The sequence below is a fragment of the Salvelinus fontinalis genome, chromosome 5, assembly GCF_029448725.1.
Source record: "Salvelinus fontinalis isolate EN_2023a chromosome 5, ASM2944872v1, whole genome shotgun sequence".
Taxonomy (NCBI): Eukaryota; Metazoa; Chordata; class Actinopteri; order Salmoniformes; family Salmonidae; genus Salvelinus; species Salvelinus fontinalis.
Window position 1 is genome coordinate 5,526,929 of NC_074669.1, and position 144,179 is coordinate 5,671,107.

General features: G+C 43.5%; 5 protein-coding genes and 2 pseudogenes across 7 annotated transcripts; 2 read left to right on the plus strand and 5 right to left on the minus strand.

Annotated features, from left to right (window-relative positions):
* Nucleotides 1-8,221: 8,221 nt before the first annotated feature.
* LOC129854952 (apoptosis inhibitor 5-like) lies at nt 8,222-29,247 on the minus strand. The gene is made up of 14 exons (XM_055922158.1): nt 28,937-29,247; nt 27,961-28,122; nt 27,681-27,774; nt 18,822-18,887; nt 18,084-18,235; nt 17,476-17,682; nt 16,152-16,256; nt 15,952-16,041; nt 14,478-14,662; nt 11,315-11,408; nt 11,099-11,155; nt 10,924-11,003; nt 10,273-10,418; nt 8,222-9,224 (listed from the first exon to the last, which is right to left on the minus strand). Exons 1-14 carry the CDS (start codon nt 29,009-29,011, stop codon nt 9,145-9,147), a joined length of 1,593 nt encoding a protein of 530 aa, XP_055778133.1. The 5' UTR covers nt 29,012-29,247; the 3' UTR covers nt 8,222-9,144.
* An 882-nt stretch (nt 29,248-30,129) lies between these two features.
* On the minus strand, nt 30,130-44,761 carry LOC129854953 (sorting and assembly machinery component 50 homolog A). Its single transcript, XM_055922159.1, has 15 exons — nt 44,592-44,761; nt 42,300-42,410; nt 42,082-42,183; nt 40,776-40,863; nt 40,511-40,617; nt 39,906-40,036; nt 39,188-39,275; nt 38,870-38,998; nt 38,520-38,591; nt 38,303-38,389; nt 37,578-37,648; nt 35,368-35,435; nt 35,120-35,266; nt 34,616-34,757; nt 30,130-31,782 (listed from the first exon to the last, which is right to left on the minus strand). Exons 1-15 carry the CDS (start codon nt 44,610-44,612, stop codon nt 31,737-31,739), a joined length of 1,410 nt encoding a protein of 469 aa, XP_055778134.1. The 5' UTR covers nt 44,613-44,761; the 3' UTR covers nt 30,130-31,736.
* A 1,816-nt stretch (nt 44,762-46,577) lies between these two features.
* On the minus strand, nt 46,578-49,355 carry LOC129854954 (zinc finger MYM-type protein 1-like). Its single transcript, XM_055922160.1, has 2 exons — nt 48,911-49,355; nt 46,578-48,684 (listed from the first exon to the last, which is right to left on the minus strand). Exons 1-2 carry the CDS (start codon nt 48,944-48,946, stop codon nt 47,671-47,673), a joined length of 1,050 nt encoding a protein of 349 aa, XP_055778135.1. The 5' UTR covers nt 48,947-49,355; the 3' UTR covers nt 46,578-47,670.
* A 2,646-nt stretch (nt 49,356-52,001) lies between these two features.
* LOC129854831 (ubiquinol-cytochrome-c reductase complex assembly factor 6-like) lies at nt 52,002-54,389 on the minus strand (annotated as a pseudogene).
* Nucleotides 54,390-57,873: 3,484 nt separating this feature from the next.
* Nucleotides 57,874-65,704, plus strand: LOC129854955 (G/T mismatch-specific thymine DNA glycosylase-like). Of its 2 annotated transcripts, XM_055922161.1 has the most exons (11): nt 57,874-58,024; nt 58,292-58,362; nt 59,114-59,331; nt 59,725-59,924; nt 61,650-61,719; nt 62,005-62,140; nt 62,336-62,418; nt 62,807-62,901; nt 63,949-64,123; nt 64,415-64,540; nt 65,214-65,704. In XM_055922161.1, exons 2-11 carry the CDS (start codon nt 58,307-58,309, stop codon nt 65,363-65,365), a joined length of 1,311 nt encoding a protein of 436 aa, XP_055778136.1. In that variant the 5' UTR covers nt 57,874-58,024; nt 58,292-58,306; the 3' UTR covers nt 65,366-65,704. The 2 variants fall into 2 exon arrangements, with proteins under 2 accessions (XP_055778136.1, XP_055778137.1); XM_055922162.1 differs by lacking the exon at nt 58,292-58,362.
* An 11,938-nt stretch (nt 65,705-77,642) lies between these two features.
* Nucleotides 77,643-108,146, plus strand: LOC129854957 (G/T mismatch-specific thymine DNA glycosylase-like). Of its 2 annotated transcripts, XM_055922163.1 has the most exons (11): nt 77,643-77,769; nt 78,265-78,330; nt 79,022-79,200; nt 79,594-79,862; nt 80,252-80,321; nt 80,589-80,724; nt 80,891-80,973; nt 81,073-81,167; nt 82,565-82,736; nt 82,984-83,136; nt 106,164-108,146. In XM_055922163.1, exons 2-11 carry the CDS (start codon nt 78,275-78,277, stop codon nt 106,322-106,324), a joined length of 1,374 nt encoding a protein of 457 aa, XP_055778138.1. In that variant the 5' UTR covers nt 77,643-77,769; nt 78,265-78,274; the 3' UTR covers nt 106,325-108,146. The 2 variants fall into 2 exon arrangements, with proteins under 2 accessions (XP_055778138.1, XP_055778139.1); XM_055922164.1 differs by lacking the exon at nt 78,265-78,330.
* A 27,995-nt stretch (nt 108,147-136,141) lies between these two features.
* LOC129854962 (E3 ubiquitin/ISG15 ligase TRIM25-like) lies at nt 136,142-138,947 on the minus strand (annotated as a pseudogene).
* Nucleotides 138,948-144,179: the final 5,232 nt, after the last annotated feature.

Sequence of the window (144,179 nt, forward strand, 5' to 3'; positions counted from 1 at the left end):
GGACCCCCCCCCCATAATCACACCAACCTCTCTCTGGACAGACCCCCCCATTATCACACCAGCCTTCCTCTGGACGGACCCCCCCCCATAATCACACCAGTCTCCCTCTGGACGGACCCCCCCCCATAATCACACCAGCCTTCCTCTGGACGGACCCCCCCCATAATCACACCAGTCTCCCTCTGGACGGACCCCCACCATAATCACACCATCCTCCCTCTGGACAGACCCCACCATAATCACACCAGTCTCCCTCTAGACAGACCCCCCCCACTATCACACCAGCCTCCCTCTGGACAGACCCCCCCATAATCACACCAGCCTCCCTCTGGACGGGCCCCCCCATAATCACACCAGCCTCCCTCTGGACGGACCCCCCCATAATCACACCAGCCTCCCTCTAGACAGACACCCCCATAATCACACCAGCCTCCCTCTGGACGGACCCCCCCATAATCACACCAGTCTCCCTCTGGACGGACCTCCCCCCATAATCACACCAGCCTTCCTCTGGACGGACCCCCCCCCCATTATCACACCAGTCTCCCTCTGGACGGACCCCCACCATAATCACACCATCCTCCCTCTGGACAGACCCCACCATAATCACACCAGTCTCCCTCTGGACGGACCCCCCCATAATCACACCAACCTCCCTCTGGACGGACCCCCCCCCCCCCTCCCATAATCACACCAGCCTCCCTTTGGACGGACCCCCCCATAATCACACCAGCCTCCCTCTGGACCCACCCCCCCCCCCATAATCGCACCAGCTTTCCTGTGGACAGACCCCCCCATAATCACACCAACCTCCCTGTGGACAGACACCCCCCATTATCACACCAGCCTCCCTCTGGACGGACCCCCCCATAATCACACCAGTCTCCCTCTGGACAGACCCCACCATAATCACACCAGTCTCCCTCTAGACAGACCCCCCCCCATTATCACACCAGCCTCCCTCTGGACGGAACCCCCCCATAATCACACCAGTCTCCCTCTGGACGGAACCCCCCCATAATCACACCAGTCTCCCTCTGGACAGACCCCACCATAATCACACCAGCCTCCCTCTAGACAGACCCCCCCCACCCCATTATCACACCAGCCTCCCTCTGGACGGACCCCCCCATAATCACACCAGCCTCCCTCTGGACGGACCCCCCCCATAATCACACCAGTCTCCCTCTGGACAGACCCCACCATAATCACACCAACCTCCCTCTAGACAGACCCCCCCCCCCCAATAACCACACCAGCCTCCCTTTGGACGGACCCCCCCATAATCACACCAACCTCCCTCTGGACGGACCCCCCCCCCCTCCCATAATCACACCAGCCTCCCTTTGGATGGACCCCCCCATAATCACAACAGCCTCCCTGTGGACAGACCCCCCCCACCCCATTATCACACCAGCCTCCCTCTGGACAGACACCCCCATAATCACACCAGCCTCCCTCTGGACGGACCCCCCCCATAATCACACCAGTCTCCCTCTGGACAGACCCCACCATAATCACACCAACCTCCCTCTAGACAGACCCCCCCCCCCCAATAACCACACCAGCCTCCCTTTGGACGGACCCCCCCATAATCACACCAACCTCCCTCTGGACGGACCCCCCCCCCCTCCCATAATCACACCAGCCTCCCTTTGGATGGACCCCCCCATAATCACAACAGCCTCCCTGTGGACAGACCCCCCCCATTATCACACCAGCCTCCCTGTTGACAGACCCCCCCATAATCACACCAGCCTCCCTCTGGACAGACCCCCCCCCCCCCTCCCATCATCACACCAGCCTCCCTTTGGACAGACCCCCCCCCCCCCCCATAATCTCACCCATAATCGCACCAACCCCCCCTTCTAGACCCCCCCATAACCACACCAGCCTCCCCCATAATGTTCCCATAATGTTGGGAACATTATGGTGGCTCCAAAATTCCTCCACAGCGATGTGAGAGACTGATGAACAACTACAGGAAGCGTTTGGTTGCAGTCATTGCAGCTAAAGATGACACAGCCAGTTATTGCAGCAAAAGGGGGCAATTCATTTCTCACACAGTGGAATGGGGTGTTGCATAACTTTATAAATTAAATAAGTATCTTTTTGTTGTTATTTGTAAACTCAGGTTCCCTTTTTCTAATATTAGGTTTTGGTTGAAGACCTGGTATAATTCAGTATCAGAAATATACATAAATAGAGAAAATCAGAGTAGGGGGACAATACTTTTTCACGGCTCTGGTACCTATGTAACAGTATAACTTTAGTCCGTCCCCTCGCCCCGACCCGGGCGCGAACCAGGGACCCTCTGCACACATCAACAACAGTCACCCACGAAGCAGCGTTACCCATCGCTCCACAAAAGCCACGGCTCTTGCAGAGCAAGGGGAACCACTACTTCAAGGTCTCAAAGCGAGTGACGTCACCGATTGAAACGCTATTAGCGCGCACCACCGCTAACTAGCTAGCCATTTCACATCGGTTACACATACATGCGAACATAAAAATTGTATAGACGCACCAGAAAGAGAAATAACAAATGATCAGGTTTAAAATAAAGGCAACAAGGCTAAAGGAGGAGTCAAAAGAGCCTTGTGAGACCGGAGCATCCGGGAGACAATGGTCACGTCTCAAACGAAGCCCTATTTCCTATTTAGTGCACGCAGTATTGGCAAGAAAACGGCAGGGGTAATTTGTGCAACTCAAAACGCCCTGAGACAAATAGACTAATGCATACTCATCCAATCAGATACACACCTCTCTTTGTATTGTTTCCATCCATGTCATGGTAGAGTTATGTTGACCTCAATAGGTCACCATAGTCCCAAACCCTAATCATTTACTAAGATGTATTCACTTATCTCAGATCTACAGTTCATTAGAACCACGCAATGGGGAATGTCAGCCAAGGTGGTTATGATGTTCTGACTCCACTTGACAAATATGACTGACTCATTATAGAGGAACAATTTTTACACTCTGGGTTGAAGAGAAAGGGATTCTCTCTACCTGACTAGCAGGGCCGTGTTCAACAGGCAACAACGTTGTGCAACATTTAATAGAACAGAAACGGTGTTAAGTGTGATTATGGTGGCTCCAGAAAGTGGTTGTGTACAGTGGACATGTGTTATTGTGGTTCAGAGGGATGTTGTGGACATGTGGTGTGATTTCAAAAATGTTCACCTTCATATAGATCAGTTTAAACCACGCCCACAAAACATAAGAAAACATACCTTAGAGAATACTGAAGAATGGTAAGCATAGTTTGTGGAAAATGTGACGTTCTATTTACACCGTTGTGAAAGGGAGCAAAACATATCACGAACTGAATGCGTCCCAAGTCTCAAAGCTTCTCATACCCGGTAAGACTTACCGGATAGAATGTATTCTGCAATGCAAAGAGAATCAAAAAACTTAAATTACTATTGCAGGAGTTCAGGGGCAGGGGGGGACAAAATGCTGGTCTGTGTTGCCCTCTAGTGGAGGATTTCAGGGTCCATTTTAATAGATTAAGAGTGCTGATCTAGGAGCAGCGTGGCATTTTATGTCATCATGAATAAGATTAGATTGACAGAGGGGAGACCTGATCCTGGATTAGCACTGCTACTCTGAGATACTTTATAAAATGGGCCCAATTGTTCAATGTCAAAAGGCCAACAGCAGCCCGGATGTTCATGGCCGCATCCCGGATGTTCATGGCCGCATCCCGGATGTTCATGGCAGCATCCCGGATGTTCATGGCAGCATCCCGGATGTTCATGGCCGCATCCCGGATGTTCATGGCCGCATCCCGGATGTTCATGGCCGCATCCCGGATGTTCAGGGCCGCAGCCCGGATGTTCAGGGCCGCAGCCCGGATGTTCAGGGCAGCAGCCCGGATGTTCATGGCAGCAGCCCGGATGTTCATGGCCGCAGCCCGGATGTTCAGGGCCGCATCCCGGATGTTCATGGCCGCATCCCGGATGTTCATGGCAGCATCCCGGATGTTCATGGCAGCATCCCGGATGTTCATGGCAGCATCCCGGATGTTCATGGCCGCAGCCCGGATGTTCATGGCCGCAGCCCGGATGTTCATGGCCGCATCCCGGATGTTCATGGCAGCATCCCGGATGTTCATGGCCGCAGCCCGGATGTTCATGCCCGCAGCGCGGATGTTCATGGCCGCAGCCCGGATGTTCATGGCAGCATCCCGGATGTTCATGGCAGCATCCCGGATGTTCATGGCCGCAGCCCGGATGTTCATGGCCGCAGCCCGGATGTTCATGGCCGCATCCCGGATGTTCATGGCCGCAGCCCGGATGTTCATGGCCGCAGCCCGGATGTTCATGGCCGCAGCCCGGATGTTCATGGCCGCAGCCCGGATGTTCATGGCAGCATCCCGGATGTTCATGGCAGCATCCCGGATGTTCATGGCAGCATCCCGGATGTTCATGGCCGCAGCCCGGATGTTCATGGCCGCATCCCGGATGTTCATGGCAGCATTCCGGATGTTCATGGCCGCAGCCCGGATGTTCATGGCCGCAGCCCGGATGTTCATGGCCGCAGCCCGGATGTTCATGGCCGCAGCCCGGATGTTCATGGCCGCAGCCCGGATGGAACCCTATATTTTCCTACTTAATGGGGAAGAGAGTGCGATTTGGGATGCACCCTTGCCTTGCTATTATAATTAACGTTACCCAATAAGAAATAAACGCAGACTAGAAATCTATTACAATTAACATTACTCGATAACAAATAACCGCAGACTAGAAATCTATGAACGCTTAAAGAGTATGCTGTATGTGTGTATTGAGAACAAATTCATAATTTACTTCCAGATTAATATCATTATTGTAAATTGTTTATGTGAGTTTGACCTTAAGCTCGTCCTCGGGCTAATGGATCTCACGCTCGTCCTCGGGCTAATGGATCTCAAGCTAGTCCTTGGGCTAATTGATACAGCGTGGAAAAGAGAGCCAGCTAGCGGCCAATAATAGTTTGATCTCAATCACAAGAAAGTTCTTAATTCAGGAGGCTATGATTGATAAGATAATACATTTGATATTTAAAGTCTATTAGGTCATTTGAGAAATCTAAACCATAGAAACCACACCTTGACAATATGAACACATACACCATCTTGGTATTGATGTTCATCAGTTTGTTGTCGGGCATTTCCTACAAGTCGTCTTCTGCTTCACTGAAAAACAAACTATTCAAATAAAAGAGGTGAGGAATTGAAACTACCACCCGATTCAGAAATATGAGAGAAAGAACCCCCCCCCCCCAACATCCATCCTCCTCCTCCAACACACGTGTCCCCACATGCAGACCTGTAGCTCCCACTGTGAGCGTGTGTCGAACCTAGCCAGCATGTGTGCGATGCGTGAGCAAGAGAGAGAGAGTCGGCACTCCATCCGGGTGTGTAAAATAAAAGAGCTTTCTAAACAAGGCAGCCGCTATTTTTAGCTCCTTCAATTATTGGGCGCCAGATTCTACTCTCCCTACTTCAAAGCAGTTCTCCCCACTCAGTCCCGACGCTGGGGGAGCTGGAGGGGAGGGAAAGAAAGAAAGGAGGGGTGATGCAGGAATGGAGACAGGATTCATCCCAAATGGCACCCTATTCCCTGTACAGAACACTACTTCTGACCACTATGTAGGGAACAGGGTGTCACTTGGGAGACAGGGAGGGGAAAAAAAGAGCATCCAAGCAAACCTGACAGGAGGGGGGGGGGGACTCGGGAGAGTGAGAAGAGAGGAAAGGATAGACGAGAGGAAGGGAGAGAGAAAAGGGGGACTAGAGAAGAGAGGGAGGAAGGGATAGAACAGAGGAAGAGAGAGAAGAGGGACTAGAGAAGAGGGGGAGAGAAGGATAATATAAAATGTGGATCCCAGATAGCAGGGCTAAAATTAGCTCTCCCTTCCTCCCCAGTTGATGAAAGGGTCTGAGCCAGGACTAAACAGAGGGGGTGAGGGAAGGTGAAAAGTGGAAGGGAGGAGTCCAGGACAGACCGAGAGGGAGGGAGTGATGAGGAGAGAAGAATACAGGTGTCTATGCTGCCCTTTCCCACTTGTCCTTCGAACACTTTGGGTTTAAAAAGACCCACATCTCTCTCTTGACTACACACAGAAATGCAAACGATTACTTACAATCTATATAGAGGTCATGTTTCCCGACATTATAAACACCCACAACTATTGGACTACCATATATTCTGCTTGTCTTTCTGTTGCTGTAAGATTCTGTTCGGTCGAGGCCTCTCCAACAGCTGCCATGTTGTGTTGTTCGGTCGAGGCCTCTCCAACAGCTGCCATGTTGTGTTGTTCGGTCGAGGCCTCTCCAACAGCTGCCATGTTGTGTTGTTCGGTCGAGACCTCTCCAACAGCTGCCATGTTGTGTTGTTCGGTCGAGGCCTCTCCAACAGCTGCCATGTTGTGTTGTTCGGTCGAGGCCTCGCCAACAGCTGCCATGTGTTCGGTGGAGGCCTCTCCAACAGCTGCCATGTGTTCGGTGGAGGCCTCTCCAACAGCTGCCATGTGTTCGGTGGAGGCCTCTCCAACAGCTGCCATGTGTTCGGTGGAGGCCTCTCCAACAGCTGCCATGTGTTCGGTGGAGGCCTCTCCAACAGCTGCCATGTGTTCGGTGGAGGCCTCTCCAACAGCTGCCATGTGTTCGGTGGAGGCCTCTCCAACAGCTGCCATGTGTTCGGGGGAGGTCTCTCCAAAAGCTGCCATGTGTTCGGTCGAGGCCTCGCCAACAGCTGCCATGTTGTGTTGTTCGGTCGAGGCCTCCAACAGCTGCCATGTGTTCGGTGGAGGCCTCTCCAACAGCTGCCATGTGTTCGGTGGAGGCCTCTCCAACAGCTGCCATGTGTTCGGTGGAGGCCTCTCCAACAGCTGCCATGTGTTCGGTGGAGGCCTCTCCAACAGCTGCCATGTGTTCGGTGGAGGCCTCTCCAACAGCTGCCATGTGTTCGGTGGAGGCCTCTCCAACAGCTGCCATGTGTTCGGTGGAGGCCTCTCCAACAGCTGCCATGTGTTCGGTGGAGGTCTCTCCAACAGCTGCCATGTGTTCGGTCGAGGCCTCGCCAACAGCTGCCATGTTGTGTTGTTCGGTCGAGGCCTCCAACAGCTGCCATGTGTTCGGTGGAGGCCTCTCCAACAGCCGTTTCATCTCTTCCTCTGCAAGTTTCCATTTTCGCCTTGCTGCTGGCATTCTCTCCGAGTATCAAGCCTGGATAGATTACAGTTGGTCAAATAGACGTCAAAAAGCAGATATTGTTTTTGCTTTGAAGCTAATTCTTCTTCCAACCGTAACCCATTATGTTAATTCTCCTAACCTGCTACGAAAAGTCAATTGACATACTTTGTATACTATAGTATCTAGTCAAAACCCTGTCCAAGGTGCTGAAGAAAAGGGTTAGGGGGCAGCTTGAGGCTTCAGGATCATCAGCAACCCAAGCACAAATGTTTGTCACCTTTAGATAAAAAGGTCACAATAATATTTAGATAGGAAAATACAATACATTTAACACACCAATAATCTCAAATCTCTATAGAAACCATGTCAAGCCATTACTTCCTGTGGTGCTGAGGGTGAAAAGGAGTACTTCACTGCCGAATTCCACTGCTGTAGAACTGAGCGGATTGGTTAGGTGGAAGCAATATGTTAATATTTCCACCCAGCAAATCACAAGGCAGGATGAAGCAATCCACCATAACATGAATATATATTAATTCCTCTCAGATCTACAGGAAACAGTGGGATGTCATTTCCTTCAAGATACCTTACTCTTCCTTTGACAGCAAGGTCACTTGGGCTTCAGAAAACACCCGTTCTTTCACACAAAAAAAGTGAAATCAAATCAAATTAAGGAATCCTAGCAAGTGAAGCTCGATACAAGTTAAAACAAGGGGTTGTTCAGTTGGTCTTATTTTTGTAGCAACATTTCATAACAGTACGTACCAGTACTGTGATTGAGATGTCTGCGCAACAGTACGTACCAACAGCACCGGTTGCGTTCAAATCAACAGTTGCTACGTTTCCTTCAACCTGAATGCCCCCCAGGAGTCTGTTTTGTCTTTTGCATCGATTGACTATACAGACGATACAAAACCAACTATAAAGCAGAGAACCAACAAACAGGTCAACTTCTGTATACTGCATAGTGAGGAAAAGGTTCGAAGGACCATTTGGTAGAAAAATACTCAGCAATAAATCGATCATGTATGCCAATCAGATTTGATTTCCTTTTTTTAATCCAAAAGTTTTTAAATAACATTTATGGGGAGAAATATTTAATTAAAATAAAATAAAAAAGCATGCAAAACATTAATGGAAAACTCAAATTGAGGCTCTAAACTCATTTAAATTTAGTAGAAAAGTTACTTGGAGTTAATTAAAATTGAACTCCCAAGTCCTCTATCTGCCTTGGCTGATTCGAATGACAACCAATGTCCAATTAAACAAATTAACTTTGTAATAATGATCTATTCAGCGTCACAAAACCTGTTTTGCAGAGGAAATAATCTGTTTTTTCTACTACCTAAAAATTCAGAATACATTGGTTTTCAATGCAATTGTCTTATTTTAACAAGGTGTTACACAAACAAAAGGTCATGGTGGTGGAGACATCAATACAAGTTTGATCAAAAAATTCAGATGAAAACATTTCGATTCATACAAAGTAGCGAAGAGGGTAAGCCAATCCAAATCCAAGCTCGAATAAAAAAAAGAAAAGAAGAAATAACAAGAGAATGCATTCGTCAACACTTTATAAAAACTTTTTTTTTCTGACAAAAATATCAAATCAGGTACAACTTGTCAGTCTCTGGTTCCACAAAAATACTAATAAAAAACTAAAACCACAAGGATCTACTTGAACAATCGCTTCACCAGGCAAGAGTGTGAGGGTGGAAATGTCAGGTAGGAACGTCCAAATCCCAGTCTCCTTGACGTGGATTTACTCTGAGGGCAGGAAACGACCAAAAAAAAATTCCTTCCTTTGCACAGGTGTTTGGAGGGCGGAGGAAAAAGAACAAGTGGACACAGGTTGAGGAGCGGTGGTCATGGAGACCCCCTTGGTTACGGCAGGGATCCTGATGTGCTGCAGTTCAGTGTGTGTAGTGTGTGTGTGTAGTGTGTGTGAGATGGTGGACTCAGTAGATTCGGCCTCGGCTCCTGCCTCCCCTGCCTCCGAATCCTCTTCCCCGGCCGCCCCTGAAGCCTCCGCGCTGCTCTGGAATCACAGACGGGCACAACAGACAGGGGATAAGTATGGACAATCATCGTAAGGGCCAGGAGATTTTTCTGACTGTTAGACCTGGCCAGGAATACCCCCTGGGCCTTAGTTTGAAGGGATCCAACAGCCTATAAAAGGAAAAACTAACCGGCTAAAATGGTCATGGGGAAAAACTTCTGGTGTTACTCCATGTGTGTTATAGCTCAAAAGGATCGTAATATGAAGACATTCCCTTCCATTCAGTTGCAGATTTATCAACTGCTCACATGAAACAGAGGGCTCAGCTTGAAAACAATGCCTGATTTGGGTTAATTAAGCAATAAGGCACCCCCAGGTTTGTGTTATATGGCCAATATATCACGGCTAAGGGCTGTGTCCAGGCACTACGCAATGCATCGTGTTTAAGTACAACCTTAGCCGTGGTATATTGGCCATATACCACACCACCTCGGGCCTTATTGCTTATGGCCAATATACCACGGCTTAGGTTGTACTTTGCCTGGACACAGCCCTTGTCTGTGGTATATTGGCCATATAACACAAACCTGAGGTGCCTTATTGATATTATAAACAGGTTACCAACGTAATTAGAGCAGTAAAAATATGTTTTGTCAAACCTGTGGTATATGGTCTGTTACACCATGGCTTTCAGCAGTCAAGCCTCGAACAACCCAGTTTATAACTATCCTTTGAACAAGGTACATTCTAGCATCAAATCATTAGCATGTGCACCTCGGTCACTCGAGTAACACCACCAGAAAGGGTGTACGTGGCCCAATACACGGTGGAAGTGAACAATATCCAACACACACATTGGAGAGGATCAGTAGGCCCCCAAAACATGACCACAGTTCAGTCAGTACATCATCTCACCCAGAGTGACTACGTTACACCAAGGGCATTCTACTTATGTAGGAGAAACAAAACGTCAGAGAATATGAGAAAAAAAAACAGATGTCTGCGCAACGTCCGTCTTCCACCCGGTGCCCCTAAAACCCAGCTATGGCTCAGTGTGCCACCCTCGCCGCCCCAGCGCCACTCTCACCGTTAGAGAAGTTGCCGATGGTGGCGCTGTACTTGCCACTGGGGGGGTTGTAGATCTGCCGTGCATCCCTCCGGGGCAGGGGGGGGGACAGCTGCTTCTTCATGGTACTGCCTGCACCCATATCCTCCCCGGATGGGCGCTTCAGACTGTGGTGGGCAAAGAGGGCAAAGGTCACAGTGTTATGACCCCAGGTGACCTTATCTAATGGTGTTTTATCTGAAGATGTGTCACTGACAAGTTGCTAGTGTCCCTGTATAATGTATTACAAATCCATTCATCAGTCATTGATGTGGGCAGGTCCGTTGACATGAGACTGAAACCCATGAATGAACATTACACTCCAAAAATCAACGTTTGTCAGATGTTTTCCCATACCCTAAGTGACGTAGATTCAGCTAAATTCCACAAATCTGGACACTACATGGTACTTATCAATTCATTTTAGATTTATGGCATAGAGTGCGATTTACAAAACAGACGGCCTGGCATTGAACTCATCCTGACGGACTACTTTTGGAGATCTGAAAACATCTGACCCATTTAGATTTTTTACAGTGTAATGCATCTTTAAGACTGTTAAAAGAACACCTCGTCAGAAACCCGACATTCTGGGTCACCAGATTCCCCGTGACAACATTGAAAGAGGCTTACGCTACTGCCTCAGCCTTCTGGACAGGCTTCCAGGACAGCGTGACTGTGCTCTTGTACGACGGTGGGTTGTGGAAGAGATCCTGCAGAGAAAGGGAACAGTAATGAGAATGTTAGCTAGCGTTTCAGGGTCGACCAAGTGCGTTTCAGGGTCGACCAAGTGTTTCGAACGCCTCACCTTGATCAGAACGTTGATGTTGTTGGTGATCTTCAGAGCCACCACTTTGATCTTGTTCTGAGATGGAAAGACAACATAACCATCAGGGAATACTCACAATAGAAAACTGTCTACAGCGCTTGATTGAAATCAGAACAGCTGTGAGGCTTGTCAAGAAGAAACAAAACAAGTGACGTATCATTGGAGACTAAAACAACAGCCATGATACATAGCTACCTCTTCGGTCTTCAGTGCGTCTCCCGTCTTGCCTTGCAGGGCAACTCGCAGCTGACGAATGTATACCTGCAGCCCTCTGGCGAAGTACTGTAATCTGGAGGCAGGAGAGGAAAAAAAACTAGGGTTATACACCTTTCAAACCAAGATGTTTTTCTCGCCATCTTCAGCATCCCGCCAACTTTTAGTTATACATTTCCACCTACCGACCCAGTAATGATCTCGGTAAAGTTCTGCCTACGGCTTAGTATGAACCGTAGCCGTAATGCTGATGCGGTATTGGCACGCTCTTGGTGGTTGCTAGACAGCTAACTACTATCATCCTGGCAGTTGTAAACTTTGCGAGGCATGTCACTTCATCCATCTCGTCGCGTAGCCCACCACATGCACTGTTGTCTTCTCAACTACAACTGGATGGATCCATAAAGACTTACTGTGGGAATAAATATCACTGAATGACAAAAAAAATGGAAATAAAATAGGCTATTGCAATTGAAGGCATCAAATTGTTGCTTACTGAAACTCCCAAAGTCATCCAATTGTTATAAACTATTCAAAGCATTAGCCTACCTGTGTGGAGTCACTATTTCAGCACCGTTTCACACTGTTTTGAGAGACACGTGGATATTTTTTTATTTTCACTGAATTATCGTTTGGATATTGGTTAGGCTACAATTAGGCTGTGGAAATGTTAGCTAAGTTAAGGCGAGTGCTGCTCATGATCATCTTGTCTAGTTGGCTCATTATTTAGCATTGATCAGTGTTATGTAGTTTAACTAACGGATTGTTTTGCTCCTCACTCGCAGTCGCTTAGTAGCCCAGGCCTACTCCCTACCGGTCGCTTAGTAGCCCAGGCCTACTCCCTACCGGTCGCTTAGTAGCCCAGGCCTACTCCCTACCGGTCGCTTAGTAGCCCAGGCCTACTCCCTACCGGTCGCTTAGTAGCCCAGGCCTACTCCCTACCGGTCGCTTAGTAGCCCAGGCCTACTCCCTACCGGTCGCTTAGTAGCCCAGGCCTACTCCCTACCGGTCGCTTAGTAGCCCAGGCCTACTCCCTACCGGTCGCTTAGTAGCCCAGGCCTACTCCCTACCGGTCGCTTAGTAGCCCAGGCCTACTCCCTACCGGTCGCTTAGTAGCCCAGGCCTACTCCCTACCGGTCGCTTAGTAGCCCAGGCCTACTCCCTGCCGGTCGCTTAGTAGCCCAGGCCTACTCCCCGCCGGTCGCTTAGTAGCCCAGGCCTAATCCCCGCCGGTCGCTTAGTAGCCCAGGCCTAATCCCCGCCGGTCGCTTAGTAGCCCAGGCCTACTCCCCACCGGTCGCTTAGTAGCCCAGGCCTACTCCCCACCGGTCGCTTAGTAGCCCAGGCCTACTCCCTACCGGTCGCTTAGTAGCCCAGGCCTACTCCCTACCGGTCGCTTAGTAGCCCAGGCCTACTCCCTACCGGTCGCTTAGTAGCCCAGGCCTACTCCCTACCGGTCGCTTAGTAGCCCAGGCCTACTCCCTACCGGTCGCTTAGTAGCCCAGGCCTACTCCCTACCGGTCGCTTAGTAGCCCAGGCCTACTCCCTACCGGTCGCTTAGTAGCCCAGGCCTACTCCCTACCGGTCGCTTAGTAGCCCAGGCCTACTCCCTGCCGGTCGCTTAGTAGCCCAGGCCTACTCCCTGCCGGTCGCTTAGTAGCCCAGGCCTACTCCCTGCCGGTCGCTTAGTAGCCCAGGCCTACTCCCTGCCGGTCGCTTAGTAGCCCAGGCCTAATCCCTACCGGTCGCTTAGTAGCCCAGGCCTACTCCCCACCGGTCGCTTAGTAGCCCAGGCCTACTCCCCACCGGCCGCTTAGTAGCCCAGGCCTACTCCCCACCGGCCGCTTAGTAGCCCAGGCCTACTCCCCACCGGCCGCTTAGTAGCCCAGGCCTACTCCCTACCGGTCGCTTAGTAGCCCAGGCCATGCTCTGGACACTACGCTGGCAGACACAGCAAACCTTTTTGCCACAGCTCGCATTGATGTGCCATCCTGGATGAACTGCACTACCTGAGCCACTTGTGTGGGTTGTAAACTCCGTCTCATGCTACCACTAGAGTGAGAGCACCGCCAGCATTCAAAAGTGACCAAAACATCAGCCAGGAAGCATAGGAACTGAGAAGTGGTCTGTGGTCACCACCTGCAGAATCACTCCTTTTTGGGGGGTGTCTTGCTAATTGCCTATAATTTCCACCTTTTGTCTATTCCATTTGCACAACAGCATGTGAAATTTATTGTCAATCAGTGTTGCTTCCTAAGTGGACAGTTTGATTTCACAGAAGTGTGATTGACTTGGAGTTACATTGTGTTGTTTAAGTGTTCCCTTTATTTTTTTGAGCAGTGTATAATATACACATATATCAAATACTACTGCCCACTACAACCTCAGTCATTGTATCATTTGAAATCCAAAGTGCTAGAAGTACAGAGCCAAAACAACTAAATGTGTCACTGTCCCAATGCTCTGAGCTCACTGTGTGTGTGTGTGTCGACTGTAGTCAGGGTAACCCAAGTAGGCCTAGTTTGTTGAATGATCAATAAACACCTATTGATTTCATGTGAACGGCTCAGCCATATAGGAAGCACAGACTAGTAAACATCATTCAACTCAAAATATGCCATTCTAATCTTTTGAAAATACATTATTCGTTTTATGTTTCTTAGGACTTGCATAAAACTATCTATCCAATAGTGGATTTCTTTGTGATGGGTGTATATTCCAACTGATTTATTCAAATAAGACGTCCATCCACATCTGGTCCCACACTGGACGGCATGTAGAAAAGACTTATCCAGGAAGGAATGTGGTCAAAACAGGACTGTATGAACGTGGTTCTAATAAAACATGGCCATATTAAAAACGACAGGCAACATTCAGTAAAGTCTGTATGTAAAAGGGTATTAGACCGACTTCAAAAAATAATACATTAAAACTACGACGCGGTAACAAATCACTAACATTACTGGCATCCACATGCTACAGTAGAGACCGATACAAATGAAACAAAAGCGTTGGCAAAACGCAGATGACTCTGATGAAAATGGGGACCGAAATATAAATGCTAAACGTTCCCACAACACAACAAGACTTTTCAAAAAGACAAGCGAACGTTGCCAAAAACGTTACGGGGCAAACCCTCCTCTACCTGATCTTGAAGTCTTTGAGGCGCTCTGCATTGATCTTGTCAATGAGGAAATCGGGGAGCTTTTTGCCCAGCTGGTGGAAGCTGAAGAGGAGACACTCCACGTAGCTGAACTGCAGCTTGGGCTCGTCGCTCAGTGTGTTCTCGCCGTTCTCACCCTCCGCCTCTGGAGGCAGCGGCATGAACTCCTAGACACAGGGAGGAAGGGTGGACCAGTTAGCCTTTTACCCGTCGGGACCAGTTAAGTCAAAACACACCATAACCAACAACCGGCCTCATACTTCGGCACGGTCTGTTTGGTACATTGGCCTTTCACCAGTCTGATAAATCAGACCGTTACGTAAGCTGGTCCAATAATCAACAACTAGATACAGAGATATGCAGTCTGGTGAAAGCACTCCTAACCCCATAAGGTACCAGTATGGTGAAAGCACTCCTAACCCCATAAGGTACCAGTCTGGTGAAAGCACTCCTAACCCCATTAGAAGGTACCAGTCTGGTGAAAGCACTCCTAACCCCATAAGGTACCAGTCTGGTGAAAGCACTCCTAGCCCCATTAGAAGGTACCAGTCTGGTGAAAGCACTCCTAGCCCCATTAGAAGGTACAAGTCTGGTGAAAGCACTCCTAGCCCCATTAGAAGATACCAGTTTGGTGAAAGCAATCCTAACCCCATAAGGTACCAGTCTGGTGAAAGCACTCCTAGCCCCATTAGAAGGTACCAGTCTGGTGAAAGCCCTCCTAACCCCATTAGAAGGTACCAGTCTGGTGAAAGCCCTCCTAACCCCATTAGAAGGTACCAGTCTGGTGAAAGCACTCCTAACCCATAAGGTACAAGTCTGGTGAAAGCCCTCCTAACCCATAAGGTACAAGTCTGGTGAAAGCCCTCCTAACCCCATTAGAGGGTACTAGTACGGTGAAAGCCCTCCTAACCCCATTAGAAGGTACCAGTACGGTGAAAGCCCTCCTAACCCCATTAGAAGGTACCAGTCTGGTGAAAGCCCTCCTAACCCCATTAGAAGGTACCAGTCTGGTGAAAGCCCTCCTAACCCCATTAGAAGGTACTAGTACGGTGAAAGCCCTCCTAACCCCATTAGAAGGTACCAGTCTGGTGAAAGCCCTCCTAACCCCATTAGAAGGTACCAGTATGGTGAAAGCCCTCCTAACCCCATTAGAAGGTACCAGTCTAGTGAAAGCACTCCTAACCCCATTAGAAGGTACCAGTGTGGTGAAAGCCCTCCTAACCCCATTAGAAGGTACCAGTGTGGTGAAAGCCCTCCTAACCCCATTAGAAGGTACCAGTATGGTGATAGCCCTCCTAACCCCATTAGAAGGTACCAGTATGGTGAAAGCCCCCCTAACCCCATTAGAAGGTACCAGTATGGTGAAAGCCCTCCTAACTCCATTAGAAGGTACCAGTCTGGTGAAAGCCCTCCTAACCCCAATAGAGAGGCTGAGATGCGCTAGGCTGTTACTTACAAGCAGCTTCTCAAACAGCATGGTGAGGTTGGTCTCCACCTTCTCCATGTCCCCACAGAATGGACTCATCTCAGCAAGCAACTTCAGCACCTACACACACACCACATGTCAATGCTATTGTCCCCGGCATGTTGGAGCCAACATGGAGGACTAGTTGCCTGAACTCTGTACGGTTGGTACAGGGGAGGGTGGTAACTGACCTCCAGCTGAATGTCCAGATCAGCCACGGGACTGGTCAGGGAGCTGAGGTTGGGCAGGACGTGGTCACAGAAGTAAGTGACGAAACGGGTGGAATGGACATTTTTCTGGAAGTGTAAAAATAATGAGTTTCAAGCTCAGGAAGTTAAAGTTTATTTGTCTCTGAGGAACATTTGTTATTGGGGGGGGGGGGGGGGGGGGGGCAGAAGCTTGAACAAACATGCATAAATAGAAAATAAGTAAAAATGAGACGTAAAGGCACAAACACAATTAGCATTTTGCAAACAATTACAGTGTATGTGGTGACAGTGAGCATTGTAAAACAAAAGTTTTGCAGTGTTTGGTGATACTGTGTGTGTTGTGAGCAGGAGATAAGCAGTTGCTTCAGTTGGTAAGAGTGTGGCACTAGCAAAGCCAAAGTCGCAGGTTCAAGTCCCACAGGGCACACAAAAATGACTATGAACTCACTGTACTGGAAGACACTAAGTGGAGTATAGTATGTTAGAATGTCTCTGTATCACTCTCAGAGAAGAGGTGGAGTATATTATTATGGCCTGTGTGTGTGTGTATCACTCACAGAGAAGAGGTGGAGTATATTATTATGGCCTGTGTGTGTGTGTATCACTCTCAGAGAAGAGGTGGAGTATATTATTATGGCCTGTGTGTGTGTATCACTCTCAGAGAAGAGGTGGAGTATATTATTATGGCCTGTGTGTGTATCACTCTCAGAGAAGAGGTGGAGTACATTATTATGGCCTGTGTGTGTGTGTATCACTCTCAGAGAAGAGGTGGAGTATATTATTATGGCCTGTGTGTGTGTGTGTGTGTGTATCACTCTCAGAGAAGAGGTGGAGTACATTATTATGGCCTGTGTGTGTGTGTGTGTGTGTATCACTCACAGAGAAGAGGTGGAGTATATCATTATGGCCTGTGTGTGTGTGTATCACTCTCAGAGAAGAGGTGGAGTACATTATTATGGCCTGTGTGTGTGTGTATCACTCACAGAGAAGAGGTGGAGTATATTATTATGGCCTGTGTGTGTGTGTGTGTGTGTGTGTATCACTCTCAGAGAAGAGGTGGAGTACATTATTATGGCCTGTGTGTGTGTGTGTGTATCACTCACAGAGAAGAGGTGGAGTATATCATTATGGCCTGTGTGTGTGTGTATCACTCTCAGAGAAGAGGTGGAGTACATTATTATGGCCTGTGTGTGTGTGTATCACTCACAGAGAAGAGGTGGAGTATATTATTATGGCCTGTGTGTGTGTGTATCACTCTCAGAGGTGGAGTATATTATTATGGCCTGTGTGTGTGTGTATCACTCACAGAGAAGAGGGGCAGGGCCTGGCGCGTGCACTGCAGCAGGCGGTCCACAGTGTCGGGGTCAGCGGGGTTCAGGGCCTGCTCCAGAAAGGCCTGCTCCACCACCAGCTCCACCAGCTGCTGCCGTCCACTCATCGTCTGCAGGCCCTTCAGCACCATCAGGATACGCATCAGCAGCACAAACTCTTCCCCAGTCACATCCTCCAGCACCTGGTGTAGGAACAGGTCAACGTGGGACACAGGTCAACGTGGGACACAGGGCTGGGTCGTGTTCAGAAGGCACCAAACAGAAGAAAACTGACTGAAACTGGGAGGGACTACCAGGACCTGTCCAACAAGAAAGTAATTTTTTTGCTTTCAAGACGTTTTTGCTACGATGTGCTCTAATAAAAATGACCCAGGAGTCACCAGCTAGAAATATATCCTACATCCAACTAGGTGACAGATCCCTCCTACAGAGCTCTTGTATTCAGTTTGTCAATTAATAGTAATAAAAACAAATTCTAATCTATCCAAGCCCTTTCACAAAGAGCTCTACTAACCAGCCCCAAGCAGGGAGTTAGTTCACCAAGCGGATCGATGCTACCAAAGCAGAGTGCTATGGAACAGACCTTCTTTGTCTCGGTGAAGATGTAGTCCTCCACCTCCTTGGTCATGGCGTCCTCAGGCATGGTCTTCAGCTTGATGGAGAGGAACTTGATGGCCCTCTCCCTTACTATGTCCTCCCCCTGCAGGATCTGAGAGAACAGACCTCCTAGTGTAGCTGAGACAGAATAGAGAAATACACTTTGGTTAGCCACAGGACATAAAGAGGCTATGCAGAAGTCCTGCCTCTGGGGGGAGGGGGGGGGGGGCGCTCGAGGCAAAAAAAGGGTATTATAACCATGTTATGCTCACCTCAACGAACTAACTATGACTACCCACTAACTATGATGGTTCATTTAATATTTATAACTATTCCGGTGCCTAGTTCACCCATTCATTTGGAATTAAGGCCTACCACATGTTTACTAACGCGTTGTTCAGAGTTCTACATAACAAACAGCGTGGAATACAGACAGGTATGAAAACAGCTGAAAAAAAATACAATTTCTTTTGAACTACTCTTTTCTTTTTAGAGCGTTGCACAAATACAAGAGCACGAGGCAGGGCGCCCTGCCTGTTCACTAGTGTACACAAGAGCACGAGGCAGGGCGCCCTGCCTGTTCACTAGTGTACACAAGAGCACGAGGCAGGGCGCCCTGCCTGTTCACTAGTGTACACAAGAGCACGAGGCACTGCATCCTGCCTGCATCCTACTCATACATGAGATAAAATGTAAAAAAATGTTTTAAAAAATGGACACTTACCCTTCGCGTCCATCTTGAAGATGGAGACCAGCGCTGTGTTCACTTGGTTGAATTCGGCCGAATCGTCTGTAAACAACAACGTAGAAGAGAGTATAAATATTGGTCCAACAGCATCCCAGACGGTACATATCTCCTATTGACACCGACCCAAACACCATGGTATACATAATGTCCACTCCCAGGAGAGTACAAACACCACCATGGTATACATAATGTCCACTCCCAGCAGAGTACAAACACCATGGTATACATAATGTCCACTACCAGAGAGTACAAACACCACCATGGTATACATAATGTCAACTCCCAGGAGAGTACAAACACCACCATGGTATACATAATGTCCACTCCCAGCAGAGTACAAACACCACCATGGTATACATAATGTCCACTCCCAGGAGAGTACAAACACCACCATGGTATACATAATGTCCACTCCCAGCAGAGTACAAACACCATGGTATACATAATGTCCACTACCAGCAGAGTACAAACACCATGGTATACATAATGTCCACTACCAGGAGAGTACAAACACCATGGTATACATAATGTCCACTCCCAGCAGAGTACAAACACCATGGTATACATAATGTCCACTACCAGGAGAGTACAAACACCACCATGGTATACATAATGTCCACTACCAGGAGAGTACAAACACCACCATGGTATACATAATGTCCACTCCCAGCAGAGTACAAACACCACCATGGTATAGATAATGTCCACTCCCAGGAGAGTACAAACACCATGGTATACATAATGTCCACTCCCAGCAGAGTACAAACACCACCATGGTATACATAATGTCCACTCCCAGGAGAGTACAAACACCATGGTATACAAAATGTCCACTCCCAGGAGAGTACAAACACCACCATGGTATACATAATGTCCACTCCCAGGAGAGTACAAACACCACCATGGTATACATAATGTCCACTCCCAGGAGAGTACAAACACCATGGTATACATAATGTCCACTCCCAGCAGAGTACAAACACCACCATGGTATACATAATGTCCACTCCCAGGAGAGTACAAACACCATGGTATACATAATGTCCACTCCCAGGAGAGTACAAACACCATGGTATACATAATGTCCACTCCCAGCAGAGTACAAACACCATGGTATACATAATGTCCACTCCCAGGAGAGTACAAACACCATGGTATACATAATGTCCACTACCAGCAGAGTACAAACACCATGGTATACATAATGTCCACTCCCAGCAGAGTACAAACACCACCATGGTATACATAATGTCCACTCCCAGGAGAGTACAAACACCATGGTATACATAATGTCCACTCCCAGGAGAGTACAAACACCATGGTATACATAATGTCCCCTACCAGCAGAGTACAAACACCACCATGGTATACATAATGTCCACTACCAGCAGAGTACAAACACCACCATGGTATACATAATGTCCACTCTCAGGAGAGTACAAACACCACCATGGTATACATAATGTCCACTCCCAGGAGAGTACAAACACCATGGTATACATAATGTCCACTACCAGCAGAGTACAAACACCACCATGGTATACATAATGTCCACTACCAGGAGAGTACAAACACCATGGTATACATAATGTCCACTCCCAGCAGAGTACAAACACCATGGTATACATAATGTCCACTACCAGGAGAGTACAAACACCACCATGGTATACATAATGTCCACTACCAGGAGAGTACAAACACCACCATGGTATACATAATGTCCACTCCCAGCAGAGTACAAACACCACCATGGTATACATAATGTCCACTCCCAGGAGAGTACAAACACCACCATGGTATACATAATGTCCACTCCCAGGAGAGTACAAACACCACCATGGTATAGATAATGTCCACTCCCAGGAGAGTACAAACACCATGGTATACATAATGTCCACTCCCAGCAGAGTACAAACACCACCATGGTTTACATAATGTCCACTCCCAGGAGAGTACAAACACCATGGTATACAAAATGTCCACTCCCAGGAGAGTACAAACACCACCATGGTATACATAATGTCCACTCCCAGGAGAGTACAAACACCACCATGGTATACATAATGTCCACTCCCAGGAGAGTACAAACACCATGGTATACATAATGTCCACTCCCAGCAGAGTACAAACACCACCATGGTATACATAATGTCCACTCCCAGGAGAGTACAAACACCATGGTATACATAATGTCCACTCCCAGGAGAGTACAAACACCATGGTATACATAATGTCCACTCCCAGCAGAGTACAAACACCATGGTATACATAATGTCCACTCCCAGGAGAGTACAAACACCATGGTATACATAATGTCCACTACCAGCAGAGTACAAACACCATGGTATACATAATGTCCACTCCCAGGAGAGTACAAACACCATGGTATACATAATGTCCACTCCCAGGAGAGTACAAACACCATGGTATACATAATGTCCCCTACCAGCAGAGTACAAACACCACCATGGTATACATAATGTCCACTACCAGCAGAGTACAAACACCACCATGGTATACATAATGTCCACTCTCAGGAGAGTACAAACACCACCATGGTATACATAATGTCCACTCCCAGGAGAGTACAAACACCATGGTATACATAATGTCCACTACCAGGAGAGTACAAACACCATGGTATACATAATGTCCACTCCCAGCAGAGTACAAACACCACCATGGTATACATAATGTCCACTCCCAGGAGAGTACAAACACCACCATGGTATACATAATGTCCACTCCCAGCAGAGTACAAACACCACCATGTTATACATAATGTCCACTCCCAGAGAGTACAAACACCACCATGGTATACATAATGTCCACTACCAGGAGAGTACAAACACCACCATGGTATACATAATGTCCACTCCCAGGAGAATACAAACACCATGGTATACATAATGTCCACTACCAGCAGAGTACAAACACCACCATGGTATACATAATGTCCACTCCCAGGAGAGTACAAACACCATGGTATACATAATGTCCACTCCCAGCAGAGTACAAACACCACCATGGTATACATAATGTCCACTCCCAGGAGAGTACAAACACCACCATGGTATACATAATGTCCACTACCAGGAGAGTACAAACACCACCATGGTATACATAATGTCCACTCCCAGGAGAGTACAAACACCACCATGGTATACATAATGTCCACTCCCAGGAGAGTACAAACACCACCATGGTATACATAATGTCCACTCCCAGGAGAGTACAAACACCACCATGGTATACATAATGTCCACTACCAGGAGAGTACAAACACCATGGTATACATAATGTCCACTCCCAGGAGAGTACAAACACCATGGTATACATAATGTCCACTCCCAGCAGAGTACAAACACCATGGTATACATAATGTCCACTACCAGGAGAGTACAAACACCATGGTATACATAATGTCCACTCCCAGCAGAGTACAAACACCATGGTATACATAATGTCCACTCCCAGCAGAGTACAAACACCACCATGGTATACATAATGTCCACTACCAGGAGAGTACAAACACCACCATGGTATACATAATGTCCACTCCCAGGAGAGTACAAACACCATGGTATACATAATGTCCACTCCCAGCAGAGTACAAACACCACCATGGTATACATAATGTCCACTCCCAGGAGAGTACAAACACCATGGTATACATAATGTCCACTCCCAGGAGAGTACAAACACCATGGTATACATAATGTCCACTCCCAGCAGAGTACAAACACCATGGTATACATAATGTCCACTACCAGCAGAGTACAAACACCACCATGGTATACATAATGTCCACTCCCAGGAGAGTACAAACACCACCATGGTATACATAATGTCCACTCCCAGGAGAGTACAAACACCACCATGGTATACATAATGTCCACTCCCAGGAGAGTACAAACACCATGGTATACATAATGTCCACTCCCAGGAGAGTACAAACACCATGGTATACATAATGTCCACTACCAGCAGAGTACAAACACCACCATGGTATACATAATGTCCACTACCAGCAGAGTACAAACACCACCATGGTATACATAATGTCCACTCTCAGGAGAGTACAAACACCACCATGGTATACATAATGTCCACTCCCAGGAGAGTACAAACACCATGGTATACATAATGTCCACTACCAGCAGAGTACAAACACCACCATGGTATACATAATGTCCACTACCAGGAGAGTACAAACACCACCATGGTATACATAATGTCCACTCCCAGCAGAGTACAAACACCATGGTATACATAATGTCCACTCCCAGGAGAGTACAAACACCATGGTATACATAATGTCCACTACCAGCAGAGTACAAACACCATGGTATACATAATGTACACTCCCAGGAGAGTACAAACACCACCATGGTATACATAATGTCCACTCCCAGGAGAGTACAAACACCATGGTATACATAATGTCCACTACCAGGAGAGTACAAACACCATGGTATACATAATGTCCACTCCCAGCAGAGTACAAACACCACCATGGTATACATAATGTCCACTCCCAGGAGAGTACAAACACCACCATGGTATACATAATGTTCACTCCCAGCAGAGTACAAACACCACCATGGTATACATAATGTCCACTCCCAGAGAGTACAAACACCACCATGGTATACATAATGTCCACTACCAGGAGAGTACAAACACCACCATGGTATACATAATGTCCACTCCCAGGAGAATACAAACACCATGGTATACATAATGTCCACTACCAGCAGAGTACAAACACCACCATGGTATACATAATGTCCACTCCCAGGAGAGTACAAACACCATGGTATACATAATGTCCACTCCCAGCAGAGTACAAACACCACCATGGTATACATAATGTCCACTCCCAGGAGAGTACAAACACCACCATGGTATACATAATGTCCACTACCAGGAGAGTACAAACACCACCATGGTATACATAATGTCCACTCCCAGGAGAGTACAAACACCACCATGGTATACATAATGTCCACTCCCAGGAGAGTACAAACACCACCATGGTATACATAATGTCCACTCCCAGGAGAGTACAAACACCACCATGGTATACATAATGTCCACTACCAGGAGAGTACAAACACCATGGTATACATAATGTCCACTCCCAGGAGAGTACAAACACCATGGTATACATAATGTCCACTCCCAGCAGAGTACAAACACCATGGTATACATAATGTCCACTACCAGGAGAGTACAAACACCATGGTATACATAATGTCCACTCCCAGCAGAGTACAAACACCATGGTATACATAATGTCCACTCCCAGCAGAGTACAAACACCACCATGGTATACATAATGTCCACTACCAGGAGAGTACAAACACCACCATGGTATACATAATGTCCACTCCCAGGAGAGTACAAACACCATGGTATACATAATGTCCACTCCCAGCAGAGTACAAACACCATGGTATACATAATTTCCACTCCCAGCAGAGTACAAACACCACCATGGTATACATAATGTCCACTACCAGGAGAGTACAAACACCACCATGGTATACATAATGTCCACTCCCAGGAGAGTACAAACACCACCATGGTATACATAATGTCCACTCCCAGCAGAGTACAAACACCATGGTATACATAATGTCCACTCCCAGGAGAGTACAAACACCACCATGGTATACATAATGTCCACTCCCAGGAGAGTACAAACACCACCATGGTTTACATAATGTCCACTCCCAGGAGAGTACAAACACCATGGTATACATAATGTCCACTCCCAGCAGAGTACAAACACCACCATGGTATACATAATGTCCACTCCCAGGAGAGTACAAACACCACCATGGTATACATAATGTCCACTCCCAGGAGAGTACAAACACCACCATGGTATACATAATGTCCACTCCCAGCAGAGTACAAACACCACCATGGTATACATAATGTCCACTCCCAGGAGAGTACAAACACCATGGTATACATAATGTCCACTCCCAGGAGAGTACAAACACCATGGTATACATAATGTCCACTACCAGCAGAGTACAAACACCACCATGGTATACATAATGTCCACTCTCAGGAGAGTACAAACACCACCATGGTATACATAATGTCCACTCTCAGGAGAGTACAAACACCACCATGGTATACATAATGTCCACTCCCAGGAGAGTACAAACACCATGGTATACATAATGTCCACTCCCAGCAGAGTACAAACACCATGGTATACATAATGTCCACTACCAGCAGAGTACAAACACCATGGTATACATAATGTCCACTCCCAGGAGAGTACAAACACCACCATGGTATACATAATGTCCACTCCCAGGAGAGTACAAACACCATGGTATACATAATGTCCACTCCCAGGAGAGTACAAACACCATGGTATACATAATGTCCACTCCCAGGAGAGTACAAACACCACCATGGTATACATAATGTCCACTCCCAGCAGAGTACAAACACCACCATGGTATACATAATGTACACTCCCAGGAGAGTACAAACACCACCATGGTATACATAATGTCCACTCCCAGCAGAGTACAAACACCACCATGGTATACATAATGTCCACTACCAGGAGAGTACAAACACCATGGTATACATAATGTCCACTACCAGGAGAGTACAAACACCATGGTATACATAATGTCCACTACCAGCAGAGTACAAACACCACCATGGTATACATAATGTCCACTACCAGCAGAGTACAAACACCATGATATACATGATGTCCACTCCCAGCAGAGTACAAACACCACCATGGTATACATGATGTCAACTCCCAGCAGAGTACAAACACCACCATGGTATACATAATGTCCACTCCCAGCAGAGTACAAACACCATGGTATACATAATGTCCACTACCAGCAGAGTACAAACACCACCATGGTATACATAATGTCCACTCCCAGGAGAGTACAAACACCACCATGGTATACATAATGTCCACTCCCAGGAGAGTACAAACACCACCATGGTATACATAATGTCCACTCCCAGCAGAGTACAAACACCATGGTATACATAATGTCCACTACCAGGAGAGTACAAACATTTCCCATCAACAGGGCATGTGCTACATTGGTTTGATACAAGGTACGAGTGTTGCTCGGCATACCGGTAACGTTCCCATGGTAATCGTACATTACCAAAACATCACAATACCAACAGTTTTATTATAACGCAGTAATGTTTAATATGATGCTACCGATTTTTTCAGCCCTACCGAACCTGCTGGCGCTTGCTATAAAATGTTTATAAATTCAGTTGAATTCAAGCAACAGCCACTGGTATGCGCCAGTTCAATAACATCCACCTCACTCGCCTGCTTCTGGGCCTTCCCTGTATATAGTCTTGCTATTGTACTGCTGCTCTTTAAATACTTGTTACTTTTATTTCTTAAAACTGCATTGTTGGTTAGGGGCTCATAAGTAAGCATTTCACTATAAGGTCTACACCTGTTGTATTCGGCGCCTGTAACAAATACAATTTAATTTGATCTATTCCTCTATCAGTTTTTAAAATGGAATTTAGCCATGATGGCCAGTGGGATTTAATAAATGTATTTAACCTTTATTTAAGCAGACAAATCAGCTAAGAACAAATTCCTATTTACAATGACAGCCTACCAAAAGGCCTCCTGCGGAGATGGGGATAAAATGTTGTTTAAAACAATAACATGACAAAACACACATCACAACATAAAGAGAAACCTAAGACAACAACATAGCATGGCAGCAACACATGACAACACAGCATGGTAGCAGGCACAAAACAGGGTACTAACATTGAGCACGGACAACAGCACAAAGGCCAAGAAGGTAGAGACCACAATGCATCACTGCAGTCCTTGAGTCTTCTGTTACATTTGTTACATCGGAGTAGAGCGAGCAAAGTTGATACAATATATAATTTCATTGCCTATTATAACTATGAGCACAGGCCAGTCTGAGTAGACTGCAAATTCGCTGTGACGCAGCCTCCCGAGTGCCAGAGAGAGTCAATTGAGCACAAGCCTCAACGGGTAAAAATATGATCCATATTACCAGAGACACCTCTTTTCTTTCTATGGGATTCCTTTCTAACAGTTTTATCCCCCTATTATAAATGTCTTTTAAATTATTTCCTCCTTGCACTGTCTGTTATGTATAAATCTTTTTACTGACCAAAGGAGATATGAAGAATTATTTTCTATAATACTTTATATAATTTCACAAACCATGCCGCGGGCCGTTTTAAACTAATCCGGGGTAACCAATTATTGGTTTGATAACAATGTTGTTCAGTCATGTTACCTAGCTAGCTAACAACCCGGTAACTTGACAGTAGTGTCTAGGCTAATTTGATAGGCCCAGGAAGGAAGGTAAAAGGGTCTGCTACTCATCACATGTGCTTCAAAAAAAAAAAGAAGGAAGGATTCATGTAGGCCTAAACTATATTAAAAACATTCTCCTTCTGGTGTTACTTCAATTCTGTTTGGTGCCTAACATTTTAAAAGTTGGGAGCAGTGTGTTTATGAGAGAGAAGGAAACAGAGTGTGATGAAGGGAGGGAGATGTGTGTTAGTGGGAGAGAGTAGTGTGTGTGTTTATGAAGGATTCGATGTGTGTTACTGTACTGTTTCATGCAGTATTTTCCCTTACTGCCATAATGATATGCAGATCAGTATGCATATGTATTCCACTAGGCCACTCCCCCCTCTGTGGTAAAAGCAATACTTGGCCTGGTATCGAAATTAAAATGTTCGTATCACAACAACCCCAAGTTACATGTGAAAATGTCTAGGCGGGTTAGCTTAAGAGTATTGTACCTGTCTGGAGAAGCTGGGTGAGGATATCTGCTACCCTGACGATGTTCTCCCCGGCTGCGAAACGGGGGAGCTCTTTGATGGCCTGCCTCCGAATCTACAGGAGGAAAGACGAAGAACCAACAACCGGTGAGCAACGCAGTAGTAGGACTACTGTGACCAGGCATTAGATATACAGCTACACTTATATATTGATTGATTAAAATCAAACATTTTTTTCTTTCTTCCCCATTCTGCACAATGGAATTACCCAAATGGATACGATAGTGCCTAAAATCCTTACCGAGACGTCTTCATCCTCACACAGGTCAAGCTGAGCGTTGATTGCTGCATCCGCCAGCTCTGGGAAACTGCTGAAGAATTTGGGAATGAACTGTGCTGCCAAGCGCTTCTCTTTAGGACCCCCTTTCACGCCATCAAGGATCACCTGATAGGCATCTTTGTGCTGGAGGATAGATCCAAACAATTAGATACATTAACAAGTTTGTAATATTAGGACATCACTGTCCAACTTGAATGCAAAAGCTTCCAGTTTAGTGTTGGTCAAAATACTGAGTAGACTAGAGATGAGACTTCTGCTCAACAAGCAAGCAATACTTGAATCCCTTGCCATTATACTAGCAAGTTGTCAGTAGTGTAGCTACCTAACTTAGCTAGTTAACAACACTTTAGTAAGAGAGCGCCTTTGATTTTGACATTGTAAATCTAACCAGTATGACAAGTTGCAAATAATGCCATGGTTCAATTACTTTTTTTTTCAGGAGCTGTGCAAGGCAATCAGAGTTAGTTAGCTATCCGCTATTTAGCTAGTGGGATAGGGGTCAGGTCAAATAAATTGGCTAGCATGAAGCTAGCTAGCTGTCTGTGTTCTCTGTTTTGACTTCGCTAAGCCTACTAAAATGTATTAAAAACATCGTCAAGTAACTAACTAGTTACCTTGCTTGCTATACATGTAAATTAATAGCACATAGTTAACGTTAGTTCCATGAGTTACCTGGAAAGCTACGATACAAACGCCGGGTAAATCAAGTGAAACAGGATTAGCTAGCAAATTAGGCCCATTTTAGCTTGCTAGCAGGCTAACATTAGTTTAACATGAGATGCTAACTAGCTAGTTACTATACTTAACCAATGCGTGTGGTTCGGCCTAACTTTCACCTCTGGCTTCCACTACTGTACCTTATTTGAAGAAAAAAAGTGGAGCTACCCTGGAAGATACTTCAATTACTTAGATAACTAGACATCCATCTCATGCATACCTGGCTCAGATCCTCCGGCTTGGCATCAGCGAGAATCCCATAGTTACGATACAGCTCCTCGATAGTGACCGCCATCAGCGTGCGTCCAACTGCGTGTTGTCGAGATGATAATACAAACAATATTCCACCGATATGACTTTAAATAATTTCCTTTAAGTCCAGAATTTCTCCAAACATAAACAATATTACGTGCTGTGTACTGGAAAAGGGGATGGGGAGAGGAAATTTCTAGAACGCTGCGAATGAAACCCCGTTGTCCGTTCCAACAACGTACACTAGCCTTGCTACGAAAATTAGTATCAGGAAGTACATTAGTGCGCATGCGCTTGCTTCAGGGACTCACGTCAACGTTCTGGAACGCGCGGACTAGATTTCTCAAGTTCATCTTCCCTACAATACTGTAGTTTACACTGTCCGAGTGAAGTTATACATTTGATGACAGTGATGGCAAACGCATATCCTATACATAAAGTAGGGACAATGGACCTTTAATTTCACTGTATGATACATTTTTAATGGCACAGCTTTCGGACCAATTCGAGCGCATCCAAAAGCAATGTTCAGTGGTGGAAAAAAGTACCCAATTTTTACACTTTTAATTTTATTTGTTATTAAGACGACTCAAGTAATAGTTTAAAGTCACCTAGTAAAATACTAATTGAGTAAAAGTCTAAAAGTACAGTATTTGGTTTTAAATATACTTATAAAAGAAAACTATAAATCATTGCAAATGTCTTATATGAAGCAAACTAGATTATTTATTTTTATATAAAACAATGTATGGTTAGCCAGGGGCTCTCCAACACTCAGACATCTTTTACAAACGAAGCATTTGTGTTTAGTGAGTTCGCCAAATCAGAAGCAGTAGAGATGACGCGCGTTCTCGTGATAAGTGCATGAATTTCACCATTTTCCTGTCCTGCTTTGCATTCGGGAATGTTACGAGTAAGTCTGAGTGTCAAGGAAAGTGCATGGGAGTAAAGAGTACATATTTTCTTCAGGACTGTAGTAGAGTAAAACTAAAACTTGTCAAATCTAAATAGTAAAGTACAGATACAAAAACTACTTAAGTAGTACTTCAAAGTATTTTTACGTATTTACTTTACACCACTAAAAATGGTTTAATCCATGTTGTTTCAATACACAAACCAAAAATCAACCGGAAGGCAAGTGGATGCTATAGAGACTCAGTGTAACTGTAGAGGATAACATTTATTAAAATCAGCATAATAATCCAGACCACATTGACATATTTGACTCATGATAAGGGCACTCATGGCTGATGTCTGCCTTTCTTAGGTTTCCACTAGAGGTCTTCACGGATCCACCTGTAACCGAATACCCGAGAGGGTTCGGATCCAGAATTCTAAATAATGTCACAGGTCTGAGTCGGATCTGATATGATTGTCTTTTATGATTGTATGTGTAATTTTAACGACCAAATAAACACGCAAACCTGCTTTCTTAAAACAGATAAAGCATCACCTCACAGCACAACGCCTCCCCACTATTTGACCTATAGATAGTTTGTGTGTATGCATTGATATGTAGGCTACGTATGCCTTTATATATTTTTTTAATGTAGTTCTGTCCTTGATCTGTTTTTGTCTATTAATATTCTGTATTATGTTATGTTTCATGTTTTGTGTGGACCCCAGGAAGAGTAACTGCTGCTTTTGCAACAGCTAAATGGGGATCCTAATAAAATACCAAACCGACTTGTCCGGAAGTACCCGTACAAATCTGCATGTGACTGCTGCAGTACAGAGAGATAGAGAAATCATATCATTTATGCTGCTCCTCTTTTCACAAGAGTGGCATGTCTAGCTTGTTGTTGGCCAATCATAAGTCATCAAAGCAGCAATAGGCTAGACCAGGGTTTTCCAAACTCGGTCCCGGGGACCCTAAGCGGTGCACACAAATAATCAACTCATCAATAAACTTTGATTATTTGAATCAGCTGTGTAGTGCTAGGGCATAAAAACTAAACGTGCACGCATAGGGTCCCCAGGACTGAGTTTGGAAAACACTGGGCTACAGTCATAGAGCCTCCATGTGTGGCAAAAATGAGGAAATATCAATGGAATATTTAATTTAAAATGACAGAAGTTAAAGGAGAGGGATGGGCTACAAAGACCAAGAGCCAACAGGTAGGCTGCTACTTAATATTCTGAATGAAGTTGTTTGTAACTGTGTAGGACGAGAATAACATAGCTAGGTAGGCTGCTATTACTCTACTATAGCGCGAGTCGGCTTGGTCGGTTGCCGTTTCTCGTCTCTCCCTCCCTCTTCCCTGCTCCCCGTGTCACTAGCTCACACGTCCTGCTAGAGCTCTACGTCTCTCGCGCTTTATCAGCTCCGGTAGCTGAAATTGACTTTTCTTTGAATTTCCTCACTCAGATGTGGTCTGGATCCGACCATGTCTACGCGGAATGGGTCTAGTTGTCCTCGTGTCCATTCGGAACGGGTTCTCTATATTTAACAAATAAATGTATGCATATTGGGTCCGGATGGGAAAGCCCCAGGTCCATTTGGGAACAGGTCCAACTTTCTGGACCCGTGAAGGCCTCTTGTTTTAACATCTTGAGCACTGGAGGCTCTCATCGTTCAATAGTGGAAGAAAATCCCCATTGATGCCTTGTCCATTTTACTTACAATAGTTTGGTTGTAGTAGACAATTCATTTCCAGCAACCTTCGCTGTGCTGAAAGTGACCCCTATAGATCACCTTCCATTTCCTAAAACCAACGAAACAAACTCCTGTGTTCCATAATTCAATGCAGCAAGACAACAGGACGACATCACAGAAATCGGATTCCAGCTCCAAACTGGACCCCGTCGCATATCCTAAACAAACAAAGACCAAAGTGTCATTTCTAAACATTAACCCAATACCATTATCACAATATTGGGCCAAACATCTAGCTGTACTGGGCTAGCCTGGTTAAACACAACCACCACATTTGCTGAAACCATTATGGAAATGTCACTGGAAAATAAATTAACCAAGCCAGTATGGTTTGGGTTGGCCCTTTACAGTGAATCAGACATAACTCTTCTGCTCAACTCCAGTGCATTCTGAAAGTATTCAGACCCCTTTTTGTTACGTTACAGCCTTATTCTACAATGGATTAAATTATTTTCCCCCTCGTCCATCTACACACAATACCCCATAATGAAAAGGCAAAAACAGGTTTTTGGAAATCTTTGCTAATTTATCTATAAAAAAGATCACATTTACATCAGATCTCAGAAGACCTAAGATTAAGAATTTTTGACTTGCATAAAGCTTGATATTCATCAGTCCACGGTAAGACAAATTGTCTATAAATGGAGAAAGTTCAGCACTGTTGCTACTCTCCCTAGGAGTGGCCATCCTGTAAAGATGACTGCAGGAGCACAGAGCAGAATGCTCCATGAGGTTAAGAAAAATCCTAGTGTCAGCTAAACACTTACAGAAATCTCTGGAACATGCTAGCATCTCTATTGACGAGTCTACGATACGTAAAACACTAAATAATAATAGTATTCATGGGAGGACACCACGGAAGAAGCCACTGCTGTCTAAAAAAAACCATTGCTGCACGTCTGAAGTTTGCAAAAGTGCACCTGGATTCTGTGGACAGAAACTAAAGTTGAATTGTTTGGAAGGAACACACAACACTATGTGTGGAGAAAAAAAAAATGGCACACAAACATCAACCTCATCCAAACTGTATATGGTGGAGGGAACATCATGGTTTGGGGCTGCTTTGCTGCCTCAGGGCCTGGACACTTGCTATCATCGACGGAAAAATGAATTCCCAAGTTTATCAAGACATTTTGCAGGAGAATGTTAGGCTATCTGTTCGAATTGAAGCTCAACAGAAGTTGGGTGACGCAACAGGACAACGACCCAAAACACAGAAGTAAATCAACAGAATGGCTTCTTCAACAGAAGAAAAAACACCTTCTGGAGAGGCCCAGCCAGAGTCCTGACCTCAACCCGATTGAGATGCTGTGGCATGACCTCAAAATTCCTCCTGATCGTTGTACAGGTCTGATCCGCAACTACAGAAAACGTTTGGTTGAGGTTATTGCTGCCAAAGGAGGGTCAAGCAGTTATTAAATCCAAGGGTTCACATGCTTTTCCCACCCTGCACTGTGAATGTTTACATGGTGTGTTCAACAGAGACAAAAACATAATTTTATTTTTTTATATTAGTTTAAGCAGACTGTCTATTGTTATGACCTAGATTAAGATCAGATCAAATTTTATGATCAATTTATGCAGAAATACAGGCATTTTCAAATGGCTCATACTTTTTCTTGCCACCAAGTATTCAGACCCTTTACTCAGTACTTTGTTGAAGCACCGTTGGCAGAGATTACAGCCTCGAGTCTTCATGGGTATGACGCTACAAGCTTGGCACACCTGTATTTGTGGAGTTTCTCCTATTCTTCTCTGTAGATCCTCTCAAGCTCTGTCAGGTTGGATGGGGAGCGTCGCTGCACAGCTATTTTCAGGTCTCTCCAGAGATGTTCGATCAGGTTCAAGTCCAGGCTCTGGTTGGGCCACTCAAGGACATTGAGACTTGTCCCGAAGCCACACCTGCAATGTCTTAGCTGTGTGCTTAGTATCTATGTCCTGTTGGAAGTGAACATTCGCCCCAGTCTGAGGTCATGAGCGCTCTGGAGCAGGTTTTCAAGGATCTCTCTGTACTTTGCTCTGTTCATCTTTCCCTCGATCCTGACTTGTCTCCTAGTCCCTGCCACTGAAAAACATCCCCATAGCATGATGCTGCCACCACCATGCTTCACCTTAGGGATGGTACCAGGTTTCCTCCAGACGTGACGCTTGGCATTCAGGCCAAAGAGTTCAATCTTGGTTTCATCAGACCAGAGAATCTTGTTTCTCATGATCTGAGAGTCATTTAGGTGCCTTTTTGGCAAACTCCAAGCGGGCTGTCATGCGCCTTTTACTGAGGAGGTGCATCCGTCTGGCCACTCTCCCATAAAGGTCTGATTGGTGGAGTGCTGCAAAGATGGTTGTCCTTCTGGATGGTTCTCTCATCTCCACAGTGGAACTGTCAGAGTGACCATCGTGTTCTTGGTCACCTCCCTGACCAAGGCCACTGTGTTCTTGGGGACCTTCAATGCTGTATAAATGTTTTGGTACCCTTCCCCAGATCTGTGCCTCGACACAATCCTGTCTCGGAGCTCTACGGACAATTCCTTCGACCTCATGGCTTGGTTTTTGCTCTGACATGCACTGTCAACTGTGGGACCATTTATATACACAGGTGTGTGCCTTTCCAAATCCTCTCCAAACAATTTAAATTTACCAAAAGTGGACTCCAATCAAGTTGTAGAAACATCAAGGATGATCAATGGAAACAGTATGCAGCTGAACTCAATTTCGAGTCTCGTAGTAAAGGGTCTGAATATTTATGTAAATAAGGCTTTTTATACATTTGCTAACATTTCTAAAAACCTGTTTTCGCTTCGTCATTATTGTGTATAAATCGTTGGAAAACTATTTATTACGTTTTAGAATAAGGCTTTAACGTAACAACGTGGAAAAAAGTAAAGGGGTCTGAATACTTTCCGAACACACCGTATATGAACTATATAGTATTATTTCTAAGCTATGGACTATCATGTCATGGTTTGATAACAGGAAGGGCAGATAATAGGCTACCTGTCTCCACTCTGGACGCCCATGGGAATGCAGTAGTTGAGCTCCAGCCGGGCGATGTTTCCAAGTCGCAGCACGATTCCCGCTCCATAGGACCAGCGGATACACTCCGCCAGCTTACTCAGGTGTGCTCGAGGCCCGTCACCTGGAGCAACACACATACACACCACAGCCTGAGGGGTCATTCCACCTCAAAAAGCAGAAGGAAGCGGATTTCCACACCCACCATGTCAGATTGTTCTGAAATCGTTTTTGTTGTTAAAAACAAATAAGATTAGCATTCCCAGAAACATTTAGTTGAAATCTAATTGGCTCTACGTATTACTAGGTCATTCCACTCCTCCTCCTCTATATATATATAATTGTGATTGAGTCCTGCGGATTTCTCATACTGATGAATTTGAACATAGGCAGCTTGTTAAAATGGTATTACAGCTATCATCTCAGAACATCTGACACTTCCACTTCATAGATCGTGGGGTTCAATTACATCTTTAAAACACACACCATAGTTGAGGTTACACAGGTTCCCAGCATTGAGGAAGAAGTGGGTCCTGAAGAGGTCTCCGAATCCCCCTTTGCCTGGACGGAAGGGCAGTGGAGTATACAGGTGGATAGCTCCAGCCCAATACACCTCACCTCCCAGGTAGTCACCTGGTCATTCAGACAATAAAACCACATGTGATGTGAGAAAGTTACCCATCTTTATTTTTTAAATCTGACTTCATTCAAACGGACAGAGGATAACATCTCACCTTCACTCTGTGGGCCGATGCTGTACATACTGAATCCTCTGACGCTAGTAGGACCACCGAGATAGAACCTAAGACATATCGGTAGAAACCATAGAAACAATCCATCAAAACAAACCATAACCATCATGCTTCTAGGGAAAGAGGATCATTTTGTACATATATCAAAACTGAGTTTGGCCAATTCCAGTCCCCTTGTTTAGGGGATCTGTGGTCCGACCTGGGATAATTTTCTTATATAGAAGGACTGAGAAGCTCAGTTCTGGTGACTTGAGGATATATATATATATATATATATATATTTTCAAACACCATCTAAAACAATTTCCACCTCCAGAAATGAGCCCCAAAAACATATTGGTAAAAATGTTTAAATTATTTGTTCCATATATCCTGTCCATGGTCTATTGTCAGATGTTGTATTAGTAATAGGCATTATCACCTCTAGCCAACTGATGCTGCATAGTGGCTATAACATGTAGATAGGCATGGGGTTTGTCCATCTGCATTTACCCTACTGGACACAACATTCTGAATGTTATTATTTTTATAATAAATATATCATACCAGTCAAAAGTTTGGACACCTACTCATTCCAGGGTCTTTATTTTTTACATAGTGAAGACATCAAAACTATTAAATAACACATATGGAATCATGTAGTAACCAAAAGTGTTAAACAAAATTAAATATATTTTATATTTGAGATTCTTCAAAGTAGCCACCCTTTGCCTTTGACAGCTTTGTACACTTTTAGCATTCTCTCAACCAGCTTCATGAGGTAGTCACCTGGAATACATTTCAAGGTGAATGAGTAGGTGTGTCCAAACTTTTGACAAGCACTGTATAAATAATGACTTACTATTCACTTGAATTATTATTATTTATTTTCAATTGCAAAGTAAGTCCTGATCCTTTTAAGACAATTTTCTCCTTTGAGATTTGTTGTCAGCATGCTTGAAACTCCAGTTGGAACTGAATCTGTTAAACGACACCACCTGAAGGAGTAAATAAATAAATGGAAGCAAACTGTGACACCGCTCTGGTTTAACAAAGGCCAAAACTGCTTTCAAAAAGGCTTTTCCCGCGATGGCATTAATAACTGTGAATTGACAGAATACATGTTTCCCTCCCTATCGCAACCTGAATGCACCTCGAGAGGAAAACCTTTTCATATAGAACACACAATAACAAGCCGACCAGGGAAACAGTGTTAGGTTGTAAAACACAACAACAAGCCGACCAGGGAAACAGTGTTAGGTTGTAAAACACAACAAGCCGACCAGGGAAACAGTGTTAGGTTGTAAAACACAACAACAAGCCGACCAGGGAAACAGTGTGCAGTTCTAACACACTCACGGGAAGCTTAGTAAAGCTTAAACCAAGTTTATTCACACACTGGGTCATACAGCTGCATAAGACAACATATTTATATAAGCACCTGTATTTAACCCTTACTCCTATGCTGAGCCCCTTCCTTATACATCTAAACAGCCAATACATCTCTGTTGCTAAGATTATATTCTTCCTCACTTCATCTGACCTCGGCCCCAAATTCCTCACGCCTTCCCACAGGGTCCCTGAATGTCCAACAAAAACATATCCTGACAGAATGTAAACGTTATACATTACCCTGTCTCCCTCAGTGACATAAGTATATTTCATATGTAAAAAGTCAGAACCCATCAATAGGTCAACTATTCTACTAGGCGGTTGTCTGATTTGTGTTAACTTTACATGGTGAAAAATAGTAGCACTGGAAAGTCCTGACCTCAGTGATAAAGTTGAGGCTTTGAATGACTTTACCAGCAGCTACAGTAGGCTAGACACCACTGTCTGAGTTGAGCGCCACGGCCCATTTATAGACCATTTCATTCCCTTCATCTGAACATCGGAGTGTCAGCAACAATCATGCATGTCAGTTCAGTGCACACAGCTTAACAGAGAACATTAAATATTTGGGAATATATTTCATAGAATATACATGCTTCAGTGTTAGGCTGTCATCTCCAAACCAGAGACTTTTATTTCGGATCTACACGGATCTAAAAAACGACCTCCAGAATCCATATGACGGAAATCGATCGAACTTTAACCCCTTACTATACAGTATAAAGACAACATGGCAGGGCCACATTAAAATTGGCTAGAGTCCCATGTTTGACACCCCTGTGTTTCAATTATGGTTTTGTGAAACAGAAGTATTGTCTCACCTGTCAGCAATGCAAGTTGGCTTATCTCCAATGGGCAGGAGGCATCCACCCCAGAGAGATGCAGACAGGACCTGGAAGATAGAGGACGACGTCTCAACAAATGTGCTCTTTTATCCACACATTTATCCCAACCTGGTCAAAACCATTTGTCAACCCTCCATCAACAAGCTTGTTTACATAGCAGGAGAAGGAGAGCCTGAGTCTGTCTCAAACTCTGAATGCCCGGCTATGAAAAGCCAACTGACATTTACTCCTGAGGTGCTGACCTGTTGCCCCCTTATACAACCACTGTGATTATTATTTGACCCTGCTGGTCATTTATGAACGTTTTAACATCTTGAAAAACGATCTGACCTTAATGGCCATGTACTCTTATCTCTACCCAGCACAGCCAGAAGAGGACTGGTCACCCCTCAGAGCCTGGCTCCTTTCTAGGTTTCTTCCTAGGTTCCTGTCTTTCTAGGGAGTTTTTCCTAGCCACCTTGCTTCTACATCTGCATGGTTTGGAGTTTTAGGCTGGGTTTCTATATAAGCAATGTGACATCTGCTGATGTAAATAGGGTTTTATAAATAATTAAATTGATTGATGGTTATAACTTGTCTACTATAAAGATGGTCCAGAACAATCAATACTCAGACTGAGATCCAACTTGTGATTTATGTGTGTAACTAAAGTTTATCGCACAAATTTCTTCTTAATAAATAGGACGATTTTAGTTTCTCACCGAGTCCCAGAAGAGACGTTTGTTAAATTGGAGCTCAAAGTCCTCTTTCAGAAAACTGGCATCTCCTCCAGTGTAGCCAGCCAACTCCTACAAAACCACAACAACGCATCAGCTGAATAAGTTGTTGGTTCATAAACGATCTGGGGAAAATTGTTTTATTAAGGTATTACCATTGAATACAACACTGGGCCAGGTACTGTTCACCTAACCTACACACCTGGTTGATTTTGAGCAAGGCTCCCCTCCTGGGAAGGATTGTGGAGTTTCTGGTGTCGATGACCATGGCATGCTATGAGGGCCAAGGAGAAAAGAGCAACATGTTGAGGAAAAAGTCAAGTGTCTAAGTGGGGCCGAATCCTAACTCGAGATACACGTGTGTAAAAATGTTTTTGCACAAATTTCCCATTGACGTCATCAATGGAAGATTTACACAAAAGCTTAAATGAAGTGTACAGATCTCAGAACAGGAGTTTGGGCCTAAATGTATTACCACAATGTTTAAATCCCTGGGACTAAAAAAAAGGTAGTCGTGTGAGGGATTGTGAAGTGAAACTCAAGTCCCGGTACCGAGAGTGATGACTTGAGGGAGTGGCCGCTCTCCTCCCGGACTGCGAATGAGGCGGTACGCGCCAGACATCCCAGCTCTCGCCACACACCCTCCCACTTCAGGGTGTGGTTTGTCTTCCAAAGAGGGAACTGTTTGTAAAACAGAGAGGGAGAAAGAAGAGAGGATCAACCACTTGCAAAAGCATTACAATAGGATGACATTTTATTTGATAAAAAATAGCTGAGAAGTTCCAATTCTACTCATCACAGTTAGCATAACAACAGTAAATGACAACTCTATAGTAACGATAGATGGAGTAATGGAAAAATGATCTTTACACTGAATTCTGTGGAGACGCCGCGATCAGTCTCTCTCAGCGAGCTCCATGGAAACTGGCCTGTGACTTTGTAAAAGTTAACGGCAAAACTGCAACAGCAAGAGCAAGTCAATTAGAAGAACAAAAAGAGCCCAGGGATCTATAGAACGAACAACTTAAAGGTGCTACACAGCATTTCTCTGAATGTTTTCCTCCTATGTGGAAGCTAAGTAAATTGCAACAGCACTAGGCTCCATTCAAAACAAATCTCCCCCGTATCCACGGCAACAATGGCAGAGACTCGTGCTTGAGCCTCTTACTTTCAGTTTTGGTTCACCAGCTTTATTGATAATATATTTCACAGCGATTTATATGGTACAATGATTCCCGACACTATTCCGTGGTTGTTTTCTCAAATAAACTGAACAACCAGGAAATGGCACAGTGATTTCTACATTGGCCGCTTGACACGATTTCCACTAGATAACACAGCCACAAAGTAAAAACAGCTTTCCTTCAGATGCTGCAGCGGCGGGAGAAATCAATAGTCAAATATCACAGCCAACTACAACACTGTGAAACACTATCATTTCACTATTACTGCAGATATATTATGGACATTTTAAGAAATTACAAATCAAAAAAAGTATAAAATAAACATCTGGTGTTGCACCTTTTAAACGTAAATCCGTGTATTTACAGCACTGCTTATATAAGTGGCAGGTTTTTTGTTCTCATACTTGCGCTCAAAGTGACCAGGTTGAGGCTTGAAGAAAGACAGCCCATAGGAAGTCTCTTTCGTGCCGTAGGAGAACTGGAATGTAAGCTTTTCCGCACGACCGAAAACATTGGGCAGCTTCAGACCAAGAACCTACAGTAAGAGGGAGGGAAAACTAGTCAAAAACCTGACCACAGCGGAGGATGGTACCTCCTACAGCATGTGTAATCACCACCATAGCTCTTTATAAATTAATCTGTCCTTGATTTCTAATTTTCTTCTCTCCTCGCTTCCTTCTCAAAACACATTGGAGAATTAGGTCCAAGGCAGTGTTTCCCAAACTCTGTCCTCGTGACCCCAATGGGTGCAGGTTGTTTTTGTTCTTCCCACAAGCACTACACAGCTGATTTAAAATGATTCAAGCTTGATGATGAGATGATTATTTGAATCGGCTGTGTAGTGCTAGGTTAAAAACGTGAACCCCTTGGGGACCCGAGGACCGAGTTTGGGAAACACTGGTCCAAATGGAGGGACATTGGGTCCTTCTCCTCCAATACAATTTAGAAGGAGATAAGGAGATAGGAATCACAACAAGATGACTTGAGATAGAGCCCCAGGAGTTCTCACCATGCTGCCTTCGTTATTTCCAACCATGGTGTTATAGCTACCAGTCATACGTCTCAGCTCAGTCACTGCAAATGTCACATCTAGTCCGTTAGGCAGAGCATCCACCCCTGAAAGGAAGTGTTTTTTTTAAATAAAATGTTTGTATTTTTTTGGAGTGTTTTAACCACTTTCCCCATTCATTTGATTATTTTCCCAATGTAATATGCAAAACTTTGATACTGATACTGTTCGGATTAATAACGGATGATCTTTCTAACCACAGTACCTTGTGAGGTATCAATAACAACCTCCACCTGTCTGAAGATACCAAGACGGAGGAGCTTCTGTCTGGCTTCGTGGGCTCTCTTCATTACCTAAAAAAAACAACAACAAAAAACAACAACTGTAAACAAAGTAAGTTATACTTTTGCTACAATCTCAACACCGTCTCCATACACAGTGTTTCCCCACTAGCTCCGGCTGTCGGCTATACAGCCGATTACAGACTCATTTTCAGACAGGTACTTTTTCCCTCACTGAAATAAACTAGGCTACTTTTCAATTGGCTAGTCAGGAAAAAAAAGGTCTTAAGAATCCTCTCCCGCTACAATGAACGATATGCATCTTCTAGCGATCTATTTTATAGGACATTCGCCTGTCAATCACAAAGCGAGCAAAGACAGGGAAACACTGCTGGTTTGACAGTCTGCTGTCTGTCCCGACTCTCGGTACCTGGGTGTGTGCGCTGAGGTTGCAGTCAAATTTCTTTACACGTATGGAGAGAGCATTATGGAAAGCCGTTTTAACATATATTCTTTTTTTTTTTATATATATTAATTGCATTTATTATTAAATAAATAATGTTTTTGTTTTGTTTTGGTATCAACAAATTATTTATGGAATAATACAATTATTGATATATAAAAAAATCATTTGTTATATGTTAACATCTTTCCATAGAGAGCATGAATTTGCATGTCCCATATAATGTGGGAACGACGAGTCGACATCCACTTAGTCTATTGTTTTCTGGTACATTCCTTCATTTTCTTTCCAGTCAGACATTAAAGGGATACAATTTGTATGTCTCTGTGTCCAGAAAGAAGAAAGTTTGAGGTAGTTGTGCGAGCCAATGCTAACTAGCGTTAGCAGATACCCATGAACTTCTAGTCATTGCGCTAACGCTAGTTAGCAATTGCGCTAGTTAGCAACTTAATTGAAACTGCACGCAAAGACATAAATGGTATCCACGAGTTAATCTACAATGCATTTAAGAACTACACCATGTCCTGGCCAGTGAGGAAAAAATGTAACATTGGGCCCTGGCACGTTTCAGAAGCAGCCACGGCATGGTGGGAGGGAGCCTGGCTGGCTACTGTCTAAACCCCTCCCCCAGCCCGAGGGAGCCTGGCTGGCTACTGTCTAAACCCCTCCCCCAGCCCGAGGGAGCCTGGCTGGCTACTGTCTAAACCCCTCCCCCAGCCCGAGGGAGCCTGGCTGGCTACTCCATGTGCTTGTGGAAAACACTGCATACCGTCTCCACACATTAAAATCGGTGGTCTGTATCCTACTGTACTGATAGATTCACTCACGTCAATCAAGTTCTTTGCTCTGAAGACACCAGCAATCTCGTATGTTAAGCAATCCTCCTTGGTTCTTCCCAGACCATCTATGTGAACATGCTGGACTATGACCTATAGGACAAATATACAAAGGAGTTATAAGCAGCATTGACAGGCAACAATAAAAAAGGTAACTTTGACATTCAACCACACAGAAAAGATGAACTAAGAAACAACTTGAGCCGTACATCTTTGTTTTCAAGAACCTCTTGTTTTGACTCCTGCTCCATATCTGGTGTCTCGACGTCATCCGCATGAACCCCCAACTCAGGTCCCTGCATTGGCAGAGGGTCAAGACTCTGCAACACAACAGAGATTGTGATGAATCAATGACTGACCAGGATACTTCTTGTATTGTAAAGCTAGTACAAAACCCAATAGCTAAAATGGCAGTTAGGTGGCTTTGGTGGTTTGGTCATTATGATAAAGGTAGTTGTTCATCTCAATATGGTATTTACCTAGTACAAGTCATTGTTCAAAATGTCATAAGTTGAAGTTAGTGGAAATTTCAGAATGTGGTTGTAAGCATCTAAGCAAGCACATGACAGCACTGGAGAATGGCACTGAAATGTATAGAGGCCGTTTTGCAGGCTCCTGTCCAATTCTGCTATTTGTGTATTATTATTATTTTTTCCTTCTGTACATCAAAGCGATCACTAACCTCGATTTGGATGAAGATTTCTACATCGATGAGTCGAAGGCACAAGACATATTGCTTACCTAGGACCAGGCCCTAATCTCTGACACTGGGAAGAAACTGCCATGCATGTTCACTGATCAGATTGTTTGGTTTGATGATGCTTCCCCATGCATTAGTTCTCTAGGCAGCATTCTGCCTTCTCCCGACCGTTCTCAGCCATTAGCTTCGACCCACAACTGCCTCATGTGAACTACAATCCCGACACCGTGTTTTAGCATTTAGGTTAATAATCATTGCTTGCAATATGACTTTCGAAACATATGGCCCTTATCTTTCATCAGCGAGAAAGAAGCCTTCAAATAAAACACTTATACAACTATGGGTGCCTCCATCCAACAAAACTACACTTCTGCTACACTTCCCGAGTTAAAATGGTTAATTATTGCATGCTAGATAGTTACCTGGAAACCAGACATTGAATTGCATTGAATTCCAGTGGTGTAAAGTACTTAAGTAAAAATACTTTAGTACTACTTAAGTAGTTTTTTGTACTTTACAATTAATATTTTTGCCAACTTTTACTTCACTACATTCCTAAAGAAAATAATGGACTTTTTACATTTTCCCTGACACCCAAAAGTATTCGTTACATTTTGACAGGAAAATTGTCCAATTCACACACTTAACAAGAAACATCACTGGTCATCCCTACTGCCTCTGGACTCACTAAACACAAATGCTTTGTTTATAAATTGTCTGAGTGTTGGCGTGTGCCCCTGGCTATGCATCAAATGTTTCTATTTTTGATGGTGCAGTCTGGTTTGCTTAATATAAGGAAGTTGAAATGGTTTATACTTTTACTTTTGATACTTTAGTATATTTAAAACAAAATACTTTTAGACTTTTACTCAAGTAGTATTTTACTGGGTGACTTTCACTTGAGTCATTTTCTATTAAAGGTACCTTTACTTTTACTCAAGTAGGACAATTGAGTACTTTTTACACCACTTGAATTCTACATCAGACAGAAAGTGTTTGAATCAGTAAAGTTTACACTCACGTCCTCTACAAGACCGAATGTTGAATAAAATCATATTTTAACGCGCTTTACCGGTTGTCCGTGCGGTTGGTCCTTTTGACCGTAGGAATGTGAGATAATATATCCACAGGAAAGTATAATTATATCAAGTTTTCAAAGCGCTGGTAGTGTGTTCAGAAGCATGCACACAAGATAAATATTACATACAGAAGACGCACGCATATTTGCCGAGCTCATGCACGTGTTTACATGGTTCTGCGCTTCAGGTGATTGACATCTGATATCAGCTAAACTCCCTCCTACAGAAGACGCCTTCGTCCAATGACTCGTGTCATGATCAAAGGGCTAACCCATACATTTACATTTACATTTAAGTCATTTAGCAGACGCTCTTATCCAGAGCGACTTACAAATTGGAAAGTTCATACATATTCATTCATACATATTCATTCTGGTCCCCCCGTGGGGAATGAACCCACAACCCTGGCGTTGCAAGCGCCATGCTCTACCAACTGAGCCACACGGGACCATGCGATCACTATTTAAGATCCGTGAACGTGTAGGGCGCCCGTTGCACGAGCAACGTTCACTAATGCTGTTGTTGTAACTATGATCATGTTAATTTACTTTACTGACATCGACAGTTCATGTATCTGAAGTTCAGCTAGTTTTCATAGTTGGCAAGCTGTCCAACTGGGCCCCTTTCGCTGTACGTGACAGCTAGCTATACTAAGCTAGCTATTGGCTACTGCACTCAGAGGTCATCCTGTCACCATTTGCATTTTGAGCAGTGATCCTTACCCTCGCGTGGACGGTGCCCATGATGAAGGTCTTGAATGTACAGTCCTTCAAATGTTGATGTTTATTTTACGAAAGTAAATTACATTTAATTCACGCTCGGCTCAATAAAGATGCAGCTTCGTGGACGGGGGAAGCCATGACACCATCAAAACCACACCCCCTATCTCATCCTGGGTGTATTCAAGATGTCAACGTTTCACAACGTATTGCATTTATTTGATTTAACCTTTATTTAGCTAGGCAAGTCAGTTAAGAACAAATTCTTATTTACAATGACGGCCTACCTAGGCCAAACCCCGGATGACGCTGGGGCAATTGTGCGCCGCCCTATGGGACTCCCAATCACAGCTGGATGTGATACAGCCTGGATCCGAACCAGGGACTGTAGTGACCTTAGATCGCTGCACCACTCGGGAACTAACATTTTTGACAACAGCTGGTTACTGTAAACACAAAACAATAGTGTACACATGAAACCTATTGAAGGCAGAGAGATTCATATTTTCAAAACTGAAGCTTTGCTTATTTATTATATATAATAACATGTACTTGGATTTGTGTAGGACTTTTCGAACAAGTGCATGATGTATGGTGGACAAGCCGAGACAACTTGCATTCAAGAATGTGACCATACTGGGTCCAGACAACATAAGTCTGCCTGTAGCACTAACCCAATTTCACCAATACGTGATGTATTGTCTCTACATTCTTGCCCTTTGTGCGGTTGTCTGTGCCCAATAATGTTTGTAACATGTTTTGTGCAAATGCCATGTTGTGTTGCTACCATGTTGTTGTTGTGTTGCTACCACGCTGTGTTGTCATGCATTGCTGCCTTGCTATGTTGTTGTCTTAGGTCTTTTATGTAGTGTTGTTGTCTCTCTTGTCTTGATGTGTGTTTTGTCCTATTTTATTTTTAATCCCAGGCCCTGTCCCCACAGGAGGCCTTTTGGTAGTCCGTCATTGTAAATAAGAATTTGTTCTTAACTGACTTGCCTAGTTATAAAAAGGTTAAATAAATGACTTTCTTTAATGAAGAGTTCATGTAGCCATCATAGACATATCAATCAAAATACCACACTATTTTGACTTAAATGTTGTTGAGCTTCTCTGTTAAAGAATGAGGAAAAATACAGAAAGATAGTCATATCACAGATTATCTCACAATAATAAACATTTAATCCAGTGAATAAATAACGGGTTTATGTTTGACTGAAAAGAGATTGATTTTACGTCTCTCTCGAAGGTTTCCTGCGAAACCTTGCCCTTGGCCACACCTTCAGGATACTCATTAAAAATTCATTGTCCCCTGAGTGGTTAATGCTGCGGAACAAAATCATGCATAGTATGTTGAGTGAGTGTTTTCTTCAGGAGTGATGAATTATAGTAAACATTGGGGTGGCTAATCTCAGAAACCCAGAAGTAAAATTTTGCGTAATTGCGTCAGATATGTTACGTGCGTCTGTCAACGAGAGATTATGTATAGATTTATATAGGGCCAGGGGCGAAAATCTGATATCAACCTTGGAGGGGACAATTACATGAAATTTTCTCAGGAGCAATTCCTGAGGGGGACAACAAAAGTAGTGCTGTAACACATAGCCTACGTTGTAATATGTTAAATGTATATTGAGGGACCATAATCACTACTACTGGATAATTGTTAGGTACAGTAGTTAACTGAAGGGTTGTCCCAACTTGTTTAAATCATTATAATACTACTACTAATAATAGTTATAGCAGTGTTCCTTATCAGTCCAGTATGTATGCAGGTATTCGTACTTACAACCAGCAATATCAAGAAAGGCCAGTAGGCGGCAATGGTACTGTACACTGTATGGGTGTAGTTTTCATAAATACAATGAACATGGTGTGATCTCATCGTAAAGAATCTCCATTGAGAACCATCACAAAGTTGGTCTCCGTATTGAATTGACCTTTTAATTTGACTTTGTGATACATTTATATAGTCATTAAATATTTGCACCTGGCCTGAGTCTACTACAATATCTTTACAAGAACAAAAAGCTTAAAATAAGTACAGTTCTAAAAGCAAAATAACTACTTCAATGAAAAACCCAAATAAATCAAACAAAATATCCTTCAGTCAGTGTCTCAACTCTTTAAACAGCAGCTATGGACAAGTATGTCACACAAAGTATGCAATTTTAAATAAAATAACATGAAATAATAATAATAATTTGTAAGTGTACTGTCATGTACTAAAAACTGAAAACTACTAAACAAAATAACAAATATCAATTACACCAGGGGTTCTCAAACAGGGTTCCATGGACTAATTGCAAGGTGTCCGTGAAATAAAATAAAGTGTAATGAACGTATTCAGTACCACAAGGTTTCCAGTAAGTTTACATATAATATAGAGGGGGTGGAGGTCCCTGAGGACCGCTCAAAACCTTGCCTGCCTTGCCTCAAAATATGCAGGGGTTCCAGTACCCAAAAAAGGTTGAGAACCACTGCTATACACACTACTGAACAAAAGAACCGAACATATGTTTGCGGGTTTCAATGGATCCAACAAATTGCTGGCAGATATTTTCCCTCTTGAGACTGTCCAGCCTGTCTTTATGTACATTACAGACAACTACGCCGTTCAGTCTCTCTTGGCCCATGCTGGCCCGTAGCCAAGTCTTTAACCTGCGGAGTGCACTGAAACTCCTCTCAGCCTCACATGAACACACTGGCACCACAAACAAAATTCTGATCAGCACCTCAACTTGGTCAAACAACCCCCGCACCTCCACTGGAAGCCTCCTGAGGACCTCTGCTGCCTCTCAACTGCTGCTACAGGGGTATTTGTTGTGAAAGAGAGGGATCTGCACTGAAAGAGAATCTATGTTCAGCTCAGGGTACTGATCTAGAGACTCATCCAACTCGCCCGTGAGAAGCGCTCTTTCCAACTTTTGCAGGACGTTTAGACTGTCCTGGTCAAAACGGTCGCCAAACTGAACCTCCACACCATCCAACACTTAAAAAAATTCTGCCCTATAGTGATCCACTGCTTTGCCAGCAAATCGCCTTGAGTTCGTCTCAATGGATTCAATGGATTCAATAGAGTCAATCAAAGTTGTTGCTTTCTCATACAGTGCAAGGTAGCTTTCGTCATTTCTCTTGCCCCTAAGAGATGACCGCACACACTCGACTGCAGCCTGCATACCAGAGACAGGGTGTCGGAGACAACAGGCGAGTCCTCGTGAGGGACAAGGTCATGGTCAACATAACGCAGACAGACACTCTCCTGTTCAGCACCAGAGACATCTTGAGTACCATCAACAATTAATGAAAATTGTACAATCGGAAGAGACCTAATCTCAGCTGCAATGCCTCGAATGACTGTATTGGCCATGATGTTCAGAATTTCATTCTGTGCTTTGGGGCCTGTGTACATTGTGGTACGCTCTGTTAACCACTTCAGTAAAATGGGATCATCCTCTTCTGCCCTGAGTTTCAAAAGCTGGTATAAATTCCCACTGTCATCCGTGTGGCCTCTAAAGGCTTGTCCATGTCTTACTACATGCCGCACCGAACTAACAATTTTCATCAAGCAATGCCTTGCGTCCTCCTGCTGTTTACCCCACGCGCTGGATAACTGGACACTGATTGGATTTAGCTGGTGTGCTGTTACAGTTACAAAGTGGCGGTGGGTTTGGCAGTTTTGATGTGCTGTGAATTTTTCAATGGCTTTTCTCCAGTTCCTAAATCCTGCACTAATGAAGGCAGCATCTGCTCTTTGGCCAAAAGATGGCTGGCTTGAAAACCCTTTGCTACAGTGAAAACACAACACTCCTTTTATTGATGGATTATAATGTAGCCAGGGGAAATCGCAAAACCATCTCTCTTGAAACGTCAACACTCTGTTGGCAAGAGTTTGCAATTCTATAAATTGTGGTTGTGGCTGATATGGTTTTGTGCCATCACTGAGGTAACTGGACGATGCTGTGCCACTGTCCCCTATACTGGTGCTGCTGGCAACAAGGGTGACACCTGGTCCTGCCGTGGCTGTGACACTGTCCTCTGAAGTCTCTCTCCTTGGCTCTTTCCCTTTCACCACCCTCACTGACTCACAGTCTGACTCCTAGAAAAGAAATAAGGTGTTTGCTGTACTCCTAACTACCGGTACCCAAAACTACACAATTAATCACAACAGCAATACCATTGCCTTAAACTGGTGACTAAACTAAGATTTGTTAAAGTTGAGAGTGGGGGTATCCATGGCATTTTCCAATTATGTCCCTATTTTACAAATCAAAAAAATTGAGAACCTTTCATAATGTTGCCAAACAAAGACTCAACAAACTTACCTGAGACTCCCTGTCTCTGCCAGTCTGTCCCTGCATATCTGTCCCCAACTCAGCTGTCTGTGTGCCATCTGTTGCCTGCTCTGCCTAATGACATCATTGTGAAACATTTCCATTAGCATTTCACTTCTTTCTTATGAACATTTTATCAACTCGTCTTTGAGATATTAGGCTACTAGAGTTCTTACTTTGCGTTTTGGTGTACTGAAAAATACTCTGATGTCCGTCTTTTTACTTTTTTCTGACATTTTTCTACCTGACTGGCTGGTTGGCCGGTCTAGCTGCACACACACACATTTACACAACACATGCTGCAACCTTTTGTAATTTTAACATAGTTTGTTTCATATTGGCTAGCTTCCAACAATAGCTGAATTTGCAAAGCTAGCGAGCACCAATTCCGTTTCTGTGGTGTTTGCTATAATCTTTGCTACCTGGTTAAATAAAGGTGAAAAAAATAAAAATAATCACTAGCGACAATTTAGCTTTTGCAACGAGACCATTAAATATATTTAAGACAATGGTATAAGAGAGTGTAGTTCTGTTCAGTTTGGACTTCAGTTTATCGCTAACCTTATCACAGGGACTTTGAAGCACTACAGCTGCATGCTAATCTTGGAATAAACTGACGATAGCAAATATTCCATCTTTGACGACGCCACATAAATGGAATAGGTACTAGCTAGCTTGATAGTTAATGTTTGCTTTAGTTTGCGCGTTAGCTCTGCAAATTCAGCTAGTGTGTGAACCCTGCAACATTAGAAAAATATATACATTGCTATGGCGCAATTGACTGAATTACCTCACGTCAGTTACGTACATGTGCCTTTCGGACAGTAGATACGAACCCTCTATTACCTTGCAAGCTAAAGAACTGGCAGTGGATCAAACCATCGTGAGGCAAAGGGCGGGGGGGGTCGCAATCTTGTGAAACTTAAAAACGCGCTATTAAGTGTCTATAATCAGCACAAGTGCTTTCATTGCGTATTATTAATATTATTGAAATTACATAGTTATGTTTACAGTGATATATTGGGGGGGACAAGTCATATTTTTCCCAGGATGGGGGGGTCGTGTCCCCCCCGTCCCCCCTGGGATTTCCGCCTATGTATAGGGCCGAATCATCGGTCTGCCCCCCAACTTTTGGATGAATCTCATTGTCCCCACTTGTTTTTGGTGCACTTATCTGATACAGTAGGTAGTTGTCCCACTGTCTTTTCACATCCAAATGGTTTCTGGGCCATTGCCATGCAAATTATCAAAGGAACCATTTCTATTACACCCCCTCCATGTACTGAACAAAAGTGATGTGCCCTTATTTGGTAGGGTCAAAGATTCCAAAAATGGTATCCAAGTTTGTGTCATTGAACAGGCTTGGGGAATCCAGTGACCGGATTTTGGACATTCTTAACTGTTCAAGATGTGTGATTAAACTCTTGTTCTCTCTGTAGTAGAAACAGCACAGAAGATGGAAAAAGATATGTACACTACCGGTCCAAAGTTTTGGAACACTTCATTTTAATTTTAAGTTTTTTGCGATGCTACTGGAGGCAGAGAAGTCAGGCGCAGGAGAGCGGAAACTGATATACTACGGTTGTGTTTAATAACCATAAACCACCTTCAACAGAACAATACAATAAATGGGTCAAACAAAACCCGGTCAATACCAGCATACCGTGCACAAGCACTACAACAAACTATTACGGACAAGGACATGGGGGGGGGGGGGGGACAGAGGGTTAAATACACAACATGTAATTGATGGAATTGGAACCAGGTGTGATGGAAGACAAGACAAGACAAAACCAATGGAAAATGAAAAGTGGATCGGCGATGGCTCGAAGGTCGGTGACGTCGACCGCCGAACGCCGCCCGAACAAGGAGAGAGACCAACTTCGGCGGAAGTCGTGACAAATAATAGTGACGACATCAAAACTATGAAATAACACATTTGGAATCATGTAGTTACCAAAAATGTGTTAAAAACAAAATATATTTTATAGTTGAGATTCTTCAAATAGCCACCCTTTGCCTTGATGACAGCTTTGCATACTCTTGGCATTCCCTCAACCAGCTTCATGAGGTAGTCACCTGGAATGCATTTAAATTAACAGGTGTGCGTTCTTAAAAGTTAATTTGTGGAATTTTTTTCCTTCTTAATGTGCTTGAGCCAATCAGTTGTGTTGTGACAAGGTAGGGTTGGTATACAGAAGATATCCCTATTTGGCAAAAGACCAAGTCCATATTATGGCAGGAACAGCTCAAATAGGAAAAGAGAAACGGTCAGTCAATCCTGGAAATTTCAAGAACTTTGAATGTTTCTTCAAGTGCAGTCGCAAAAACAATCAAGCGCTATGATGAAACTGGCTCTCATGAGGACCGCCACAGGAATGGAAGACCCAGAGTTACCTTTGCTACAGAGGATAAGTTCATTAGAGTTACCAGCCTCAGACATTGCAGCCCAAATAAATGCTTCAGAGTTCAAGTAAAAGACACAACTCAACATCAACTGTTCAGAGGAGACTGTGTGAATCAGGCCTTCATGGTCAAATTGCTGCAAAGAAACCACTACTAAAGGACACCAATAATAATAAGAGACTTGCTTGGGCCAAGAAACACGAGCAATGGACATTAGACCGGTGGAAATTTGTCCTTTGGTCTGGAGTCCAAATTGGAGATTTTGGTTCCAAACGCTGTTGTGAGACGCGGTATGGGTGAACGGATGATCCGGTATGTGTGAACGGATGTTTTTTCAACAGGACAATGACCCAAGGCACCTCCAGGCTGTGTATGGGCTATTTTACCAATAATTAGAGTGATGGAGTGCTGCATCAGATGACCTGGCCTCCACAATCCCCTGACCTCAACCAAATTGAGAAGGTTTGGGATGAGTCAGACCACAGAGTGAAGGAAAAGCAGCCAACAAGTGCTCAGCATATGTGGGAACTCCTTCAAGGCTGTTGGAATAGCATTCCAGGTGGAGCTAGTTGATAGCTATGCACACTACTGGCATTCTCTCATCAAGGCAAAGAGTGGCTATTTGAATAATCTCAAATATAAAATATATTTGGATTTGTTTAACACTTTTGGTTACTACATGATTCCATATGTGTTATTTCATAGTTTTGATGTCTTCATCATTATTCTATAATGTAGAAAATAGTAAAAATAAAGAAACTGTTGAATGAGTAATTCTAAAACTTTGGCCCGGTAGTGTATGTCATGTGTCAATATTCCACAAAGTCATACTCGTATCCCTCATCCCTTCTATTCATCAAACTAGTAAATCCTGGGTGAAAAACAACAATCAGAAGAGTACAAAACACAAGAAGGTGAAAGAAAAAACATGATTTGGGGGGTGAATTCATTAACTAATGTTGCCAAAGAGGATGCTAGTGTATTTTGTTTTGAAGTCCCTCTCCAGCCTTAGTCAGTCAAGCCATCAGTGCAGTTAGCGTTAGCAGCCGCAGGCTAGCTTACTTTTTTTTTTGTACTTTAAACCAGCAAACATGATAGGAAGAAAATGTTAGAAAATCATTTAAAATAAGTCTAAACTGGTCTGTAAAAGACGAGCATGCTTGTATCCACGAGTACTCCTAGATATTGCCATACTCGCGGTGTGAAAATAATATTTAGCTTGCTACATTGATTGCTATGGATACGCCAGGTGGTCACGAACACAGAAATATAATTACTTATATTTATATCATGTGGCAGCTGCTCTTCTTGTGCTCTGATCAGAATGAGGATGACAATAATACTTTTTTATTAATAAATAATGAAACTCACATTTTGAAATATATTTGGTGAATGACGCCCTTCTCAGAATCCTTACGTGTGTGGACCTGATTTTTAAAAATATGATCTATTAAAGCAAAAACACAATAAAACATGTGTTCACATCGGCTGATTTAAAAAAAAAAAACACTGAATATTTACATACACACATACAGTTTCTGACAAATTCATTCTAGTCTGTGCAGTCTCTATAGCTGACATCCTTCACAGAGCATGTATCAAGGCAGGAGTGATCCCATCAGAAGACATGGTCCAAACTGAAGATCACTTTTATGTCTCTCACATCAAGTACAAGTAAAGGGGCACCTACTCTGCAAGTAGTCCTATCCTCAACACCTCATAAGTTATTCATGGATACATTTATACAAATTCTGATCATTTGTCCAATTATTGGCAATTAGTGGACAAATATTAGAATTTGTGCCCTCTATTAGAATAATAAAATAAAGGTGTGTTTTGAATTATTTTTGTTGTATTAATGCTATTTAATGTCTCATCAGACTAATATTATTCTGTTTGTCCTGTGGGTACCTTTGCCACTGTTCCACCCCTTGTGTATTGCGCTGTCATGGTGTATGGCTCCAAAAAAACACAATGAGAGGCTCCAACCAGCCATGTGAACCCATCATTGCCTGATGCAACTTTGAATAGAATTGGCACAGGTACATTTACGCCAAATGTCATATGCCATTACATATGTAATACATACGCACATGCACATCCTATTTTCTATTCATAACTTGTCTCTTTGTTGTGGTTTGAGCATGTACAATATGTACATGGATTGCTCTGGAGTAAGATACTGTACGAAAAAACACGTCCACCGAAAAGGTCACTGTCTCTGTTCAGCCGCAGCAGCCTCTTCTCTGCCCAGCAGTTCTGTCCTCAAACTCGCCAGGTTTGGGGGGGATTTCTGGAAAAGTCTGGCGAAGGGACATGAAACGCGTATGCATCACATTGGAGTATCAGCAACATTTTCAAGCAATACATTTCCATGTATGATTTTATCAACAAGTATGCAAAACACAAAGACAACGTGGACCTTTTCATTTTACAATACATGTGGTCATATAATGTAAAAAGCACACGAGGACGGATAGGGTGATGTTCCCGTGCTTACCAGATTGGGTCTGTAGTAATGATGGATAACCCGTCCTCCCGGGTGGCGCAGTGGTCTAGCGCTAGCTGCGCCACCAGAGTCTCTGGGTTCGCGCCCAGGCTGGGCTGGGTTTGCGCCCAGGCTCTGTCGCAGCCGGCCGCAACCGGGAGGTCCGTGGGGCGACGCACAATTGGCATAGCATCGTCCGGGTTAGAGAGGGTTTGGCCGGTAGGGATATCCTTGTCTCAGTATGTAAATGTAATAAAATGTATGCACTCTACTGTAAGTCTCTCTGGATAAGAGCGTCTGCTAAATGACTAAAATGTAAAATGTAAATGTATCAACTAGTATGCAAAACACAAAGACAATGTGGACCTTTTCATTTTAAAATACATGTGGTCATATAATGTAAAAAGCACACGAGGACGGATAGGGTGATGTTCCCGTGCTTACCAGATTGGGTCTGTAGTAATAATGGATAACCTCTGTTCCGGCGAACATGGATAGTACACCGGCACAAAACATCTGCAGGTACCGAGGCCAAGATACACCGGCAGGCCTCTTCAAATCAGCCGAGAGGACCAATCAGTTACCTATACAGGAGAGGGATGGACAGTGATGTAGTCATTATACATTAACAGAGGGTGTTGTTTTAATGGAAGCCTCTCCAACATAATCCAGGTAGAATCAGGAATTCCCCAGGGCAGCTGCCTAGGACCCTTACTTTTTTCAATCTTGACTAATGACATGCCACTGGCTTTGAATAAAGCTAGTGTGTCTATGCATGCAGATGACTTAACTCTATACACATCAGCTCCTACAGTGACATTAATGACTGCAACGCTTAACAAAGTGCTGCAGTTAGTTTCAGAATGGGTGGCAAGGAGTATGTTCAGTCCTAAATATTTCTAAAACTAAAAGCATTGAATTTGGGACAAATCTTTCACTAAGCCCTAAACCTCAACTAAATCTTGTAATGAATAATGTGGAAATTTAGCAAGTTGAGGTGACTAAACTGCTTGAATTAACCCTGCATTGTAAACTGTCACGGTCAAAAATGTTTACAACAGTAGCTAAGATGGGGAGAAGTCTGTCCCTAATAAAGCGCTACTCTGCCTTCTTAACAACACTGTCAACAAGGCAGGTCCTACAGGCGCTAGTTTTGTCGCACCTTGACTACGTTTCAGTAGTGTAGTCAGGTGCCACAAAGAGGGACTTAGGAAAATTACAATTGGCTTAGAACAGGGCAGCACGGCTGGCCCTTAAATGTTTTTTTTTTTTTTTTTAATCTTTATTTAACTAGGCAAGTCAGTTAAAAACTAATTTTTATTTACAATGACGGCCTACCCCAGCCAACCCTGGGCCAATTCTATACTGCCCTATGGCACTCCCCAGTCACGGCCGGATGTGATGCAGCTGGATTCAAACCAAGTACTGCACTGAGATGCAGTGTCTTATTCCACTGCACCACTCTGGATCCCCAAATGTATACAGAGAGATAACAACATTAATAATATGCATGTCATGTCAATCTCTCATGGCTCAAAGTGGAGGAGAGATTGACTTCATCATTACTTGTTCTTGTAAGAAGTGTTGCCAAGCTGAATGCACCGAGGTGTCCGTTTTAAAATACTAGCACACAGCTCAGACACCCATGCATACCCCACAAGACATACCCCCAGAGGTCTCTTCACAATCCCCAAGTCCAGAACAGGCTATGGGAGGCGCATAGAGCCACGACTACATGGAGCCATGACTACATGGAACTCTATTCCACATCAGGTAACTGATGCAAGCAGTAGAATCCGATTTAAAAAACACCTTATGGAACAGCGGGTGTGAAGAGACACACACACAGGTACAGACACGCGCATACGCACACACACGCTAGCACACGCACTCTACACACGTACATTATAATATTGTTGAGTATTATACATTTTGTGTTGTGGATATGTGGGGGTCTGACAGTGTTATATGATGTACTGTTTTATCTTTGTTTTATGTGTAATATAAGTGCCTTAATGTGTTTGTACCGCAGGAAGAGTAGCTGCTGCCTTGGCGGGAATGAATGGGGATCCATAATAAACCCCAGGAAGAGTAGCCGCTGCCTTGGCAGGAACTAATGGGGATTCATAATAAACCCCAGGAAGAGTAGCTGCTGCCTTGGCAGGAACTAATGGAGATTCATAATAAACCCCAGGAAGAGTAGCCGCTGCCTTGGCAGGAACTAATGGGGATCCCTAATAAATACAAAAAAATACAAATACTGCAGAGGGAGCACGCCTCCATCCACATCGACGGGGCCACACGTCACTGACAACCTCAATTGTTCCATCCACACAGACAGTGTGGAGAAGAAGGCACAACAGCACCTCTTCAACCTCAGGAGTCCGAAGAAAGCCAGCTTGGCCCCTAAAACCCTCAGAAACTTCTACAGATGCACCATTGAGAGCATCCTCAACGGAACGGCTGGTAGCCTAGTGGTTAGAGCGTTGGACTAGTGACCGAAAGGCTGCAAGATCGAATCCCTGAGTTGACAAGGTAAAAATCTGTCATTCTGCCCCTGAGCAAGGCAGTTAACCCACTGTTCCCCGGTAGGCTGTCATTGAAAATAAGAATTTGTTCTTAACTGACTTGCCTAGTAAAATAAAAAATCCTGTTGAGCTGTATCACCACCTGGTAAGGCATCTTTAACCGCAGGGCTCTCCAGGGGGTGGTGCCTGCCCGCCAGGACATCTACAGCACCTGGTACCACAGGAAGGCCAACAAGATCATCAAGGACCTCAGCCACCCAAGCCACAGCCTGTTCACCCTGCTACTATCTAGAAGGCGGAGACAGTGCAGGTGGGACTTCTCCAGGCCATCAGACTGTTAAAAAGTCACCACTAGCTGGCATCCGCCCAGTACCTTGCCCTGAACTTTAGTCACTGTTACTAGCCGGTACTCGAGACTGCTGCCCTATGGACATTTATCATTGAATACTCGTCACTTTAATAGTGTTTACATACCGTTTTACCAACTGTTTTTCTTTCGAAGCCAGAAGGAGGCTAGTATCAGCTACATTTATGCCTTTACTAGACTATGGGGATATTTTATATATGAATGCTTCCGCTCAGTGTTTGAGATCAATTGACACCCTTTACCATGGCACTTTGAGATTTATTTTAAACTGCAAAATCCTTACGCACCACTGCACTTTGTATACCAGGGTTGGCCTTCTCTAGTCACTCGTAGGCTCAGTCACTGGTATACTTTTATTTATAAAGCCATTTTGGGTTTACTACCTTTTTATTTTGACATTATTATTGTTCAGAAATGTGGTGGGTACTCTCTTCGTTCGCTGGACTTTATCCTGCTAACTGTTCCAAATGTCCAAACTGAATTTGGTAAAAGTGCTTTTATGTACTCTGCGCCATCGTCTTGGAACGCCTTACAAAATACTTTTAAACTGGAAGAACTTGTCCCGATTGGTATTTTTGAATCACTGATGAATGATCTTGAGACTGATTCCCTGACCTGTCAATGTTTTTAATTTGCTGTTTTTGATTTTGTTATTCTCTTGTGAATTCTATGGTTTTTACTAGATTACTTGTAGTTTTTCATGTTGTCTGTCTGTAATTTTTGTAATGACTTGGTGCTGCCTATCTTGGCCAGGACGCTCTTGAAAATAGATTTTAAATCTCAATGAGCCCTTCCTGGTTAAATAAAGGTTTAATAATAATAATAAACTTCATATGTATGTACTGTATTCTAGTCAAGGCTCATCCTATAACTACTGCTGTACACAAATGTTTTATTCATATACTGTCCATCATGTCTATACACACACATCATAAACATATATATTTATATTCCGGACTCTGACATTGCTCGTTCTAATTTTAATTCCTTTATATGTATTTTGGGGATTTGGGTGTATTGTTAGACATTACTGCACTGTCGAACATAAGATTTTCGCTACACCCGCGATAACATCTGCAAAATATGTGTACCCGACCAATTCAATTTGATTTAATTTTGAGTGGATTAATGATGTGAGCTCCACACTCCGACCCAGTAGGCGGCGACAACGCAAATACTTTTGTTAGGGTAAAGCTAACAATAAACTGAAAAGACGCTTCACCCCAATGTTCCTAAATGGTCTTTGTTTTGGGTCCATTGATCGCCCTCAATCGGTACATTTTGTGAAAAAGGAATTCTAAACATATGTATAACAGGTATGTCGCTACTCAACATATCTTGTATTAGCACGTTTATATACTCCCCTTGCAATTTCCCAGCAAGCTTGTTTAGTAGCTAGAATGAATGTTAGTTGTCTGTAACCCTTTTTTTTTACCACCAAACGTCTTTGTGGTGTTGTGATAACAATCAGTTTGCCAAATCTAAAGGCCGATAGTTTGCCAATAACTCCTACTGTGGTAAATTACAGTGTAAAAGGGCATATCATTGTAGCTAACAGCAACATGAATGTTAATTTATTTAAGTAAATCCTCGTAAAGATGGAAGAAAAGCAGTATACGTCACTGACGGTTCCTACGGATTATCTCCAACAGTGGTGAGTTGTCCTCCGAACGCGTTGGTGTTGGGAGGTTTTGCATAAAATACAATTGTTGTGGAGTGTCAGTGTGGAGGTCTCCATCAACATGTATTAAATGAAGCTCATTTTGCAATAACTGTCAAAACAGTTCCTATCGCCATGGCCTACAGCAGGCTATGTATTATTGTCATCATTAGACAAAGCATGCTTTTCTCCCCCCTCAACACTGTACTTTTTAAAATTAAGAAACAATTATGATCCTGTGAAGACAGACCGGCAGGAAGGCAGACATTTTTACATGATACAATGTACATGATTAAATAATGATTTGCAAAGAAAAAAACTGATTGGAAGTGTATATGCAAAGTTACTCTATGGATGCAGAGTGAGGTAACATGTCATTGATAGGCCATCTACATTTAAGTAAAGTAATCCTAGACGTTAAAACACATGCATCCTTACAACATGATCATTAATAGCACACACACCCATGTCAAACCCAAAAGTTGGGCCATGAATGTTTTCTGACCAGGAAACATGAGACGTCAAACCAATGTGTGTGTGAAATGTATTCTAGGAAGGTTGCTGACATATTTGTTGATGTAAACTCACATATATACTGGGTTCCTAGGAGCATGAACCGTTTCTCTATGGACCCTCAGTCATTTCTTTTGTCTTCCGGTTTGTCACCTCTCTAGACAAACCCCATTTGAAAACAAAAGAAGATGGTGTCACCCCAGTCTGTTTCTTTTGTCTTCTGGACCTGTAGGTACCAGTCCACCCAGCAGCACCCCCAAGCTCAACATGTGATGCAGTACCATAACACGGGTCATATGGGTCATTACATGGAGGGATCCAGAGAGGACCGGGTCATGACGGAGCTGTCTGTCCACCAGGACCTCCCTGTCCACCAAGAGCTGGACTTCCTTCACGACTTCCATCAAGAGCCAATCGTCCAACACGATCAGCCTGTGGATACATCACAAGGTATTTGATGACTGCCCCCACCCCCTTACTTAGCCATGCCGTCTGCCATGTTTGCGTGGTCAATATTTGTACAGCTTTATTTGTCGTGCGCTCTCTCCTCTGCGTACACACATTTCCCCAGTCCCCACCACCCTGGTGTTAACAGGAACTGATCTATCCTCACGCGGTGCTGTTCCAGGAATCAATCCGATTATATTTGTCCAGCACCTTCCACAGAATCATTGGGTGTGTCTGAGATTGACTACATTGCAGTCGGACTACACAGGATCACTGATTTTTATAAATCCCCATTTTGCTTCCCGGATAACCACTCATTATGTGATCAAGATTTGCGATTCTGCACCTCGCCTCAAATGGATTCCTCCGCAAACCTGTTAATTTTCTGTCTTTTAGCTCCGACGCCAGGGAAGAGAAAGAGAGGTCGGCCTCCCAAACAGAAGCCGGGGGAGGGCCAACCGCAGGAGGACTACGATCAGGCAGAGGCCCTGAAGAAAGCCAAAAGGACCCTTAACCGTTTCAATGGCATGTCAGTGGACGAGGTTATGGCCAAAACGCTGCCAGACATTATTGACCACAACCTGGACATTTTGATAGTGAGTTTTAACATTTCATTTGTGACATTTTCAGACTGGTGATGTTGAGTAGGGCTGTTTATGTAAAGTTTGGCCCAATTATATATATTTTTATCTGTACCATTATTAATGATAGGCCATTCTACCCTAATAATAGCCCATGGAATACACCATTCTACCCTAATGATAGCACATGGAATACACCATTCTACCCTAATAATAGCCCATGGAATACACCATTCTACCCTAATGATAGCACATGGAATACACCATTCTACCCTAATGATAGCACATGGAATACACCATTCTACCCTAATGATAGCACATGGAATACACCATTCTACCCTGATGATGGCCCCTGGAATACACACACCATTATACCCTGATGATAGCCCCTGGAATACACACACCATTATACCCTGATGATAGCCCCTGGAATACACACACCATTCTACCCTAATGATAGCACATGGAATACACCATTCTACCCTAATGATAGCCCATGGAATACACCATTCTACCCTAATAATAGCCCATGGAATACACCATTCTACCCTAATGATAGCACATGGAATACACCATTCTACCCTAATGATAGCACATGGAATACACCATTCTACCCTAATGATAGCACATGGAATACACCATTCTACCCTGATGATGGCCCCTGGAATACACACACCATTATACCCTGATGATAGCCCCTGGAATACACACACCATTCTACCCTAATAATAGCCCATGGAATACACCATTCTACCCTAATGATAGCACATGGAATACACCATTCTACCCTAATGATAGCACATGGAATACACCATTCTACCCTAATGATAGCACATGGAATACACCATTCTACCCTGATGATGGCCCCTGGAATACACACACCATTATACCCTGATGATAGCCCCTGGAATACACACACCATTCTACCCTATTGATAGCCCCTGGAATACACACACCATTCTACCCTAATAATAGCCCATGGAATACACCATTCTACCCTAATGATAGCACATGGAATACACCATTCTACCCTAATGATAGCACATGGAATACACCATTCTACCCTAATGATAGCACATGGAATACACCATTCTACCCTGATGATGGCCCCTGGAATACACACACCATTATACCCTGATGATAGCCCCTGGAATACACACACCATTCTACCCTAATAATAGCCCATGGAATACACCATTCTACCCTAATGATAGCACATGGAATACACCATTCTACCCTAATGATAGCACATGGAATACACCATTCTACCCTAATGATAGCACATGGAATACACCATTCTACCCTGATGATGGCCCCTGGAATACACACACCATTATACCCTGATGATAGCCCCTGGAATACACACACCATTATACCCTGATGATAGCCCCTGGAATACACACACCATTCTACCCTATTGATAGCCCCTGGACTACACACACCATTCTACCCTGATGATAGCCTCTGGAATACACACACCATTATACCCTGATGATAGCCCCTGGAATACACACACCATTATACCCTGATGATAGCCCCTGGAATACACACACCATTATACCCTGATGATAGCCCCTGGAATACACACACCATTCTACCCTAATGATAGCCCATTGGATCAAACAACTTTTCATTGATTAAACCCATGTACTACGTGTGTTGTGAATTTGAATCAAATCAAAAATGACTCTTCAGTCTCTAGCATTTTGCAATAATAAGAATTTATGATCCCTTTCTCAGATTGGTATCAATCCAGGACTGTTGTCAGCCTACAAGGGACGACATTACCCAAACCCAGGAAACCATTTTTGTACGTAGCACTCACTTCTATTTCCATACATACATACAGAGTACTGTAATACCACATATTGACTGCCTGATTAGGGTCATGTTCATTAGGGCACAACGAAGCAAAACATTGTGCAGCGGAAGAAAATAAAAAACAAGCCATTCTTGTTGGACGAGTTCAAACGGTACCTCTCTCTTTGACTCGTTTTAGAACGCTTTCTTCCGTTTCGTGCCTAGTGAACACAACCCACGTTATTAGTAACATTATGAGGAAAGTGATTGAGCTTGTTTTTGTTTTGGACCTTAGGGAAATGCCTGTTCCTCTCTGGTCTTACTGATGAGCAGCTCAACCACATGCACGATCTGAGCCTGCCGGAGAAGTATGGCATTGGCTTTACCAACATGGTGGAGAGGACAACGCCAGGAAGCAAAGACCTCTCAAGGTGTCAAACCTATAGTAATAGACCTATAGTAATAAACCTATAGTAATAAACCTATAGTAATAAAAAAAGCACAGATGTCATGAAACATCCATGATGCATTTTCTTTCTAGTTACAATTGTCGTCATGGTTATTGGTTCATTGTCGTCATGGTTATTGGTTCATTGTCTAGGCTAACTTTGTTACTATTTCTACAGCAAAGAGTTTCGTGAAGGAGGCCGGCAATTGGTGGAGAAGCTGAAGAAATACAAGCCACTAATCGCAGCTTTCAACGGAAAATGTGAGCACATTTTTATAGAGCATATCAGTAATTACAATTATAGTTATGTTTTGTCTTTTACAGATAAAAACAGAAATACTTGTCATTTCGACAAAAGTTTGACCGACATTTCATGATAATATTCATTGCATTACGGTCTGGTTCGATTCCAGGCTGTATCACAGCGGTCTAAGGCACTGCATCTCAGTGCTAGAGGTGTCACTACAGACACCCTGGTTCAAATCCAGGCTGTATCACAACCGGACGTGATTGGGAGTCCCATAGGGCCGGCGCACAATTGGCCCAGCATCGTCCGGGTTTGGCCGGTGTAGGTCGTCATTGTAAATAAGAATTTGTTCTGAACTGACTTGCCTAGTTAAATAAAGGTTAAATTACTCTTCTTCGGCAGGTATTTACGAAATTTTCAGCAAAGAGATCTTTGGAGTGAAGGCAAAGAAACTCGAGTTTGGCTTACAGCCGTATAAAATCCCAGAAACCGAAACAGTAAGTAGTTTTACCAAAATACACTGAACCAAAATATAAACACAACATGTAAAGAAAGTGTTAATCCCGTGTTTCATGAGCTGAAATAAAAGATCCCAGAAATGTTCCATACACACAAGCTTATTTCTCAAAAATGGTGTGCACGAATTTGTTTCCATCCCTGTTAGTGAGCATTTCTCCTTTGCCAAGATAATCCATCCACCTGACAGGTGGGCGAGCAGTTTACTGATGTCAACATTGTGAATAGAGTGCCCCATGGTGAGGTTATGGTATGGGCAGGCATAAACTACTGACAACGAACACAACTCGATTTTATCGATGACAATTTGAATGCACAGAGATTGTCGTGCCATTCATCCACTGCCATCACCTCATGTTTCAGCATGATAATGCACGGCCCCATGTCGTAAGGATCTGTACACAATTCTTAGAAGCTGAAAATGTTGCAGTTCTTCCATGGCCTGCATACTCACCAGACATGTCACCCATTGAGCATGTTTGGGATGCTCTGGATCAACGTGTATGACAGCGTGTTCCAGTTCCTGCTAATATCCAGCAACTTCGCACAGCCATTGAAGAGGAGTGGGAAAACACAATCCACAATCAACAGCCTGATTAACTCTATTTTGAAGGAGATGTCACGCTGCATGAGGCAAATGGTGGTCACACCAGATACTGACTGGTTTTCTGATCCACGCCCCCCCCCCCCCCCTTTTTTTCCAAAGTATCTGAAATCCATAGATTAGGGCCTAATGAATTTATTTCAATTGACGGATTCCCTTAAAATCTTTGAAATTGTTGAATGTTGCGTTTTTATATTTTTGTTCAGGATAGTAACTAGTCGCACATGTTTGTATCCATTCTCTCATTGTCTGTTCCTACTGTTGTTTTGGGGTCTGTTCAAGAGGGTACAACGTTATAGATTCCGTTAGAAATGTATTGTAGATCAAGTTTAGCGTAATGTCACGTAGAGCTGTGAGCCGTGTCGGCTCCACACATTTCTACCTGCAACGTTGCGAATGTCTTCACTCATTGCATACATCCCAGGTGTGCTACTTGATGCCTTCGTCAAGCCCCCGCTGTGCCCAGTTCCCCCGCGCTCAGGACAAGGTTCACTTCTACATCAAGCTGAAGGAGATACGGGACAAGATCAAAGGTGTGGTCTCAGTGGCCCGCGAGGTGCAAGAGACTGAGTACCACTTCGACTTGGGACTTGCCAAAGGTAAAATAATGGTCACGACGGAGTTAAGTTAAGCGTTGCCACACTTCAAAGTCTCGTTCACGCTGCTATTTCAGAACGAACATGAGAAAGCCGTTAACTGAATCTCTGATATATACTGAATATATTGCCATTGATAAGGATGCCATCGTGCGCTTCATGTTACACCAATTATATTCAGTCATGTGGTGTACATTCAAAGGATAAATTAGGGTATGCTCTCTAGATGGGCAATCGTATTGAAGAGCAGTGTTGTTGATCAGTAATGTTGTATTTCCTGTATCACTGCTACAGAGGATGCTAAGAGGATGGCCATCAAGGAGGAGCAGGTGGATCCTGAGTACGAGACCTGCGACGGGGAGCGCGAGGAGGCAAGGCAAAGCACAAGCTACTGCAACATTTCCTCCACCAAAGAGACCGGTGAGAGCAAGTTTCTGAAGAGTGTTTTTTTTGTCTTTCGTTAGTGCTTCTCGGCTGATAGGAAAATAGACCCGAAAGATGAACGACTTGTCATCACTATTCATACAGCTGTTGTTTGTTAAAGGGTTACTTCAGGATTTAGGCAATGAAGCCCTTTATCTACTGACCCAGAGTCAGATGAAGCCCTTAATCTACTGACCCAGAGTCAGATGAAGCCCTTAATCTACTGACCCAGAGTCAGATGAAGCCCTTAATCTACTGACCCAGAGTCAGATGAAGCCCTTAATCTACTGACCCAGAGTCAGATGAAGCCCTTAATCTACTGACCCAGAGTCAGATGAAGCCCTTAATCTACTGACCCAGAGTCAGATGAAGCCCTTAATCTACTGACCCAGAGTCAGATGAAGCCCTTAATCTACTGACCCAGAGTCAGATGAAGCCCTTAATCTACTGACCCAGAGTCAGATGAAGCCCTTAATCTACTGACCCAGAGTCAGATGAAGCCCTTAATCTACTGACCCAGAGTCAGATGAAGCCCTTAATCTACTGACCCAGAGTCAGATGAAGCCCTTAATCTACTGACCCAGAGTCAGATGAAGCCCTTAATCTAGATGAACTCGTGGATGCCATTTTTACATCTGAATAATTGTTTTAATTTTTATACTCCTTTCAGCAATGCCCAGTAAGGACCAAGCCCAAGCTACACCATTGAACCACATGCCATACGACCAGTGGATGACACAGTCGTTTGCGGACCAGATACCGGACATTAGCTGTAACAGTAGCAATGTAGCTCAACCTCAGTTGGGAGCAGAAACCTTTTGAAGAAGGCCCCAACAAGAAAAGTCATTGGGTCACACCGTTTCTGAGGCATCATAATGCATGCGTCACATTAGAAGGAAGATGGAGGAGAAATGGCCCATCTTGACTGGACTCCTGTTTTTCAAATTCTCTCTTTAAAACACAGCCCATTTTTTCCCCCATTAATTTTTATAACTATTTATTGCATTTCATACAGCATGTGTCCAGTGTCTTATTTTTATATTTTTAAAGAATGGGATTTTGTTCTATCCCTCACATGTGGAAGTGTAATTGTGCTCTGGAATTTTTAAGTTTGTTATTACATAGATATTAAATCAGTTGTACAACTGACATTGACAGTTATTTTGTGGAATCCGGAACTTATTGATGTACATGGTTCATTAGGACTTGTAAAGTGATCACGTTGAATGAAAAAGATGACATGGGTCGTATTCATTAGGGCATACCGTATGAAAACCATAATACAACAGAAAATGAAGTGTTTGTTATTGGACAAATTCAAATAGTACATCCCCTGTTTGCTTCTGCTTTGTGTCTCTAGTGAATTCAACTGTGGAAAGCTTTTAAAGAGAACTGGAAAAACAGGAAAGGAACTGAAATGCTTAGTGTTTTCTTACAGTGTGCCCTAATGAACACGACCCTAGTTTCCATCTGGGTCCCAGCAGTTTTCTCCAGGCCATTTTAAACGAGACAGTTTCAGGTGAAGGTAGCCCCAGTTTCCTCCTAATGACTGATGATCATGGCGTTACATCATTCATCTGACCTCTGAACCATATATTGATCTTCAGCAGAGCAACAGAGTTTATAATTTACTAAACAAGACGGACATCTTACAATGTCAAACGAGAATATGTCCCTGGACGCAGAATCGAATCACTCCTTTCATTATACAGAAATAACCATGCCTGGTCTTAGCATGACAAATGTTTAGATGACAGTGGAGGTGTTCATCATTTACATGGATTGTAGCTAAGTCAGTTTCCCTGACAGTTGATTATACTTTCTGGGCACACAATGTCATTAGCTAGTCTATAAAGTGTATGCTCATTGCCAAATTTCTACTCATGGATAATGAGTGCGTTTCAACTAGGCAAGTCAGTTAAGAACAAATTCTTATTTTCAATGACGGCCTAGGAACAGTGGGTTATAACTGCCTTGTTCAGGGGCAGAACGACAGATTTTTACCTTGTCAGCTCGGGGATTCGATCTTTCAACCTGTTAGTTACCAGTCCAACACTAACCACTAGGCTACCTGCCGCCTCTACACTCTAACCACTAGGCTACCTGCCGCCTCTACACTCTAACCACTAGGCTACCTGCCGCCTCTAAGCTCTAACCACTAGGCTACCTGCCGCCTACCCTTAACTGTATTCACTCTGGAGGAAGAAATTGTGGTCTCTGTTACGCCCATTGTCTTGTTCTGATGCAATACTTTGTGGTGTAATTAGTATCAATATAAATCCTCATATTTACCTCTTTTCCCCCCCTGCCTTCTCGTCATTCAATTGAGTTACGGAGGAAATCGACGCCTTTGCAGCCTGAATGGAGAATGTTTTATGTACAAAGACTTGATAGGCCAGTTGCAAAGTAAAAAATGACTATATAGTAAGAATGTATGTGAACAAAATGTAGTTTTTTGGTCTTAATTCAAGGTTGGGCATAAGGTTAGCAAATGTGATTAGGGTTAGGTTTTAAAGAAGAGAAATACGAGTTCCTCAGCTAAGGCGAGGCGACGCAACAAACAACGGGCAAACTGCTGGTTCACGCTGGGTTCATAGCCCCCCGCCCCCCCCCAAAAGTGTCCCAGCGGCAGAGAGGAAGCGATGAGGTGTTGCACTGCCCAAACTCTGTCCAGGAAAACAAGCCCAAGAAGTGAGGAATTTATGTATGGCGGTCAATGAGAGATTGTCGAATTTGGTCAACAGAACATTTAATTGCTAATTTGCTACACAATGCTTATTTGATTGAATAGAAGTTTGGTAACACTTAGGTTGTTAAGAATGCACTGATATAAGTGGACGCACGTGGCATTTCGGCGACTAAAAAACAACATCTTTATATTGGAGTTGTGCCTGTTAGACATACACCCAGACCGTGAGCAGAGCAACAGGCCCAGGCCTACACCCACCCAAGACCCATCCTGTGACCTAAGAGGCATATATCAGATGCTCAGCATGCTCTGCTCACAACTATTGGTCAGAGCCTAAACCACACAAATAAGAGGTGACAGCATTCCCTCCCAAATATGACACAACTACGACAAAACAACCAGCAAAAATGGGTCACAACTCTTGTGTCACGCTGGGTCTGTATCAGTAGAGGCTCTTCCTCAGTGAATTTCATTTCATTTTTTTTTTTTTTTTTTTTAGTTACCTACTTTAGATTAAACTATACAACATATATTCACATCACCAAATAATTGATTACAACAAACTGTTTTGCAACGAAGGTCTACAGGAGCCTCAGTAGCACTCTGTAGGGTAGCACCATGGTGTAGCTGGAGGACAGTTAGCTTCAATCCTCCTCTGGGTACATCGACTTCAATACAAAACCTAGGAGGCTCATGGTTTTCACCCCTTCCATAGACTTATACAATCATTATGACAACTCCCAGGGACATCCTCGAACCGATCAGAGCTCATGCAGCATGACGTGACGTTGTCCACCCAATCAAAGGATCAGAGAATGAGTAGTTGACACAAAGAGAGAGAATGACAAAAGTTGAACAGTTTTTCTCAAATGAATTTCTTCCAAAATTGAGGAGAAGCAAGAGATAGCTATGTTTTTTACTCAAACACCTGGCTCAAACCGAGAGGGATGCTATGTTAGCTAGCTGGCTATGGCTATCCAACACTGGAACTCTTCCAAGTCAAGGTAAGCTTTTGGTTTTATTAATTTATTGCCACCAGGGCCCACCGGTGTAACTGCTAAACTGCTTTCTGACTGTACACTGTACTGCATGATTGTAGCGGGTTTAATAACGTGTTCGTTCTAGTAGCTATGTTGACTATAAAGTGACAACAATGTAGGCTGTTTGTAGCAGTTAGCGGTCATGGTATAGAGGTTTGGCTTGGAATGGTTTTTCACCTGGTCACAGACAGATAATGTGTTGTGCACTGAAGTCCACAAGAGAAGGGAAAAGGTGACAGGACGAGAGTGCGTAGATCGCTGCCAGACGGAATTATATATACAATGATCAAAGTGACCATGCTGTTTTTATGAGGCTGCTGTGAAAGTGAACTGATAATAATAATCCTCCCTCATCTTAAACGACACCAACCACCACTGATACTCAGTGTATATCAATGAATTGGTGAGGGCACTAGAACAGTCTGCAGCACCCGGCCTCACCCTACTGGACTTGGAAATCAAATGTCTACAGTTTGCAGATTATCTGGTGCTCCTGTACCCAATCAAGAAGGGCCTACAGCAGCACCTAGATCTTCTGCACAGATTCTGTCAGACTTGGGCCTTGACAGTAAATCTCTGTAAGACAAAAATAATGGTGTTCCAAAAAAGGTCCAGTAGCCAAGACAACAAATACAAATTCTATCTTGACATCGTTGCCCTAGAGCACACAAAAAAACTATACATACCTCGGCCTAAACATCAGCACCACAGGTAACTTCCACAAGGCTGTGAACAATCTGAAAAGACAAGGCAAGAAGGGCTTTCATCAAAAGGAACATAAAATTCAACATCCCAATTAGGATCTGGCAAAAAATTATTTAGTTATATAACCCATTGCCCTCTATGGTTGTGAGGTCTGGGGTCCACTCACCAACCAATAATTTACAAAATAGGACAAACACCCAATTGAAACTCTACAAGCAGAATTCTGCAAAAAATATACTTTGTGTACAACGCAAACCCCAAACAATGCATGCAGAGCAGAATTTAGGACGATACCCGCTAGTTATCTACATCCACCAAAAGAGCTGTTCAATTCTACATCCACCTAACCTATAAAATAGTCCCCTCAGCCAGCTGGTTTTGGGGCTCTGTTCACAAACACAAACAGACCCCTTGATATTGAGAGGCCGACATAGGCAGACCTGGCTCTCAAGAGAAGTCAAGCTAAATGACCACATTAGAGACACATATTTCCCACAGATAACACAAATCAAACATTGATAAACTCCCATATCTGTTTGGTATTTCACCTGACTGTGCAATCACAGCAGCAATCCCCAGGTCGTTGCTGTAATCCCCAGGTCGTTGCTGTAATCCCCAGGTCGTTGATATAAATGCAAACGTGTTCTCAGTCAACTTACCTGGTAAAATAAGGGCTACATTTTTTTTTTATGTAAAAAAATTAAAGCAAGATTTGTGGTACGTTGCCATGAGAAAAGGGCAACGGGTGGAGCACAAACAACATTGTAAATACCACCAATATTTATCTGTTTATTTATCTTCCCTTACTATTCGTACTACTACTATTTGCACATAGCTGATAATAACACTTAAAACTTCTTAGGGCTTGTCCAATTTTTTCTCAATTTCCGCTTGAATGACGTGCCTAAAGTAAACTGCCTGTTGCTCAGGCCCTGAATCCAGGAAATGCATATAATTGGTACCATTGGAAAGAAAACACTCTGAAGTTTGTATAAATAATGTAGCTGAACATAAACTAAGAGGAAGTCTGTGCTGCGTGTTTTTTAGTCTGAATCTAGTTGGAACTTTGATCTCTCTACCTGATCTGGTTGTCTAACACAGTTGTAACTGTCTCTGAGGTGTGTCAGGCTTGCACATACAACACCCGTTCTGCCAGTCACATTCTGTTAAAAGGTCCCCAAAGCACACACATCCCTGTGTCGCTCCTCTTTTCAGTTCGCTGCAGCTAGCGACTGGAACGAGCTGCAACAAACACTCAAACTGGACAGTTTTATCTCAATCTCTTCATTCAAAGACTCAAATCATGGACACTCTTACTGAGAGTTGTGGCTGCTTAGAGTAATGTATTGTTGTCTCTACCTTCTTGCCCTTTGTGCTGTTGTCTGTGCCCAATAATGTTTGTACCATGTTTTGTGTTGCTACCATGTTGTTGTTGTTGTGTTGCTACCATGGTGTGTTTTCATGTGTTGCTGCCGTGCTATGGTGTTGTCTTAGGTCTCTCTTTATGTAGTGTTGCCTTGTCTCTCTTGTCGTGATGTGTGTTTTGTCCTATATTTTTATTTTATAATACGAGGCCCCCATCCCCGCAGGAGGCCGTTTGCCTTCTGGTAGGCCGTATTTGTAAATAAGAATTTGTTCTTAACTGACTTACCCCTCAATCTGTGTTGATTTACTTGTCCTCAATCTGGGTTGACATACCTGTCCTCAATCTGGGTTGACATACCTGTCCTCAATCTGGGTTGACATACCTGTCCTCAATCTGGGTTGACATAACTGTCCTCAATCTGGGTTGATATACCTGTCCTCAATCTGGGTTGACATACATTTACATACATTTAAGTCATTTAGCAGACGCTCTTATCCAGAGCGACTTACAAATTGGTGCATTCACCTTATGACATCCAGTGGAACAGCCACTTTACAATAGTGCATCTAAATCTTTTAAGGGGGGAGGGGGGGGTCAGAAGGATTGCTTTATCCTATCCTAGGTATTCCTTAAAGAGGTGGGGTTTCAGGTGTCTCCGGGAGGTGGTGATTGACTCCGCTGTCCTGGCGTCGTGAGGGAGTTTGTTCCACCATTGGGGTGCCAGAGCAGCGAACAGTTTTGACTGGGCTGAGCGGGAACTGTACTTCCTCAGTGGTAGGGAGGCGAGCAGGCCAGAGGTGGATGAACGCAGTGCCCTTGTTTGGGTGTAGGGCCTGATCAGAGCCTGAAGGTACTGAAGTGCCGTTCCCCTCACAGCTCCGTAGGCAAGCACCATGGTCTTGTAGCGGATGCGAGCTTCAACTGGAAGCCAGTGGAGAGAGCGGAGGAGCGGGGTGACGTGAGAGAACTTGGGAAGGTTGAACACCAGACGGGCTGCGGCGTTCTGGATGAGTTGTAGGGGTTTAATGGCACAGGCAGGGAGCCCAGCCAACAGCGAGTTGCAGTAATCCAGACGGGAGATGACAAGTGCCTGGATTAGGACCTGCGCCGCTTCCTGTGTGAGGCAGGGTCGTACTCTGCGGATGTTGTAGAGCATGAACCTACAGGAACGGGCCACCGCCTTGATGTTAGTTGAGAACAACAGGGTGTTGTCCAGGATCACGCCAAGGTTCTTAGCGCTCTGGGAGGAGGACACAATGGAGTTGTCAACCGTGATGGCGAGATCATGGAACGTGCAGTCCTTCCCTGGGAGGAAGAGCAGCTCCGTCTTGCCGAGGTTCAGCTTGAGGTGGTGATCCGTCATCCACACTGATATGTCTGCCAGACATGCAGAGATGCGATTCGCCACCTGGTCATCAGAAGGGGGAAAGGAGAAGATTAATTGTGTGTCGTCTGCATAGCAATGATAGGAGAGACCATGTGAGGTTATGACAGAGCCAAGTGACTTGGTGTATAGCGAGAATAGGAGAGGGCCTAGAACAGAGCCCTGGGGGACACCAGTGGTGAGAGCACGTGGTGAGGAGACAGATTCTCGCCACGCCACCTGGTAGGAGCGACCTGTCAGGTAGGACGCAATCCAAGCGTGGGCCGCGCCGGAGATGCCCAACTCGGAGAGGGTGGAGAGGAGGATCTGATGGTTCACAGTATCGAAGGCAGCCGATAGGTCTAGAAGGATGAGAGCAGAGGAGAGAGAGTTAGCTTTAGCAGTGCGGAGCGCCTCCGTGATACAGAGAAGAACAGTCTCAGTTGAATGACTAGTCTTGAAACCTGACTGATTTGGATCAAGAAGGTCATTCTGAGAGAGATAGCAGGAGAGCTGGCCAAGGACGGCACGTTCAAGAGTTTTGGAGAGAAAAGAAAGAAGGGATACTGGTCTGTAGTTGTTGACATCGGAGGGATCGAGTGTAGGTTTTTTCAGAAGGGGTGCAACTCTCGCTTTCTTGAAGACGGAAGGGACGTAGCCAGCGGTCAAGGATGAGTTGATGAGCGAGGTGAGGTAAGGGAGAAGGTCTCCGGAAATGGTCTGGAGAAGAGAGGAGGGGATAGGGTCAAGCGGGCAGGTTGTTGGGCGGCCGGCCGTCACAAGACGCGAGATTTCATCTGGAGAGAGAGGGGAGAAAGAGGTCAGAGCACAGGGTAGGGCAGTGTGAGCAGAACCAGCGGTGTCGTTTGACTTAGCAAACGAGGATCGGATGTCGTCGACCTTCTTTTCAAAATGGTTGACGAAGTCATCTGCAGAGAGGGAGGAGGGGGGGTGGGATTCAGGAGGGAGGAGAAGGTGGCAAAGAGCTTCCTAGGGTTAGAGGCAGATGCTTGGAATTTAGAGTGGTAGAAAGTGGCTTTAGCAGCAGAGACAGAAGAGGAAAATGTAGAGAGGAGGGAGTGAAAGGATGCCAGGTCCGCAGGGAGGCGAGTTTTCCTCCATTTCTGCTCGTACCTGTCCTCAATCTGGGTTGACATACCTGTCCTCAATCTGTGTTGACATACCTGTCCTCAATCTGTGTTGACATACCTGTCCTCAATCTGGGTTGACATACCTGTCCTCAATCTGGGTTGATTTACCTGGCCAATATAGAATGTCTTTTGCTCTTTCTTTGCACTTGCCTATTCTCAGGTGTGATTTGGGAACTCTATTCAGCATTTTCTTGTCTCAGTTGATTTGGTACAATGAGTTTTGCGGCTTTGAACATCAGTCCTGATGTATAGCTGATTTCCTCCTTGAAAATGTCCAGCATGGATGGATTTCTTTGGGAACCACACTCTTTTCACTGGGCCATCCACTCATCATTGTTACTCTCAGCAGTTGCATTGTGGGATCTTCTACTGTTGCTTTCCTGAACGCTTGTAGCTTCTCCTCTGTGATTGGCAGCGGAGGCGTTATCCAGTTTACCTCCAACTCCTCTCCCAGCAGATCTTCGTGTTCGTTGAAGTAGGCTCTACTCAAAGCGTCTGCTATGTGCATTTCTTTGCCTGGCTTGTAGGTGACAGTGAGACTGTATCTTTGAAGTCGGAGCAACATCCTCTGCAGCCTTGAAGGAGTGTGATGCAGCGGCTTCTTGAATATGCTCTTGAGAGGCTAGTGATCACTTTCAACTTGTACCTCTCTGCCATACACGTACTGATGGACATCTCCTCACATCCGTAGACTATGGAAAGTAGTTCCTTCTGGATCTGTGCATATCAACGTTGACAGTCTGAGTGATCGAGAGCCATATACAACAGCTCTACCATCTTGGAGTATAACTGCTCCCATACCTCCTGAACTGGCATCTAGTGACAGTAATAGGGGTTTATTCATGTCATAGAACTTCAGTGTTGGCGCGTTTGTTGCCAATCTTTTGAGTAAAAAACAACAACAACAGTTCTTATGGGTTTTTTTTTTTTTTTTTTTTTTTTTGAGGGGTGGATCAGCTTAATATTGCGGAAAGAATGTTGCTTCCAATGTAATTGTCTGCATCATTTCCAATCCCCCATATTTTTGGGGTAAATATATATATCCAGTTCTTATGTTTTTGTTCCCAATGCCATTCATTGTCACTCTCAAGTAGCTTTCTGAGCAGAGCGTTCACCTCAGATAGGTTGGGAATGAATTTGCCACGATTAGTGTAGAATGCACATGAGTCTCTGCAGTGTTTGTTTGTCTTCGGCTAGAGGAATCTGCACCACTGCCCTCACCTTCTCATCATCAGGTTTCAGACCACTGGCCATTAGCATCTGCACCACGGCCCTCACCTCATCATCGGGTTTCAGACCACTGGCCATTAGCATCTGCACCACGGCCCTCACCTTCTCACCATCAGGTTTCAGACCACTGGCCATTAGCATCTGCACCACGGCCCTCACCTTCTCACCATCAGGTTTCAGACCACTGGCCATTAGCATCTGCACCACGGCCCTCACCTTCTCATCATCAGGTTTCAGACCACTGGCCATTAGCATCTGCACCACTGCCCTCACCTTCTCACCATCAGGTTTCAGACCACTGGCCATTAGCATCTGCACCACGGCCCTCACCTTCTCATCATCAGGTTTCAGACCACTGGCCATTAGCATCTGCACCACGGCCCTCACCTTCTCACCATCAGGTTTCAGACCACTGGCCATTAGCATCTGCACCACTGCCCTCACCTTCTCACCATCAGGTTTCAGACCACTGGCCATTAGCATCTGCACCACGGCCCTCACCTTCTCACCATCAGGTTTCAGACCACTGGCCATTAGCATCTGCACCACTGCCCTCACCTTCTCACCATCAGGTTTCAGACCACTGGCCATTAGCATCTGCACCACGGCCCTCACCTTCTCATCATCAGGTTTCAGACCACTGGCCATTAGCATCTGCACCACGGCCCTCACCTTCTCACCGTCAGGTTTCAGACCACTGGCCATTAGCATCTGCACCACGGCCCTCACCTTCTCACCATCAGGTTTCAGACCACTGGCCATTAGCATCTGCACCACGTCCCTCACCTTCTCATCATCAGGTTTCAGACCACTGGCCATTAGCATCTGCACCACGGCCCTCACCTTCTCACCATCAGGTTTCAGACCACTGGCCATTAGCATCTGCACCACGGCCCTCACCTTCTCACCATCAGGTTTCAGACCACTGGCCATTAGCATCTGCACCACGGCCCTCACCTTCTCATCATCAGGTTTCAGACCACTGGCCATTAGCATCTGCACCACGGCCCTCACCTTCTCACCATCAGGTTTCAGACCACTGGCCATTAGCATCTGCACCACGGCCCTCACCTTCTCACCATCAGGTTTCAGACCACTGGCCATTAGCATCTGCACCACGGCCCTCACCTTCTCATCATCAGGTTTCAGACCACTGGCCATTAGCATATGCCCAATGTACTTTATCTCTGTCGTTACCATTTTACATTTCTTCCTGTTTAGTTTTAGATTGTACCTGCTCGCTCTCTGTAGCAGCTTGACCAGTCTGCGGTCATGTTCATCCTTAGTTTTACCCCAGACCAACAAATCATCGATGACGTCGACTACTCCATCCAGGGCCTTCAATTATCTGTGCCACGGATCTCTGAACACCTCAGATGCAGATGAGACACCAAGGAGTAAACGCAACAAATAGATTCAGATTGTTTAATAGTTTGGTTGCAGGTGTGATTGCAGGGTACAGTCAACATCTTCAGCTTGGAGCTCCAACATGCAGGACTAAAGTGAAATAGAATAATGACAAGGTCCTAAATAGAATTGAACTAGAACTATTGGGCATGTTGAAGTTACAGATCTTGGAACTTCTCGAGGTAAAGTTTAATCTGTCAGAACTCTTGGTTCGTGGCCAATACAGAGAATATCTTTGCGTTTGGCATGTTGGATACAACTTCCTCAACAGTGAGCAGTGGGTAGTGTTCCTGTTTGATCGCTTTGTTTATATTAAAAAAATGTATTTAACTTGTAGTCTTCTGTCGAATGTATTTTGCGTTATATGTCGGACCACAGTAAGACTAGCGGTCGACATTGGCTAATGAGGATCCTAATAAATCACATCAAATCTATACATATCCGGATCGTGTTAGGTTTGTCCACAGTGACCATACTACTAACCCAGTCTGTCAGTTTTGTCTGCTTAGTGATTCCCTTCCATGTGTCCGTTCTGTTTAGTTCCTCAATGATCTTGTCTTTGAGAGGAACTGGAACCTTTCTCGGGTGTGTTCAACTGGTGGGTCTAACTGTATATGACGTGGTCCTGGTATGCACCCTAGACCAGAAAACAGATCCTCAAAGTCTTTCAGTATGTCAATGTCTTTGACATCATGTGTTCTTTTCACCATGCTTAGTTTTTGACATTGCTGGAGCATCTCTTTCCATAATCTGTAACTCAACTTTGTGTGTCTGTACACACCGATTCCTGGCACAACAGCGACATCTGCTGGCTAGAATATGTAAGCAGTTTTCAGTTGGACCGCTTCAACTTTTCTCTGTCCAAGCGAGTTGAAGATATTACTTTGCACACAGCACCCGTGTCAAGCTTGTATGTTACATCTTAGTTGTTTATTCTCAGTCCATTTATTTTTTTCACTGTCCATATCTACTGACAACCTGGTTCGAATCTTGGCTGTATCACAACCGGACGTAATTGGGAGTCCCAGGTTGGCGCACAATTGGCCCAGCGCCGTCCGGGTTTGGCCGATGTAGGCCATCATTGCAAAAAATAATTAGTTCTTAACTGTCTTGCCTAGTTAAAAAAAAAAAGGTTAAATATTTTTTTTTTTATCTATCTGCAGCGACAGCTTCAATGTGTTTTAATTTTCCAGTCAACTCAACTTCAACTGTGCCTAGCAACATACTGTCACTCTCCTCACTCTGCTCAACTGTGTGCATTATCCTCGTTTGGCTCTGCGATTCTTCTTTTGGCAGGATTTACATACTTGACCATAGGCTGGGCATTTTCTGTGCTCATGCTTGTGTAGCGTGGTTTGTTCTGCGTTGTGTACTTTTAATTAGGACGCTGCCACAACATTTTTGTCTTCAGACAAAAATGTCCTTGTAGACACAAGCTAGATGTTGGTTGTAACAGAGCCATCTTCTATTTTTCGCGGTTTATTCTGACACCATGTTATTACAATATTAATGAGCCGGACAACAAAGATCTGTCTAGAACTCTCCAGTTTACTGAAGTACAGTCTGCATACACATTAGTCATGTTACTCATTTTCAGCTACATGTATAGTACATCACAGGCACAAAGGTCTCTGATCGTTTGCTGGTGAACAGTAGTTGACAGTGTCGGCTAGAAAAGTACTGTATCTCCAAAGTTATAAAAAATCTTTAGTATTTCTGCCCCTGGCTGCTTACCACAGGGTCATTGCTATCCTGGTTCCTTTGGACGTCACTACCCCGCATTGAATATGAATTGTAAAATGGTTATAGTAGGGACAAACATATTTATAGCCCCTTCTGTTTGTGTTAGGGACGTCCCAATGAATCCGGATAACACTGACACTTGCCACAGAGGCTTGTAGCCAATGAAAACAACTTCGGGAGTTTAAATGTCCGTTGAGCAAACCAACGCTAAAATGGGGGAGAGAGGCTTGGGCTGTATTTGAAAATGTGTAAATTATGCAAAAAGTTTTTTTTGCAGTTTATATGATATTACCATACATTCCTGATATCAATACAACATTTGATATACACTAAACCTTTACTATGCATTTCAGGAGAAGAACGTTTTACTTAACCCCCCCCACCATTATCATGTTGGTATCTTCCCATGTCAAAGTTGACGTGCTTTACTGTCATGTCTTTGTTGCTTCAATGCTAGCAGGTCCAGCGCGAAAGTGATTGAGCACAATCGTTTTTAAGAAAGAAAAAACAAATTCAACCATTTCTGTAATAGGTATGTATGCATTTGATTAATTACATATAATTTGTATTCATTTGACAACGAACCAGCTCATTGCTAGCTAGCAAAGTTAGCAAGTCATTCATCCACGCTAATTAGCGAAATAGCTAGCTTGCTTACACAGTTAGCTAACGTTAACCAGCGAATAGCTATGCTATTGTAACGTTGACTAACCATAATGATTTAATACGCCAAATCCAGTGGGTTAGCCAACATTGATGTTGATTTAAAGTATACTATAGACGAAGTCGGAGTTAGAATGTGTGTAGACTGTTTATTTTGTTGACAAAGCAGCGCTGGTTGTCTGCTAACGTAAGCTAGCTAGCTGCCAAAGCGCCTCTACTTGTCTAGGACAAATATCCTTTGAGTTCTCTCCCCGATACACTGTTGCTAATTCTACAAAGCCAGGCAGTTTACAAAAATGATATGCTATATCCAAATCAGAATATTAATGTCTCATCAACATGAATATTGATCTATCTAACAAAGTAAATCCAAGATGGAAGAAAAGCTGTATGGATCAGTGCCTGTCCCCTCGGAATATCTTCAACAGTGGTGAGTTCTTACCCCGTCAAAAAAAGAAGCCCAGGACATTTTGAACGAACACCCTCCCCCTGAATGGCAAAATGTTATGAATCTGAAATAACAGCATGTTTTTGTTTTGTTTGCATCTGATGGATTGTGCTATCTGAATCACCTAAATGCTTTGAATTGAGTTTACCACAGAACGACCTGTCTTTACTTGTAAGCCTAGATAATTGTGAGAATGAATTATGAGAACGAATTGTGCAATTGATACTATCAAGACAGTTATGATAAAAGTGTGTGTGTGTGTACACACCAGACGATGCTGGGCCAATTTTGCGCCAACACACACAACACACACACACATATATATATATATACACACATCACAGACTGACTTTCCAGTCCAGTTCAGCCTCATCTAGGAAACTTTCAACATGCAGGTGGTATAGGCAATAACAGGTTGCTTCTATGCTGTAGAAGCTGTGTCTACTGTAAGCTACCTCGTGAATATGGTGGAGGTAGGCCTACCTTTTACCTTTTCTGGACCTTCTGGTACTTTCGAGGAGTCTGGGATTCTGAATGTCCTCGAGGGCATGGTGTATTTGTTTTACAGGACTCACAAATATATTTACAATATTAATACTGGGGCTCTCACTGCAATATATTTTGCCTGTAGAATTAATACTGGGGGTCCTTTTCTTTTGTCTTCCTTGTACAGGATTCAGTCAGCTCAACAGCTTCAGGCTCTGCAGGGCCAGTATCCGGGCATCAACCATCACCACAGTCCTCACCCTCACTACACAGAGGAACCAAGAGAGGAGAGAGTCATGGCACATGCACATATGGCTGTCAATGATGAGCTCATGGCTCAGCAAGAACCTGCCAACTTAGCGAAAGGTACCCTGCTTCTTCATTCCCACAGAGCTGTATTCAATAACAATAAGGACATGATCCTCAATGTATTGCTTGCCAAATGGATTAGAAGTTGATTAATTTGTGGGAGAAGTGTTCTTTTTCATGCATTTCCCCACAGATTAAAAACAAATGTAAAACAAGTGTAACTCTGTTGTTGTTTGTGTGGAACTGCTGTATGTTTGTTTGTGTAACTCTGTGTTGTTGTTTTTGTCGCACTGCTTTGCTTTATCGTGGCCAGGTCGCAGTTGTAAATGAGAACTTGTTCTCAACTGGCCTACCAGATTAAATAAAGGTGAAGGGAAAAAAATGCCTCATCAAAAAATTGTTGGGAAGGTTAACAGCAAGGTGATTGGGAGTTCTCTCTACCTCTTGCAGCTCCAGCGAAAAAGCGAGGGAGAACGGCACAACCAAAGGAACCCAAGCCACCCAAAATGCCCAAGCCACCCAAGGAGCCCAAGGCCAAACCGGGCCCCAAGCCCAAGAAAGGCAAGGAGGGTCAAGAGGCTGACGGCACGCAGGAGAAGATGGACGAGACCGTCCAGAAGGTCAGGAAGAAACGAGACCGATTCAAGGGCATGACGGAGGATGAGGTCATGAGCAGAACTCTGACTGACATCCTTGACTACAACTTGGACTATGTCATTGTGAGTTATACCTTTTTGTCACTTTATGCCAGACATTATTATTAATGAAATGAGACTGAAAATTGAGCTACCTTGATTTGTCCAATAAGAAATACTAATTTGTTTCCAGCTGCAAAATATTTTCTGTTGCGAGCCCTAACGCAGTGTTTCCCAACACTGGTCCTCCAGTACCCCCCAACAATACACAGTTTTATTGTAACCCTGGACAAGCACACCTGATTCAACTTGTCAACTAATCATCAAGCCCTCAACGAGTTGAATGAGGTGTGTTTGTCAAGGGCTACAATTAAACTGTGCACTGTTGTGGGTACTGTAGAACCAGTGTTGGGAAACACTGCCCTAATGAACAAAACCCAGTAGCATGATGTGAATCTCTCTCTCTGTTCTAGATTGGAATCAACCCAGGTCTGGTGGCAGCCTATGTTGGACGATGGTTCCCTGGCCCTGGAAACCATTTCTGTAAGTTGCTTTAGTAGATATTTAGTCTTGATTTGGTGTGTGAACAGCTATCAGGAACTCTTATTTTGAAAATATCTTCCTATTTTTAGTCTGCGCTTTCATTACCTCGACACCGTTTATAAATCAACCGAAATTGCAAAACTTTAAATTCAAGGCATCTTTAACTGCACTGTTTTCCTATGCTTAGGGAGCAGAGCATTACACAGTTGACCTCAATTTCAGAATAATAATGGTACGACAAATGGAATGAAAACTTGTCCTCATCAGGGAAGTGCCTGTTCTTGTCTGGATTCACTGATGAGCAGCTCAACCACATGAGCGACACCAGCCTGCCAGCGAAATATAAGATCGGTTTCACCAACATGGTGGCAAGGACAACGCCTGGAAGCAAAGACCTTTCAACGTAAGCTTAGGAAGAATATAATCAAATCCTTAAGTCAGTCAGCAATGTGCTGAGAAATGACGAGTGAGACAATACAGAGTAAATGTCAAGCAGTGGCCACACAGCAAGCTGTATTCACATATAGATGGAATACAATGTTTGACTCGCATCTTATGTTAATTCACAGTAAAGAGCTACGTGAGGGTGCCTTAATTCTTGTCGAAAAGCTGAAGAAGTACAAGCCTCTCATTGCTGTTTTCAATGGAAAATGTAAGTAGCCACAAAAACCCTGCTAGAGAGGAGAAAATGCCAGTTGCAAGACCTTTCCATTGAACTTCCATATTAAGCGTTGAAATTGTTTATTTTCAGGTATCTATGAAATGTTCTGCAGAGAGATGTTTGGAAAAAAGCCCAAGAAACTTGACTTTGGTCTGCAGCCACACAAGATACCTGACTGTGAAGTGGTAAGGGCTCTACTTCCTGGTAGTCTGATGTGGTGCTCGGTTACCTGGTAGTCTGATGTGGTGCTCGGTTACCTGGTAGTCTGATGCATAAGACTTCCTGTTCGTGGTTTATTGGGGGTGTGGCATTCAGTTATTTTTGGCCACCCATCCCATGAAAGTGAATGTCATTCCAGTGCACTGCTTGCTTTGAATTTTATATGATGGTGCATGTTTAGGTTAAAACACTGACAAGTAGAGAGTAATATCTTTATTTTTCTATGGCGCAATCTGATTGGGTTGGCCCAGGCTTGTGCGGGTGATTATTAACCTCCAAGAGTTGATTGACGCACCAGTGCGTCATAGTAACATAAAACAATGGCCATCTCTAAATCAGTTAGTTTAAGGTAGAAATCTTTTCTTTTTCTTTTTGCATTGGATGCGTCTCAATCCACCACATCCACCGATGTGGAACTTCTACATCCGTGGTAAAAGGTGGCAGAGCTAGAGTGGTGTTTGTCAGACCATGAGACGTCACGAAAATCACTTCTCTCCAAAACGTATGTAGCATATTACTACCACTGTGTGTCAGGGGACTAGTCTGAAGTCGGTACAGTCGATGTGACAACTTTTTATTTGTAGCGTCCAAACCATTTGGGTTACTAATGTGACCCAACTGTGGAAAGGGGAGATTCTCACGAACACGATGGTGTTCTCCGTTTTGCTCTATGACCCCCACAAGTGTCACGGGACTCGTCTGAAGGTAACCTGGTACCAGCTTTTTTTTTTTTTTTTTTTTAAATGAATGGAAGTATCAATCAAATCAATTACATTTATTTATAAAGCCCTTTTTACACCAGCAGATGTCAGTGCTTATAAAGAAACCCAGCCTAAAACCCCAAACAGCAAGCAATGCAGATGTAGAAGCACGGTGGCTAGGAAAAACTCCCTAGAAAGGCAGGAACCTAGGAAGAAACCTAGAGAGGAACCGGGCTCTGAGGGGTGGCCAGTCCTCTTCTGGCTGTACCGGGTGGAGATTGAAGGTACCCAAAAAAAGGGGTTAAATATGTTTAACAACAAAAATATTTCCTGAGCTTATATCTCTTAGATATAGGACAAACACTTCAAAACCTTATTCCTTATGATACATTTTGACAGTTTTTTCCCCCACTTTATGAATGTGTTATTCAATTAGTTTCTCTGGCATATAGTAGTTCAAGCCAAAATCTATAATTTATCTTTTTTTTTTTTTTTACTAAAGTGGTCCTAAAATGTAAAATCAAATTGCTAAATGATCCATATTCCACATGTCGGCTTTGACTTTTTAAAGAATGAGCTATGATCATTGGGCATACAGAGGAAGTACAGTACCATTCCCCTTTTTGAAATGACACCGTATAACCCTGCCCTCTCCCCTACAGGCGTTGTATCTGATGCCGTCGTCCAGTGCCCGCTGTGCCCAGTTCCCCCGTGCCCAGGACAAAGTACACTTCTACATCAAGTTGAGGGAATTAAGGGACCAGCTCAAGGGCGTGGCCAGAACAGACGACATTCAGGAGTTGGAGTACACCTTTGACCTGGGATTGGCCAAGGGTAAGAGAACGTACTGCAGAGTGCTCCGAGTATTCAATTACATGAAAGTACATAGTTAACATCAAATGTAAATTATTATTAAAAAGGTACAATTTTGAAATGAAAAGCCATCACAGTTCTGCCCAGTCTTATGCCCTTGTTGTTCATCTGAATGAGCTGTATGAGAACAGTCTTGTTCACCAGATGTATGGTAACAGTTTGTTTGTTCCATAGAAATATCTTAAATTTTATTCTGTGTTTTCTACAGAGGACGCCAAGAGGATGGCGATTAAAGAGGAGGCGTACGACCCGGGCTACGAGGCGGCCTTCGGCGGCGCATATGGCGAGGGCGGGCCTGGGCCTGAGGAGGGCCAGAGCAACGGCAACGGTCACTGTAACTTCTCGTCGGCGGAAAACACAGGTCAGCACAGAGATGCCTGGATGGACCATAGACTTAGGATTAGCAGTAACTAGTTCTATGGTATAGGCTCCCCACAGCAGGGTTCTCCTCAGGATTCTTGATACACACCACTGCTGAGTACGGCTGGGTGGAGGACCGGAGGGGGGGGGCGGGGCAGCGCCCCTCTTAACTCATATCTTTTCATTTTTTAACACCTGTAACTCATTATCTGCAATCTAGAGCAAAAAAAATGGCATGAGATGATAACAAAGTAATGATTCTTTTTTTTTTTTTTAACTCTGTTTATTAAGTTTTACACACACAGATAAGACAAAGCAATATAAATAATATACTCAACTAGAAAAAATACAAATAAAAAAAATAACTTTAAAGATACCATACTTTAGACAAGTTAAACACACCAGGCAGAAGGCTATAAAAGGTTAAAGGGCAATCTATAGTATAGGGACAGAGCAAACACCTCACCATTGTTCCTGTGAACAGTCAAGGGATGGGGTGGAGAAATGCAACCACTCACAGACAGTCAAGGCCACAGACCAACCATCCACTGGACCAAAAATAAAAAGTTTACAATGCTTTAAAATAAAAAATGAATAATAATTTTATGTAGGCGTGAACAGAATTAAAAAATAAAAATAACTGGGAAAAACAAGCTCACACCTTAGTCTCTGCCCGGGCAAGATGAACAAGGCATCCGCCGGTCACAATCAATAAGCACATCAACCTTAATGCCCCCCACCCCCACCCCAGAAAAAAACACAGAGAAATGCTCATCCAACCGCTAAGTCACAGGGGGGGTCAAATACAGACTTATTTTGGTTTTAATAGGAATGCCATCAGAGGATGGACTGTTTAAAGTAAGACCGGAATGGAGCCCAAGCCTCATTAAACAGTTTGGGGTTTCCACGTTAATTGAATTGAATTTTTTCTAGTTTCAGAGAGCACAACACATCTCTCACCCAATATTTATAAGATGGGGGAGCTGCCATCTTCCAGTTCTGTAGTATTAGCCGTCTAGCTAAAAGAGTTGTATAAGCAACAGTGTCCGACTGGATTCTTGACAGGGGGGTACCTATGGGCAGTACTCCAAAAAGGGCTGTAAGGGGAGAGGGATCTATAACAGTGTTATATATATATCAGAGAAACATTTAAATATTAATTCCCAGAAACCTGACAGTTTATGACAGCCCCAGAACATATGCAACAGTGTGGCTGGTTCAATTTTACATCTGACACGGGTAGGATCAAAATCAGAGAATATTCTTCCAAGTCTGGCCCCAGACCAGTGGATACGGTGAACCACCTTGAATCGAATGAGGCTGTGTCTAGTGCTAAAAGAGGACGAATGCACCCTGCGCAGCACAGATTCCCAGGTGTCTTCCCCAAGTTCCTCCCCCAACTCCTTTTCCCCTCGAGTCTTTAAAGGCACCAAAGAAGGGTTCTGTAAGTCATGAATGATTGCATATACATCTGAAATTGCGCCCCTAGGAAGCTTGTTCAGCTCCAGGATGCTCTCTATAGGTGTATTCACAGGCCTATGGGGAAATTCAGGTGTGTTAGCTCTGACAAAGTTCCTAGTCTGGAGATAGCGGAAAAAGTGGGATTGGGGGAGGTTGAACCTTTCCTGTAGCTGAGCAAAAGAGGCAAATGTATCATCAAAGAATAATTGGGCTAGTGAGGAGAGGCCTAGTGAGTGCCAGATGCCAAAAGCCCCATCATTCAAAGATGGAGGAAATAAAATGTTCTGATTGATTGGGCCTGATAGAGAAAAGCCTCGGAGGCCAAAGGCTAAACGGAACTGATTCCAAATTTTAAGAGACTGCTTTACAATTGGGTTGACACCTTTTGCCTAGGGACACTGGGAGAGACGAGCACAACACAGAAGAAAGTGCAGCAGGTTTACACGATTCAGACTCCACCTGGACCCAGATTGGTCTAGGGCCAGTAGGATCAGTCTGCAGCCAGTACAGAAGGGCTCTGAAATTTGCAGCCCAATAGTATGTCTGAAAATTTGGTAGAGCTAAACCCCCCAATGACTTAGGCTTCTGTAAATGTTTTCTACCAATCCGTGGTACCTTGCCATCCCAAATAAAATGCATGAATGTTTGATCCAGTGAAATAAAAAAAGATTTTGGAATAAAAATGGGTAAACATTGAAATAAATATAGAAATTTGGGCAACACACTCATTTTAATGACATTAATCCTTCCGATAAGAGAAAGAGGTTGCGCCTTCCAAAAAGTAAAAGATTGTTTCAAACTGTCTGCTAGAGCAACCAAGTTTTCCTGAAACAGATTTGAATATTTCCTTGTCACTTTAACTCCCAAGTAGGTGAATTGATCCCGGACAATCCTAAACTGAGAACTTGTAAAAGAGCACTTTAACCTGTCTAGGATCAGCGTGGCGCTAGCGGCACCCCCCCCCCCCCCCCCACTGAAAAACCAGTGCCGCGAAATTCAAAAAATATATATTTTTTAAATATTTAACTTTCACACATTAAAGTCCAATACAGCTAATGAAAGACACAGATCTTGTGAATCCAGTCAACATGTCCGATTTTTAAAATGTTTTACAGGGAAGACACAATATGTAAAGATGTACATCTATTACCTAAAAATACATTAGCATAATCCACCATCTTTTATTTGTCCACCAACACCAGTAGCCATCACCAATTCGGCTAAACTAAGATATTTATAGCCCCTAACCAACAAAAAAACTCTCTGACGCTCCAAGGTGGCTTAGCAGTTCAGACGTCTTTTCCGTATTGTCTTGTCGTGTCCTGTATATATATATATATTTACACCTTTTCTTCACATATCTTTTATTTATTTTATTATCCAAGAACTCAACTACAAAAGCTTTCCTGCAAAAGCTTTCCTGCAACCCGCTTCACCAATTACAATAAGTATTATTTATCTCAATCTGAAAATCCATCGTGGAAGATAGCCAGGGGCTAATTCAGAAGCTAGCCTGATAGCTAACCAGAAGCTACTCCGATAGCTAGCCAGAAGCTAATCTGTAGCTGCCCCGAAATTAGCCGGTTTGCTAGCTAGCGTTGGTGTTTCAGCTGCCCACGTTTTGCGGTCATCAGCTATTCCTTTAGCTCGATAATCTACCGGCACTTTTGTGCAACGCGACTCGGACCGGAGCATTCCGGGACTTTTTCTCTCTCAGTTTCCCCGGATTCCAACCGCAGGCTCTGGACACTTGCACCTTGATTTCGCAGCTAGCTAGCTGCATACCGTGTGACTATTGGCTTACGTCGACCCCGGAGCAAACTCAAATCATGCTGGAGCTAGCCAGCTGAGGAGTTCCATCACCATCCGGACCCGTTTCTTTTGTTGCTGCTGCAGATTCGGAACCCCACCGGGCCTTCACGACTGACTGCCGACGTTATCTGCCCGAGGGATTTATCCAACCGGCAAATCCGTCCCGACGTTACCTGAACGCTCACCTGAGGCCCGCTAATCGTTAGCTGTCCTATCGGCTGCTATCTGAACAAAACCCCACTACACGGAACCTACCGACGGAAACGCACGAGGTATCTACAAACAGACCTCCATCCTATGCTGCTACCGATAGCCATATACCCGGCCAGCTGTCTGGATCGCCACGACCCCAACCAACCTCTACTCACTGGACCCTTACTGATCACTCGATTAAGCATGCCTCTCCTTAATGTAAATATGCCTTGTCCATTGCTGTTCTGGTTAGTGTTTATTGGCTTATTTCACTGTAGAGATTCTAGCCCTGCTCTCTATACCATATCCAACCTATCAGTTCCACCACCCACATATGCGATGACATCACCTGGTTTCAATGATGTTTCTAGAGACAAGATCTCTCTCATCATCACTCAATACCTAGGTTTACCTCCACTGTATTCACATCCTACCATACCTTTGTCTGTACATTATTCCTTTAAACTATTTTATCGCCCCCAGAAACTTCCTTTTACTCTCTGCTCTAGTAGCTCTAGGCGACCAATTCTCATAGCTTTTAGCCGTACCATTATCCTACTTCTCCTCTGTTCCTCTGGTGATGTAGAGGTGAATCCAGGCCCTGCAGTACCTGGCTCCACTCCTATTCCCCAGGCGCTCTCTTTTGATGACTTCTGTAACCGTAATAGCCTTGGCTTCATGCATGTTAACATTAGAAGCCTCCTCCCTAAGTTTGTTTTGTTCACTGCTTTAGCACACTCTACCAACCCGGATGTTTTAGCCGTGTCTGAATCCTGGCTTAGAAAGACCACCAAAAATTCAGACATTTTTATCCCCAATTACAATATTTTCAGACAAGATAGAACGGCCAAAGGGGGCGGTGTTGCAATCTACTGCAAAGACTGCCTGCAGAGTTCTGTTATACTATCCAGGTCTGTTCCCAAACAATTTGAACTTCTACTTTTAAAAATCCACCTCTCTAAAAACAAGTCTCTCACCGTTGCCGCCTGCTATAGACCACCCTCTGCCCCCAGCTGTGCTCTGGACACTATATGTGAACTGATTGCCCCCCATCTATCTTCAGAGCTCGTGCTGCTAGGCGACCTAAATTTGAACATGCTCAACACCCCAGCCACCCTACAATCTAAGCTTGATGCCCTCAATCTCACACAAATTATCAATGAACCTACCAGGTACCACCCCAATTCCGTAAACACGGGTACCCTCATAGATATCATCCTAACAAACTTGCCCTCCAAATACACCTCTGCTGTTTTCAACCAAGATCTCAGCGATCACTGCCTCATTGCCTGCATCCGTAATGGGTCAGCGGTCAAACGACCTCCACTCATCACTGTCAAACGCTCCCTGAAACACTTCAGCGAGCAGGCCTTCCTAATCGACCTGGCCGGGATATCCTGGAAGGATATTGATCTCATCCCGTCAGTAGAGGATGCCTGGTCATTTTTTAAAAATGCCTTCCTCACCATCTTGAATAAGCATGCCCCATTCAAGAAATTTAGAACCAGGAACAGATATAGCCCTTGGTTCTCTCCTGACCTGACTGCCCTTAACCATCAGAAAAACATCCTATGGCGTTCTGCATTAGCATCGAACAGCCCCCGTGATATGCAACTTTTCAGGGAAGCCAGAAACCAATATACACAGGCAGTTAGAACAGCCAAGGCTAGCTTTTTCAAGCAGAAATTTGCTTCCTGCTACACAAATTCAAAAAAGTTCTGGGACACCGTAAAGTCCATGGAGAATAAGAACACCTCCTCCCAGCTTCCAACCGCTCTGAAGATAGGAAACACTGTCACCACCGACAAATCCACTATAATTGAGAATTTCAATAAGCATTTTTCTACGGCTGGCCATGCTTTCCACCTGGCTACCCCTACCCCGGACAACAGCACTGCCCTCCCCTCTGCTACTCGCCCAAGCCTTCCCCATTTCTCTTTCTCCCAAATTCAGTCAGCTGATGTTCTTAATGAGCTGCAAAATCTGGACCCTTACAAATCCGCCGGGCTAGATAATCTGGACCCTTTCTTTCTAAAACTATCTGCTGAAATTGTTGCCACCCCTATTACTAGCCTCTTCAACCTCTCTTTCGTGTCGTCTGAGATCCCCAAAGATTGGAAAGCAGCTGCGGTTATCCCCCTCTTCAAAGGGGGGGACACCCTTGACCCTAACTGCTACAGACCTATATCTATCCTACCCTGCCTTTCTAAGGTCTTCGAAAGCCAAGTCAACAAACAGATTACCGACCATTTCGAATCACACCACACCTTCTCCGCTATGCAATCTGGTTTCAGAGCTGGTCATGGGTGCACCTCAGCCACGCTCAAGGTCATAAACGATATCGTAACCGCCATCGATAGGAAACAATACTGTGCAGCCGTATTCATTGACCTGGCCAAGGCTTTTGACTCTGTCAATCACCACATCCTCATTGGCAGACTCGACAGCCTTGGTTTCTCTAATGATTGCCTCGCCTGGTTCACCAACTACTTCTCTGATAGAGTTCAGTGTGTCAAATCGGAGGGTCTGTTGTCCGGGCCTCTGGCAGTCTCTATGGGGGTGCCACAGGGTTCAATTCTTGGACCGACTCTCTTCTCTGTTTACATCAATGATGTCGCTCTTGCTGCTGGTGATTCTCTGATCCACCTCTACGCAGACGACACTATTCTGTATACTTCTGGCCCTTCTTTTGACACTGTGTTAACAACCCTCCAGGCGAGCTTCAATGCCATACAACTCTCCTTCCGTGGCCTCCAACTGCTCTTAAATACAAGTAAAACCAAATGCATGCTCTTCAACCGATCGCTGCCTGCTCCTGCCCGCCTGTCCAACATCACTACTTTGGACGGCTCTGACTTAGAATATGTGGACAACTACAAATACCTAGGTGTCTGGTTAGACTGTAAACTCTCCTTCCAGACCCACATCAAACATCTCCAATCCAAAGTCAAATCTAGAATTGGCTTCCTATTCCGCAACAAAGCATCCTTTACTCATGCTGCCAAACATACCCTTGTAAAACTGACCATCCTACCAATCCTCGACTTCGGTGATGTCATTTACAAAATAGCCTCCAAAACCCTACTCAATAAATTGGATGCAGTCTATCACAGTGCCATCCGTTTTGTCACCAAAGCCCCATATACTACCCACCACTGCGACCTGTACACTCTCGTTGGCTGGCCCTCGCTTCATACTCGTCGCCAAACCCACTGGTTCCAGGTCATCTACAAGACCCTGCTAGGTAAAGTCCCCCCTTATCTCAGCTCGCTGGTCACCATAGCAGCACCTACCTGTAGCACGCGCTCCAGCAGGTATATCTCTCTAGTCACCCCCAAAACCAATTCTTCCTTTGGACGCCTCTCCTTCCAGTTCTCTGCTGCCAATGACTGGAACGAACTACAAAAATCTCTGAAACTGGAAACACCTATCTCCCTCACTAGCTTTAAGCACCAGCTGTCAGAGCAGCTCATAGATTACTGCACCTGTACATAACCCATCTACAATTTAGCCCAAACAACTACCTCTTTACCTACTGTATTTATTTATTAATTTATTTTGCTCCTTTGCACCCCATTATTTCTGTCTCTACTTTGCACTTTCTTCCAATGCAAACCAACCATTCCAGTGTTTTTTTAGTTTTTATTTTACTTGCTCTGTTGTACTCACTTCGCCTCCATGGCCTTTTTATATTTTATTTATTTATACATATATCTGTTTGCCTTCACCTCCCTTATCTCACCTCACTTGCTCACATTGTATATAGACTTATTTTTTTTTCACTGTATTATTGACTATATGTTTGTTTTTACTCCATGTGTAACTATGTGTTGTTGTATGTGTCGAACTGCTTTGCTTTATCTTGGCCAGGTCGCAATTGTAAATGAGAACGTGTTCTCAATTTGCCTACCTGGTTAAATAAAGGTTAAATAAAAATAAAATAAAAATTAGATGACAGTCTGATAACATATTTATGGTATGGGATAGGTTTTGTTAGAAAAAAGTGCATATTTCAGGTAGATGGCATAGGTTACAATTGCACCCACCGTCACAAATGGAATAGAAAAACTACTTAGAGCAACGTGTTTACCTACTTACTAATCATCAAACATTTCGTAAAAATACACAGCATACACAGATCCTGTGAATACAGACAATATTTCAGATTTTCTAAGTGTCTTACAGCGAAAACACAATAAATCGTTATATTAGCATAGCACATACCACATAGCAGCCCAGCATTGATTCTAGCCAAAGTGAGCGATAACGTCAACATCGCCAAAAGATATTAATTTTTTCACTAACCTTCTCAGAATTCTTCAGATGACACTCCTGTAACATCATATTACACAATGCATATAGAGTTTGATCGAAAACGTTTATATTTAGCCACCAAAATCATGGTTAGACAATGTGAAATGTAACTCAGCTGGTCATAATATGTCCTTGCGCCACTTAGACAGTGATCTACTCTTATACATAAATACTCATAAACGTGACTAAAAAATATAGGGTGGACAGGGATTGATAGACAATTTAATTCTTAATACAATTTCGGAATTACATTTTTTAATTTATCCTTACTTTTCAATACAGTTTGCGCCAAGCGAAGCTACGTCAAAAAAACATGGCGTCCTAAGCCACTAAAATGTTTCGACAGAAACACGATTTATCATAATAAAAATGTCCTACCTTGAGCTGTTCTTCCATCAGTATCTTGGGCAAAGGATCCTTTCTTGGGAGAAATCGTCTTTTGGTGGAAAGCTGTCCTCTTGCCATGTCGAAATGCCAACTGCGTTCGGGATGAACTGAAAAGCGTGCCCAACTATTCACATCGTTTCAAAAAGAAATGTCCCAAAATCGCACTAAACGGATATAAATTGCTATAAAACGCTTTAAATTAACTACCTTATGATGTTTTTAACTCCTATAACGAGTGAAAAGATGACCGGAGAAATATAACAGGCTAAACTAACGCTTGGAACAGGTGCGCGCCGGTGTCCTCTAGGCGCATGACGCAGCTCCAAAAGAATGACTAGCCTCAGGGTTTTTTCATTTGTAGGGCCTGTGAACGCGCAATCGACCCCATTGGAATCGTCATCACGTAAAGGCATCCAGGGGAAGACGTAAGAAGTGTCCGTATAGTCATAGCAAAATCAGTGCCCTTTTAACTGACTTCAGAACAGTGGCCAACATTTCTGAAATCTGAATCCATGTCAGGGAAATTGCTGTAGAATGGGCTCTGTTCCACTTAGAGACAAAATTTCAACTCCTATAGAAACTATAGACTGTTTTCTATCCAATAATAATAATAATATGCATATTGTACGATCAAGGATTTTGTGGGAAGCCGTTTCAAAAATTACCAAATTAGCATAAATAGTCTAAACAGCGCCCCCATCCCCAACAGGTTAAAGCAGCCTTGTTTACAGGAAAAAGCTCACTCTTGCCTAGATTCAGCTTGTACCCTGAGATTGATCCAAACCTTTTAAGAACAGATAAGGCGCGTGGCAATGAGGTATCAGGGTTAGAGATAAACAAAAGGAGGTCATCCGCATATAGCGAGACTTTCTGCTCTGTGCCCGTCCGGATTATTCCTTGAATGGCATCATTAGAGCGTAGTGCAATGGTGAGGTTCGATTGCCAAAGCAAACAACAAGTGGGAGAGTGGACAGCCCTGTCTGGATCTGCGGTGCAAGGGAAAATAGTCAGAGGACAAGTTGTTAGTCCGTACCGAAGCCATGGGGGAAAAATAAAGAATCTTTATCCACGCAATGAATTTGGGGCCAAAGCCAAATCTATAAAGAGTAGCTGTTAGGTAATCCCACTCAACGCGGTCAAACGCTTTTTCTGCATTAAGTGAGACCACCACCTCTGGGTCCTCCGACGCAGGGGAGTACAGTATATTCATAAGGCGCCTAATATTGAAAAACAAATGCCTATTTCTCACAAAGCCAGTCTGGTCAGAGTGTATTACTTGATGCAGCGAGCCTTCCATACGGATGGCTAAAAGCTTGGCTAGGATTTTGTAATCACAGTTTAAAAGCGAGATTGGGCGATAGGATCCACATTCCAGGGGGTCTTTGTTTTTCTTTAATAGTAATGAAATTGAAGCCTGATAAAGACTAGGCGGGAGCTTTGAGGTATTAAGGCACTCTGCAAATAGTCGAGACAAGAATGGGAAAAGCAGACCAGAAAACGTCCTGTAAAATTCGTTTGGAAAACCATCCGGACCCGGTGATTTACCACTTTTCATTGCGGACACTGCTGTTGCAATCTCCTCAGGTGTAAATTCTTCTTCTAGACAGTGTTGATAAAAGGTGAGGTGCACAGGTGAGCGAGTCGGTCAAGGATCGACTCAGACGAGGAGTTAAAGTTTAACAATCAGCAGTTTATTCAGAGTAAATATATTTGGTACTGCGCATGCGGGGCTCCGTCTTAGAACTCCGAGTGAGCTAAAAGAAGAGAGCCCCTAAAACAGGTTGATTACAGATTATATACAGTACAGAAAGTAGGTTGATTCTTTGAAGTCCTGGTCCTCTGGTTGGCTCTGGTCCGGGCGTAGTCCATGCTTATTGGTCCACCATTGTTGTTGAAGAATGTCCCTTGCTTAATGTCTGTTTTGAATTTCCCAACTGCCGTGGGTGCACAATGTTGATAAGCTTAGGATCCCTAGAAGCTCTATTAGGTATTAATGCGGTGTGTGTGGTTCTCTGTGTTTGAGTGTGAATGTGCGTGGGTGGTGTGTGTGTGTGTGTCTTCCAGCCATCAGCAGATATGTCATCACAAGATGAAGTCCCTTAGACCTCTGCGGTTGACCCAGTTCCTGTTTTCTTGGCTGTATGTGGAAACATTAGTATGGCATGCCAGAAGCAGGTTGTGCAACATACTGCAAACACACCTGCAATATAAGTTCATTTGCTTTGCCCTTTGTTACTAAAGGCCAATGCATAGATACAAAGGCCCATCTTGGCTTCAAGCATATATGAGCATAAAAGTTTTTCTTACAAATCCCTCTCTTCACGTCTTCCTAGACGTGACTAACTGTCTGGAAAGAAACTTTTCAGAGAAAAGTTTTGATTATTCCCTCTCTTCACGTCTCTTCAGAGACGTGACCAATCAGTCAACAGCACAGTCCATACTTATGAACTCTGCTTCCGTCCCTAGGTCGTCATAAACATCCTCTGGGCCCAATAATGGGAACATCTGCGCCGTGCTATGGGGGTCAATGGCTTTGGTAATGAGCCTATTTATTAAGGATCGTATGCATGGTATGCAGCAGCAACCACACAGAACAAGAACTGCTGCAAAGACGGAGATAGAAACTAGGATTGAGGAAATCAAGGTTTTATATTTGCCAAACACATTCATCCAAGAATCCCACATAGAGGAGTCGATGCCGGAGTGGGACTTCATTTTACCATTCAAAGTCCTCAGTCCCTCTAGTGCTACTGTCAGACTACCATCAGAGGCCGTATTGTTAGGAATGAACGTGCAACAGTGTTCCCCAAACATGGAGCAAACACCTCCCTTTTCTGCCAACAGCATGTCTACAGCGATACGATTCTGGAAAGCCATAAGGCTGGTAGCTGATAGTTGACCATGGACTGCCTCAAACCCTTGCTGAGTCCAGTTGCCTAAACGTTGTACATTAAAATGGATATAATTTATCCGATCAACATTTTTATTAACGGTGCACCACCAGCATATGGACGATTCAAGTCCTGCATTGACTTGATTCACTAACTTATACTTATCCGGCACCCCTCTGGGTACCCCAATAGCATCAATGTAGGTCGGGTTCTCATCAGTGGGGTGCACCTCTCGCTTGGGTCGGCTCAACTTCGCCTCTTCCACTTGGGACATGAGTTCAGACACACTCATGGGATGGACTGTAATGGGAAGGAGCAAAGACACTAGGGCACATAAACCAGATGAGTCAGGAGGGAATCGTGACAACAGCCTATTACCTCCACACCACCACCACACATCAGCTCTAGACACTGGTTTAAAATTTGCCGTAAGCATGTGAGTGTACCAGCACCAACTATCAGGGAGCTTACCCAACCTTGCCCCTCCACCTATCATGTTTATGCATGTAAAATTAGCTCTTGCCACACTGGAGGAAAATATCGGTTTATTGACCACCGTGGTGACTACCGGATAAACAGTGTCCCACTGTGAACATTTCTCAGGTGGGTTGTCTTTGTTCATAAGGGGCAATAGACAGTCTCCGCTAATAGCGGCTGGGACTATGCGGAGCAATGGCCTAGCTCCCATGCAAACTACACAGCTTTGCAGGGTCATGTTAGCTGCTTGTTCGGTCAATAGTAGCCAATTGTTATTGAAACCTGAGATTCCGGTGGCAGTAAGAATGGTATCATCAGGGGTGGTAGGAGTGGTGACCATATTAATAGGACCCCAATCGCCCTTTCCCTTAGATGTTAAAACAGTAAACCGGTCAGTAATAGCAGAGGGCTGAGCCTGCTGTGTAATGCAGATTTTTACTGGCCAGTAGAGTAGATCCTTACTAGATTCTACATGTGGTGCTAGTATAAAATCCTGACAACCCGTCCCAGTACCTGGTCGGATAATTAGTGATAAACCCCAATTACGCAATTTAGTCCTAGTCAGTGACAATCTTTTCCGCCAGATAAGAACTGCTTGTCCTGATGAATAACTGGACCAGTCAGGACCAGTCTCAGCGACCAGGCTCTTCCATGACCACTCCTGAAACCCCCCTTTTGTCATTTACCAGTTAAATCTGGTGTATTCCAGAGCATGCCCTCCCTGGCCATTCCTAGCTTTTCCCAATAACCCCCAAGACAGTGTAATGGTGGTGGTTACATTAGCGGGTACACATAAGGTGGTGCTTCTAACCTGGTTTGTGGTGCAATTTTGGTTAATAGGTTCAATGTGTCTTTTGCGTACTATGTGCCTGGGCATACTAGCGTTAGAGGTAGAGTTGGCGCCATCAGATATCTTGACCACATTTTTAGCCATGTGTTCAAAAGCCCAAAGCATTATTTCCACTATGCAACCTGAGGTTATCATAAACAGTACAAACATTGGAAGAGAACATCCTAATCTACTCCATGGCGTTCTCTGTTGTCTAGACCATGGGTGGCCCTCCCTGGCACCTGAGGAGTGGAGTCGCCTCCACATTCTTCAGTTGTCAGGGCGTACCGAATTTGTAGCCGAATTAGATGCGATCAAGTCGCTTCTGACTTCAGTCAGTGTTCTGTCAGGTGCTGGTGCTGGTGTACAGTGAGTCAGGTGGTGCCAAGGTGCGCCCGATTTACCTTTGACCTGGACTGAGTGTGAAGTAACTTCCTTCACTTCGTTCGGTCCAGTCCACCTGGGATCTGCCCACTTTCTTTTGTGGACCTTGATCCTTACCCAGCCTCCAACCTTTACCCTTGGTTGTCCCTGGTCATCCGTCAGCTCCCCCTCTGCGACACGGTGTATCTGTATGGAGAGAGCTGCAGATAATTCGGTCAGTTTTTTTACATAGTCAGACATTCCTATCTGGTGGACATCAAGAGGGGGCATATGACCTCCCTCTCTTGGCGGCCCAGGCATCACTCGGCCTGTCATTATTTCATGGGGTGAAAGATGTGTCCCTGCACCTGGTGAGGACCTCATGGCCATCAGTGCCAGGGGCAGGGCTTCCACCCACGTCAATTTTGTCCCTGCACAAACCTTAGCTATCTTAGCTTTCAAAGTTTGGTTACAGCGTTCCACAAGTTCCTGCGATTGCGGCTTATACACCGAACCGAATTTGTGTGTAATACCAAACCTCTCCTCAACCTGTCTCAGGTGTTGATTGGAGAAGTGGGACCCATTGTCGGATCTGATTTGTCGCGGGACCCCATACCTAGGTATGAGTTCCGTTTGTAGCCACTTAATGACAGACTTCGCATCCTCTTTGGCTGTTGGGATTGCTTCTACCCATTTGGAGAACCTGTCTACCATTACTAGCAAATACCTCTTTCCCCCTTTCACTTGCTCTGCTCCCATATCTGTGTAATCTATGCTGATGTCTTGAAAACAGGCATTGGGCACCGGGTAATGACCCATTGGTGTTTGGTATGGTTTCTTCGGGTTGTAATTTCCACAGATAGTGCAACTGTCGCAAAACAAATCAGTCATTTCCTTCATGTATGGATGCCACCATACATAAGAAATTTTTGTAGGGTCTTCAGTTTTCCCTCATGTGTCAGGCCGTGCGCTTCTCTGATGAGTTCTGGGCAGAGATTAGCTGGTGCTACTAATCTTCCATCATGGGAACGCCAGAGGTCATCCATCCCTTTTGTGGCTCCCCTCTGTCCCCAAACTGAGTGTTCATATGATCCTGCTGAGAGCTGTAGTTCTTTGATGTGAAAAAGATCCCGATATCTGAAAGTCATTGTTCCCCAGTGGTTCTTCCTGTGTCCTGGGGTTCGGAGTGAGCCGTGACAGCAGTCTTGGCTCCTCAGAAAAAATAAATGGGTTGCTTGTTGATCGTCCTCCAGGGGAACCCAAATTCCCAGTGTCCATGGAGTAGAGAACGCCAGGGGGCTCCAGATCCACAACATCGATTGTTCCCTCCATCAGGCGTACTGCCACTTCCCCCTTCACCACACCCCCTCTCACAGTTAATACAGGGGCCTGTACAGTAGCTGGTGGTAAGGCTGAGGGAGGCGAGTAGGGTGGGGGTCTGTATTCTTCTGGCAGGTTTGGATAGAGGCGCTGGTTGGGTGATTGTCCTTTGTCTGGGTTGGCTGGTGGGGTGGTAAGGTCCCCTCCCTCTTTTATGTCAGTGACTACTGCCATTACTTCCGCTTTTTTTGTCATTTGGTATCTTCGGATCTCCTCGATAGCCCAAGTGCCTATTTTCAATTCAGCCTCTGCTCTCTCTCTCTGTTTGGTTCCTTCTTTCCTAAATACATGCTGTCTATTCAGTTCTACTTCACTGTCCCTTGCACTCTGCCTCTCCTCTCTTAACTCTCCTTCCATGGTGTTCAGTTGAACCCTGTTTGGCGCTCCCCCCATCAGATAACCTGTTTGGGGTGCAAGCCCGACCTCGGACCAAAAATGACAACAGCTGCAGAGCGCGAAATTCAAAATCTATTTTTTAAAAATATTTAACTTTTACACATTAACAAGTCCAATACAGCATTTGAAAGATAAACATCTTGTCAATCCAGCCAACATGTCCGATTTTTTAAATGTTTTACAGAGAAAACACCACATATATTTATGTTAGCTCACCACCAAATACAAAAGTGGACAGACACGTATGAATTATGATTATGAAGTATGAATTATGATTGAAGTAGCATGCACAACCAACCGAAATAAACTAAAACCAACCTAAAGAGCCCAGAAAAAACGACCTCAGATGACAGTCATATAACATGTTACACAATAAATCTATGTTTTGTTCATAAAAAGTGCATATTTTAGCTATAAATCTGTTTTACATTGATGCTACCCAAAAATGCTAACACATAGCTAGAGTCTGAATCCAGCCGGGAGTAGCCAGAGAAAATACATACACCAACGTCGGCTACTAATTACACCTCATAAAACATTTCAGAAAAACATATGGTGGATAACTAATGAAAGACAGATATCTTGTGAATACAGACAACATTTCCGATTTTTGAAGTGTTTTACAGCGAAAACACAATATATCGTTATATTAGCTAACATCATAAGCTAGCATAAGGCAGCATTGATTCTAGTCAAGCGCTAGCCTAGCATAGTTAGCAGCGTTAGCATTCAACAGTTCGACATATATATGAAAAAGCATCCCAAATTGGGTCTTATCTTTCTTGGTACTCCATCAGAATGTTGTAACGGGGTCCAATGTCCAGTAGAGTCTTTAGTTGGGTTCCAGAACGAAGGATTCCCCTCTTTGGTTAGCTAGCACGGTAGCATTGCTGCGCCAGAAAGCGTTTCTTCAAAAAATTCTTCCGTCGTTTCACATCTAAAGTCCAGAATAAATTGCAATAATATAATTAAAGTATATTGAAAAAACAACCTTTAGGATGATTTTGTGACATGTAGCAAATAATATCGTAGTCAGGCATCATATTCAAAGTAACCTACCTTGTTCCAGAAGCCGAGATCAAATTATCCTTCGCGCCCGGATTTTTATTTTAACTGCGCATGTCTCACAAGAAGTTCTGTTATTCAGTCCAGGGACGAGATATTCGACCCCTTTCAATTCTCACTTCCGCATTACAGTCTGAGGTACGCCTCTGACGTGTCCCTATGGTCCTAAGTCAAATGGCCTTTTATAGAGAAGGTCTTAAAGAGACACATCGCATTTTGGGAAACTCAATTCGGCTGGGAAAATGGCTGTAAAAATATTTCTGTTCGACTTAGAGAAACAATTCAAACCTTTTTAGAAACTACAGACTGTTATCTATCCAACAGTAGTAAATATATGCATATTGGAAAATAAAAAGTTTCTTAGGAGGCCGTTTGAAAATGTGCACACATTTTCCAGTTTTTTCAATATTCAGCGTGCAGCCATAACAGGTTAACCTCCTTGTGTCCACTTCAATTTTAACCCTTCCCACACTTTCTTACATTCTTTCCACTGTACTTTTCCCCCTGCCCTTTCCTGCATACGCTGGTCTAGATACTCGTTAAATTTCAGTTTAGGAGGTTGCGAAGCTGCCATAGTAATGAAATAATTGTGACTATCTGAATATACTTAGCCCGTCACTGCCTTGAGACAGCGATGTATTCTTGGAGAAACAATTACTCGTACTCTGTCTTAACTCAGAGCTCCTCCGTCATATACTCAGAGTTGAACGAGACATAAGACCCAATTAAAACCTTGTGAAACGCTGTGTACAGTTAAAACCTCACCGGTCACAGCCAGTCTGTTGGTTTGCTAATCAATTAACAATATGCCTCATTCGTATACCACGTGCACTCAGGTAGCAACTCTACAACACATTTAACCAGTCATGAGCTAAGTTATGGTATGTAAATCACCTTGTACTTGTATTACCGAATCTATTGGTCATATCCAAAACACTGATCTAGGTCTGTATCTTCCCTAGTTACTGCACTCTATTACAACATTTGGCACTCTGTCTCTGCTAGGTCTGTATCTTTCCTAGTCACTGCACATTATACACACAATACTTTACTCTGTCTCTGCTAGGTCTGTATCTTTCCTAGTCACTGCACATTATACACACAATACTTTACTCTGTCTCTGCTAGGTCTGTATCTTTCCTAGTCACTGCACAAAAAACATTAGTATCTCTTCTAGGTCTGTATCTTCCCTAGTTACTGCACAAAAAACATTAGTATCTCTTCTAGGTCTGTATCTTCCCTAGTTACTGCACAAAAAACATTAGTATCTCTTCTAGGTCTGTATCTTCCCTAGTTACTGCACAAAAAACATTAGTATCTCTTCTAGGTCTGTATCTTCCCTAGTTACTGCACAAAAAACATTAGTATCTCTTCTAGGTCTGTATCTTCCCTAGTTACACTTAGTTTACAAACAATAAAATTAAGCCTGTTTCATCTCAATTTTACAAACAATGAAATTAAGCCTGTTTCATCTTAATTTTACAAACAATACAAATTAAGCCTGTTTCATCTTAATTGTACATACAAAATTAGCCTGTTGCATCTAACATTGTATTTTACCACATATGTTTACTTCACTGCTTGGTGGAATTTAGTAATAAATTTACACAAAATTCATACTCACACTCGGTATTACTGATCTTAAATTTGGTGTTGGACTATACGACAATGTGCAAAGTTTGTTTTAACAGGGTTTGCTTACCTTTTTAGTGGTCGACCAGAGATCAGTTTACCCGAGTTGAGAAGAATTATAGTCCTCCCCCAAATTGGCTCGTCTGTCTCCTTGAGCCGTCCTTTCACCAATTCGCTCCCGCACTCTCACGTTTTATGGGTCTTTAGTAAACCATCCTCTGCTACCAAAGTTCTGTTGATAAAAGGTGAGGTGCACAGGTGAGCGAGTCGGTCAAGGATCGACTCAGACGAGGAGTTAAAGTTTAACAATCAGCAGTTTATTCAGAGTAAATATATTTGGTACTGCGCATGCGGGGCTCCGTCTTAGAACTCCGAGTGAGCTAAAAGAAGAGAGCCCCTAAAACAGGTTGATTACAGATTATATACAGTACAGAAAGTAGGTTGATTCTTTGAAGTCCTGGTCCTCTGGTTGGCTCTGGTCCGGGCGTAGTCCATGCTTATTGGTCCACCATTGTTGTTGAAGAATGTCCCTTGCTTAATGTCTGTTTTGAATTTCCCAACTGCCGTGGGTGCACAATGTTGATAAGCTTAGGATCCCTAGAAGCTCTATTAGGTATTAATGCGGTGTGTGTGGTTCTCTGTGTTTGAGTGTGAATGTGCGTGGGTGGTGTGTGTGTGTGTGTGTGTGTCTTCCAGCCATCAGCAGATATGTCATCACAAGATGAAGTCCCTTAGACCTCTGCGGTTGACCCAGTTCCTGTTTTCTTGGCTGTATGTGGAAACATTAGTATGGCATGCCAGAAGCAGGTTGTGCAACATACTGCAAACACACCTGCAATATAAGTTCATTTGCTTTGCCCTTTGTTACTAAAGGCCAATGCATAGATACAAAGGCCCATCTTGGCTTCAAGCATATATGAGCATAAAAGTTTTTCTTACAACAGTCATGGGTGTCTGTATCAATTGAATGCATATTCAGGCCATTAAAGAAGGAATCAATCAACAAAGGGTCTTGAGGGGATTCAGAGGTGTATAGCGCAGAGTAAAATTGTTTGAATTGATCATTGATCTCTTTATGTATAACTGTGGTGGCACCAGACGGGGTCCTTATTTGTGGGATTAAACGTGAGGCCTCAGATTTACGGATCTGATGTGCAAGGAGTTTACTGGCCTTGTCGCCTTGTTCATACACTCTGTACCGAGCTCGCAAGAGTAACTGTTCAGCTTGCCTGGTAGAAAGCTCATCAAATTCAGATTGGAGTAGTTGGCGCTCTTTATGCAGATTAGAGGAAGGAACCGTGGCATACTTCTCATCCAATGTGGCTATGGATTCACTCAGGTCCCGAAGTCGCTGAGAGCGAACTCTGTTTTGGTTGGCTGTATAAGAAATTATTTGGCCACGTAGGTATGCTTTGAGAGACTCCCATATGGTAGAGCAGGACATACCTGGTGTTGAATTAGTTTCTAGGAATAAGGTGATTTCAGAAGAAATGAAATTGACAAACTCCTTATCTGAGAGTAAAATGGGGTTAAGACGCCATTGATAACACATAGGAGGTCGCTGAGGAAACTCTAGTTCAAGCACTAATGGTGAATGGTCAGAAATAACAATACTCTTGTAAGTACACTGCCGAAGGTTAGGCAGAAGTTTTTTGTCCAAAAAGAAGTAATCAATCCGGGAGTATGTTTGATGAACATGAGAATAAAAGGAATACTGTCTATCTGTAGGATGTAGGAAACGCCAGGCCTCAAACATGGCATATTTCTGAAGAAAGGCTTGAATAAGTAGGGCAGATTTAGATGGGCCTGTAGTTGTTCGTGAGGACTTGTCAAGAACTGGGGACATTTTGCAGTTAATCCCCCCCTAAAATCAACAAATGGGAATCTAAATTGGGTATAGCAGACAAAAAGGAAGAAATTAAACTTGTGTCATCCCAATTGGGAGCATAAACACTAGCCAAAACAAGAGGGGTAGAAAACAGTTTACCGGTTACTATGACGTATCGTCCCTTAGGATCAGCGATAACCTCAGAAGCTACAAAGGGAGTGGCTTTATCAACCAAAATGGCAGCCCCTCTTGATTTACTATGAAAGTTAGAGTGGAACACTTGACCAACCCAGTCCCTACGCATCCTAAAGTGCTCACCAGTCCTCAAGTGGGTCTCTTGTAGAAATGCAACATTTGCATTCAAACCCTTTAAGTGTGTCAACACCCTCTTACGCTTCACTGGGTTATTAACCCCTTTGGTGTTCCACGAAATGTACTTGATTGCATTGTTTCGGCCCCTCTGGGCATTCCCGTTATACAACCCTGTCATTAGAGCATAGAATGGAAAAGCAATGAGCGCCCAAAAACCCCAGAATAACTTGTCTCAGAGTAATAATGTACGGTGGTAGATGTTTGGAAAAAGTACAGAAAACCCCCCAAAAGACAGAATGACAACATTAGAACTGAACAATTCAACCCCTCCCCCTCCCCCCATCCCAGACAGTACCTCCCCAAACGAGGTACAAGCCTAAATAGAACATGTTCTCTTCGCACAGTATGTCTGTGAGAGTACGGTCTTAAACCTAAACCCACAGTCCCGCTCTTTAAAGTCGTGTTTTGTTAGTGGATCAAACAGCAAAAAGAGATAATCATTTTTTAAATATATATTTTTTAAAGTGAATCCCTTGTGCAGACGAAATTACAAAAGCACCACTTGTAGATGTATATAATTATATTCCCAGTCTTATAACAGGCATTTGAGAGAGAAAATAAAGAAAATAAATAGAATGTATAAAGGCTCTCAGCCGAAAACCTAATTTGAAGTAAGGAAATCGTAGTACGACAATCAAAAATAATAATAATTATTATAATAGTTGTCTAGTTGAATGCTGAGACAGCTTACAACCAAGACCAAAAAACTACGTGTGCGCAACGTTGAACGCTTGCTGGGCATAAATGACGCTCAGAACTTTTAAAATTTAAGTGAAGACCCCAAAAAACGTGTCGCCTCGGGAAGCATTTACTGTTTACTGGGTCAATGCAAACGGATGCAGTAAGCAAATAACCAAGAATATTTTGAGTCACTGAGACACTATGTAAACAAACTGAATAGGTGAGCAAGACAGCCTAGAAAACACAGGAGTATAGTAAAACCGCAATACAATGAAATTAAAATGACTGAATGCTTGTAAGGCAAGCACACTAGATGATCAAAACATTAGATCACATCAAATAAGCCTGAATGGGTACGCCAACTCCCCAACTATACAAAATTAGCATGTTGTAGCTAAACATAATTGTACCACAGGTGGGTTACTTACTATCCACAGTTCGCAAGCAACAGTTGCTGAACTATGAGCAAGTTCAAGACTTCTTGATGTGACGTTGAATGTGAGAGAGAGCCTCATCCGGAGATTCAAATGTGTAGTTTTTACCATCATGAGATAGCCATAAACGGGCCGGGAATCGCAGTCCGTACTTCAAACCTGGATGGTCCCGAAGTAGTCGTTTGGCCTGTCCGAAAGCTGCGCGCTGCCTGGAAACAGTGGGGGGGTAGTCCTGGTAGATGGAGAAGCTCTGTCCTTGAAAGCTCAGAGTGGTATTGCGGGCTCGTCGGAGAATCTCCATCTTCTCATGGAAAAAGTGCACTCGAAGAATTATGTCACGGGGCCTCCCCCATACCGGGGCTTTGGGCGCAGCGACCGGTGGGCACGATCAATCAGGGGCTTTTCATCTAAGGCAAGAACATCCTTCAGCAGCCCAGAAACGAAATCCGTGGCGCGAGGCATTTCCGCTGACTCGGGGACTGATACAAGTCTCAGGTTATTGCGGCGAGAGAATCCCTCTAAATTTACACAGCTCTCATTCACCTTTTTCAAATCCGCAGCTAGGCGTTTCACGTCAGCCTCCAGGGATGTAGTTAAGTCGGAGACATTTGTAGCGAAGGTCTCCAGTGCTGCAATCGTTGTAGTGTGCGACTCCATTGTTGTTTTGAGTGATGCGATTGCTGGCACCGTCTCGTTCCGCAGGATGGTTAGATCTGCTTTTAAAGTATCAGAAACCTCCTTTATTCGGGCCTCAATCGTAGCAACCACCTCCGTTTTCATTTCAACTATCTCAGAGCGTAGTAGTTTGATGGCCTCGAGAATGTTCACTTCAGCGCCGCCAGGCCAAGCCGCCCCCCCCGGGTAAAGTATCAGTCCCCGGGCCGTCAGGCTCAGGGGAGGGCGGTGATGAGAGTGTGTCTTGTAGGCCGGGTTTTCTCAAAGTCATGCTTTTGGCCTTATGTTTCGTCGACATGCTGACATTTGGAAGCAAAGTAGTCTTGGTTTTTACGGGAAGGGATCACCAAAATAATATATGAAAATAAATACGGTTCTGCTGCAAAATTCACAAACTTAAAAAATGCCACGGGAGCAAACGGAAACCACGTCAGTCGCACATGGCGTCCCTCCAATCCCCCCCTTTACAGATACCTTTATGTCATAAAGTAATGATTCTGTTCCATTCTTTGGGGAGAACCCTGCCACAGGACACTCGTCTTTTAAAAATGGCAGTTAACACAAATTACAAAAGTATTTAAGCAACCTCACCTTGAAATGAGTAGATTCCAGGAGGTATTGTGATCCACACACTGGATGTGTATGTACCCTGAATTCCTCCTCCCTGGACACTGTTACCTGTCTGTGTTGGAGAGCTGTAAGTAAGATGGCTGATATTCTAGCCAGCCCTTCAGAAGGCAACGGTGAAGTGCCATATTGTGCATTCCTGTCCAAGCTGTTCAGATGTTTAGGAGTGTCTCGGGGTTGATGTGGAATGCAGGGATAGTATACTATAAAACACAGTCACATTGCTGTTGGCCACAGTAAACAAGACTGAATGATGTTTCGAATCCAACTAGCCAGCCTATAGAATATTTTGAATCTCACTAACTGGGACATAACCTGATATTAATGAGTCATTCATATTAAAGACTAGGGTTTTTCCTACCATTATACACTTTCTGTACCATACCGGGATATACGGTATTACTTTAAGGGATGCTATTTGTGATGATTTTTTGTTTAATTTTACGCACAAAACAATTTAGGCATCATGGATCTTGATCCAGGAAGGGGTTGAATATCTCTGCTGTAACCAAGAAGCTTGATCTTGCCACTTAGCTAGCAAGTTAGCAAAACCAAATGCATAGCTGGAGCCCTGAGATGGTTATAATTAGTTTGACACATCTTAGATAGTTAAGTTGTAGTTGCAAGCAGTGGCGTAGCACGGGGGGGTGAAAATCATGCCTTCAGTAATACCCTGGTATACTGTATATCGTCCAAGTCTATTAAAGAGTACGAGGACTGCTGTGGTCTGTAATGCACCTAGGAAACACATGCCAGAGACTACAGATGAAAAATGAGCTATCCAGCTAAATCTGGTGCAATGACATGTTGTACATGGTCCCTGACAAATAAACACCAGGGTCCAGGGACAACCGTAGTCAGCCAGCCCAATAAACACCTGGGACAACCGTAGTCAGCCAGCCCAATAAACACCAGGGCCCAGGGACAACCGTAGTCAGCCAACCCAATCAGGGCTTAGATGCTCAATTGTGACAACAAATGATGTATACAAAACAAGTAGAAGGCCAAAATGAAAGATTCAAACAAACTCCTCCTCTCACTCTGCAATCACCTGCTAATCACCTGCACCTGTGAACAATCACTAACTTATGTTGCTGTCACTCCATCACCTAGTCCGGATGCTGCTGCCCCCTATGTGTGATTTGTAGTGGACGGGTTTATTTATGGCCTAGGTAACATGGTCCAGTCACCTCAGAGGTTATTTTATTCTAGTTTCAGACGCTGTCGAGAAGGCAGACACTTCCCAACTTCCTGCCGCCGCTGCCACAGAGGGACAACTCCCGGACGGACAGTGGATGATGCAGTCTTTTGCTGATCAGATTCCAGACATTGGTGGCTCTAAAGAGCCCCAGGCATGGGCGGGCAATGTATAAGGAAGGGGATAGGGCTACTGACGAGCCCTATCTGGACGTACAGAGACCTCAACACACACATCCTTAATCCCCTCCTTCAACAAGACGCTGCACCTCAGTTTGAAGACTCAAATTGTAGCCTTTTCATTTTTTGTCAAGTTGTATTAGCCATTTTAGGGATTTACACATTTAACTACTTGATAGATGGAATTTTCTAAATTGATAATTGAGGATTTTTGAATATTTTATCCTGTTTTGTCATATCATGTGTGTTTTGATTGCCATCAAGGCGATCTTAAATACGTGAAATCAGGGACTTGACAATGATTCTTGATTGTCTTTGGAGATAGTCACCTATTTAAACCTTTTGGTTATTTTGTTGTCATACTGTACTTGGCCACAGGACGGAGCAGTAGGTGTAAGCAAAGCGGGACACAGTTCTGATATTACAAATGGCCCTAAATCAGACTTTTACACATGAACAGTTAGTCCCAAATTAACCTGTGGCAAAACAGTATGCTACTGGAAGTCATACATTGTGAAGTTTTGGATTAGCTAGTATTCTAGTTGTATTCCTTCTGTGCCTTTTTTGAGGAGAACAGGTACTGAGTAATATGTGAACAAACTAAACATGGTCAAAAAAAGTGATTCCACAGAGATGTTTCAGCAATTTCTTCACAAGTCTTTTTATAGTGGATTTACAACACTGAAGGTGGGTGCTGTTCTCTTGTTGCTTTATAATCTGTATGTTATGTTTAGTATGTTTCTGAACATTTTTGTTCATTAAAGCTAAAATCCTTAAAACTTTACATACATTTTTGGACTTATAAATGATTTATACCCATTGATTCTTGAAGTATATAATTTTTTAAATAAATGCCTCAGGGGCTTAGTTCAACTGTCGTACCCCACCAGAACCCCAAATATAGGCTTGTTTTACTCCAATGTTTTTAAGCAAACACTGTATAGACTCAACATGGTTCAAACTATAATTGTGATATTATGGATGGTCAGTCCTTGCATCCATAGCTCAGTCTGTGAATTTGAGTGGATTAATTTCTTTAGGCCAATCCCTCAGATTTGTTTACCAAAACAGTCAGGGTGAACACGTTTTAAATGAAGGATTTTTAGATGTAAATGATCCTCATGGAGTTTTTTTTCCAATTTTACTTGAAGTTGTTTTGTTTAACTTTCCAGCCTGAAAAGATTTGGTCGTCTTGGTTTGGTTGGGTTCTGATGGTTTGGCCGATGACCTTCAAGCACGTCAAGAACTTTTCATCCGTCTGCATGCTAAATGAGTAAACCCTAGATCGTGCTTAGTTAGGAAAACGTTTCAAATGTGTTTGCAAAGGATACATTTTGTTTTTGTGTTTCTTATTGGAAAAGCCAATCAGTTTTCTTCCGTTTGGTGCCTATTTGAACACGATCCTGTTCTTAAAATTGTTTCATATTGTACATTACAATATTCTTTGCACAAGTTTTAACTTCTGAGATATTGCTTATGAATCCCTCTGGGTAGATGTATGGATGCACGCTGTGAGAATAACTTGGTAATATTACTTTTTATTTGAAATGCGTAGCTGTTCCAGTATGTCAGAAGTTATAATACTTTAGCAGTACAGTCTACATCAGTAGTCAAAGTCTGTAGGCGTGAAGCTACTACAGCGTCACAAAGGTTTCTACCGTGAGATGGATTAAAGTTGAACTAGTTGTGGCAGCTACAAGCTACCTCACCTTTAATTTCCTCACCTTTAAACTATTTTTAATTTCCTTTTATTCTGGACTGGTTTTATTTTTTTGACCAAATGTGGAAATAAAAAAATTAAAAAAGTGATTTTGCCAATTTGTGTGAATGGAATTGGTCATACATGCAGTTACTGTACGTAAATCCTCGTTGTTAAAGAGACGAGGCTGGGATTCAATCAGAAACCAGGATTCTAGCTTTAAAGGACATTTCCATTTGAGACATCTGCAGCATTTACCTTGAATGCAATCTCCGTGAAAGTGGACAACTACAAATACGTAGGTGTCTGGTTAGACTGTAAAATCTCCTTCCAGACTCATATTAAACATCTCCAATCCAAAATTAAATCTAGAATCGGCTTCCTATTTCACAACAAAGCGTCCTTCACTCATGCTGCCAAACATTCCCTATTAAAACTGACCATCATACAGATCCTTGACTTCGGCGATGTCATCTATAAAATAGCCTCTAACAATCTACTCAACAAATTGGATGTCTATCACAGTGCCATCTGTTTTGTCACCAAAGCCCCATACACTACCCACCACTGCGACCTGTACGCTCTCGTTGGCTGGCCCTCGCTTCATACTCATCGCCAAACCCACTGGCTCCAGGTCATCTATAAGTCTCTGCTAGGTAAAGCCCCGCCTTATCTCAGCTCACAGGTCACCATAGCAGCACCCACCCGTAGCACGTGCTTCAGCAGGTATATTTCACTGGTCACCCCCAAAGCCAATTCCTACTTTGGCCGCCTTTCCTTCCAGTTCTCTCCTGCCAATGACTGGAACGAACTGCAAAAATCACTAAAGCTGGAGACTCTTACCTCCCTTACAGTACCAGCTGTCAGAGCAGCTCACAGATCATTGCACCTGTACATAGCTCATCTGTAAATAGCCCATCCAATCTAACTCATCCCCACACTATTTATTTATTTATCTTGCTCCTTTGCACCCCAGTATCTCTACTTGCACATTCATCTTCTGCACAATTCTACCATTCCAGTGTTTAATTGCTAAATTGTAATTACTTCACCACCATGGCCTATTTATTGCCTTAACTCTCTTATCCTACCTCATTTGCACATGCTGTATAAAGATTTTTCTACTGTATGTTTGTTTATTCCATGTGTAACTAACTCTGTGTTGTTGTATCGCACTGCTTTGCATTATCTTGGCCAGGTCGCAGTTGTAAATGAGAACTTGTTCTCAACTGGCCTACCTGGTTAAATAAAGGTGAAATAAAATGAAACCACCAACTTACCATCCTGAGACAAGGCCGTGTATAGCCCACAAAGAATTCTGCCATGGCACAACCCAAGGGGGGGGGGGGGGGGGCGCCAACCTGGACAGGAAGATCACGTCAGTGACTCCACCCACTCAAGTGACGCACCCCTCCTAGGGACGGCATGGAAGAGGACCAGTAAGCCAGTTACTCAGCCACTGTAATAGGGGAACAAGCTATTATTTAATAACATGGAAGACTGTCACTTTCACAGTGCCTCCACCATCTTCATATGACACGCTCATTACATTGACACGTGTAGGCATTCATTCTGTTTGTTTCAACGCGGAAGTAAACCCGCGTGTTAGCGTTGCATTCTGTTAAGAGTCGCATCGGATTTTGACGACTGTAATCATCCTATTCCTGGTAAGAAAATGATTTTTTTCATGTTTTTTTCATGGTTAGTTTTAGCAGTGGACGATAGTAATAATAAACCTCGATTGGGAAAGGGGAAAGGGCGATACCTAGTCAGTTGCACAACTGACTGCCTTTAACTAAAATTTGTCTTCCACATTTAACACAAACCCCTCTGCCTTGCTCAAGGGCAGAACGGCAGATTTTTTTCAGATTATAGGGCCCAATGCTCTTAACCTCTAGTGTCACCCAGTTGTTAGCACTTGTAATGAGCTGTATAAATTTAAAGATTGGGACTTTAAGTTAGTACTTATGTGCTCAAAATTCTGATCTCTGTATGTTTTGCATGTTCAACAGGCTACAGAAGGACACATTCCTCAGGTTGCTCAGGACTAAATAGACATCATTGTCTCACTGATGATAAGCATACCACCTTTTTTAACCTTAAAGTTCTCAACCTATTTGAAATGTTCAGAGTTTTTGGAAAAACATTAAAAAGACCACTACAAGGACTGTTTGGAGACCTGAGGTGGCCAACCACACAGTCTAAAACGATGACGGTAAAACCTCACGAGGGAGCTGGAATAAAGCATATCCCAGCAGAGAACACCAGCAGAGCAACACCAACAACAGGGCTTAGAGGCAGCATCAAACCAGGTGTAGTGCAGGCCATTGAACTCCAATTCCCTGAAGGTATGGATTCTGAGGCTAGGAAACATTACAAGTGGGAAGTATTGAGGAAACATCCTGAGACTCTGATAGCGGATTACAAAAAAGCACTGGGCAAGAACAGAGTCAAAAACAACTACGTTTTCTACACAGCATTCCTCGCAGCCTGGCGTAGTGCCCTCCATCAAACCTACCCCAACATTAAAGAGAGGGACATCAACGATGCCGTACAGGTCAAAGCGTATGTGGAAGAGAGTCTCTTAAAGGTTATCATTACAGTGAATCTCTATTACACCGGTACTGTCATGGTGCAAGGCTCTCAGACCCAGCTCAACAACTTTCAACAGGACTTTCAGGAACTGAAGGAAAAAGTTGAGCTGAATAAAAGTATTGTCACATACCAAGGAGCATGTTAGAATTGCAAATGCATTGTGTTACATTTGTGGTAAATATGTGTGTTCAGAAAATAAACATTTTAAAAGCATATATTTGTACTTAATTGTCAATAATTGTATGCACTCATACATGCAAAAAAATATGTATTTAAAAAAAGAAAGTGTGTGTGTGTGTATATACACTGCTCAAAAAAATAAAGGGAACACTTAAATAACACAATGTAACTCCAAGTCAATCACACTTCTGTGAAATCAAACTGTCCACTTAGGAAGCAACACTGATTGACAATAAATTTCACATGCTGTTGTGCAAATGGAATAGACAAAAGGTGGAAATTATAGGCAATTAGCAAGACACCCCCCAAAACAGGAGTGATTCTGCAGGTGGTGACCACAGACAACTTCTCAGTTCCTATGCTTCCTGGCTGATGTTTTGGTCACTTTTGAATGCTGGCGGTGCTCTCACTCTAGTGGTAGCATGAGACGGAGTCTACAACCCACACAAGTGGCTCAGGTAGTGCAGTTCATCCAGGATGGCACATCAATGCGAACTGTGGCAAAAAGGTTTGCTGTGTCTGTCAGCGTAGTGTCCAGAGCATGCAGGTGCTACCAGGAGACAGGCCAGTACATCAGGAGACATGGAGGAGGCCGTAGGAGGGCAACAACCCAGCAGCAGGACCGGTACCTCCGCCTTAGTGCAAGGAGGTGCACTGCCAGAGCCCTGCAAAATGACCTCCAGCAGGCCACAAATGTGCATGTGTCTGCTCAAACGGTCAGAAACAGACTCCATGAGGGTGGTATGAGGGCCCGACGTCCACAGGTGGGGGTTGCGCTTACAGCCCAACACCGTGCAGGACGTTTGGCATTTGCCAGAGAACACCAAGATTGGCAAATTCGTCACTGGTGCCCTGTGCTCTTCACAGATGAAAGCAGGTTCACACTGAGCACATGAGCACATGTGACAGACGTGACAGAGTCTGGAGACGCCGTGGAGAACGTTCTGCTGCCTGCAACATCCTCCAGCATGACCGGGTTGGCGATGGGTCAGTCATGGTGTGGGGTGGCATTTCTTTGTGGGGCCGCACAGCCCTCCATGTGCTCGCCAGAGGTAGCCTGACTGCCATTAGGTACCGAGATGAGATCCTCAGACCCCTTGTGAGACCATATGCTGACACATGCACATTTGTGGCCTGCTGGAGGTCATTTTGCAGGGCGCTGGCAGTGCACCTCCTTGCACTAAGGCGGAGGTAGCGGTCCTGCTGCTGGGTTGTTGCCCTCCTACGGCCTCCTCCACGTCTCCTGATGTACTGGCCTGTCTCCTGGTAGCGCCTGCATGCTCTGGACACTACGCTGACAGACACAGCAAACCTTTTTGCCACAGTTCGCATTGATGTGCCATTCTGGATGAACTGCACTACCTGAGCCACTTGTGTGGGTTGTAGACTCCGTCTCATGCTACCACTAGAGTGAGAGCACCGCCAGCATTCAAAAGTGACCAAAACATCAGCCAGGAAGCATAGGAACTGAGAAGTGGTCTGTGGTCCCCACCTGCATAATCACTCCTGTTTTGGGGGGTGTCTTGCTAATTGCCTATAATTTCCACCTTTTGTCTATTCCATTTGCACAACAGCATGTGAAATTTATTGTCAATCAGTGTTGCTTCCTAAGTGGACAGTTTGATTTCACAGAAGTGTGATTGACTTGGAGTTACATTGTGTTGTTTAAGTGTTCCCTTTATTTTTTTGAGCAGTGTATATATATATATATAAAATACAGCTACTAACTAGTCCTGTAGGTTGTCTGAGTTGGGGCGATGCTGTGTGTCAGTACTCATGTTGCTGTAGCAGCCACACTGGTCATCCAGACTGTAGGCCTGGTACTTATCAGACCAGTCCAGCTCTAGTCTGCTTGGCATCTCTGTTACACCTGATACACACACACACACACACACACACAGTGAGAGACAGTAGGTGCAGAAAGCCAGTGTGAGGGTCTGCACTCAGTCTACAATGAATAGTGGTCGGTGCGAGGGTACTCTCCCTCAAACCATGAAAAGGATAAACCAAGGGGGCCTTGATGCAAAGTAATAACATGTGATGAATAAAAAAGGAGAATACGTTTGGGCTTCAATGCCTAAACATCAGTGCTGTTTATCACCTGTTAGCACTTTTGTTTCTCGGTCTCGGTCTTTTGTTTCTCGGTTTTTCCTTTGCATGCCTTGCAGGTGAGTAGCTACATACTCCAGACAGTAGGGAGATAAGACAAAATAACTGACATTGTACCCATATCAGGGTCTTTTTTCATTAGTGCACACAGCAGCAAAAAGTCAGCAAACTATTTGCACTGGAAAACGAAAACGGCGTTTCTGATTGGACAACCTCAGGTAGTAATAGGTAATGTTTTAGGGACTCCTGAGAACCAGCAAACCAGGCTGTTGTCTTGTGAAACAGTGGATGTAAAGAATTTAACTAGCTAAAGCTTTTACTGCAAATTGAATGTACAATTTTGTAAGCTTGTCTTGATATCCGCTATGCAATGCAGCGGAAGTAACGTAACTAGCTAACTATTTTCTTGATTACTGTGTAGTGGAGGATAAACATACCTGTATGCCTATGGATGTGTAGCTAGTTATGCAGCCGATCTGTGTATGGACCATAAAACGTTTGGTATAAATGTTAGTTCAGAACCTAGCTATAAACCTCAGCTATCAGCCGGTTGTATCGACTTCAAAACAGTCTGAATGACATTAATGAAGCCTATGGATTGAGTAGAATATAATATAACTGTATTGTGCCAAGGATGCAAGTCATATATACATGTAGTTATTACCATGCATGAGATCCCCACATTGTACATTGAATATATTCACTGATCATGTACTCTTCCTTGGCAAATAAAGGTTCGGTTCAGGTATAAATGTCTGAGACATTCTTTTTCAGTCATATCCAATACCAGGAGGATCAAACGGCAGTCTTTGAATGATGCTGTGTCTGCATGTATGTATTACAATTATACACTTCAACAGTGTTTACCAATCCTGGTCTTGGGACATCAATGGTTGGTTACACATTGTAACTATACAATAGACTAGAAACATGATTTAACTAGTTAAAGGCTGATTTGTAATTCATACAGAAACAGAAATAAATAAAAAAAACAGTACACTACACGTCCTATGCATCATGTAAATAGGTTAATCTCAATATCTAATTTCCTTCACCTGCACTGATCTGAGGACAGGATACATGTAGTATTACATCAAATGAGACTTCAACCAGTAGAGAATGTGAAACGCTGTATTGAAAGAAGTTCATTATACAAGTGTTATAAATACATAAATTATAAATAATACAAGTACAATCTCTACTTCAATGCACAGCTGGTGTGCATTATTAAAACAGAGGAAGAGAGAGGTGGGGAGAGAGGTGTGAGAGTCTAAAAGACAAAAGGGAAGAAGGTAAGAACAGAGGAGCAGGGAAGACAGCATATGATTAATGAATTACAGCGCTACTTAATATACTCTCAGTTCATCAAAATTACATAAGTGTCTCTAGATGTGTCTCCTAACCAGCCTTGGGCCCCCAGTTGGCCAGGTTATCTTAACAGTGTGTGAGGTGGAGATGACAGGACTGGGGATTGGCATCTTGTCTCACATCAAAACATATCTGCAGACGAGACACAGATAGCATGATTAAGCCTCGTTTTTATTTATTCTAATCATCAGTAGGTAACATTCAAAACTGACCTTGGATCATAAACTCTGGGATTACTATATAACAAATCAAACGCTGTTAGTCACATGCGCCGAATACAATAGGTGTAGGTAGACCTTACAGTGAAATGCTTACTTACGAGCCCCTAACCAACAATGCAGTTAAAAAAAATACAGATAAGAATAAGAAATAAAAGTAACAAGTAATTAAAGAGCAGCAGTAAAATAACAATAACGCGACTATATACAGGGGGGTGCCGGTACAGAGTCAATGTGCGGGGGCACCGGTTAGTTGAGGTAATATGTACATGTAAGTAGAGTTAATTAAAGTGACTATGCATAGATAACAGAGAGTAGCTGTGGTGTAAAAGAGGGGGGCAATGCAAATAGTCTGGGTAGCCATTTGATTAGATGTCCAGGAGTCTTATGGCTTGGGGGTAGAATCTGTTTAGAAGCCTCTTGGACCTAGACCGCTTGCCATGCGGTAGCACAGATAACAGTCCATGACTAGGGTGGCTTGAGTCTGACTATTTTTTGGGTCTTCCTCTGACACCACCTGGTGTAGAGGTCCTGGATGGCAGGAAACCTGGCCCCAGTGGTGTACTGGGCCGTTCGCACTAGAGGTCAGCCAATTTCAAGTTTTTATAACAATCTCTGCATTTTTGGACGGCGATTATGGCCCATTACATTGCATTCCACAAGGAAACTGAGTGGCAGGCTGACCACCTGTTACGTGAGTGCAGCAAGGCAAGTTGCTAGCTAGCATTAAACTTAGCTTATAAAAACAATCAATCTTCACATAATCACTAGTTAACTACAGAGTTGATGATATTACTAGGTGAACTAGCTTGTCCTGCGTTGCATATAATCAATGCGGTGCCTGTTAATTTATCATCGAATCACAGCCTACTTGCCAAACGGGGGATTTAACAAAGGCTCATTCGCGAAAAAAGCACAATCGTTGCACGAATGTACCTAACCATAAACATATTTTGCCTTTCTTAAAATCAATACACAGAAGTATATATTTTTTTAAACCTGGATATTTAGTTAAAAGAAATTCATGTTAGCGGGCAATATTAACTAGGGAAATTGTGTCACTTCTCTTGCGTTCAGTGCACGCAGAGTCAGGGTATATGCAACAGTTTGAGCCGCCTGGCTCGTTGCAAACTATAACATAACAAATCATGATAACATTGGATTGATAGATGCATGTGCACACACATGCATGTGTAGCATGTGACAACAGGATCATATCAAGGATAGCATCACAAATGAATACATAAATACCACTTGAAGCTTGACGATGACGTAATCATTTAAGTCAGCTGTGTAGCGCTAAGGCAAAAACAAAAATGTGCGCCCCATTGAAACCCCAGGACCAGGAACCATTGCTCTTCATCTGCAGACAGGCTTTCACAGCTCTCTGTATCCGAGGACAGAAAACATCACAAGAAACAGACTTCATTATACTAAAATTAGACCGCATTGAATATTATGGAGTGGAACTACACAACAGTACCTGCCCTACCCAGAATAGCCTACTCTCTACCTTCTTTGACAGTTGGAGCAGATATCCTTTCACCTTCTTCCATGACTGTTAGCTAGCTACCTACAAATGCATTGAGTTTTTTTTTTTTTTTTTACAATGACAATTACGTCAAGATAGCTAGCTAATATGAAGTTAGGTAACTGGTGATATTTAATTCAGTTAGCTAGCTAGCTATACAGTATGTAAAGTTGGCTAGATAGCTAACTAGCTACGTTAGCAGCTCATTTGAGTTAACTTACACTGTAACGTTAACTAGTTGGCTAATAATACATGAACTGTGTTAGAATACTGATACTAACCGTACTATTTGTGAAGTAAATTGACTGTAGTATGCGTATTGGTCATAGTATGGATATAGTTACTATGCCAAAAGTTCCCGCATGTCGTACTTCTTTCACCAAAATACAAAGTACACAAGCAGTGGGCACCATTTATTAATCTATGACGTTTAACAGCGGTTGGCATCCAATTTGTTGCATTACCGCCACCTACCAGACTGGAGTACAACTCCCTTATACTTTACTTGAAATAGACACATTTACTAAATAAATACCCTACCGTCTAATACTGTGTGTATAACACAGCTACTCACTGGTTCTGAGTGATACTGTGTGTCAGTACTCATGTTGTTTGCACTTGGACCCCCCTTCTTACACACTGCTACCACATTGTGGACACCATTTCTGTGCTTTTTGGGCCCATAATGCAGTTCTTCAGAAAATGGCAGAAAATATGCAGGCCAAGTCCGACGATAGCAGATACAAATTCATTGCTTTAACTAACTATGACAAATGGTAAGAAGATGTTGGGCAATGTAATAAAGTAATTACTTTTAAAATTAGTTACACTATGTTGGCTGACAATGTGTTAGCTAAGCGAACCACATAGCATATCAATACAGAACTATGTACCGGTATGTTAGCTAGTTAAGTTACCTACATCGAACTTGCCAGTATTAACTATTTGCTATCTAACGCTTCGAACACGCCGACTGCGTCATTGCATCACTGCTGCGTAACATTTTGCGCATCTAGGCAACTATACTGATGCAGATGGTTGCATGCGGTTGGACACATGGAGGAGAGAATCATTTTCGCAGTATCCTCAAAACCGTGTCTTTTTGACACAACTGCTGACAGCTATAGGGACATAAACACAAAAAAATGCTGCTTGGAGACAAGTGTCCACGATAGTAGGATTGCCAGGTCAGTTTAGTAGTGAGCTTGTGCTAGATTTGGCTAGTTAGCGTTAGCTAGCTAGCTAACCTAGCTTGCTAACCTAGCCAATGAGGTGTGTGTGTGAAAGAAATAGTCAAATAAATCATGCTAGTTACAACCCCTGATAACTTTACCAAATAATCATGTTTGAAGAGTGAGTGTATGCTAGATAAATAGTAATAGAAATGGTAGATACTACTGTACCCCTGATAATTTGGTCAGATAACCGTGTGTGTGTGTCTTTTATTTTTTTAAATTTTATTTCACCTTTATTTAACCAGGTAGGCAAATTGAGAACACGTTCTCATTTACAATTGCGACCTGGCCAAGATAAAGCAAAGCACTTCGACACATACAACAACACATAGTTACACATGGAGTAAAAAAGCATACAGTCAATAATACAGTGAAAAATAAGTCTATATACAATGTGAGCAAGTGATGTGAGTTAAGGGAGGTGAAGGCAAACAAAATATATATATAAATAAATAAAAATATAAAAAGGCCATGGTGGCGAAGTAAATACAATATAGCAAGTAAAAAATTAAAAAATAAAAACACTGGAATGGTTGGTTTGCAGTGGAAGAAAGTGTAAAGTAGAGATAGAAATAATGGGGTGCAAAGGAGCAAAATAAATAAATAAATACAGTAGGTAAAGAGGTAGTTGTTTGGGCTAAATTATAGATGGGCTATGTACAGGTGCAGTAATATATGAGCTGCTCTGACAGCTGGTGCTTAAAGCTAGTGAGGGAGATAAGTGTTTCCAGTTTCAGAGATTTTTGTAGTTCGTTCCAGTCATTGGCAGCAGAGAACTGGAAGGAGAGGCGGCCAAAGGAAGAATTGGTTTTGGGGGTGACCAGAGAGATATACCTGCTGGAGCGCGTGCTACAGGTAGGTGCTGCTATGGTGACCAGCGAGCTGAGATAAGGGGGGACTTTACCTAGCAGGGTCTTGTAGATGACCTGGAGCCAGTCGGTTTGGCGACGAGTATGAAGCGAGGGCCAGCCAACGAGAGTGTACAGGTCGCAGTGGTGGGTAGTATATGGGGCTTTGGTGACAAAACGGATGGCACTGTGATAGACTGCATCCATGTCTATGTGTACAGTAGGTGACATGTCCATGATAGCTATCTAATAACTATAGTTATGCTAGGTAATGGTTTGGCTTATCATGTTCATGTCTATTTAGAAGAAGACTGTAGGGGGAAGCGGATAGGACTCAGGGACAGGTATCAGAGAGAGAGAAGGGCAGAGAAAGAGAAGAGGTCTGGGTCAGCAGCTTCAGGCCAGCAGCCTTGGCGCTTCTGCCACATTCTGTCTTTTCTGGATCCATTTATTGTGCCTAGGGCAATGAGTGGCAATTTTACAGCCAGACCCTCTACTACGTCATCCACAAGTGTTGTCCCCACCGGTGTATCAAGACCCTCTACAACATCTACATCATCCACGATTATGACCACCACCGGTGCAGCCATGGAAGATTATGAAATGGAGGAAGCACCTCTGGATCTAGGACCACCTGAGATTATTATGAACCTCACGGAAGTGACCACTGAGGACCTCGTTGAACAGCATGTGGCCCGTGGAGAGAAACGAAGAGGAACAACGTCACACCAGGCGTCATCGGAGGTACCAGCCCCCAGATCCACTCAACTAATTTCAGCAGAGGCTCCTCCAAGCCGTCGAGAGGGATGCAGCCCAACCTGATGCTCACAGGAAGGAGGATGAAGAGACCCTCTTTGCCATGAGCCTGGTGCCAACACTGAAGAGGCTGCCTCTTTAAAGAAAAGCAGCAGTCAAGGTTAAAATGTATCAGCTGCTTTTCGATGACAAGTTCAAGGGTACGTTTTTTCTCTCTCCACATCACAGGTAGTGTCATTAAGTGTTGCGACAGTGAAGTAAAGTAGGTCATTTTTACAGTATACTCATGTAGGTTAATTGGTATTTCAGATCAAAGTATAAATATGAGGAACATGTATTGCTGTCTAAATATTTGCCTGTCATATTCATCTTTTGATCTGAAATACAAATTCCATGAGTAAACAGCAAGTATTACCAACTTTACCACACTGTTCCTATATTTATGCTACTAACTAAACTAAATACTGCTTGTATAGTGAACATAAATCTCACCTTTTATGGTGTCATATTATGTTAAGCTTGTATGTGTTGTTTTTCTCTTCCCTTTCAGAAATGGAGTCAATTTACAGGAAGGACAGGAAGAGGAGAGGAAGGACAGGAAGAGGAGAGCAAGGACAGGAAGAGGAGAGGAAGGACAGGAAGAGGAGTTGTCTGGTTGCTGTTTTGACCTCCCTCATTGTACCTTTCTTTTCACACACATCAGTTCTGTTTAAATTCAGTCAATTCATAAAGTCATTTGTTTATAAAGTCTTAGGATACCATTCATTATTAGTGTTACATAGATTTTTGAATTGAAACACACACCGGAGAATTCACAGATGCTCTTGTTGGTCTCTTACGAGACTAAAGGTGAATATATTTCTTTCATTTAAAACCACTTGAAAACCAGAGTGTTGAAACTGTTTGTGAAGTTATGTTCCATCGACTGGTCCATGATGTCCAAGGGCCATTTGTTTGTTTAGCTGTGTTATGGTTACACTTTTTTTTTTTTTTTTTTACAGACACACACACACACACCTCTTCTCCACTCCTCTCTGTCCCTCAGATCTCCAGTGCCCTGCCCTCTCTTTATGGCCATGTCTGAAGTTCCCCTACTTTGTCTAGGCTTTATGAGTTGTCCCTGTATCGGTCTGCAGTTGTGCCAAAAATACATGCTCTTGTTGTTCTCTTACAGATTACAGGCTACACATTCATTTTATTTATTTTTTACACGCACATACACACCTCTTTTAATAGTTCTATTTTTCCCCCAACATTTTTACAACACACATACCTGTCATGTTCTTTCCTGTACTTGAATACTAATTAAATAATGTTTTCATAGTTAGTTGTTTCAGTTGTTTATTAATATCTCATTTAGACTTAATCTGCTTATTTCTTGATGAAAGTAAAAACACATTCTCTTCCTAATTTGTTTTTTTCCCACCTGTATTTTGTCAGGCCAGTGAACATGGTGGTAAACTGTACTATTTGTATGGACCCTAGGTTACCCTTTCCCTTTGTTATCATACTAACTGTATGTCGTATAACCTTAATACGTGCTCCTGCTCAACCTGATGTACCATGCCAGGTGTGTATAATACTGACGTTAATGGGAGAGGGAAGGGGTTGGAAAAATGCAACTTTATGGACAACGGTGGATGGTTCTTAAAATAACCTTTGTGGTAGGGGGCTCTTAAAAGTGCAGTTTCACTCCACGACATACTGCCATGGGACTTCACCTGCTGGCGATGAGAAGTAGGTGGTCAGCTTCTCCCTCACCTGGAGTGCCTGTCTGGGGGCGTTGGCACCTGCCCTGGTGACATCAGGTAGGTGACCATTTGGCGTGCCCATCTCCATCCGGAGCGGCTCCTGGAATGACCTCCGCGGGTAGTTATAGAGAACACATGTGGCTTTCACGCAGGCATCGACATTTGAGGGGCTGAGACCAAGCACTCTCCAATACATTCTCCACCGGGCTGCCAGAATCCCAAAGGTGCATTCAACAACTAACCTTGCCCTGGATAGTCGTTTGTTAAATATCCTTACAGGCTTTGGCAATGGCAGCTGGCGTCCAGCGTAGGGCCTCACGAGGTTGGGTCGTAAAGGGAAGGCCTCGTTGCCGACGAAGATGTGGGGAACAGGTCCCAGGTCTTCAGCTCCAGGGAGTGATGCAGGTGGTGGAATCTCCAGGGTGCCATCCTGAAGTGCCTGGCCGAAGGCAGAGTCCCGGAGGGTCCTGCCATCACTTCCCTTGCCGTAAGCACCAACAACACGGAAACAGTAGATGGCATCTACTACAGCCAAGAGTATAACTGAATATGTACCCTTGTAGTTGTAGAATTGCGAACCCGAGCACGGTGGAGCCTGGATTACTACATGTTTCCCGCCAATGGAGCCAAGACAGTTGGGGAAATTCCACCTCCCCAGGAACTCGGCAGCGATGGCCCTCCAGTCTTCCTCCTTGGGGACAGGCATGTATTCACCAACCAGACAGTCCCAAATGGCTTGTGCCACAGAGAGGACAATGCCTGCCACCGTGGACTGTCCAACTCGGAAGCTGAATCCAATGGTCCTGTAGGATTCCCCTGTCGCCAAGAATCTAAAATATAATTCAAAATAATTATCAATATTGTGTGTAAATTGAATTCCACCCACATATTATATCTACTCATATATCTACCTCATTACAGTATATTATGCTCTACTAATTATATTGTAATACTCATCAACCATCATTAACAATGCCTTGAAACACTACAATTCAGTCTATGACTATATCAATAAACTAGCCCAGGCCAACTCTACTCTTAGAAAAAACTTATAAGGGTTCTCCAGCTGTCCCCATAGGAGATCCCTTTTTGGTTCCAGGTAGTACCCCTTTTGGTTCCATGTAGAACCTTATTGGGTTCCATGTATAACATTTTCCCCAAAGGGTTATACCTGGAACCAAAAATGGTTATCCTATGGAGAAAGCAGAAGGACACTTTTTCTCTAAGAGTATGTGAGTCCAATAAGAATGTAATGAATGACTGTAACCGTGTTGAACAACAATGGGTCCTGGAGAAGACTAGCCTACCTTCATCAGGGCAGAAGGCACCTCAACTTTATTTTCATTTGGTAACATTGCATAATTAAAAAAGGATTATAAACCAATTTTGGGAAAAGTTATAGTCCTAATGAACATTCTGTAAAAGTACATCTGATATCAAATAGGGACTATTAACTAGAGAGCCCTTTAGCTAGCTAGGTTGCACATAAAAATAATGTATCAATCGATGATGGTATCAAAGGCTTTAAAAATGTACTAGAATGTAGCTTACCGGAGACAAATCGCCAGGCGTTCAACTGGGCTGATGAACTCCCGGTAGTTGGTATCCATCTGGCTGGGCCACTCAAGGACATTCAGTCTTGTCCTGAAGCCACTCCTGCGTTGTCTTGGCTGTGTGTTTAGGGTCGTTGTCCTGTTGGAAGGTGAACCTTCACCCCAGTCTAAGTTCCTGAGAACTCTGGAGTAGGTTTTCATCAAGGATCTCTCTGTACTTTGCTCCATTAATCTTTGCCTCGATCCTGACTAGTCTCCCAGTACCTGCCGCTGAAAAACCGTAGGGATGGTGCCAGGTTTCCTCCAGACGTGACACTTGGCATTCAGGCCAAAGAGTTCAATCTTGGTTTCATCAGACCAGAGAATCTTGTTTCTGATGGTCTCACAGTCCTTTAGGTGCCATTTGGCAAATTCCAAGTGGGCTGTCATGTGCCTTTTACTGAGGAGTGGCTTCCGTTTGGCCACTCTACCATAAAGGTCTGATTGGTGGAGTGCTGCAGAGATGGTTGTCCTTCTGGAAGGTTCTCCCATCTCCACAGAGGAACTCTAGAACTCTGTCAGAGTGACCATCGTGTTCTTGGTCACCTCCCTGACCAAGGCCCTTCTCCCCCGATTGTTCAGTTTTGCCGGGCGGCCAGCTCTAGGAAGAGTCTTGGTGGTTCCAAACTTCTTCCATTTAAGAATGATGGAGGCCACTGTGTTCTTGGGGACCTTCAATGCTGCATAATTTTTTTGGTACCCTTCCCCAGATCTGTGCCTCGAAACAATCCTGTCTCGGAGCTCTACAGACAATTGCTTCGACCTCATGGCTTGTTTTTTGCTGTGACATGCACTGTCAACTGTGGGACCTTATATAGACAGGTGTGTGCCCTTCCAAATCATGTCCAATTAATTGAATTTACCACAGGTGGACTCCAATCAAGTTGTAGAAACATCTCAAGGATGATCAATGGAAACAGGATGCACCCTAGCTCAATTTCGAGTCTCATACCAAAGGGTCTGAATACTTATGTAAATAAGTTATTTGTTTAGTTTCTTGAAATTTGCAAACATCTTTAAGAACCTGTTTTCGCCTTGTCATTATAGGGTATTGTGTGTGGATTTCTGAGGATCTTTTTTTATTTAATCAATTTTAGAATAAGGCTGTAATTTATATAAATGTGGAAAAAGTCAAGGGGTCTGAATACTTTATTATTATTATTTTTTTTAAATTTCACCTTTATTTAACCAGGTAGGCCAGTTGAGAACAAGTTCTCATTTACAACTGCGACCTGGCCAAGATAAAGCATAGCAGTGCGACAAAAACAACAGAGTTACACATGGAATAAACAAACGTACAGTTAAATAACACAATAGAAAAATCTATATACAGTGTGTGCAAATGGAGTAAGGAGGTAAGGCAATAAATAGGCCATAGTAGCAAAGTAATTACAATTTAGCAAATTAACACTGAAGTGATAGATGAGCAGATTATGTGCAAGTAGAAATACTGGTGTGCAAAAGAGCAAAAAAAGTAAATAAAAACATTATGGGATGAGGTAGGTTGTTGGGTGGGCTATTAACAGATGGGCTGTGTACAGCTGCAGCGATCAGTAAGCTGCTCAGATAGCTGATGCTTAAAGTTAGTGAGGGAGATATAAGTCTCCAACTTCAGCGATTTCTGCAATTCGTTCCAGTCACTGGCAGCCAAGAACGGGAAGGAATGGCGGCCAAAGTGGGTGTTGGCTTTATAGATGACCAGTGAGATATACCTGCTGGAGCGCGTGCTACGGGTGGGTGTTGTTATGGTGACCAGTGAGCTGAGATAAGGCAGAGTTTTACCGAGCATAGACTTATAGATGACCTGGACCCAGTGGGTCTGGCGATGAATATGTAGCGAGGGCCAGCCGACGAGAGCATACAGGTCGCAGTGGTGGGTAGTATATGGGGCTTTGGTGACAAAACGGATGGCACTGTGATAGACTGCATCCAGTTTGCTGAGTAGAGTGTTGGAGGCTATTTTGTAAATGACATTGCCGAAGTCGAGGATCGGTAGAATAGTCAGTTTTACGAGGGAATGTTTGGCAGCATGAGTGAAGGAGGCTTTGTTGCAAAATAGGAAGCCGATTCTAGATTTAACTTAGGATTGGAGATGCTTCATATGAGTCTGGAAGGAGAGTTTACAGTCTAACCAGACACCTAGGTATTTGTTTGTCCACATATTCTAGGTCAGAGCCGTCCAGAGTAGTGATGCTAGTTGGGCGGGCGGGTGCGGGCAGCGAGCGGTTGAAGAGCATGCACTTAGTTTTACTAGCATTTAAAAGCAGTTGGAGGCCACGAAAGAGTGTTGTATGGCATTGAAGCTTTTTTGGAGGTTTGTTAACACAGTGTCCAAAGAAGGAAGAAGGGCCAGATGTATACAGAATGGTGTCATCTGGGTAGAGGTGGATCAAGGAATCACCCACAGCAAGAGCGACATCATTGATATATACAGAGAAAAGAGTCGGCCCGAGAATTGAACCCTGTGGCACTCCCATAGAGACTGCCAGAGGTCCGGACAACAGGCCCTAACCACACTGCTAACCTTATATCTAACCACACTGCTAACCTTATATCTAACCACACTGCTAACCTTATATCTAACCCTAACCACACTGCTAACCTTATATATAACCCTAACCACACTGCTAACCTTATATCTAACCACACTGCTAACCTGATATCTAACCCTAACCACACTGCTATCCTTATATCTAACCCTAACCACACTGCTAACCTTATATCTAACCCTAACCACACTGCTAACCTTATATCTAACCCTAACCACACTGCTAACCTTATATCTAACCACACTGCTAACCTTATATCTAACCCTAACCACACTGCTAACCCTAACCTTAAAATAATAATTTTAAAAACAGATTTGACTTTTCATGCATTTTCTTTACAATATAGCTAATTTTGACTGTGGCAACTAGTATACACCGATGTTTCTGTTGTTCACATTATTTTATTTTATTAGGCAAGTCAGTTAAGAACAAATTCTTATTTTCAATGATGGCCTAACAACAGTGGGTTAACTGCCTGTTCAGGGGCAGAATGACAGATGTGTACCTTGTCAGCTTCGGGATTTGATCTTGCAACCTTTCTGTTACTAGTACAATGCTCTAACCACTAGGCTACGCTGCCGCCCCACATGTGCATCCACCATCTCACTGGCTAGAATGGTCCCACCTGATCTTGCTTTAAAAAAAAAAATGTATACACCTCCCCACGACAGCACTACCACTACACAAGTCCCCGGCACCTAAAGATATATTTCACTGGAGATTCAATAGAGATATTTATTGGTGTATTTATTCATCCTGCTGTCTCTACCTCTCTGGTAGGTTGAAGTACAGACACACAGTACATTAATATATACAGGACTGTGTGGTGGTAACCCTGTAGTCATCCTGCTGTCTCTACCTCTCTGGTAGGTTGAAGTACAGACACACAGTACATTAATATATACAGGACTGTGTGGTGGTAACCCTGTAGTCATCCTGCTGTCTCTACCTCTCTGGTGGGTTGTAGTACAGACACAGTACATTAATATATACAGGACTGTGTGGTGGTAACCATGTAGTCATCCTGCTGTCTCTACCTCTCTGGTGGGTTGTAGTACAGACACAGTACATTAATATATACAGGACTGTGTGGTGGTAACCCTGTAGTCATCCTGCTGTCTCTACCTCTCTGGTAGGTTGTAGTACAGACACAGTACATTAATATATACAGGACTGTGTGGTGGTAACCCTGTAGTTATCCTGCTGCCTCTACCTCTCTGGTGAAAACACACATACTCATTCCTTCAGTGTGTTTATGTTGTCTCATCTCTCTGCAGAACTTCCATCTGATCACCTCACTGTGATGCGGCCAGGAGAGTGGTGTGGACTACAGAGTCATGGGTACTACCCCGTCTATCTGTCTCCATCACCCTCTATCTATCTATCTGTCTCCATCACCCTCTCTCTATCTATCTGTCTCCATCACCCTCTCTCTATCTATCTGTCTCCATCACCCTCTCTCTATCTATCTGTCTCCATCACCCTCTCTCTATCTATCTGTCTCCATCACCCTCTCTCTATCTATCTGTCTCCATCACCCTCTCTCTATCTCTAGGGGCCAGGAGACTGGTTATTACATTAGAAATTAAAAAGCTATTACATTATTGTCAGTTATTACATTATGGACTAGTCATAAATTGGTCTAAGATTGTCCCCTCCTGGTTAGGGCTAGGAATTACCAGAGACCTCATGATGAGATATTATCACCATACTTAGGTGCTGATTCTATGTGCATTGTGATTATCATGATTCTATATGTATTGTGATTCTATATGTACCAGCTCAGCTATAGACTACACCAGCATGACTAGTATCAGAGAGGTAATATCGACACTATAGTGGTAGGCTTGATTACCAACAACGACGAGGTGAGGGCCCTCGGAGTGTGGTGTCAGGAAAATAACTTCACACTCAACGTCAACAAAACAGATGATTGTGGACTTCAGGAAACAGCAGAGGGAGCACCCCCTATCCACATCGACGGGACAGTAGTGGAGAGGGTAGTAAGTTTTAAGTTCCTCGGCGTACACATCACGGACAAACTGAATTGGTCCATCCACACTGACAGCGTGGTGAAGAACCTCAGGAGGCTGAAGAAATTCGGCTTGTCACCAAAAGCACACAAACTTTTACAGATGCACAATCGAGAGCATCCTGTTGGGCTGTATCACCGCCTGGTACGGCAACTGCTCCGCCCACAACCGCAAGGCTCTCCAGAGGGTAGTGAGGTCTGCACAACACATCACCCGGGGAAAACTACCTGCCCTCCAGGACACCTACACCACCCGATGTCACAGGAAGACCAAAAAGATCATCAAGGACAACAACCACCTGAGCCACTGCCTGTTCACCCCGCTATCATCCAGAAGGCGAGGTCAGTACAGGAGCATCAAAGCAGGGAACGAGAGACTGAAAAACAGCTTCTATCTCAAGGCCATCAGACTGTTAAACAGCCACCACTAACATTGTGTGGCTGCTGCCAACATACTGACTCAACTCCAGCCACTTTAATAATGGAAAAATGTATGTAAAAAATGTTTCACTAGCCACTTTAAACAATGCCACTTAATATAATGTTTACATACCCTACATTACTAATCTCATATGTATATACTGTACTCTATACCATCTACTGCACCTTGCCTATGCCGTTCTGTACCATCACTCATTCATATATTTGTATGTACACATTCTTTATCCCTTTACACTTGTGTGTATAAGGTAGTTGTGAAATTGTTAGGTTAGATTACTCGTTGTTTATTACTGCATCGTCGGAACTAGAAGCACAAGAATTTCGCTACACTCGCATTAACATCTGCTAACCATGTGTATGTGACAAATAACATTTGATTTGATTTATCTATGTGGACCCTACTACAGTTTAACCAGCTCAGCTATAGACTACACCAGCATGACTAGTATATATGTGGACCCTACTACAGTTTAACCAGCTCAGCTATAGACTACACCAGCATGACTAGTATCTATGTGGACCCTACTACAGTTTAACCAGCTCAGTTATAGACTACACCAGCATGACTAGTATCTATGTGGACCCTACTACAGTTTAACCAGCTCAGCTATAGACTACACCAGTATGACTAGTATCTATGTGGATCCTACTACAGTTTAACCAGCTCAGCAGTACCAGAGAAACAAAACCCAGGATAGAGAGGCTGAGTGAATGTGGTCTGGACTCTGTGGAGGAGGGTTATTGTGTCATAGACACTGTAGAAGGACAGAGTACCTGCCTTGTGATCCAGGTACACTCCTACTCTGGAGGACTGAGGGCCTGATACTTTAGTCTCAACATTATCGTGTCTGAAACAATAACCATCACTAGAGCACTGTAAACTCCAGGACTTGTTATTGTATCCAAATGCACCATCTGTCCCTGTTCTGCTGATGTCTTTATATGAGACTGCTGTATAAACACACCACCCACTCCTCTCCACCTCCCAGTAACAGCGTCCAGACAGACCCTCTTTACACAACCTGGTAGTGGTTGGTGAATCTGTCTGGATGACCAGGATATGGTTGGACTTGGCCTGTACAGGTCACCTTTCTGTTCCCTTCAGACAGAGAGAGGCGTGTGTGTGCTGTGTTTGGGTCCAGTGTGAGCTGACAGGAATCTGGGAGCAGAGCAGAGCAGAGACCAATAAGGGGAGTCAGAACAATAAGTTAAGTCAGATACTGTATCTACCCTGTCTTTGATTAGAGCACAGCAGAGATCAAATCAGAGAAATATGAGGAGTCAGATAGATGGTGTCCACATCAACAACAAACTAGAATGGTCCAAACACACCAAGACAGTCGTGAAGAGGGCACGACAAAGCCTATTCCCCCTCAGGAAACTAAAAAGATTTGGCATGGGTCCTGAGATCGTCAAAAGGTTCTACAGCAGCAACATCGAGAGCATCCTGACTGGTTGCATCACTGCCTGGTACGGCAACTGCCCGGCCTCCGACCGCAAGGCACTACAGAGGGTAGTACGTACGGCCAAGTACATCACTGGGGCTAAACTGCCTACCATTCAGGACCTCTATACCAGGCGGTGTCAGAGGAAGGCCCTAAGCTCCTTCACTCAATGGAGCGGATCAGCTCAGTAAAGATCTGATTACTGTCCTCCATTGCTGCCTGTGCAGAGCTCTGTTAAGAGAGAGAGACTGACTTGTCATCCTCATTACACTAACACCTCCCCCCTCCTAAAAACACATTGTGTGCCACCACAACCTCCACACAATCACATTATACAGCACCCAACACCACAGTACAATACACCATCCAGCACCACATTCCAACCTCCTCTCCAGCCGTACAGACAGCCCCCCTGAACCTCCTGAAACATCTCCACACTGTTGATCATTTTGTAAAACTCAACCCTAAGGCGTCAACAGTAACGGCATTACCCTGGCAACACAGATAAAACATGATGAACAGTCTGTCATTGCAGAAAACGGACACTCCTCCCCAACTCCCAGGTCATTCACGACTGGAACGAATTGCAAAAATCTCTGAAGTTGGAGACTTTATCTCCCTCAACAACTTTAAACATCTGCTATCTGAGCAACTAACCGATCGCTGCAGCTGTACATAGTCCATCGGTATATAGCCCACCCAATTTACCTACCTCACCCCCATACTGCTTTTATTTACTTTTCTGCTCTTTTGCACACCAGTATCTCTACTTGCACATGATCATCTGATGATTTATCACTCCAGTGTTAATCTGCTAAATTGTAATTATTCGATTTATTGCCTACCTCCTCATGCCTTTTGCACACATTGTATATAGATTCTCTTTCTACCATGTTTTTGACTTGTTTATTGTTTACTCCATGTGTAACTCTGTGTTGTTGTCTGTTCACACTGCTATGCTTTATCTTGGCCAGGTCGCAGTTGCAAATGAGAACTTGTTCTCAACTAGCCTACCTGGTTAAATAAAGGTGAAATAAAAAAATAAAAATCCCGAGCCAACCAGCTATTGGTGTCCAGGGCTCCATGTAATACCCTCCACTGGACGACCCCTGACCTTTCCAGCACTGGGAGCTTATGGCGCACCCTCCACCTATACCCTGCCATGCTCTCAGCCCCCACAACCCCCTGCCACTGATGCCCCTTCACTCCCACTAAGCCCACCTCTGTACGGTACAGTAGCCTCTGTGCTGTTTTGAGTCAGAACGCTGCCACCCTGCTCTCCAGGTTCACCAAACCCAGTGATCAGTGGGTTGTGGAAGATGGGCTCCTCCCATACCCACGACCCAGGCACCACACCCCCCCCTCGTGGCAATTTATTAACTTTTCATTATTCACAGACAGACTCCTCTGAAGGCAGGCAGTCAGCACACTCCTGAAAACGAACTGCTCAGCAAAGCAAAGGCTCTTTTAAGAGCTACCAGCGATCACTCTGCCTTCTCCCACAAGAGAGGGGCATGTTGAGGTAAATCTACTAACCGTGAGGGTTGTATGATGTCATTTATTGTCGAGCTGGAAGATGCATCGTCTTTTCTATTCCGAGGCTGTTTACTCCCATTATGACATATTAACATGATGTCATAATGCATGTTTACTAGGGTTGAGATTAACACATCTGACTAGTGATTATTTGACCGGGGTTCAATACCTGCTATAGTTAATATTATTTTACTCCCCCAAAAGCAACACAGGACTAATATGAGATATATAGCTAACTAAAGTAATGAATGACCATCTTAGAAAATCATGGGACATATAGTGTTTGGTTGCATGCTATTTTATGTCAATCATATTGCTGCTTGTAGCTTATAACTGATGCTTCGTGGTCTTATGCTGCCATCTATAGGAAATGTTTACCAATTAAAAGTTATTAATTCACGTAAAGACATTGGTGAGGCAGCTGAGAAATAAAGTGTATTTTTCTTATTCATTCCAGAGATCAGTCTCAAACCTATCCCACACCAATTGCTGGACTTTCACGTCGAGGTTACTAGGTTAAAACCACATTTAAAAAATAAAACAATTGTGTATTTTTTTCTCTCATTATTTTACCAGGTAAGTTGACTGAGAACACGTTCTCATTTACAGCAACAACCCAGGGACTAGTTACAGGGGAGAGGAATGAGCCAATTGTAAACTGGGGATTATTAGATGACCATGATGGTATGAGGGCCAGATTGGGAATTTAGCCAGGACGCCAGGGTTAACACCCCTACTCTTACCAAAGGATCTTAAATGACCTCAGAGAGTCAAGACACCAGTTTAACATCCCATCCGAAAGACAGCACCCTACTCAGGGAAGTGTCCCCAATCACTGCACTGGAATATTTTTTTTAGACCTGAGGAAAGTGTGCCTCCTACTGGACCTCCAACACCATTTCCAGCAACATCTAGTCTCCCATCCAGGGACTGACAAAGACCAACCCTGCTTAGCATCAGAAGCACTCCAGCAAAGGGATGCAGGGTGGTATGCTGCTGTCTTGTTTATCAAGTGTTCTGCCTTGCAATAATAAATATAAATAACGAATAACAAAAAAAGTGCAAAATGTTTAGATAGTGTTTTGATTATTTTGTTAATCAAAACCTATTTAGTACTATAATGGTATTTACTAACATAATATTGTTACTAAAATAGTTTCTAAACATGTTCTAGGCTACCCTACCCTAGAATTAGGGTTCAGGCTAAAATAGGTTATACGTAGGGTTAGAGTTTCTGTATAGCAGTTTGTGACATCTGCTGATGTAAAAAGGACTTCATAAATACATTTGATTGATTGTTCGGTTCAGGGTATTTAAAGAGAAAAACTGTCTGGGTTTATAGCTCTCTTGCTCCTCCCTCTTCTGTGGGTACTACATACCTCATTCACGACACTTGATAGGCTCATAATCTGAGGTAGCAACTGCATCAGAGCTACACATCAATGAGCTCCACCTATCCATTTGGTTTACAACTCTGTGAAACTGCGCAGCATTTTCGCTATTTGATGCCTACTAACGAACAGATTTCAACGATTATCAAATTACCCTGCAGCCATTTAGAAACAACAAGTCATTAAAAAGGTTATTTCTTATTTTTTTAAATGTATTCTGGCTGTTTAAATCGGTCACGTCTTGAGAAAAAGAACAGGGACATTCGTTTTGTTTAGGTTTTACACCTTTTTCTCAAAAAATAATATTTAAAACCATGACAACAAAATGTTAACGTTTGATAGATATTCGCCAACCATCGTTAAGCCGTTATTACTATAATGTCTAATCAGGTAAACAGTGAGCTTCCTCACCAACTAGCTGTAACCTAGTTAATAATAAGTTACCCGAGGTAAACCTACAAGGTTAATGCGGGTTGGTCTCAGTGATAACAATAGTGAAGCTGACATTGTGACGCAGAACAATGGACTGGGAATAGAACTTTCAGAAGGTGAGTTGGTGCCACAGTGTTTAATACCACTAATAGGAGCTGGCAGGGTGAAACATCACCTAAAATAAGACCTGTTTGTTCAATACCACTAATAGGAGCTGGCAGGGTGAAACATCACCTAAAATAAGACCTGTTTTATCAATACAACTAATAGGACCTGGCAGGGTGAAACACCACCTAAAATAAGACCTGTTTTTCAATTCAACTAATAGGACCTGGCAGGGTGAAACATCACCTAAAATAAGACCTGTTTTTCAATACAACTAATAGGAGCTGGCAGGGTGAAACATCACCTAAAATAAGACCTGTTTGTTCAACACAACTAATAGGACCTGGCAGGGTGAAACATCACCTAAAATAAGACCCGTTTTTTTCAATACAACTAATAGGACCTGGCAGGGTGAAACATCACCTAAAATAAGACCTGTTTGTTCAATAAACCTAATAGGAGCTGGCAGGGTGAAACATCACCTAAAATAAGACCTGTTTTATCAATACAACTAATAGGACCTGGCAGGGTGAAACATCACCTAAAATAAGACCTGTTTTTCAATTCAACTAATAGGACCTGGCAGGGTGAAACATCACCTAAAATAAGACCTGTTTTTCAATACAACTAATAGGAGCTGGCAGGGTGAAACATCACCTAAAATAAGACCTGTTTGTTCAATACAACTAATAGGACCTGGCAGGGTGAAACATCACCTAAAATAAGACCCGTTTTTTTCAATACAACTAATAGGACCTGGCAGGGTGAAACATCACCTAAAATAAGACCTGTTTGTTCAATAAACCTAATAGGAGCTGGCAGGGTGAAACATCACCTAAAATAAGACCTGTTTTTCAATACAACTAATAGGAGCTGGCAGGGTGAAACATCACCTATAATAAGACCTGTTTGTTCAATACAACTAATAGGACCTGGCAGGGTGAAACATCACCTAAAATAAGACCCGTTTTTTTCAATACAACTAATAGGACCTGGCAGGGTGAAACATCACCTAAAATAAGGCCTGTTTTATCAATACATCTAATAGGAGCTGGCAGGGTGAAACATGACCTGAAATAAGACCTGTTTTATCAATACAACTAATAGGAGCTGACAGGGTGAAACATCACCTAAAATAAGGCCTGTTTTTTCAATAAACCTAATAGGAGCTGGCAGGGTGAAACATCACCTAAAATAAGGCCTGTTTTTTTGCCACACCCAAAACCTATCTGTGCTCGCAAACCTTGGATTCCACCCCCCCTGCTTAAAAAGGAAACAAACACTACGAAAAGAGACACCTAGTCGAGAAACGAAACAAACTACTTGCAAATGTACCAAAACGAACCAACTCTTTACGGATCTGTTCATTCTTAATAAACGGAGGCAGATTTGACACCACTAACGTTACTCTTGTCGAAATCGGCACCAACACACCCCTCACAAAAATCATACTGGTAACTAGCCGGGCAACAAGACTCACCTTTTACATTACCACAACCACCGCCTTGTTCATTCTGGATACAGAGTGTACATGTTACGCTCCCAACGGTTCGCCGACCATGATCAAAAATTCCTCCACACCATTCTCCAGAACGCACCTGAAGCGACAGGGTTTCTTCTCCCCACTGTTGAGGCCATCACGCCGCCCAAACAACCTACCCTACTCCCCCCTCAACTCTAACCGATAAACAGTGGAAACCAATAAATAAACCCTCCACTATGAGAAAATACATAGGAAAAAGAATAGTAGCCCTCCTCAGGAACCACAAAACCCTCACAAGACCAACTTCTTGTTCTATGATATAGTGGCAGTCCGCAATCCAACGTTAAAGGTGCATGGCACCACCTACTGTGCTGCAGTGTGTTCAATCACGGTTTACAACATTTCTAAATCCTCCTACCTAACTCAGTACTTCTGAGAAAATAAAAAAGAGCCCTACTAACTTCTAATAGACCATCCCCCATATCCATACCAAACCCCCCCAACCTCAATGACCCTAAACTTCAATCTTTCCCTCTCTTCAACATACTTACAACAGTATAACAACACATGCTCCACCGTTTCATTGACCATACCCTCCAGACACAAACCATTCACATGCTGCCAACCAGATGGAATGACCAGTTCAATGTACAATGTCCTAAACACAATCGTAAACACCACCTCTTCCTTCCTAATCTGACCTTTGAATCTTGGTCCACCAACCTTTCTTTGGAGGGCATATAAATGCTGGTCCTTGTGCTCAGAGTCCCATCTCTTCTGCCACACATCTATCAAAATGTCTCTGATCTTACATTTGGCTTCACCTCTACCCAGTGGAACATTAAAATAAATTATATATTGTTTTAAAGCTCTTTTAGCTAACTGGTCTACAATTTCATTCCCTTCCACACCTGAATGTGCTGGGACCCAGCAGTATCTCACTACTACACCCATTCTCTCAATTCTCCATAATAACAATAATGCCTCCAATAGTAGGTCACTCCTATAAGATTTACCAGATGATAAACTATTCAGACAGAGAATCTGAGCATACTATCATTCTAACAGGTTGTACGTCCTCAACCCACTGGAGGGCAACTATTATCACCAACAGTTCAACTGAGTATACTGACAGTTCATCTGTTAGTCTTCTACATATCTGCACATCAAATTCAGGAAGGTAAACGCCTGCTCCTGTGCGCCCACTATCTGGGTCCTTGGATCCATCTTTTCTCCTGTCTTATCCAGTGTCCTGTGTGAATTTAAGTATGCTCTCTCTAATTCTCTCTCTCTTTCTTTCTTTCTCACGGAGGACCTGAGCCCTAGGACCATGCCTCAGGACTACCTGGCATGATGACTCCTTGTTGTCCCCAGTCCACCTGGCCGTGCTGCTCCTCCAGTTTCAACTGTTCTGCCTGCGGCTATGAAACCGTGACCTGTTCACTGTGATTACTATTATTTGACCATGCTGGTCATTTATGAACATTTGAACATCTTGGCCATGTTCTGTTATAATCTCTACCCGCACAGCCAGAGGACTGGCCACCCCTCATAGCCTGGTTCCTCTCTAGGTTTCTTCCTAGGTTTTGGCCTTTCTAGGGAGTTTTTCCTAGCCACCGTGCTTCTACACCTGCATTGCTTGCTGTTTGGGGTTTTAGGCTGGGTTTCTGTACAGCACTTTGATATATCAGCTGATCTAAGAAGGGCTATATGAATACATTTGATTTGATTTGAAAAGTGGTAAAAAAGCATAAAAACTTCTACCAATGTAATTGTCAACCAGTTTCCCTTTATCACTGACTTCTGACCCATCTTTCCTTTTCTCTACCAAGGTTAGATCAACAACATGATCTGGTAGTAACCATGGAGGAACATCCCCTATCACCACAGAAGGGCCAACCTCCAACTCCCTCAAACCACTCTCATCAGCAAGCTTTCCAACTGTCCAACCAAAACCACAGCCTTGTCTACTAGTATATTCCCAACAGTCATCTAGAACAGTGGCAGTGGGATGCTCAACCTCACAGCCTTTCAACCCAATAAGCTAATTACAATTTATTACACCGTATATCCAAAGGCATCTCACCTGCCTCCACTAGTAAGACACATACAGATGTTGATTTAAATGCACCAATACATATCCTTAAAGCTATATAGTGGATTCTGTCCAGCTTCTGAAGACAAGTCTTTGCTGCTGTTCCATAAACTATACACCTGTAATCAATTGTTGTCCTGATCAGAGCTCTATAAATATCCATCAACGATTGTTTGTCAGCACCCCATTCATAACACACACACACATATATATATATACACATATACATATACATATATATATATATATATATTTAAAAAAACGTTTCTTCTTCTTTGGAGTTTACTGGCGGTTGACATCCAATATGTTGCATTACCGCCCCTAACTGGACTATAACATACATCCATGATACTTTGTGATACAAAATGGGAAAAGGGGAAATTATGATAATACTAAAAAACACCCTTCCAACTAACCCTACAGTCATTAAAAACCCACTACCCCATTCCACTACTTTGACCCTGTCTGCTCCTGCACCATGCCATCGGCCTGGGAGGACGCGACACCACCACTCAACACACCCTGGAACTCTTCTGAAGTCAAATCTCGTATGACCAAATACTTCTCTGCAGCTGCCACCACAACATCTATTTTCTGTGATTTACGTTCCATTTCTGTGGTACAGTTGATAACCATTGCTATGAACGCTAAGAAGCTAACCTTACTGAAGCATATATCACTCGTTGGCCTATCCCTCTGTGCTGCACAGATCTACTACTCACAGGGATCCTCTCAGGATCCCTCACCCTTGACCCATCCTCCTCTACTTTCTTCACTGCCTCAGCATACGACACCTTCTGCACTACTCTGACTCTAGTCATTTTAACCTGCCTCTCTCTCACCGGACACTTCTGATCACCAGCAACATGGACACCCCTACAGTTGACACACAACTTTATCCACTAAAATTACACAATCCTCTATCTCATGACCTCCTGCACACTTCCCACATCTTGGAATCTCCCTCCTACAAACTGCTGCAACTTGACCATAAACGTTGCACCTGAAACAGCTCAGTGGATTCTACACAAAGACTAACAGGATAACTGATATATCCTAACATGACTTTGTCGGGTAAAGACTCAGAACTCAAATGGACTGACAGTGACTCCTCTTTTTCACCACAATCACCACCGGGTCTGAGTCTTATCAAACGGCGGGCATCACAAACACCAGGAATCTTCAACTTCAATTGCTCCACCTCCACACTTAACACTATCCCAGAAAACACTCCTTTCAATGGTGCCCTGTTCCTAAGAGCAAAGCAAGAAACAGATCCTGACCCAAGTTATGTGACATGGAGCTCCCACTCCCTCTGGTCAGAAGAAACACAAACAAATATCACAAGTCCACTACAGGTTACCTAGGTTACCTTCACTGATTCAACTGCACCCAACTCCTTTCCCACCCACCCTGAAACCACTAATGGATCTGCCAAAAGGAATGGATCCACTTTCTCCAAAAATGTAACTCCTACTGCACCAGATTCTTCTTTATCATGTCCATTGATGCCAGGCTCTGGTTCTGAGCTCTTCACCACACCTTCTCACTCACTTAACTCTCCCTCATTCATTTCCATTTCACCTCCAGAACTCAGTCTGGCACACGGCTCACTCTGTTTGAACTTGAATTACAACATCTCTATTTACTGTTAATTTCTGATTGTTTATTTCACTTTTGTTTATTATCTATTTCACTTCCTTTGTTAAATGTTTCCCATCCCAATAAAGCCCATTTAATTGAAATGAAATGAATTGAATAGAGAGAGAGAGCACTCCATGTTAATGTATAGGGGACATGAATCAGTCATGGTTATTCATGGTTATGTGATGAGGTAGCCCCGCCTGCAACTTCAAATTCAGTGTCGGACCAATAGGGAATGTCCTCTTGGTGTAACGGTCAACATGTTGGTTTCTCCCGCAGTAGACCTGGGTTCATATCCCGTCAGTTACATGAAGCAGTCTATTGTCTGAAAGGGGTCCAGACAGCCTGTTCCCAGCAGTAGGGTCAGTGATATTGGAGAGGGGCCCCTCTCCTCCCTCTGACTGGAAGAGAGAAGTGAACTGGTGTGTCTCCTCTGGTCAACAAGACTCACCTTGAAAGAATCCACAGCCTGTTGGAGCTCCTTCAGTTCCTTCTCTCTCTCCTGGAATCTCTGCTGGACCTTCTGCTGACTCATCCCCAGCTGCCTCTGTGGAGAATCACTCTTCAATGAGCAATCAAGCTTTATTAGTCCAGTAGATCAACAGTATAGTCATGTGACTTAGGGCCCATAGAAGATAGAGATTCAAATATTGAGGAAGTGTCTGTGTGAAAATATTTATTATGTTGTTACAGTATGTGAATGATTATAGTTTTAATAGAACACAAATCAGGGAGCTGATTGGGTGTTTGATAATGAATGATAATGGTGTTTGACTTTAGAAAATGGTGATACATTTGGAGAATCTGGGTTAACATAATCAAGGTTTGTGTTCATATTTGTTCTGCCGTGAATCGATTTCATTTAAATGATCACATATTCAAACAGCCTTAGTTCCTATTGTATCTTTAATTCTTTGTTTATCAGACAGTCACCAACAAGTTGTTCTGGTCTTACCTGTTTCTCAGTCCTCTCTGCTGCAGCTGACACTGTATCATGGCCTTTATGTTCATCCATTGTACATAGATAACAGATACACTGCTGATCGGTACGACAGAAAACCTCCAGCAGTTTGTCATGATGAGAGCAGATCTTCTCCTGTAGTTGTGTGGTGGCTTTGACCAGCTTGTGCTTCTTGAAAGCAGGATATTCATAGTGAGGTTGGAGGTGAGTCTCACAGTAAGAGGCCAGACACACCAGACAGGACATGAGGGCTTTCTGCTTTCTGGTCCCAGTGCAGGACATCACACACCACATCTCCAGGTCCAGCATAGTACAGAGCAGGAGGGGGAGCAGCCTGGAGTCCTGTCTTCTTCAGTTTCTCCACCACTTCAGCCAGCACAGTGCTCCTGTTCAGAACAGGCCTTGGGAGAAAGGTCTCTCTGCACTGTGGACAGCTGTAGAAACCTTTCAGATCATCCTGATCCCAGCTTTCTTTAATACAGCCCATAGAGTAACTGTGTCCACAGGCAGTAGTCACCAGATCCTTCAGTAGATCCAGACAGATTGAGCAACAGAACAGTTCCTGATTCTCTGCCATTTTGGTGCTCTCTCCTGTAGGTTAAGCAATGTCAGTGTCAAAGATGACTTTCTGTTTCATGGAACTCTACACCAGACAGGGAGTGGCTTCCTACTTGACTGTGTTCTCTGTATGTAGAGGGGGTGTGGTTTCTTTGATAAGGAAGTATGTTGATAAATACTTTGTTGAGGGAAAATGTACTTGACACGATTGTAATATATTGTTTTGTCACCAAGCTGTCTTAAGATGAATGCACTAATTGAAAGACTCTCTGGATAAGAGTGTCTGCTAAATGATTAAAATGTAAATGTAAAACTGTATAATTGAAAAGCATGCTGAGTATTATTCTAATGAGATCTGCCTGAATAAAGACCAATAATAATACCCAGTGTGCTTTGCAGTTCATTTGGTATCTTCATTTTCACATATACATTTCCATTTTAGTCATTTAGCTTCACCAGAGTGACTTGCTCAACTAAGGTAGATAACAACATACAGTATCACTGTCAACAAGCAAGAACAATAGTTTTGTAACCGTTACTGAGAATCTTGTTGCTGTTCGGGCCGGATACTTCCAAATGTATTTTGTATATAAAGTTAAATACGTTACATTTATTTATATACATTACAAAATACAACTATTTAGTAGTTTATTTTGATACATTGATCTTTATGGAATTTGGTATCTGTACTTTGTATTTGTATGTAGTAAATTCTGTCCATCCCATGTAGTAGAATACTCTGTCTGGAGGGTGTTTTCAGGGCCTGACCAGGACACTGGAGGTAAAGGACCGGTTTAAATAGGAAAATGTCCTGGAGTTTTACTAAAAATAAATGTTTCACAAATCACTTTCAAAAGGAATTCAAAAGGCTAAATAAAATACCTATCTCTCCTCTGAGTATAATCACTGGGAAATCTCTTAAACTGTACTCAGAGGCATAAAAATGTGTCGTGGAAATTCTAACCAGAAAGGGGAGAGACTAAAGATTCTTTCAACAACAGCTTTATTAAGATGTGGAAACATGAGGTCAACCATCACTCAGTTGGATTTCATGTAATGGACATACACAAAATAGTCCAAATTGGGGAAGTGAAATTAAAAATGAACTGAAACCACACCCTGATCACACCACGAGTTTCACCTAACAGCTGAGCAGCATGTTTTAGCTTAAACCCTGATATGTGCCTTTTACAAACTGCTTGTGTAAAATGGTGACACTTGAATCTCATGTAAAAGAGTGTCTATATAAGAGCGCTGTTGTTCCTGAATCATTGGTCTCTCTACCAGTAGAGATATACAAAAAAAATGGAAAAGTGGTGTGTGCATATGTATTCTCCCCCTTTGCAATGAAGCCCCTAAATAAGATCTTGTGCAACCAATTACCTTTAGAAGTCACATAATTAATTACATAAAGTCCACCTGTGTGCAATCTAAGTGTCACATGATCTGTCACATGATTTCAGTATATATACACCTGTTCTGAAATACCCCAGAGTCTGCAACACCACCAAGCAAGGTGCACCACCAAGCAAGGTGCACCACCAAGCAAGGTGCACCACCAAGCAAGGTGCACCACCAAGCAAGGTGCACCACCAAGCAAGGTGCACCACCAAGCAAGGTGCACCACCAAGCAAGGTGCACCACCAAGCAAGGTGCACCACCAAGCAAGGTGCACCACCAAGCAAGGTGCACCACCAAGCAAGGTGCACCACCAAGCAAGGTGCACCACCAAGCAAGGTGCACCACCAAGCAAGGTGCACCACCAAGCAAGGTGCACCACCAAGCAAGGTGCACCATGAGACCAAGGAACTCTCCAAACAGGCCAGGGACAAAGTTGTGGAGAAGTACAGATCAGGGTTGGGTTCTAAAAAAATATCTGAAACTTTGAACATCCCACAGAGCACCATTAAATCCATTATTGAAAAATATAAAGAATATGGCACCCAACAAACCTGCCAAGAGGGCCGCCCACCAAAACTCACAGACCAGGTAATTAGGGCATTAAATCAGAGAGGCAACAAAGAGACCAAAGATAACCCTGAAGGAGCTGCAAAGCTCCACAGCGGAGATTGGAGTATCTGTCCATAGGACCACTTTAAGCCGTACACTCCACAGAGCTGGGCTTTACGGAAGAGTGGCCAGGAAAAAAAAGCTATTGCATAAAGAAAGAAATTAGCAAACATGTTTGGTGTTCGCCAAAAGTTATGTGGGAGACTCCCCAAACATACGGAAGACGGTCAGATGAGACAAAAATGTAGCTTTTTGGACAACAAGGAAGACGCTATGTCTGGCACAAACCCAACACCTCCCATCACCGCGAGAACACCATCCCCACAGTGAAGCATGGTGGTGGCAGCATCATGCTGTGGGGATGTTTTTCCATCGGCAGGGACTGGGAAACTGGTCAGAATTGATGGAATGATGGATGGGAAATTCTTGAGGGAAACCTGTTTGTCTTCCAGAGATTTAAGCTGGGATGGAGGTTCACCTTCCAGCAGGACAATGACCCTAAGCATACTGCTAAAGCAACACTTGAGTGGTTTAATTTAAGGGGAAATATTTAAATGTATTGATCACCACCTCAAGCTGAACCTCGGCAAGACGGAGCTGCTCTTCCTCCCGGGGAAGGACTGCCCGTTCCATGATCTCGCCATCACGGTTGACAACTCTATTGTGTCCTCCTCCCAGAGTGCTAAGAACCTTGGCGTGATCCTGGACAACACCCTGTCGTTCTCAACTCACATCAAGGCGGTGACCCGTTCCTGTAGGTTCATGCTCTACAACATTCGCAGAGTACGACCCTGCCTCACACAGGAAGCGGCGCAGGTCCTAATCCAGGCACTTGTCATCTCCCGTCTGGATTACTGCAACTCGCTGTTGGCTGGGCTCCCTGCCTGCGCCATTAAACCCCTACAACTCATCCAGAACGCCGCAGCCCGTCTGGTGTTCAACCTTCCCAAGTTCTCTCACGTCACCCCGCTCCTCCGCTCTCTCCACTGGCTTCCAGTTGAAGCTCGCATCCGCTACAAGACCATGGTGCTTGCCTACGGAGCTGTGAGGGGAACGGCACCTCCGTACCTTCAGGCTCTGATCAGGCCCTACACCCAAACAAGGGCACTGCGTTCATCCACCTCTGGCCTGCTCGCCTCCCTACCTCTGAGGAAGTACAGTTCCCGCTCAGCCCAGTCAAAACTGTTCGCTGCTCTGGCACCCCAATGGTGGAACAAACTCCCTCACGACGCCAGGTCAGCGGAGTCAATCACCACCTTCCGGAGACACCTGAAACCCCACCTCTTTAAGGAATACCTAGGATAGGATAAAGTAATCCTTCTAACCCCCCCCTCCCCCTTAAAAGACTGAGATGCACTATTGTAAAGTGGTTGTTCCACTGGATATCATAAGGTGAATGCACCAATTTGTAAGTCGCTCTGGATAAGAGCGTCTGCTAAATGACTTAAATGTAAATGTATTGGAATTGCCTAGTCAAAGCCCAGACCTCAATCCAATTGAGAATCTGTGGTATGACTTAAAGATTGCTGTTCACCAGCAGGAACACATCCAACTTGAAGGAGCTGGAGCAGTTTTGCCCTGAAGAATGGGCAAAAATCCCAGTGGCTAGATGTGCCAAGCTTATAGAGACATATCCCAAGAGACTTGCAGCTGAAATTGCTGCAAAAGGTGGTTCTACAAAGTATTGACTTGAGGGGAGGTAAATAGTTATGCACTCTCAAGTTCTGTTTTTTTGTCTTGTTTCTTGTTTGTTTCACAATAAAAAATATTTTGCATCTTCAAAGTGGTAGGCATGTTGTGTAAATGAAATGATACAAACCCCCCAAAAATCAATTTTATTTCCAGGTTGTAAGGCAACAAAATTCAAAATGCACTCGCACATCTGAGCAATCTTATTTGCAGGTGCATGGCAACAATTGAACAAGATGAAGGAAAAAGGAAATCGCACATTGCTCTTGATAGTATCACCGATATTTAATAAGGTTACGTATCGGCCACACGGCCTTCGTCAGAGCTTTAGTGATTTTTTGAAAGTTGCACCCTTTTTGCACCCAGAGACTCTCTATAAGCAACAAAGATCAAGAAATACCAGCGAGACACAGAGGACTACCAGCTCAACCAGGTGTACGCATGGGAAGGCCCAAGGACAGGAGCACGGAGAGGCCGATGGAGGGACGCACCGCTGATCGGGGGACGCAGATACGCAGCAGCGGGAGGACATGGAAACTTGGACATAGAGGCATCCACCGAGAGCGAATTCCCTACAGACAGTGACTCCAGCTACCATGGCACACAGTCCGTTTTTTTAGCCCGGAAACAACAGAGGGCTCCACGAAAGAAAAGAAACGATGCAGGAGAGGCAAGAGGTCGAAGAGGAGACCAGGAACACAGGCCGTGGACACAGAGCTACAGCGGGACGCGGTAATTAACCTCCCCAAAAAAGACCTTACTGACGCTCAAGTCTCAGGCTTATCTAAGGGCCTCTCTTTTGTATCTACATGTACAGATAAACCATTCGATACGCAAGTAGATCTGTTTAAATTCTTTCGCAAGATTAAATTTAAGCATTTGTTTTCGCAAAACACTGATTTGGGCCTAGTAACACATCAAAGAACTGATACCCATTTTAAACCCAAAAGCAAATTCTGTCCCATGGTTAACTCCCCGATTAATACCTATTGTAGGTTAGTCGAACAAGAAGCCATGTCAGTATATACAAGACAAACAAACCATATTCAGAAGAATCTCATTAGAACAGAAGAACTGGCACTCAATGAATGAATGAAAGATTCATCTTTGGTTATAAAACCTGCAGACAAGGGTGGTGCTGTGGTTGTTTTAGACTATGACAAATATAAAGAGGAAATTCAGAGACAACTCAGCAATGAACGTTTCTATAGAAAACTGAGTGTTGATCCCACACAGGTGTTCCAAAGGGATATATGCTCGAATCTGGAGCCCTATTAAACAACCTTATCTCAAAACCTGAATATGAATATCTTTGCTGCAAATGTGCCATATGTCCATGCTTATACATTTTACCGAAATTACACAAACCTAAAACACAACAAGGCAGACCAGTGGTTGCAGGAATAGGCTCAATGCTAGAGCCATTGTCGAACTTTGTAGACTCTTTTATTAAATCTCATGTGCAATCATTGCCATCATATGTAAAAGACTCTATAGACTTCATAAACAAGATCTCACCAATAACGGGTTTAAAAGAAGACTGTATTTTGGTCACATTAGATGTCAAGAGTCTATATACCAGTATTCCCCATGTGGGG

What these genes read in the sequence shown, in the direction of transcription:
- LOC129854953 (XM_055922159.1), bottom strand. Translation starts at nt 44,612, where the DNA reads ATGGGCACCGTCCACGCGAGG. An exon ending in AGGTTCTTGAAAACAAAGAT is followed by an intron (nt 42,184 to 42,299) that starts GTACGGCTCAAG and finishes TTTGTCCTATAG; the next exon opens with GTCATAGTCCAGCATGTTCA. An exon ending in GCGTCTCCACAGAATTCAGT is followed by an intron (nt 38,999 to 39,187) that starts GTAAAGATCATT and finishes TTTTACAAACAG; the next exon opens with TTCCCTCTTTGGAAGACAAA.
- LOC129854952 (XM_055922158.1), bottom strand. Translation starts at nt 29,011, where the DNA reads ATGGCGGTCACTATCGAGGAGCTGTATCGTAACTATGGGATTCTCGCT. An exon ending in GTGAGGATGAAGACGTCTCG is followed by an intron (nt 27,775 to 27,960) that starts GTAAGGATTTTA and finishes TTCCTCCTGTAG; the next exon opens with ATTCGGAGGCAGGCCATCAA. An exon ending in TCTTCACCGAGACAAAGAAG is followed by an intron (nt 17,683 to 18,083) that starts GTCTGTTCCATA and finishes TTCCTACACCAG; the next exon opens with GTGCTGGAGGATGTGACTGG.
- LOC129854954 (XM_055922160.1), bottom strand. Translation starts at nt 48,946, where the DNA reads ATGCAGGGACAGACTGGCAGAGACAGGGAGTCTCAG. An exon ending in GCAGAGACAGGGAGTCTCAG is followed by an intron (nt 48,685 to 48,910) that starts GTAAGTTTGTTG and finishes TTTCTTTTCTAG; the next exon opens with GAGTCAGACTGTGAGTCAGT.
- LOC129854955 (XM_055922161.1), top strand. Translation starts at nt 58,307, where the DNA reads ATGGAAGAAAAGCAGTATACGTCACTGACGGTTCCTACGGATTATCTC. An exon ending in GCCTGTGGATACATCACAAG is followed by an intron (nt 59,332 to 59,724) that starts GTATTTGATGAC and finishes TCTGTCTTTTAG; the next exon opens with CTCCGACGCCAGGGAAGAGA. An exon ending in AAACCCAGGAAACCATTTTT is followed by an intron (nt 61,720 to 62,004) that starts GTACGTAGCACT and finishes TTTGGACCTTAG; the next exon opens with GGAAATGCCTGTTCCTCTCT.
- LOC129854957 (XM_055922163.1), top strand. Translation starts at nt 78,275, where the DNA reads ATGGAAGAAAAGCTGTATGGATCAGTGCCTGTCCCCTCGGAATATCTT. An exon ending in TGGCCCTGGAAACCATTTCT is followed by an intron (nt 80,322 to 80,588) that starts GTAAGTTGCTTT and finishes TGTCCTCATCAG; the next exon opens with GGAAGTGCCTGTTCTTGTCT. An exon ending in CTCGTCGGCGGAAAACACAG is followed by an intron (nt 83,137 to 106,163) that starts GTCAGCACAGAG and finishes ATTTTATTCTAG; the next exon opens with TTTCAGACGCTGTCGAGAAG.